Here is a 116,703-nt window from a genome sequence, read left to right on the forward strand (position 1 = left end):
GACATCTACAACACGCGAGCTAGCTAATCGGATTAAGGTCTTGTTTGGCAGAAATTTTGTTAGAGCATATATAAGTGTTGCTTCTGAAGTCAAAACTAAGCCAAAAAGTGGTGGTGAAGCCAAAGCCTTGTTTTTCTTTTGCAAGAAGCCAAAGCAACCAAAACATGGTTTTTCATTTTCTTTTTAAGAGAAGCACATACCCTACCAAAGACTGCTATTTTTATGTAATGCTACAATACGACCGCTATTTGGTGGAGTACCTTGACATGTATAGATAAATAATGCTTCCTCTATTCGAAATAAATTAAATTTTAGAGTTATTTTAAGCCAATTTAACTATATCTTAAATTCAACTATCTTTATAGCGAAGAACATACTTTCTCCGTTTTAGGTTTTCGTGTCGTAATTCATAGGGAAGACTAGGGGAGAGGAGTCGCTCAGCCACCGAGCCACATGCCCACGCCGCCATACGCCTCACCTCCGCTCTGCTCCTGCGTCTGGCGTCCCGCCTCCGGCCTCCCTCCTCTTGCTCGGCGTCGGCGCCTCCTGCTCGGCTGCTCCAGAGTGGTCGACGACTCGGCGTGGCGCCCGGCCCCTTCCCTTGCCCGCCATCACCCTCACGCACTCCGCCATCGGCCATCCCCTGCCCGCGACCTCACCCCTGCCCTCGCAGTCGCAGGCAGGTAGGGCGCCAAGGCCGACCGTGAGTCCGCGACCGCCCAGATGGGCTCACCCCTTGCCCTTGGGCTGCCCGCTTGCAGCCTGCCGAAGCCCGGAGCGGCACTGGCTCGGAGGCCAAACCACCAGAGCCAGGAGCCCCTCCTTGTCCCACTGTCCCTGCGTGGCTGCGCGAAGGGGTGAAGCCACCAGGGGAGCCCCCGTGTCCAAAAGCCTGAAGCTGTGAACGTGAAGTGAAGGTATATATTCCTTTAATTTTTCTGTAGTTTAGTTCTTCTTTTCTCTTAATTTTAACTGAAATTATGAACTTTTGATTCGAATTAATCAATTAGATGAAGATGACAAGGACTATTGCATTGTTAACAAATCCTGGGTCCGCCACTATAGGCCGTAGTTTTTGGATTTTGGCGACTAGGATTTGGCCCTAGTCTTGGCTAAATTCAGGATCCGCCACTGGGTAGATAGTTGAAGAACTACACCGATAACAAGTTAACTTAGATTATTGCTGGAAGGAAAGCATGCAACTAGAGCAAACAAAACAATCATCGCAAGCCGGAAGACAGAGGGAAGAAGGACGACTTGATTCTCATTCGCTTGTGTTGGACAAGCAAGCAGGGCCCAACGTCGACACACAGTTCAATTCTCTCTTCATAACGATCCAGCAATGGGAGGACTTAGCTTGTGGCGCCTGGCATATCTAGAGGACAGGGGAAGATCCAGGAGATCACGAATCCGGTCCAAGCGTACAGTATCATATATATTATTCATACATGCATGCACCGCGTTCAGACTTGAGTAGTAGTACACAACAGGAACAGGCCTGGTCTCTCTGGTAGTCTCTCTAGCTAGGTAGCGGCAAAAACCGCAGCAGTCCCGTGAAGAGACCAAAGCTAGAAAATATGCATGGCTGTATGATAGGTACGTGGAGGTCGGCACGGGAAGGCGCCAAAGCTGCTCGCGCCACGCCCTTCCAAGCCCGGCCCGTCTTGGATCCGTGTTGGACGGGAGACACCTACCGTCGCCTCCCTCCCTGTCATGTCATAGCAGCAGTTCGTCCGGGCTCCCGCCGGCTGGCCCCCGGCCCTGTAATCCTGCACTGTTTTCTTACGGGACTTCACGTTTTTTGTGATCTCGTATAGTAGCAGCAGCTGCGCGCGCGTATGTGATGATGTGCCCTGCTCGTACGGACGCATGATGGAAGAAGGTATCGTCGGTCCATGGATCGTCCACTTGCAGCTCAGCAAGTCCAAAAAATGTGACCCGCAGGACGGCCGGTGGGTCGTCCAAAGTCTAATGGGTACGGTGCTAGCTACAGATGATGCTGTACGTGCGCCCCTCGGCACACGGCCGGTATAGACTACGCAGAGCTAGCTGCTGGTGTAGTCAAGTATATATCACTCTATGGGCCTATTGGATATAAGGGTTAATTGGTAGCTAGCTAAAAATTAGCTCTAGTGTATCCAAACAGGAGAGCTAAGCTAGTGAGCTAATTTTTTAGCCAACACTTCAGCTAGTTGTTAGCTAATTAGCTAACTAGCCACAACTAATTTGAGCTAATTTTTAGTCCGTAATTAGTAAAACTAACCATGTGTATCCAAACATGCCCTATATCAGGGATGGAGCTTGACATTATACAACGGGAGGGTGGTGTTAAAAAGATTTGATGTATATCCGTTCGCTTCTCTTATAAAGCCGTACTTTTTTTTGCCAGTCAACATTGTTTTTCTCTTACAATAAATCAATGAACAATATTTCAACCGTGACTTTTCAGACCAGCGAATATGCTATAATGGAACCAAGCGTAGCTCATCTATTTAGGTTTTTATGGTAGAACCCTAACTATCTGGATTAGTCTTTTTTGAAAGAAACTATCTGGATTAGTCATTGTTATAATGACACTATCAACGATTTATACCGACTAACCGTATATATGTCACTATAATATATATATATATATATATATATATATATATATATATATATATATATATATATATATATATATATATATATGTGAAGTTAGCTGAGCTCTCGCTCATTTATTATTCGGTCTTGAACGACGATATATATACGATGATTGTCGACGGCTGAAATATCAATAACACTACAAAAGAATATGTACTAAATACAATCCAGTCTTTAGTTTAAAAGAAGAAATATCTGAAGATAGTGCCAAACTGCCAATGGAGGATCGGGGAGTAAGGGCCCATGCAAAGTCGCAAATGGATTGCAAGCATACACATGGTGCGTGCGTGTTGCAGAGAAGAACAAAGACAAAAACCACGCCAGCTAGCTATCAAGTTCTTGCATTATACGTACACAGTTCTTTTGTTTGTTACTTGAGTTTTTCTTTTTTGTGGGAAACAAGATACTTTGATATCGTAACTGGTCTTTGAGCACTATATATAGATTTTTGTAGCCTCGTAACTAGCTAGCTTGTAGGATGTGTATTGTATGCACGTTAGCTCTGGCTAGAGATCTCGTACGTTAGGGTTAGGGGTTAAGGTTTCTTTCACCCCGCCGTATGCACTAGCTAGCTCGTGTTGACGTGCCTACGCAGACGAGAAGTTACCGCATCAAGCTAGGACTCGAAAACACGACATGACCCTACAACAAAACAACCGTGCAGTACGATGCGCGGTTCGGGCCACTACATAAAAAACTTATTAAGAGAGTGCCACCCCCCATTATACTATAGGAGCGGCTAACATTTGAACCGCTCTTACTGTGAGTGGACAGCCAACCAGAGAATTCCACTGTAAGAGCGTTTCTATAAGGGCAGCCGCCTTACAAAACTTATTTAGCCGCGCTGCTGTACTACTATGGGCGGTCGAGCGACAGTTAAAAGTCGGACTGCCGTTAGGCTGTCAATTCAACCGCGGCATGATGGGACCCCACTGCACGTCCTCGCAACTCACATGATCGAGCGCGTTTCCAAGAACGACGCGAGAGAGGACAACTCGACCCGCAGCAAGTAGTAGTGTCGTCGCCATGACTAGCTTGTGCGTCGAAGCAACGACGACGACGATCGTCCCCATCCATCAAACTCGATGGACGCCAGCCACAACCTTTGGCAACCGAGACAGACACTGAGACACAGTGAGACATGGCAGCAGCTCGGCCATTGCCGATCGATGCCACTCCACGGCCTCATCACCTACGCCTATATAAAGCGCGCCCCACCCCGCCCGGCCTGTGTGCTTCATTCACCACTCGCTTCGCTCGCAACCTGAGAAGCAAGTTAATTATCTACCCGCGCCGCGCCGCGCGCCATGGCCACGACCACGAACAACCGCCGCATTGTGGCCCTCCTGCTGGCCACACTGCTCGCGCAGGCCGCGGCGTGCCCCTACTGCCCGACGCCGACGCCGCCACCGCCGCCGCCGCCGCCGAAGGTGAAGCCGCCGCCGTCGTCCACGCCGTGCCCTCCCCCGCCCTACTCGCCGTCGACGCCGACGGGAAAGTGCCCCGTGAACACGCTGAAGCTGCTGGCGTGCGTGGACGCGCTCAACGGCCTCGTGCACGCCGTCATCGGGACCAAGGCAAGCGACACCTGCTGCCCGCTGCTCTCCGGCGTGGCCGACCTCGACGCCGCGCTCTGCCTCTGCACCACCATCAAGGCCAAGGCGCTCAGCGTCAGCGTCGTGCTCCCCGTCGCCATCTCGGTGCTCGTCAACGAGTGCGGCAAGCACGTGCCCTCCAGCTTCACGTGCCCGTAATTAAGCCCATACTGATCATCATCTGCATATGTGTACCACTATGATGTATCATCATTATACCATAATCTCATCGGCATGCATGCATCAATGCATATATATATATATGTTGGCCGGGTTATCAAGGCCGGTCTTATAGACTTATATATATAGTATACATATACATATGATAAATCAATCAAGTTATACATGCATATATGTTACACAAATATACATATCTAGCTCATTAAGCATATGTAGCTTTTCTTACCTGGAGCAGTGGGTTACAACGTTGTGCATTTGTAATCATGTATCATAAACCAGTGTGAGAGTTGTGGCCTCTTGCGGTAGGGCCGCTTGTAGTGTTTTAAGAAAACTTATATGAATAAAGTGTGTGTAATATATATGATGCTTTTGGTGGTGTAATGTTGACAAAGCTTGTCAACTTTCCTAGTATATACTTCTGTCAAAATTAAGTAAGTTCCATGTTTCATTTGTTCCGGCCTGCGACATTATTGGGCATTTTTCAGTCTTGATCCGAGCACATACCTGCTCATTTCCTTGTGTTGATGGGAGATTTTTCGACCTATATGGAAAGAATTTCTGCAACAATGGAGATTTTATTCGACAGCAAAAGACAATACATTTGAGTTTTGGCACAGCTGAAAAAAATACCATCCGGTGAATGCCACTATGCTACCGGGACACACATAACCTTGGAACCAGCTGAATCTGATATCACTAGTAAGCCAGTGCCACACTGCCCACACACCTGACATTACACTTGAGGGACTTTCAGGTCAAGCCTATAATGAAAATTCCTCTTCGCTTGAACGTTATCCTACTCATAAATTTAAGTAACTTTGCTCCAAGGAAAATTGGGTGGAGTCTGAATTTTGTGTATATGAAAATAAATAAATAAATGGTGAAGACTGAAGACAACCAGTTCTTTAGTTTTGTTCAAAAACATACCAAAGAAAGACGCTGCAAGTACTACTGTACGAGCAATGGCAAAACGTCCATGCATTTGGAGGAAGCAGCAGCAGCGAATCATCGAAATGTTTCTTCAAACCAAATGCAACAAGCATGTTGCCTAACTTTCCCCGCTGAATCTCAGCATACATGGTACATACTGTTTCTTCAGCAACAAGCGTTGGTCGGACATGAGTAACAGCATAGCACATTGCCACCACAAAAAGCGTCACAACTCCGTTTCCGAAACCACACAAGGAAATTATTGTGAGGTCCAGAAAGACACGGTCACGTTCTTTATAGGTATGGTACTCAAATCGTCGCCCACAAGGGTTGACACCTGACAGTATTGCATATCTACTAAGTATAACAAAACAAAAATACTGATGTTGGCAATAGATGTAACGATTCAATATTCTACATATCCGTTTATACAGTAGTTGTTGTAGTACAAGACTGGCCGAGTCGCATTAATAGCGACGATAGACAACCAAAACCACCATACTTACTGGGTTAACACACTCGAAATGGGGAAAAAGAGATCAATGTGCTGCTTTTCTGTAATCTGGTGGGGGTTTTGTCGAGCTCAAGCGACAGCTTGGAGGGCCCTCTCGAAGGTTGCTTCTGATGATGCCGCGTTCTTAACGAGCACATGATCAGGATGCGATAGCTTCAGTTGGCTGCAAATGAAAACATAGTTACACTTTCTTTTTTGGACAGATCCAAAGTAAAGCATCCTATTAGCCACTGACCAAGTAAAAACACAAAAACAAAGCAGGGAAAGTTCTAATTATAACATCCAGCGTGCGCCAGCAAACGGTTTCGAATTTATCAATAATAATTACGGTCTTGATGTTGCCCTCAGCTTTTCAACATACCAATCTCCTGTGCCTTGTAATATTGTATATGTCACAATCCACTAATTGAGTTAATTTGGTGAAGCTTAGGGTATCCCTGAGTGATTTATAACATCCCTCCAAAATCAAATGTTCATAGGACCCTGCCACTTATTTTTCGTACTATATTAGTGTTGGTATATACAGCAAGTACAAGAGTATTCTTGAATGCGCGTGGACCCAAAGTTGGACTGGTAAACACAGCCAACATAGGTCAGTTTCAGATTGTTATGGGACTTTGTCAGGATATATGAGATCACGAAGAAGTGGCTGTAAACTATTAATCCCAGATTTGCAAAATCAGGATCAGAGGCCAAAAACCACAGCTAGGCCGCAAGAGACTAGAGCAGACGAATTCATTGAATTGGAAAAATATCTCACAAGTCACAACAATGTCCCTGTGGTCCTAATCCTAGCACGTCACAATACCTGAGCCCAGACTCCAAGGTCACAGCTATTTGTATAATAGAAGCTAATTTCAGTAGAATGCTTGTCTCTGATGCATAATTATAATCTCATTTCTCAATTTAACTGTTAATCTTATATGTTTAAAACCCTAAACACGAAGTTTAATACATGTTGCCAAAACAGTAACGGTACAATCTACATTTGTCATGCAATCTTCCTAGTTGTTTATATTTAGAACAATGTCTGCTTGTTGTCCATCCATGTACAATTGGTATACTCCCTCTGTCCCAAAATAAATCAACTTCTAGAGTTGTCCTAAGTCAAACTATTTTAAGTTTTACCAACTTCATAGAAAAGACAAAAGAGTACCAACATCTATCATCCTAAATAAATACACCATGAAATTATATTTCACAGTGCATCTAATGATATTAATTTGATCTCATAAATATCTGTGCTTGTATCTATAAATCCTGTCAAACTTTAGATTGTTTGACTTGATAATTCTAAAAGTTGATTTATTTTGGGACGGAGAGAGTATTTCTAAGACCACTAAATCAATTTACCGTGCATTTACTGGATGAGTTCAAATTCACAAGAGAAGGTATACACAATCACATAATGAGTAGCAGAATAGCAGTAGAAACTGTATAGATATTTTTCAGTTACACTTCGTACCTGAGGAATCGTGATGATGGTTTGCCAAGGTGGAGATTGCATACAATTAGATTGGCAAGAGTTTCAGGATCTTTTGCATCCTACGATAATAGAAAAATAGAGTTACACGGTTACACCATTATGCATCACCAAAGAAAATGAAAATAAAAAACAAAATTTTCATGAGCTCCCATTGCTGCAAAGGTGTGCAATCAGTGCAAACCTTGTTCAGCGCTTCAAGCAATAGAGTCTCGGCCTCCTCAAAGCTTCCCATGTGCATACAGCAGACTGCCTTCCCATTTAGAACCATCCCTGTCATTGGGTACTTTTCAGCGAAGTCTTGGAATATGAGATAAGCTTCACGGATCTTAGAGCCACCCTACAACCATTAAAGATGATGTCAAAGCATATGTTTCTGGACCAATGCAGAGATGAAACTTCAGTATGTCATTACATTGGACTGTGAAATTACTTACAACAGCAATGCCCAGCCATGCATTTGCAAGTTGTGTCAGTGTGTGGTCTTCATCAATTTGTTGCATGATCTTCAATTGCTTCTCAGCATAGTCTGAACGATGCATCTTGATGAAGATCTGTACATTCAATGCATGCCTGTAACCAAGTGCAAGTCCCATCAACAAACAGCTTAAGTTTGATGGATGCTGGATGTATTAAAGATGTTGTTCAAAACACCAAGCTTCACAATGAATTTACAAATCAGCAATGTCAGAAACTCCGAATTGAAACCAGTAAAGCAATATCATAACTTCAAAGCACAGAACACTTAAAAAAATGAAATGAATATCTAAATAGCCCAACTCTAAAGAATCACAATTTCAACAACATGAACATAATAACATATAGTAATGGGAGGCTCAAAGCTCTAGCGCTGCAGCAAATGAAAAGCTTCCAACCACATCAAGGAGGTAATGAACAGTGTAAAAGAAACTGTAGTATTTGAAGTTACTTTTACATTAGTAAGATTTTCAGTTGCTATACTACACAAGAAATAAACTTGTACACTTGCTGTTTGGCAATCAAAATTCATAGAACATTGCAGCTGTCCAATCTCATCCATATAGTTCAATACTGAAATTCTACACCATCAAAAGATCGAGGGAAAAGGTAAACATAGTAACATACAAATCCAGAGTTCCTCCAGAGTGTGTGTGCTTGAGAGCCTCATTGTAGTCCTGCTCATGCATAAATATAATTCCAGCAATCAATCGCAAAACAGGATTGCTTCCAATTGCTGAATCGCTCAACCATTCCTTGAGACTGGAGATAGCACCTTCCTTCAGGATTGAATGAAAAATAACACAAAAGTCATTTCAGGCTATCTGGATGGAAAGGAAACATAATAAAGGTTTGAACATCAGAAGCGCCTTTAAAGTGCAAAACAGACACATATGCACAGAAATTCGTTATTTGCGCCACCTGAACTGCTATCTCATTACTATAACCAAATTATAAGATAAATCATTGCACATAATATTGGTCCACCTGTGTCTCAGATGAGTAATCACCAGATGTAAATTTACCACAGGTCAATGTTTCCAATATGGGTGACATAATTAGTCTATGGTACTAACTCCCTCAAGGAACATCATACGGTCAAATCAATGATTTTAGTTGATATACAAGCAGTATGTGTTTCACAAAGAGTGATACTTCATGGTGCTTCTTTTTGGTAGCATTCTATTACCTTTATAAGCTGTTATAAGATCACAAGCTAAATAAGTAAATATGTGCTTTTATTATTATATGAAAAACAGGTATGCAATTTGTAACTTTGTCCAGTTAGATTCCCACCCTTCCAGGCACACAGGGTCACCCTGAGATTTAGATAAGTGGATTTCACACTGTCTAAACTTATAAGCAGCACATCATTGGAGGATAGGTCATATGCCTAGGCACACACAGGTTGCGACAATGAATTGAAAATGTCCAACACAAGTCCACCAACAAACCAGATAAGCTGATTGTGTTGAGAAGTTTTAACTGAACCGTATTTCCACATCGTCAACCCTATGCCTTAGCGGGAAGGGGAGGGAGGAGAGGGAAGTTTCAAACAGCAGTGTAGAAATGATAATATGCATTGTCGTACGATTGTTGCTCTTACAGAAACCTATTAAAACACAAGCAAAAACAGGAATACAGGATCATACTACCCATGGCGCAAACGAGCTCACACTTTCAACTAAAATGGCCGTTGCAACCGATCATCAACATGTCATTCCGTAATCTCTAGCAATGCACAGGATCTAACCCAGACCACACTACTTAGTTTAGCAGTGACAGATCTAACCCTATTATCACAACGACTCCCAACCCAACGACCCAGATCCAGACCAGCAGAGCACGATCAGGACCAGATCAGAGGCGACATAGTTCAGATCCAGCGCGCTAACCTTGTCTCCGGTGAGGTACAGCGCGAGCAGCTTCACGGCCTGCAGCGAGGTCGCGGCCGACGAGTCGATCTCGCTGATCACCAGCTGCACAAACACAGAGAGGCACGCGCGCGCGCCCACCTATCAGAGCCGGAACCAACTGCGGCGAGCTAGCGGTGAGACGCCTGGTGAATTCGCACCTGGTAGGAGCCGAGGGCGATGTAGGAGCGGAAGACGATGGCGTCGCGCTCGGCGGCTGCGTCGGCGTCGAGGCCCGGGACGTCGCTGTTGTTGATGGCCGCCTGGTAGGCGCCCAGGTAGAAGAGGTTCCGCAGATTGAAGAGCAGGTCGGGGGAGGCCATCGCTGCGGCAGTGGACGGCGGCGACGAGGCGCTGGTGGTAGAGAGATCCGGGAGGGTGCTCTCGAGTCCTCGACTCCGCTCTGTCGTCTCGTCGGTTTGGTGATTCGAGTTGCTCTGCGGGAGGACGGAGGAGAATGGAGTTATACTTGTAATTGGGCTCTAGTTGGGCCTTAGATGGAGACAATTGAGCCTTGAGTGCATCCTATGCGGGCCCAAAAGCCTGATATGCTTCCCCGACCTCCGCGGGCGAATGCGCTGCGGCCCCGACTTTCCTAAAACAACACACAGGACGGTTTTCGCTAGCAATTTTCTTATATATATTTAAATAAAGGCAACGTATCTAGTGCAAACTCATCTCCGGTGCAAATCGTTTTAAAAGCTAATGCCCTATGTTTTTTTCCGAAATAATCTTATATCGCCAATTGAGATGGAAAGATGAATTTATCAACAGTTCAATAGGCGGAATTTCCCTTTCCATCACATCAAATGGAAAAATAATTTTTCAATACGAGCTCTCGGGTGCAGATGGAACTAGTATGATAATTGTCGAGCTCGATAAATCTACAGCTTTGCATTTGCAGTTCATGCCATTTAATACTTCTAAGCCATCTTGTCCAGTCCTATAATTTTTATATAATTTTTTGTGTTCATGTGAGATCATACAAAAAGTTACAGTTATTTTGTAAGATAAGATATGATATACTAGCGAGTGGATAAAATCGTTGCTATTCATTCACTCTCCTTTCACTATGTTAAAGAAACCATAGTTTTTTCTGTATGATTGCATATGAAGAATAAGAATTATGAAAAATATAATGCTCGAGGAGAGATGCAGCTCATGTTAAAATAACTGATACATTGATATAACTAGTAATATGTCCGTGCTAACGCTACGGTAAAATACAACACAAGACAACCCACCAAACTAACAAGAATAGACAACACATGACAGCATTAAAATTTTTTTTTGACATGAAGCACTAATTTTCCATGGATTGTTCCTGCAAAGCAATTCGTGAAACATTAAATTAGATATTTATTTTGGACAAAGGTACCACTGTACAATTCATGAATCAAAAAATGGTGTTTCTAGCAATCTATTTTCCATATTATCAGTTTCAGATAACTCGTGCAAAAGCATTAAGCAACTGTGAGTCGGTTATTGTCACTTTTCTCTTCTCTAGTAAACCTATGATAGAGTAATTCTCAAGTGTTCTTCAAGGTCGGATCCAACATGTCAGCATTGTTGGTTTCATTTGCTGCAGTCATCAACAAAGCCTTTGTGTGCCATCCCGTCGCCGGCCAGATCCAGCATGTCAGCAGTGTACGATTTCGTTTGCTGCAATTATGAACAAAGCCTCTGCGTACCATCCCGCGGCCGTCCCGGCACACGCGAACTGGCCCTAGCCTCGCGATCTGGCGCAGACCCACACCGTGCGTGCACATAGGTTTGCCCCGCCTCCATAACCGCCGCCGCTGCTCATCCGTCGGTTGGGCGCGAGGGTCCTGGGCTCGGGCATCATACGGCCCCCATGGCTGCCCTCTATTGGCCGCCGCACCACATAGCATCGCGAGGACAGACTGGACGCTAGCTCGCGCGCCGAGGAGAAGGGCGTGGGTAACGGCCCTGCAGGCCCTGGTCAGCTATCGCCCTCTTTCCTCTTCGTCACATGGATCCATAGCAATGCAGAGGCGCTTATCGAGAGAAGAAGATGGAGAAAGTGGGGATATTTTTTCAAAACAAAAGACGCTGGCGTGTGGAATTGATCCCTGGCCGCTTGCGGAGAAGTGCGGGGGCGGAGGGCGTGCGGAGGTGATGTGTGTGTTCGAAGCCCGCGTGGGTGGGATGAAGGGTGAAAAGCCTGGCTTCCCACATCTAATCCTGAGCATCAATTTTGTTTTATGTGTTTTATTAGCCCTTGATTTTAATGAAGATGAATTTCTGTGTGCATTCTTCTGGGTACACAATGGTTGAAGACTCTCAGCGGGGTACGTTTTACTTGGTGGACTAAGTATAATTTGAGTATTCCATTATAGTAGAGATAATTCAGATATGTAGGTGTAAGTGTTAACATTGTATGTATTGTTTTAGCATCAATATGGTATCAAAACAATTTTTTTTGTAAGATATAAAATTGAAGATGTCATCTTAATTAGCTCAATATATAGTTTTTATATAAAATTTATCTCTATTGGATTTCAAACGAGAAAGTTCTGATTTTAAAATCACTCCTTGTATAAAAGAGAGTTTCTGCTAATTGAATTGATGGCAGAGGACTTTCACCTATTGAATTCACGGAGTTTGAATCTCACCATTCAATTTAGTGATATACTCTGGGTAATTGGTCTTAAAAAAAGATTTTTTTATATAGATCGAGAAAACCTCTAGAACTCTACCGTCACTCATTTCTCTATATTTTTATTATAGGTTTTTAATTATTTTTGAGAGTTCATTTCGCTCGCGCTATAAAGAGAGAGGCAACTCGGAGTCGTTGCGCCGTCTTCACCGCCAATCGCTGCGCTTCTCCGCTTCTCCAGTCCAGCTCACAGCCACCTCCCGCTGCTGATTGCGAATCAAGCCGCCGCGGCGCAACGATTATGGCACCGGTGGAGGCGGAGCAGCACCCGCGGACGGCGCTGGCGCTCGCGGCGCACGACGCCTCCGGCCGCGTCTCCCCCATCCGCATCTCGCGAAGGTACGCCTACGCGCACGCGCTCTCGCGGGTGGTGCTGACAGCACTGGCCGTAGCCAGACACCGCTGCTGCCTGCTCGATCTGTCCCTAGAGACCTCACCCAATTGCGGTTCATAGTGTGGCGGAGGCCGTGGTAGCGTGGCTCGGCATGGAATCGAGTGCGTGCAATGCAGGATTAGTAAACCGATGCGCGTGTGTGAAATCTCGCGGCTTGCTGGATGTTTCTGTCTCCCAGTCCCATCCGCTTTCTCCGGCCGGCTGAGAAACTGCGGTTAATTTGGCTGGTGGGTTTGGAGTTGAGGTGCAATGTAGGATTAGCAAGCAAAGCGACGGGGGCGAGTAGGATCTTTGCCTAGCTAGTTGTTGCGAGTGGGAAGCGGGTTTCTCTTCCAGTTCCACTGATCGAAATTGAGATTCTGAATTCTTGTTAGCGTCGATCTAAAGCGTATTTCTGGGATGTTTAGAGCAAAAACCTCACGCATTTTTTTTATCTCTCAGTTTCTGGTTAAGTGTTGAGCTTCAGGATGCATTGTTACGATTGAAAGTATCATAAAAATATACTGTACGAGCTTATGTGAAAACAAACAAATAATTTGATAGCAATCGCCAGCCGGATGGCTTTATGTGTCGTCTGCTGTACTTTCTTACTTACGGTTCCAGTATTTCTTGTCAGCCCTTCCATTGCAAATAAACCACCGTAAAAACCTCTCCTTTAGAATGATTCCAGTAATAAAATTGCTGAAGCTCGTTGAGGTAGGTTCATACACAGCAGCAATCACTCCTGACTTGCCAGGGAATGGATTGTGTTTAAGTGGTAAATTGGTGACAGCTCAGCTGTTGGCGCGTGCCAGATCTGATCAGATCTCAACGGCATGTGTACCCTTCTTAAAAATCCTTTGCTGGTGCATCAATCAATATACATGGTGACAACGCCATTCCTCCTCCTGCAGGAATTTATTGAGCCCACCACTCCTCGCAGTTACCATCGCCCGTCTCCTCTCTTCATTGTACGCAGCCATTCTGGTTTCTGGTTGCTACCGTCGCCGTCACCATTTGCTTCCGTTGTGGAGCCTCCACCTCCTAGTAAATAAATAAATAAATGCCCATCACGAGCGTTGGTCCGTGCATGGATGGATAATGTGTTTCAGCTTGTAGGGCCTGAGCACATGGAGAATCTTTGCAGTGAGCTGCCTCCTGTTTATATATTCATGTACTGCTAGAGTATTTGTTTTTCTATCTTCCCTCTGTGACAAAAGTTTCAATAAGACCAGCAATATCCATAGTGAGACTGAAGATGATGTATTGGAAACGGGTCCATGGTCATTATCAGATTTTGTCTGTGCAGCATTGCAAGCCAACAATCTGTTTGTTGATCGATGATATGGCTGCCTGCTTCCCTCTGTGCCCGCTCATCTTCTGCATTTACTATAACCATATGTGTTTTATTTCTCGAGTACTATTACTGTTTGTTGGTGAAACTATGCATTCTATTGCAACTAGAAACGATGCAATGATATATGCAATGGTTCGGGTTCAAAAAGATATATATATATGGAAGGGCTTCGTTAATCCATACAGAGCAACAGTTTGATTGATTCAAACGGACTGTTAAATTCTAATAAGAGGTGTTGGCTGTCTAGATTTGGAACAGTGTGTGGCTGGGGCGGGCGTTTCTTTTGTTCTTTCCTTGGAGCCTGCAGGCAACCAAAGGCCTTGTTTAGTTGCAAAAAATTTTGCAAAATAGATAGGTATTTTCGCTTGTATTTGATAAATATTGTCTAATTATGGACTAACTAGGCTTAAAATAATCGTCTCGCAAGTTACAGACAAACTATGTAATTAATTATTTTTTTATCTATATTTAGTGCATACATGTGTCGTAAGATTCACGGGAAATCTTGAAAATTTCTGCAAAATTTTTGGGAAGTAAACAAGGCCTAGGTGACTAGGTGACTGGTTTCTTGGTCGAGGCTGTCTTTTGTTGTAAGCATAAGGCACGAATGCTTTTTCTATACTCTTGTGTGTTGTAAGGGAACTTGCCTCTTTTTCCTTCTTGTTAATACAAAGCTGAACAGCTCTCCTGCCTGTTTGAGAAAAAAAAGGCTAATGAAAATCTTGGTTATAAAGTTGAGTTGGGCACTTCACTGCCCAAGACCGGTCTAGAAACACAACCATTATTTCTTTTTCGGTTGAACAAGGATTAAGTAGTATCTTTTTGTGTGAGGAAATTTTTTTCGCAACCATATGTATGAAGAAATTTGAACTCTGGAGACTGAATTATTGTCATCCCAGCACCTGATAAATAGTTCTTTCCTAACATAAAGCTTCAAAAAGATCAGACAGATAAGCAGAATGGGCTTGTTCCATGAGAAGATGTTTTATACCTTGGCACCTTGCCATTATGCAGGGACACTGGAGATGACGATGTTGCCATACAGATACTGTACTGCGGGATATGCCACTCTGATCTGCACACCATCAAGAATGAGTGGAAGAATGCCAACTACCCTGTTGTCCCTGGGTAAGGGTTCTCATGTCTTGAAAAGAGTTACTACTTCATAGTTTTTTTTCTTAAAACTTCATCAATTCTAGCTGCCGACTGCATACTTGCATGATGCCTGCTCTGCATCTTCGTTCAGGAGGAGAGAAAATAATATCATTTCTGAATGTGAGATAACACCTACACCTGGCATGAGGCCATCTCAAATTCTTTAGCACTCTCACGGTCTCACCTCTAACAGAGGTGACTCTGATTGGCTGCTCTGAGCACAAATAATGCTGACGGTGGATACAGGCACGAGATCGCTGGACTGATCACTGAGGTTGGCAAGAATGTGAAGAAGTTCAACGTCGGAGACAAGGTTGGCGTCGGGTGCATGGTCAACACTTGCCAATCCTGCGAGAGCTGTGAGGAAGGACACGAGAACCACTGCTCCAAGATCATCTTCGCCTACAACTCCCATGACAGGGACGGCACCATCACCTACGGTGGCTACTCTGACATGGTCGTCGTGAACGAGCGCTTTGTCATCAGGTTCCCTGATGGTGTGCCCCTTGACAAAGGCGCGCCACTGCTCTGTGCTGGGATAACCGTGTACAACCCCATGAAGTACCATGGGCTGGACGAGCCGGGCAAGCACATTGGCGTGGTTGGCCTTGGGGGGCTTGGGCATGTCGCTGTGAAGTTTGCAAAGGCGTTCGGGATGAGGGTGACCGTGATCAGCACGTCCCCGGAGAAGAGGGAGGAGGCTATGGAGACGCTTGGTGCAGACGCCTTTGTTGTTAGCAGTGATGCTAATCAGATGAAGGTAAGAAATGTTGGTTGGCTTGGCTGCTTTCATGGGACTTGCATATAGTCCAATTAAGGGATAAATTGGATGAACAAAAATACTCATGTACTAGTAGATAAGGACCACTTTGCATTGAATCATGAGTAAATGAACTGTTTATCATTGTGGGATCAATCTATCTGTTTCACTGTTTGTAGTTAGGGTGCAGCTTCAGATCTCTATCAATGGTAGAATCCTTGGTGAAGTTCTGCTGCTCCACTACAAAAACGTCCAAAGCTCTATGGACCGTAACTTGAGAACACGCCATTTTATACCATCATGCCATCTTCTTTAACCATATTCACTTTTGTATCTTGATCTGCATTTTGGCAGGCTGTGAAGGGCACAATGCATGGCATTCTGAACACGGCCTCTGCAAGCATGTCCATGTACGCTTACCTTGCTCTCCTCAAGCCCCAGGGCAAGATGATCTTGCTTGGCCTGCCTGAGAAGCCTCTGCAGATCTCTGCCTTCTCTTTGGTTACTGGTAAGTCTGTTTGACTGTTTCTGAATTCCGATACCGTTGCAGAGGGCACTTCAACAATTGCACACGGTACACCATTTCATCATCTTCCATATATTGATGAAAAGATGGCAGTACCCATTCATCTTGCACAGTGGTAATCTAATGATCTTCCATGGCGGTGAATAATGAGAAGCGTTGCGACAATCTGTGCACACAGGTGGCAAGACTCTGGCCGGGAGCTGTATGGGGAGCATCAGGGACACGCAGGAGATGATGGACTTCGCAGCCAAGCATGGGCTGGTGGCGGACGTCGAGCTGATCGGCACCGAAGAAGTAAATGAGGCCATGGAGCGCCTCGCCAAGGGCGAGGTCAGGTACCGCTTCGTCATCGACGTCGGCAACACCCTCAGCGCGGCGTCACTAGCGAGCTCACCGGTCCCAGCTCTGTAGTTACTTCCTGCTTGGATCAACAAATGATCACCTAAACATATTGTCGTGTGTCGATATATCGTGTGTAAGTGAAGTATATTTTGAATAAAAAGGAAGTTCTATATAGCAATTCAAACGCAAGTAATACTATTTGTCTTAAGCATCATGACCATGCCAGTTATACGCTCTTAAGCAGCAGAAGTGCAGAACAGAACCTTACACTGATTTGCATTCTCTCTTTCCCCACATTTAGAAACTTTGGATTCCACGTTCACCAAGGTTTAGTATACAAATACATTTCAGTTTGTCCAGTGTTCAAGCAACAAGGCCTATCGTGTCATCACCTAGACATGCCAAGGGATCTTGGAATGGACAGGGACCGGACCTCCGGAGCCGAACTTGGAAACATCACGTTGAGCCTGTGCATCAGGACGTCGGCCTTGGATGGTATCTCGTTCAGGAGGAACTGCTGAACGATTGGCTTCTTGAACCACTCTAGTACAGAGTCGCCTGGTGCCCGCAAGACAACTTTGCTCACCTCAAATGGCGACTCCAGCGACGCCAGCACCTGTGCCACCACCATCTTCAGTGTCGGCCCTGTCACCAGCTTGATGCGCCGTGGCACAACCCCATAGTAGAGCATCCGCTTCCTGAACCGATGCAGCGTGTGCACAGTCGCCACGAGAGCTGCACCCACAGATAAGCTCCGGACATCCAGGGACCAGGCGATGTGCTGGTCAAAGACGATCGCCTTGGCAAACAGCTTATTCTCATAGGCGACCTTCCACACACAGCGGGCACGGTTCATCTGCCCCATGAGCACCAGGTAGTTGAGCAGGACGTTCACAAAGTACCTGGCTGCACTCTCCTCATTGTCGTAGTCGATGCCCTGGAAGAACTCGCGCACGAACGAGAGCACAGGCTGCTTCCGCTGCTCCGGTCCAGTGAACAGCCCGCACATGAAGTCATGCGCCTTGTGCTTGCTGGCGCAAAGGATGTCCATGATTGCACGCTCGCTGCTCTCGTCCTGGCACCGCACCAAGTGCGCAAGGATGGATGTGTAGAGAATCAAATCCACCTTCGCTGCCCCAGCGACATATGCCTCAAGCAATGGCCGTGCTGAGTCATACAGCCCCGTCTTCATGCAAGACTCGAACAGCTGCCTTATGATGAAGTTGTTGGTCCTTATGCCAGCCGAACCCATGAACCGTAGCCACCGGAGTGCAAGGTCAGTCGACCCATCCTTGATGTAGATCATCAGCAGGTCACTTGCGGTCACCTCTATTGGGAAACCTGATGCCTTCATCTCCAGCAGCACCTTTGCAGCCAAATCCAGCAGCCTCTTATTCGCCAGCATTGTGAGCAACGCTGTAAAAGTGCTAAGCCCTGGTCTTGTCCCTGCATTCGCCATGGAGTGATACAACCGCATTGCTGCATCCACCTGCCCTGCCGAGGCATGCATTTCCACCAGACAGGCATATGTGGCCGGTGTAGGGAAAAAACCAGACTTCTCCATATCACCAAACAACTTGGCGGCCATGTCCAACCTTCCAGACCGTGCATTGGCCTCGACCACCATGGTGTACAAGCCAAAGCTTGGTCGCAGACCTCCCCTCCTCATCTCCTCCCAAAGCTCCATCCCAGCATCCAGTTTCCCAGATCTCACCAGCGCCTCCACCATGGCAGTGCTCACTGCAGTGCTCACCCGATGCCCAACTGCCACCATCTCCCTGTACATCCCCATGGCCGCATCAAGCCTCCCTGCCTTGGCCAACACGTCCACCATCACCGAATACACACCCACCGGCGCCCGACCAATACCCTCTCTTTGCTTCATTTCATCGAACATCTTGCGGGCGGCGTCGATCCTCCCGGCACGCGCCAGCGCAGGCACCGCGAGCTCGTAAGTGCTCTCGTCGAGGGCGCAGCCCGAGGTCGCCATTTCGTCGAGCACCTCGAAGGCCTTGAAGGCGAGGCCCCTGGCGAGTAACAGAGAGAGGAGGGCGTTGTATGCGGGCGTCTCGAGGCCCCTGAAGCTGGCGTCGCGGAGGCGCTTGAAGCAGTAGAAAGCCGGCTCGAGGAGGCCGTGGGTGGCGAGCGCGGAGACGACGGCGTTGAAAGTCTTGGGGAAGGCGGCGAGGTCGGGGAGCCCGAGGGTGTCGTCGAAGAGCGCGAGGAGTTCGGAGGAGTGAGTGGCCGGCGGGAGACGCGATGCGAGGAGCGAGGAGAGGTCGTCGGAGGGGACGAACCACGGCTGGAGGCGCGCCCATGCGACAAGGGAGATGAGCGGGACGGGGTCGGAGGCCGGGAGCGAGGAGGCTGCGAGGAGGAGCAGCGCGGGGTCGGGCGCGGAGGGCAGCGCGGAGAGCGCGGCGGAGAGGGGCGCGCCCGAGCGGTGGCGGAGCACGAGCACCGCGAGGCGGGCCGCCGCCGCGGGGCGCGGCAGCGGGTGCGCGGAGGCGCCGGAGAGGATGGTGGGGTCGGCGCCCGGCACGGCCGGCCGCGCCCCGCGCGCCGAGGAGAGCAGTGCGCCCGACTCGTCCAGGTACTCCACCGTGTCCGTCCACTCAGGATCGGGCGGGGGCGGGGGTGGCGGCGGCTCGAACGAGAGACCCCGCGCTAGGGGCAGGGAGAGGGAGAGGGAGACGCCGCCACCGCCACCGCCGCCGCGAAGGCGGGCGCTGCGCGCGAGGCCGACGCGGAGCAGCATCTCTTCTGCTGTCTGGCTCGGTGGTTTGGTCGCCGCCGGTGGACAAAGTCGCCAACGGCAAACCGATTCGACGGCCCAGATTCCACGAATGAGCGGGCTAGCCCAAAGGATCTTTTGGCCCATTCCAAACTGGCCTGCTGTGTTTGTGGTCCAGTCTCCGTCTCCTCCTTTCCCCCTCGTGGTAGGCAACAGGCAGGTTCGAGTTCGATCCAATCGACCGCAGCCCTCCGTCTCCTCTCGTCGCTTCCTCCATCTCTCGGCGTCGAATCTCCTCGGGCCACCGAGCACACTCTACTAGCCGCTCGGAAGGAGTTCTTCCGGGATTGGAGCCGTTGCTGCCCTCACCTCTGCTGGGGCGGCGTCGAGCGGAGACCCAATCGGAAATCGAACTGACTTGGTCTTTTGTTGGTAAGAAATCCTCTAGCCTGTTTCGCGGGATCCCTTCTTGCTGCCAATGATCTAGTCGAAATCTTTCTGGCTGAGATGTACGCTCCAACCCATCCGTGCAGTTTACTGAGGAAGTGAGGAGTTGCTTGCTTTATGTGTGCGCGCGTGCGTTAAAAAGCAGTTCACTCCCTATTTTTTTTGGGCTCTAGCTGAACTGCGGATATCTGTACGTTGATTTCAGCTTCCCCATCCGGAGAAGCAATGTCAGGAGTGATCACAAAGTTTGCGGTTACATCCATGGTGATGTGGATGGCCCCGGTTGCGATCATGTATGGGTTCTACTACCAGGTGTTTCCAGGTTCGGCTTCTGTTCCTGTTTTCATTGCTGCATGGTGTACTCCATCTATTTGGTAATGGTAGTTTTTTTTTTCCTTAATTTCAGGTGTGAGTCAGATGTCATCCTCGGCGCAGACACTCGCCAGCGGGTTCCTGGCTGTTATATCAGTTAATCTGGTGATCGGCTTTTACATATTCATGGCGATGAAGGAGACTCCACACCAAGAGCCACAGCCAGATCCCACCTTCCTGGCGAACGCCAAAGCGAGTATCAACCAGCCAACATCCTCTCAAGTGAGTGATGATTCCAAGGGGAAGGGAAAGGTCGAGTAAGCTGTAGCATGTTGGCTCTGGTCTTGTGTATGCTAAGTGCATGCTATTTAGGAGGAATAGTTGTGCTACACCATCACACTACACCGCAAGTCCGCAACCTTTTAAAGCTCATGATTTTGATGTAAATTTTATCAGTTATGGTTATGGAGCAATATGAAGTTGAACCTTTTGTACCTATTCAATTTGGAAACTGTGTTCAATGTTATTTTAGTTACAATACTCATGAAACTACTGTTGGTTGTATTTAGGTCCTTTTTGGTTATTTGGTTTGATTCTATTTAAGCATGTGCCTAGAACACACATCGCTGATCTGTGTTGTCATTCTGGTTTTTTGTGAGATAAAATATATCAGCATAGTTACTGGGTGATATTTGTAATATCTGTTCAATGTGGATATTTTTCTATGCACACTGGTAACCTTTATTAGCTCTGGTCCAACTCGTTATTGATGATTGTTATAATGTTATTATTCCATAAGGGCACTCACAATGCAGACTCTATCATAGAGTCTAAAGTTATTTATTACCTTGAACAATGTGGACTTAGAGTCTAAATAAGACTTGGAGTCTTATTTTTTCTACCTCTATCTTCAATAAATATGATGCCACATCAGCAAAATAACTACAAGTCTTATTTAGACTCTAAGTCCATATTGTTCGAGGTAATAAATAACTCTAGACTCAACGATAGAGTCTGCATTGTGAGTGCCCTAAGGGCACTCACAATGCAAGACTCTATCACAGAATCCAAGACAATTAGTTACATATTATTTATGATATTTTGCTGATGTGGTAGCATATTTATTGAAGAAAGAGGTAGAAAAAAATAAGACTCCAAGTCTTATTTAGACTCTAAGTCCACATTGTTCGAGGTAATAAATAACTTTAGACTCTATGATATGATAGAGTTTGCATTGTGAGTGCCCTAAGGAGAATAATTAATTACCTTGAAGTACACATGAAAGTTGTTGTGGTCGTTAATTGCTGCACTTTTTTTTAATCTTTTGACCTATAGCAACCTTTATCCAACATGTAAACTTTATTATAGGATAAATAGGATTTTGTTGAAAAATGCTGCACGATTCTATTCAATAGCCAAAATGTGCATAAGCAAAAAACCTTCTGTACCAGAGGCTAATCACAAAGTAATGTATACATCCCTAAGAATTTACAAAGGGCTTCTAAACTCTTATAGCCTTTTTTTTTTGTTAAATTGGCATTCTTTCTAAAGGATATCGATCTTCTATGAAGATTTCTCTCAACATAGGATCAAGGGGGATTCCTTTTAATATCACTTTGATCAGTATTTGTTAAACATGTTTTTCTCAGAAGAGTGTACTACTGTTGATTTTCCTGCATATATCCATGACCTTTGTAGTTTGTACCTCTCAGGTCATATGTTTAACTATGAATTTTACATGTTTCTTCTGGCTATTGCGATAAGCTAAAAGATACAGATTGGTTGATTGTATGATAAAATGGCCTCAAGTCTCTCTTTACGACTGAAAGCTCTGGACAGGACCTACAGCTAATGACTAACATAACTTTAGGATATAGGATTATGCTAATGAATAATGGATCATGCAATCTCACATTATGAAGTACAAAGGACCATCTGAGGCTATATGTATGGAAAATGGAGAACTCGTGGATTTATGTGATGAACCCTTCAACAAGGGTGTCTTATTTGAGAAAATGGAGAACTCTTGGACAAATAAAATTATGTCTTCAACTCTAGCCATCCTCTGGTGGTTTGAAGATCTATGCCCATATAGCAAGCATGGACATCATCCCTGCACCTAAGAAAAGTGCAAGGTATGTCATCAGCTGAAGCTTTGTATTCGTCTGCAGTTTGGGTTTATTGAAATCTGTGGCCAGAAGATCGACTAATGACATGTAGATCAAAATTCCTGCTGAGGCTGAGTTGAACACTCCTTCAACAATGAAGGCTGTAGTGCTATGGCCATTGTAGCTAGATGAAATTGCAATCCCTAATGCAATGCCAATGGGTGCAGTCAGGGAGAAAAAAATTGCCATCATGACGGTAGCTCGCAACTTGAAATTTGCCTGCAGCGAGAAAGAGAAGCCAGAAGATGTTAGTTTTTTTGTTGTTGTGAAGCACAATATGAGCTTATTTCTTTCTTCTTTGTGTTCATTTATTTTATTTATTGAATAAATGTTAACATATTATTGCTAGGGTCTATTTGCATGGAGTAATTAGTAAAAGTTGTTTTTCTCTCTCAGAAAAGTTTGAGATTTATTTGTTTTAGCTTTTGGAACATGTCTGTTCAACAATTGATTGTTGATCAGTGTTGGGATATATTATGTGCCTTCTGTTATTACTATAAAAATTGATTTGCAATAGTTTGTACTTGTATAATGTGCCATGTTGCTGTCCAAGAATATTTCATTTTAACTTTGTACATTCTCCTTTTTTTCCTTCCTCTTGTTTATCCCCCCATTCTGCTGAAGGGGCACTTGGTATAAATTTTCTGGCACGCTGAGTTATAAAAGTGCCTTTTCATAAAAGCTGTAGCTTCTCATTATTTTAGTCAAAGGGTCAAAGCATAGAGAATGGTTAGTTTTTTTCAGCGAGATATATTAAGGTATTGTAGGTTATGGTCCAAGTATATACCTGCACAATGCAACCACCCAAGCCAATGCCTTCAAAGAATTGATGGAAGCTAAGGGCACCAACAAGAGGCCTGATGGTGTTTGGCCTCACAGATGCACCTAAGGACACCCCAATTATCACTGAATGCACCAAGATTCCAAGCTCAAGGACCTGCATGGTGAGAGATTTACTTTGTTATTTCAATATATTTTTGTCCTGAAAATTCTACTTAGCTGATGAACAGTGCGCTCACTTCTCTCAGGCTGGAGAGGGACTTTATGCTCTGAAGCACAAGTTAACACCCACTTTTTAGGTATTTATTATCTCCTTGTCCCAATCTATATTTCTTCATTAATATGTTTTGGGAACTGTAAATATTATTATGCCTTTTGTTCTTGGAACTATGAATGACAATTATATGTATCTTACAATGTAAATATATGATTGACCATAATGAGACATTTGAAGCTAATTCAGCAAACTGCTGTGTTATCTTGATTGGTTATGCACTACTCATGGAAAATTGGTGTATTCTTGATTCTATTTAAAGTAATGCCACACTTTTTTTTTATTTTCTTTGCTGCACTAACTTCAACTTTTATCAGTACTATTTGCAAGGGAGGTTCATGGACATCAAGGGACTGCACTTGCCTGAGATACCACCCTGTGCCGGATTGTGTCAGCTATTGAAGCCTCCTCTGGTGAATTGATGCCATCTGCCTCTCCGTGTGAATGGCCATGTGTTGCATGGGTGTGCACATGCACATGTTGTGCATGCCCAGTCCTCTCCTCATCTCCAGGTTGTTCATGGATCTCTAGGTTGTCGATTGGCCGTGCCTTCTTGAAGTGAGACCGGCGGTAGTACCCAGCAGCTAGTGAGTCTATCACCATTGTAGCCATTGCAGCAGACATTGCAATGAGGCCTGCAAAGGGGAAAATGTTCCCACCACTGCCACCTTTGTAGAGGCATGGGGATGTCAGCCCATCAAATGCTGCTGGCAGAATGTGGACCATGCCTGTGGCCAGGATGACACCAGCTGCAAATGCCTTGACAGCGAAAAAGATGTCACCATCAGGATGTAGCGCGGCCATGGAGCGCCCAAGTACTGGCACCAGCACACCAGCTGCTCCAGCTGTGAGGATGGATGCAATGGCAATCAGCTTCAGTTTCATAGCACCCAGGCTGTCAGTCTCAGTCCCATTTGTGGCATTTGTGCACTTGGAGGTAGTGGCTACAGCCAATTGTGCGAAGAGTAGGAGCCATGGAAACACTTTCAAGGTATGCTTCACAGCCCCCATGGCTATTGGTTATGTTGTGTCTTGTGATATGCTGTATGTTCAAGTATGAGCTGCGAGGGGAGGCATATGGTTTGTGCTTTATATAGGAGGAATGTGTTGACTGGGATGGTTGCCAGATTGGCATCTCGTGGGTCGGGTAGGGTCTGCTACTTTCAGTTTCCACATTCTTGTGTCAAAAACTGCAGTGCAAAGTGTTGCTCATACCGGAGCTTATACCAGTTATCACCATCAAGGACTGAACTCCCACAACATAGTGCTGCTGTTAGTTGCCACTTTATGATGATGCTTAATGACCGTTGAATCATCGAACATGAAAAGAGATCCAGCACAGATCCCCAGCCTGAAGCTCAGTTATCTGAATCTTGATCATCATGAGTCAGCTACCATATCTCCTGCTTGTCACTGTTCATAACTGCTGGATCGTTGATGACAAAAGCATAGGGCACCGGGTGCCATTCACCTATTCAAGCAAGGAAAATATCGGAAGCAAGGGTGTGGAATGTACTGGTGGCTGGTGACATGAATGGGTCAATGATGCTTTCTTGTATGGTCAGAGCATCTTGTAGTGTTGACACTATGCTGTCATTAGTTATTTAATTAGATTAAACTCTTTTGAGGCTTGCAATTTGATGGTGAGTTCTTTTTGGTAGTGGGCTGAACATGATGTTCCACTCATGCCTATTCATCTGTGATAAGAGATGACTAAAACCTGTTCATGAACTGACTGGTAGATTCATCCCTGAGATTAAAATTGACCTTTTCTTTGAGGATATTGCTCCTTTTTTGCTGTTGTTAGTTCAAGTATCTATTATTGCACACGGAAGACGTTGCTCCACCTTGCTGCTTGATGAGAGTGCTCCTGAACCAAACTGACCAAGTGATTTTCATGACTTCGGCAGGTATCACACTGTTTTCCTGGAAGCTGCAGATCTCCTTTTGCTAAGAATCTGAAGCCTCTCTTTCGACCAAGAAATGCATCTGAATGTGTTGTTTGGGGGCTATCTATTCAATCCTAACATGTGGGGAAGATAAAGGGGTTTCTTTTGTTAGAAATAACAAACTTGCAAAAGTGATTGCACTGGAGCATCAGATTGGAACTGAACTAAGAAGATCACACAATGCAGAGGCGATTGCCCTATATCCATCACCTCCAAATAAGCTCATCTGTCTATCAGTTGGACTCTCAAGCATATAGAGGACTGTTCATTAGGGGCGACTCTGTTGTGCATGTTCTCTGTACGACTGGCCCAAATTTATGCAATGTACGGCGTTTGGTCACTTTAACTACCCAGTGGCTTGTATTGCATGATTACACCTTTGGATAGTTCGTAGTTCCACTAACCTTGGCACTGCAGAGGTCTTAGTTCGTAGTTCCACTAACCTTGGCACTGCAGAGGTCTCCTTGTCCAGTATCAGTATCAAGGAATATTTGTGCATACAACAAATAGTAGGCATCAAATAAAGAGGCACGCCCCTTTTGTCTGGAGTGGGCAGCTGATGGTGAAAGCTCAGCTTTTTGATCAGGGAGAGAATGCTCCAATTTGATGGAAAAGAAAGCTGACATTGCATAATTCAGGCCCCAATATAGATAAGATCTCCATGACTTTGCAATAGGTTGGGGATGTTCCATGGATTACTGGTTTTGTACAGGATGCAAAGGTGCTGCCATTGTTGAAGACCCCTCTCTATTCAGCTGCTCAATGGGTTCAATGTTGGAATGGACGCGGTCTGCATCTTTATCAGAATGGTTATCCCAATTGGTCCCTTCACTTCACCTTTCCATGGCACAAACTTGCCGTGTCATTGGAGGCACAATGATTGATGCATACATGCAATGGAGAAGAATGGGAAAGTTGGCCGTCTGTGTGGGACTGTGGTGTGTGGACCATCCAAAAACTCATCCAGGCTTGTGGCTTCGACTGTTATAAGGATCTATGCCGGATTCTTCCTGCTCCATATCATCCTTCGATTGAACCATTTCAATCCCTAGAGAAGGATATTTCGGTGAAGTGGCTCACCCAATGACCCAAACATATCGGCCTCTGTGCCATGCCTACTTGTGAACATTGCAGTGGCAGTTGGCCAAATGATGGGCAGCCGGCTAAATGTCACAATTAGCCTGGCAGTTCACACTACATGGTTGCTTTTCATAGACACGACAATGGTCACCGGTCATCAGGTCGTGTAAGTTCACATGGTCTACTGAACAGTGTCCAAATGGTCTACTGAGTAGTGCATGCCCCAGTGGTCTGGTCTACTGAGCAGAGTCACGATTTGCTAATTAACATGTTCCAATAATGTCCGGAGAATGACAGATCAGTGAAGTGGCTGCCGAAAAGATGAGCCAATAGCAAGCAACGGAAGTTGGCCTAAAGATGAAAAGAGGCAGCTGATTACACACGCTTTGACAGCTGACAGAGCACGGTTTGCACAATGAACATGGAAATGCCCCTCACTCATCGGCCATCATCGGTCGATCCAAGCTGAGTTTACATCACCACATGGTCTACTTAGCAGTCTGCTAGTCATGGTCAGTGCACTAGCGGGGAAAAGAGGGGCCGGCTGGAGACAGCGTGACTCCTGTGGGAACAGCAGCCGCACCACCGGGGGATAAAAAGCCTCTGTTCGTGGGGGAGCCAATAATGCCGGCGAGATGCATGTTGCACGATGATGCCGAGCTTGACTTGACGCCGGGAGGCCGGCCGGTGATCTCGCCTGCTGAGCTCACCGGCACTGTGCTTGCTGGCTTGTGACCGTCCTAAAACCTGGAGGAGGCCCAGAGGTCGAAGGGGGCTAGCAGAGTGCAGACGGGGGCAGTAGATCTGCCAATCTACGGGTAGGGGACCTGTTGTGCTTGTGCTGCTGCTGCTGCTGTTCTAGAATCTGGAGGTGCGCTGGAATGGCGAACAGTAGGTGATGGTGGCATGCTTGCTTGCAGAGTCAGTGCGTGGCCTGATCACTTCGTGCGCTGCGTTCTTGTACGTGTTCTGTGTTCGTGCCTGCTGACAGGAGAAAAGACGGTAAACATGCTATGCATTTTGGGTGGCCACCAGCTAGTCAACTTTCTGTCAATGCGTGCTTGCTTGCTTGCTCCCCTTTCTTAGTGCATGGTAACTGGCTACTAACTGCTGGATTTACGTTTGATTTACAGATGCAAGGAATAAGGGAGACAGATAGACTGATCAGGGAGAGATAGATTATGTAACCACAGCAGGAAGCACTATGGCACTAGGCGAGAACTTTTTAACAACAATACTGATTTGATAGAGAATTTCAGAAATAAATGCTGTGATAGAAGATTTGTAAGAATAGAAGCCTGTCAAGCTAGCTGAATGCTGATAAGTACAATAATCAGCTCATTGTCGGAAGCCCAGCCTAGTGTAGTCCACGTAACCTAATTATTTCCCATAGACTTGTCGGCTATCACCAGATGGCAAGGTTATCGTGTAGACCTTTTGCATACTTTTAAATAAGCTAATCATGTTAAGCGTTGGTTCCTCTCATATATAAAGTTAACCATGCATCCACCATTGATTCAATATCAGAGATTCAGAGCTAATCATGTTAAGCGTTGGTTCCTCTCAGTGAACACCCCCTTTGGCAATCATTGTAGTCAACTTCGGTTTTTCACCATGACTTGGCTTCATCAAGGTATCCAAAAGTGACTTTTGAGCAGAAAGCTTCTTTCAGTCCTACCCAACACTGCCTAATAAGCCGTGCAGGGCTTATTACATAATTGACTACTCACTAAAGATTGGATCGACCATAGGAGACCTCAGGGCCTTGCAGCCTGTTAAAGACCACTGCAGCGCTGTTTTCTTTATCTCAGCCACAATCATCTGGGGTGTCTTCGTGCCCTTTCTAAAAATTTTGTCATTTCTCCTGTTCCGGATACTCCAGAGGGTCAAGATTACTTGAACAAATTTTGATCTCTTATATTTCAGACAGAGAGTTCTATAATTCTTAAAGTGCATCAGTAAGCCTGTCTGATCTCTCTTTGCAAGGTTCTTAGTCCAATATCAGACAGACGTGTGCCAAAGTCTTTGGATCAAACTTAATCGTTTGATCAAATAATTTACCGCACTACTCGGTAATACCCGTACACATGCTGACACGCGCACGCTTGCGATCGCAGAATGGGCATTCTCGGTCACGCGGCTCACCAGGGCATGCAATGCAATGGCAATATGGTAATGCAGGTCGTCATCAACTACCATTTTTCGTAACGTTGCGATCGCAGTTTGGCGTAAAGAAGTAAAGCTAGCTGAAGAGGCGACTTGACAAGCAATAGATAAAGCACACATACTTACTAGTACTAGATATTTAGCACAACGTGATTCTTGATTTCTTGTACATGGGCAGCATAAAGCAGCGGCAGCATCCACATCAATCAAACCAACCTTACCGACTTACCGTTAGTTCAATTTGCTTTCTTGTTTGCCGTACGCTTTGCTTGTTTATTTCTAACCGGATCATTGTGTCGATGTACTATTCTGCAGCTTAGTTAACTGAAAGGACCCTGTTCGTGCGAGTTGTGTGTGTGTGTGTGTGTGTGTGTGTGTGTGAGTGAGTGTGTCTAATGTACTATGGAGAGCGTGGTGGTACAAGTCCAAGCATATGAGATGTTTTACATGGCCGTAAAAAATAATAAAAAAAAGGATTTACCCTACCTGTTTGTAATTTCCCATTTGTACCATGCAGAATCATATATAATCACGTAATAAACATCGCACGTAAAGAGAGCAACTCTTTGTGAACGTGATTTCTCCGTCAAAGTTGATGTTGAGAGGAAGCAAGCAATGCAAGCAAATATCAGCAAATCGACCAGAGCATTCAAAAAACGTGCTTCGATTATTTTTCAAATATAAAATTCCGATCTACTAGGATCGATCGTCCCAGCACCGCTTCTGGCTCATGGGAGTCATGGTAATATCTTCTCTCTCTCTTTTTTTTACTCCGCTTCATTGTTTGAACAGCGTTATTACAAATCAAATTGCAGACAAAGGCTGCAAGAATCTAAGCAGGGTCTTAGCCCAAACAAAAAAAAAAAAGCTAGAAAAGAAAAGGCATGTTGGGCGCAGAGATGTGCTGCAAAATTCGTTGTTCTTTTGATATGGACCACTTGAAATGAGATGGTCATCTCCTCGACATCATCAAATATAGCTGAAGTTGTATTTTGTGGCCCAGCGCCCGTCACATTGGAGTTAGGCTGCTAATTCTCCAAGTTTTGTGGACGGACGGACGGGACGCTGATTGTGTGGCCCAGTCATAATGAGCAGCCCACGAGAGAGAGATAAGGCCCAACTTTTGTTTCAACTCTGATTTCCCATCAGAAATAATAATAATAATAATAATAATAATAATAATAATAATAATAATAATAATAATAATAATAATAATAATAACAATAACAATAACAGCAACAACAACAACAATAACAATAATCAGAAATTAAGAAAAAACTAAAATTACTGATCTTTCACATATATATAAACGTGTTCCTATCATGCCTAACTTTTCCTTTTTTTTAGGGCACTATCAATCATGCCCAATTTACGTAGTGGTGCCTCTCGGTAAACATATACATGCAGTAATTTTTCAGCAAGCGGTTGTTGTTGACAACTTTTTACCCTTTTTTTAACTCAACGGCGCCTCCGTCAAATAAACGAAGCGACCATATAAAAGTATAAGCAAATTTTAGGGAATGCGACGAACAGGTGTCAGTCAGGTGAGCAACAACGTACACATCTTTGTCATATATGAACTATAAACCTTGCCTAAATGTTTCCTGTCTTTGGTCCATATATGTAGATCCCTGGCCTAAATGTTTCCTGTCTTTGGTCCACATAGAATTGGAATAGAATTAAACTAAGTTTTATTTCAATCCACTCCAATATGTATGGATTGAAAGAGATATATATGTATCCAAACAAAATATTAGGAAATATGCAACACAAAAAAATATCAAACAAGTCTTCCAATGGAAGAGGATCGATTTTCCAGCAACGGAACGCAGCCATCAAGTTTGATAAAAAAAAGATTTACTATTTCTTTGAAGTTGTCACTATTGGAGCGAACTGAATTAACTAACCCTCGATCGGTTGGTCAGTTCTTTTAATCATCAAATTTATTCATCTTTCCTTTTTTTTGCTCAAAATCTATTTATTTGTCTGGATTCAGTTTGTTGCTCATATATATTTTGAGCAGAAAGTATATGAGCAACAAACTGAATCTAGACAAAATATATATTATATATGAACACCACTAAATACATCATCGAACATCACATATATACTACGAGAACATCACATGTATACATATGAATATCACAAAAAACAATATGGGACATCTAAAGAGTAATAAGAAAATAAAAAATAAATGATGCACAAAGAGAGAAAAAAATAAAAAAGAAAAGAAAAATAAATGTATCGTGTTCTTTTTCTTTGATTGTTTTTATACATATGGACATTTTAAAACATAATTAGAAAAGAAACAAAGCAAACAAACAATAAGAAATCAAAAGGAAAAAATAAAATAAAAGATAAAATAGAACGTACAACACGAGCTAGTAAAAAAATAAATTGAGGAAAGAAAATAAAAAATTAATAAGAACATGAAAAGCAAAAGAAGAAGAGAAATAGAAGAAACATAAAAATAGAAAGAACAATAGAAATCATATAAAACATAAAAATTACATATAAAAATGAATCATGAAAAAGAAAAGAAAAGAAAGAAAAAGAAAAGAAAAGAAGAAAAAAAATATACGTAACTACCTACTGGACGCTGCCAGAAAAAAGAAACAACAAAATACAATAAAAGAAAATAAAAGAAAAGAAAGAAAAAGAAAACATACGTAACTACCGGAAATCAATCTCGTGACCACACAGCAGGCCTGTCGTTGCTGCCTGTGCGTCGTACGGAAGATTCAGCTCCATCGCTCGGGAAGTCGTCGCGCGGAAAGATTTGGCGGGAATTCATCGGCGCACGTCTCCCGTCCGAACGGGATGATTTCCGCAACAACCCGACGTGCCTGACCTGCTGCTGTCATTAGACTACGGCTCTTTTTTTTCTTCTATTCTAAAAATAGCCTTGTTTAGTTTTAAAAAAAAATTGCAAATTTTTTTTAGATTCCACATCATATCAAATTTTGCTGCACATGCATGAAGCATCAAAAATAGGTAAAAAAAGATAACTAATTATACAATTTGCCTGTAATTTACGAGACGAATCTTTTGAGCCTACTTAGCCTATGATTGGACAATATTTGTCAAATACAAACGAAAGTGACACTGTTCACATTTTGTAAATTTTTTTACAAGTAAACAAGGCCTAAGCGAGAAATGTTACGGCACGGTGCTATGCAACCTGAGACCCAACAATTTCTTCTACAGCATGTAGAGAGAGAGAGAGTTGTGTAGGCAGGCTAAGGTCATGGTACGGTGTTAGAGTATCTCTTCTAAAATACTCTTCTATTTTAGGAATTTTGACAAAATTAATAAAAATCATCTCCAACAACATCCAAATCCACCTTCCGATCTTTTGGTACTTGAAAAAAACTACCCTCACGCGCGTAAGTTACGCACGCATATCATCATGCTAATCTAGAGGTGGAAGAACGTGAGAGAAAAAAACAAATAAGATAGGGTTCATGATATAAATGTACAAAAAACAAAGTATAAAAGTGGCTAGTGTGATTTAGAAATAGTTTAGGATTTTTTTAGAAAAGAAAATATATTAATATCCTAGCTTTTGCATAGAAATAGTTTAGGTTTTCTGATGTAAAATTCTCTTCTATCTTTTAGACATGAGATTTTGAAAACAGTTGGAGTTGTAGTTATTCTGTGTCTTCTAATATATTTTGCAAAGGTTATAAAACTTATTTTTGGTCGTATTTTTTATAAAAAAATACGGTAGGAGATGCTCTTAGTTAAGGATAGTAACATACTAGTTTTCTAAAGAAATAATATATTAGCCACATACAGTCCTCTATCCAGCATGAGGCCACTCTAAGTGAAAGTTTTATGTTTCAGTTTTCAACACTCATATATTAGAAACAATGCAGAAAAATTTCATCTCATGAAACTCCTTTTACCCCTATAAAACTTTTATCACCTTTTTCATAAATGAAGTGTTATGTCAGCATATTTACTGCACATAAAACTATATAAAACTCCTATTAAGATTCATGGCGTAACTCACCAAACCATCACCCGGCTGAGGATAGTTTAGAGATGCATAAACCGATTTGTTCAACAAACACAATCCACAATGGTTGGCCGACTGAACACATGAAGAAGAAAGGACTGTTGGCATGTTATTGACGTAAAGGCCTGTTTAGATTGGGGATGAAAATTTTTTGATGTCACATCGAATGTGTCGGAAGGATGTCGGGAGGGTTTTTTTGAAACTAATAAAAAAACAAATTACATAGCTCGTCAGGAAACTGCAAGACAAATTTATTAAGCATAATTAATCTATCATTAGCATATGTGGGTTACTGTAGCACTTAAGGCTAATCATGGAGTAACTAGGCTTAAAAAATTCGTCTCGCGATTCTCAACTAAACCGTGTAATTAGTTTAGTTTTTTATCTACATTTAATGTTCCATGCATGTGTCCAAAGATTCGATGGGATGGATGAAAAATTTTTGGGTGGGAAACTAAACAGGGCCTAAGCCAAATCGTGGCATGTGGACATGTTAATCGACATCGACTGACTGCGGCCTTGTTTAGTTCCCACCAAAATCAAAAGGTTTTCAAGATTCTCTGTCACATTGAATGTTGCGGCATATGCATGAAACACTATATATATATATATATATATATATACAAAAACAAAAACTAATTATACAGTTTGGCTGTAAACCGTGAAACGAATCTTTTGACTCTAGTTAGTCTATGATTAGATAATATTTGCCACAAACAAACGAAAATACTATAGTAGCGAAATCCAAAAAGTTTTCACATCTAAACAAGACCTGACTCTGTAAGTTCGTGTGCCATGATTTGGCCACTTGAAGTTAGAGCGTTGCTATATGTACACAAAGTCTGTATGCCACGATTTAGGTGTTCAGAGACAGAGTCAGCCAATATTTATGATGTGTTTTAAGATATCTACCTTTGTTAATTAGGAGTAATGATTAATAGAGGTGAATGTTTTTCTCTTAGGCATCCCATTCATATAGTTGGTCCGTAGTGGAATTGGGGATTGGTTCCGGCTACGTATAAGGTTCTGTTTAGTTGGAGGCAGTAAACTTTACCGTCTATCACATCAAATGTTTAAACGCATACGTGAAATATTAAATATAGACTATTTACGAAACTAAAAACATAGATAGAGAATAATTTGCGAGACGAATCTTTTAAGCCTAATTAGTTTATGATTGAATACTAATTGCTAAATAAAATAAAAATATTATAGGATCTGTTAAACTTTAACACCGTAATGCTTAACCACTTGTCACACAAGTGCTTAACCAAAACTTGCCTAGTTAGCTAGTTGTCCACCACCTTTGCGACTGATCCAAGTAAGAAACAAAGCAGGCAGGCAAGTATATTCTGATCTAATGGAGCACGGTTTTCCTTTTCCAAGAAGGTACGCAGGCATAAGGTTTTACACGGGGACGGGATTGGTGGCGATGGCACCGTAGCCGTAGGAGGGAGATTTCTTAATTAATAAGCATGACAATTGGCAACATGACAACATGAGCTAGCGTGCAGTAAAACGGCAGGAGCATGCGGCAGCCACAGCAAATGCGAACGATTCGTGAGGCGCTCATTTTCCTGCCTCCCCCTCTAAGCCTGGGCGTTCTAAGCCTGGACGTTCGCGTTATCCGATTTTTTGGGTCAAATAATTCGGGTAATAAAAATTGCTATCTGATATTAGTTTTTAAAAAACACTACTCTTAATTTTAGGTACTTAATAATTCATGCTCAGGTATTGCCGATTTATCTGAATTTTTAGAAAACAACAAACTACACAAAATTTCAATAGCAATTTATATATAATTTCAGCAATAATTTGTATAGAAGTTCAATAGCACTTTGCAAAGAATAATATATTACAGTCACTTGTTCAAACAAAGAGAATTATATTCTAATAAATTGATAAGTTCTAATATTTAACTAACAACACATGATAAATACAACGACATAGACAAATGTTTGGCTAGTCCGGGTAATTTGGGTACCAGAGGATATTACTCGAATTACCCAAACTAATTTCGGATAATCAAAATCACTATCCGAATTTAGGATTGGGTACCTCAAGTTTAGATAATTCAGGTCCAGACTCGAGTAATTCGGATACAGGTAATCGGGTAAGACTAATAATACGTGCCTCGCGTGTTGCTTAATAATACAGCCGGTAAGACTAATAATACAGCCATAATACAGCCAGTTACTGGCTATAAGATTTCTTTACAGCCATCTTATAGTCCACTTATATAGTAGTTAGCTCATCACTATTAATACATGGCTCACTTATCTCTTTTATAAACTTTTTTAGTTCTTGTGTCTGAGCTGGCTGTAAGCTCATTTTCTGCTTTTCTTTTTTCTCCTCCATGTCAGTATTATATTTGCTTTAGGCAGTTCGCATATGGATGGCCGGATGGGAGCAGTTGCGTGCGTCTTGCGTGTAGTGTTAAACGGCAGAGGCAGGAGCATGCAGCAAATGCGAACGTTTCGTGAGGCGCTCACTTTCCTCGATCCCCTCTGCGTACGCACACGCCTACTAGTAGCTTTTACACATTTTCTTTCTCACAAAAAAAGAAGAAGAAGAACTCCACTACTCCACGTATCATGCATGGATTGATGATCAGCTAGCTGGCGATCGATCGAGCCTGTGACTGTGATGGTGGAGCTGTGAAGGTCACTGTCTCCCCTGAATCTGGGAGACACACACTTTGTTCGTGTTGGCGAAATGTCACAATGCGAGCTGTGAACCTGATCGATAGATGGCCAATAAACAGTACACCTATCTCTGTCTCTGGCAGCATGCATTTTAATTTGCGTCATGCAGAGACGATGGCTGCATCTACGCATATGGCACGGCTGTGGCCGCATCACTGGATGTGTTCTGCAGCTTGTCTTGGGCCTTGTTTAGTTTACCCAAAAAGCAAAAAATTTTTAAGATTTCCCGTCATATCAAATCTTGCGGCACATGCATGAAGCATTAAATATAGACGAAAGCAAAAACTAATTACATAGTTTAGCTGTAAATCGCGAGACGAATCTTTTGATCCTAGTGAGTCTATAATTGGATAATATTTGTCACAAACAAACGAAAGTGCTACAGTATCGAAATCCGAAATCTTTTCGGAACTAAACAAGGCCTTGTTTAGTTTTTCAAAAAGTTTTACCAAAAATTTTAGATTATCTGTCACATCGAATCTTGCGGTACATGCATGGAGTATTAAATATAGATGAAAATAAAAACTAATTACACAGTTTACCTGTAGTTTGTGAGACAAATCTTTTGAGCCTATTTTAGTCCATGATTGGACAATATTTGTCAAATACAAACGAAAGTACTACAGTACCCTAAATCCCAAAAATTTGCTAACTAAACAAGGGCTTGATTGCCGGGCGTCTTTCAGGTGCAGGTGCAGCTATGCTATACGGCAGGCGCAGCATGTTGGCTTGAGCTTCTGTCAATCATAATAATATTTCTTTTATAATAAATTAGTGAATAATAATTTAATTATGATTTATGAGGCCAAGCGAAGCAAACCGCTGACCCGGCAGATCGAGGAGAGGCAAGAAGATAGGTCGACAACCGCCGGCCTGCCGGCCGAACACGAAACGACCTTGCGATCTCGGGCGCTCGTGACGTCGTCGGCACCACAATGCAACTTGGTCCAGTCCTCATCGACCAGCATGCATAGAGACCAGTGCTGGAGCAACACGCGACGCGAGGACCTACTCTCCGCGCGCGTGTTCTCGACCGCTTCACCGGCTGGCCTTGGGCATTTCGTGGCTGACGCTGTGATGCAGCCAGGGGCGGAGCCAGGATTTGAACATACGGGGGCTGTGCAACCAAGAACAATCATGTGTGTCAAAATATTACATGACAAAGATGTACATAGCACCAAAATAAACGTTTGCGTTGCGATGCAAAAAAAGCAGAAAAACTAACAAAAATAAAAGAGAAATTTAACTAGTCTCAGGCCTCTAACCTTCACTTGATCATTCTATTTCTTTGTCCAGAAAAAGAATCACAATAAAAACAAGTAGTTAAACGGGGCAAAATTAATTAGTACTAGATCCTAACATCAAATGACAAACATTCAGTTACATATCGTTTAGTCTTAGACAAAACGATCACTTAAACAGGTAAAATGGTCATTTAAATAGAAGGCTAAACAGAAACACCATATCACTGTTAGTGTTTAAAAGTTGAGTACAACGGGCTAAATGACCGTTTAGAGTTTAGACCAATAATGATACAAACATAGGAGATAAGAAAGATAATAGGAAGACTAATGCTAAATAATATAGATCCCATTGTTGGAGATCAATTCAGAAGGATTAAACAAGAAAAATGTTGTTTTTCAATTAACTAGCTAATTAGAGTGTGTGGTAGGGGACAAACTGATATTTGATAGGCAATAATAAAAATAAAAGATATGAAGAAAATATTAGAAAGATCTATATTCTATTTGTATAAGAAACTATTAGAGATTAATATGAAATAAGAATAAAAATCTTAGTACAGATAATATCGTTAACTAGCTAATTAGATAATTAAACATCTAATCTATGAGGTGTATTAAGGGAGTTATGGGAAGGTTGGGGGGTGCCAGGCCCCCCTCATCCCCCCCTTCCCTCCGCCACTGGATGCAGCACGCACGGCACGGCACGAACGCACGCACCTGGGCCTTGTTTAGTTTCAAACATTTTTGCAAAATATGAATAGTAACACGTTCGTTTGTATTTAACAAATATTGTTTAATTATAGACTAACTAGGCTTAAAAGATTCGTCTCGTCAATTCCGACTAAATTGTGCAATTAGTTTTTATTTTCATCTATATTTAATACTTCATGCATACGTCTAAAGATTCGATGTGACGGGGTATCTGAAAAATTTTACAAAATTTTTTAGAACTAAACAAGGCCCTGGGAAGCAACAGAGGAGGGAGGGAGACGGGAGCAACCAAAAATTCCCCTGTGCGGCGTCGTGGGCATCGCAGACTGTAATTAGAGCCTTGTTTAGTTCTAAAATTTTTTGCAAAATATAAATAGTAGCACTTTCGTTTGTATTTGACAAATATTGTCCAATCATGAACTAACTAGGCTCAAAAGATTCGTATGTAATTAGTTTTTATTTTCGTCTATATTTAATACTTCATGCATATATCTAAATATTTGATGTGACGGGGAATCTGAAAAGTTTTGCAAAATTTTCTAGGAACTAAGGCCTTGTTTAGTTTCCAAAAAATTTCAAGATTCCCCATCACATCGAATTTTGTGGCACATACATGGAGTATTAAATGTAGACAAAACCAAATACCGATTACACAGTTTACCTGTAATTCGCGAGCTGAATCTTTTGAGTCTAGTTAGTCTATGATTGGACAATATTTGTCACAAACAAACGAAAGTGCTACAGTAGCCAAAACCAAAATTTTTCCTCAAGTGAACAAGGCCTAAACAAGCCCTAGCTAGCCTGCGCGTTAGACGTACTGGTGGAGCGCCGGCGGTTGCTTTCGAGGCGTCGTGTTCGGCCGGATCCGTTGGTCATCCGCTCTCGTCCGCGGACAAATCAAATCAAAGGCAGCTAGCACTAGGATGAAAATAAATATCATCGATATCATATTTGTTTTTATATTTCTGGTACGAATAATATCAATCATGTCGAATAAGATAGGATTGAATGTTAATATCATAAATATACGATTTAAGTAATTAAATACAGATACAGAATCAGATATTGAAGATTCAGACTCAAATATGGATAAATCTGAATATGGTCGGACCGTATCGTTTTCATCCCTAGCTAGCACATGCCAGCTCCGCTCCCGACGCATGCAGCTACTATACTGGAACGCACGCAGCAGTCAGCACGCTTACCATCGATCCTCGCTACTGCAGCGGAAACTTCTCCTGCAGAGACCGACACTGTCTGCCTTCTTTGTATTGTACTGTATATGGTCACCGCTACATCTGTCTTTACAGGCAATCACCTTTGTAGGGCCTTGTTTAGTTCATCTTGAAAATCAAAAAGTTTTCAAAATTCTCCATCACATCGAATCTTGTGGCACATGTATGAAACATTAAATATAGACGAAAATAAAAACTAATTACACAGTTTAGCTGTAAATCACGAGACGAATCTTTTGATCTTAGTTAGTCCATGATTGGATAATATTTGTCACAAACAAACGAAAGTGCTACAAACAAACGAAAGTGTTACAGTACCGAACATTTTTCACTTTTCGGAACTAAACAAGGCCTAGGTGTACGTCAAAAGCATCGACATTTACCGGATTAGTTTTTATTTCTGGTACTGTATTTATCGATATTTATCGATATTTCTGGTACTGTGAGGTTGCCAGAGTACTCTTATACAAGCCATGTCACCGCGTCCAGTTCACCTGCACACCTGGCAACCTCATCCACATAAATGAGTAGCCTGCAAGTCTGCATAAACTCATCAGTCGTCAGGCATTATGGCTGCCCCGTCGACCATCTGCAGGGACGTTTGTTCGTAAAGCTAGCGATGGCTCTACGAACTTTACAATAAATCTAAACCATAAATATGATGCTCCCTTTTCCCTTTTGCGACTTTTAGGTTCAAACGGAAATACATATGATGCTTTTGTGGAGACACGATCAAATCGTACCTTCCAAGTGTAGGGAGAAAGCATCTTCAGGTTAGTTGGAAACAGATGATAGCAAAGTGAGCAGCACTCACACTCACTCACTCCACAGTGTTCCCACTCCATCACCTTTTTTTTTTTTTGAAGCTACCTCCAAGGTTAAGGAGCTTTATCTTTCCGTTGCAATACTTATTGGCTGGAAATGCCACTGCACAAAGCAAACCCCCCGCTTTTATTCTCAATCTCTGAACTTATCGTTTCGTAAACAAATCAAGGTGCAGTGCACACAACACAGTATATTCGATCAGGCTTCAGACTACAATTAGATGATGGTAGCTTCCAAGAAATTCAGAGCATCTCGCCAGCATCAAGAATGCAAAGGTAAGGGAACAAAGGAAACGGAGAGCGTGTGCAGAGCACCCAAGGAAAGGAACGGAAGGTTAGTTAAGAAAAAGTAGAGGAGATGAGAGGAAAAAGATGGTGAAAGCAAGCGAGAGGCAGGCGAACAACCAGGTCGGAACGGAAGCAGTGGGAGAGGAAAAAAGAATCCCCTCACACCAAAGCAACTTTCCTCAGCAGGGCACACCAAGCAGGTGCACACTGCCCCTGCACTTCTAGAACCCTGGATTAATTCGCGCGGCGTGCTCTGCTCCCGGCCCCCCTCGAGGATTAGTAAAACAAAACCAGTAGTAGTAGTCTATTATCCACGCCATCATGCCAAGAGTTACCGTTGGTAAGAAGCTAATTAATCTGGTCCAATCCAACCACCGCCCGTCACCGATGATTGTTTACACTAGTAATAACTCATGATAAAATAAAGCTCGAAGAGGAAGGCGCGCGGATCTAGCTCAACTGCGGCATCAATGTTCGCGTAAAAGCTTTGCAGACAGAAACCATAACGACGGAACGGCTGGTCTGCATGCTCTGCTGCAGCTGCGGTCAAAAACGGCCGTAGTATTCAATGGCGTAGTTCGACGCTGGAAGAAACGAGGGGTGAATCGATCGACTCGTCAAGCAATTATCGATGATTTCGTTTTCGGTCGGCCTCCGCTGTCTACGATGCGAAATGACCCTTTCCAGTCCCATTTCCACCTGCCTTGTAACCATCGCGGCAACATGGGCGCTCCAAGCTTTATTAGCTGGTGATGTTGGCGTCTATCTCATCACACCTATAAATCCTCTCTCTCTCTCTATGTGCTGTGCAGGTGCAACTGCGACCCCACCACACACACACTCATACGCCTTCTTCCTCTACTACCTGCTCATACACCTGCTTGGCATTTCAGCACCAAGAGAGGAAAGGCGCGTAGTGCCACACAGAGAGAGAGAGCGAGACAGAGAGGGGGCTGTTGAGGAGGCCTGGACGAACGCCATTGATGCGGCAGCAGCAGTAGGAGGAGGAGCAGAGAGGGGCAGCAGCAGCAGCTGAGGCCAGGCTCAAGAAACCGATCGAGAGGCCAAGGGAACCATGGAGCCTGCGCCGGGACGGAGAGGGAGATGCCTGCCGCTGCTTCTCCTTCTGGGGGCGCTCGTCCTCGCATTGGCCGGCGGCGCGACCGCGGCCGCGTGGCCTCACCCTCACGGCCACGGCGGCTCCGTCGGTCTTGCCGCTGCCGCCGACGGTGCCGGCATGGCCAGGACGGCCGGCGGCGAGCGGTGGTACCGGGATCTCGCGCTCAGGAGGATGGAGAGCGTCAGATCCTCCTTCGGGGCCAGAAGAGATTTGGCAACGGTAAGTATGTCTTTGCTGTCGCATGCTTTTTTCTTTGCTTTAGCTTTCGGTTCTTCGTTCTTAATTCGTTCTCGCTTGAGTGCGGTTGTCGGGTGCGGTTCAGGTGTTCATTGCTCTTTGCTCCTACCCTCCTTTTTTTTAATTATTTATTGTTTTTTAATTCGTCATAGTACGGTCCCGATCTTTCTCCTTGCAGTAATGAGTTGTTTAATGGCCAGTTCGTAGTTAGTCTCGTACAGTCAGTCAGTCAGTCCCCTCTGAATCTCTGATCATGTTCTTTGGAGTGTACGGGCACCACCAAATTAGAGATAGAACAGACAGAGACACATGCGTCGTCGGCTTGCTTTGCATTGCAGCTAAGCTTTTACCGGTAGTAGTACATTAATTCTTGCAATTCTACAAGAAAAGTAACGGCCTTTTGCCACCAACCAAATGGAGATTTGCAATTACAAGTAAACCCACTCTCCACCGGCCACCGTCTCGTTTTCCGCCGGCCGTCACTGTCATGTCGACGCTGAGCAGATCCAATCATCCGAAACCTTCCTCTGGAGAAACACACTCAAAAACGTCAGGCTCGTCGGTCACCCAGACCCAGGCCAACCACCACCCATAGGAATAGGACAGGAATTCTAGGCGAGCCGTTTCACCGGTGTGTCCCTGGCTGCGAGCCCGCCATGCCGCCATTCCATTGCAGGTCTTGCAAGTGCGTCAGGTTCTTGACCGCAGCAAAGCGCATGACATGACGCCGTCCGCCTGGAACTCTGAAATCTAACCATTTTCTTCGCTGTACCAAACATTACGGCATTGCCTCCCAGTTTCCCCGTGCCGTGCGATTTCGTCAGGAAATGTTTGGCGTGCTCACACTCCCCACTCCACGGCGCTGGCAAAAAGCAACTTTTCCCCGTCCCAGCTCTCTGTTTCCGTCTCCTGCAGCGGCAATGCCATGCCAACCACCGCTACCTGCCCCCGCGCCAAACGCAGCTACTCGTGCAGCCCGTCGTGCTCGCCTCGTGTCACTCGCACACCATTGGCGCGTCCGTGCGGCAGTACTGCCACGTCTGTCTGACCTGGCGTGGCGTGGAATGTGGCTGCAGGCTTCCGCGAGCACGCGGGTGTACCACGTGACGGACTACGGCGCGGACCCGACCGGCGCGACCGACGCGACGGCCGCGATCAACAAGGCCATAGCGGACGCGTTCAGCCCGCCGAACAACGCCACCATGACCGGCGGCATCCCCGACCTCGGCGGCGCCGAGGTGCACCTCGACGGCGGCACGTACCTCATCAAGGGCCCCCTCACCCTGCCGGCATCCGGCGGCGGCAACTTCAAGGTGAAACTCGACACGTAGACCGATCTTCGTTTTTTGTTTGTACTAATTAATAACATAATAAAAAGATACCGACGTCGTTTGCGCTGCTGACACGTACCAACGTTCCGGCGCGTGAACGCAGATCCACAGCGGGTCACTGCGCGCGTCCGACGACTTCCCGACGGACCGGTACCTGATCGAGCTGTCGGCGACCAAGAGCGGGCGGAGCTACGACTACGAGTACGCGACGCTGCGTGACCTGATGCTGGACTGCAGCTACCGCGGCGGCGGCGTGACGGTGGTGGACTCGCTCCGCGTCGCCATCGACAACTGCTACGTGGCGCACTTCGCGTCCGACGGCGTCGCGGTGCGCGGCGGCCACGAGACCTTCATCCGCAACACCTTCCTGGGCCAGCACATGACGGCGGGGGGCGACCCCGGGGAGCGCGGCTTCACGGGCACGGGCATCCGCCTCGACGGCAACGACAACTCCGTCTCCGACGTCGTCATCTTCTCCGCGGCCACGGGGATCATGGTCACCGCGCCGGCAAACTCCATCTCCGGCGTGCACTGCTACAACAAGGCCACGGGGTTCGGGGGCACGGGGATCCACCTCAAGATCCCGGGGCTCACCCAGGCGTGGATCAGCAACTGCTACATGGACTACACCAGCATCGTCGCCGAGGACCCCGTGCTGCTCCACGTGTCCGGGTCTTTCTTCCTCGGCGACGCCAACGTCGTGCTCAAGGCCGTCAACGGCGTCGCCAGGGGCGTACAGGTCGTCGGCAACATCTTCAGCGGCCGGGACAAGGGCGTCGACATCGTGCAGCTGGACGGCAAGTTCACCACCGTGGACCAGGTGTACGTGCAGCAGAACTCCGCCACGGGGATGACCATCAAGTCCACCTCGGCGCGCGCGTCGGCCGACGGCAACGGGAGCTCCTGGACGCTCGACTTCTCGCCGGTGCTGCTGTTCCCGGACCGCATCGGACACGTGCAGTACTCGCTCGTCGCCGGCGACGAGTTCCCGAGCCACACGCTCCGGAACGTGTCCGGCAACCAGGTCGTCGTCGCCACAGACAAGGCCGTGTCGGCCACGGTTCACGTGCTGGTGGACCAGAACAGCGACTGAGATGAGAATTAATGAGATGGTGCGTGCGTGCGGTGCGTGCTGCTGCCTGCTCGTGCGGCTGCTGCGAGCAAGGCGTTGTTATTCGTTCGTTTCTTCTTCTTCTTCTTGCATATTTCAGCCATTCACATTATTCATGTCGTCAGGAAGATGGCAGTTGTTTGATCGACAAAATGCTCCAGAATGGATCATTTTTTTTTCCTGTCTGAAATGGAATGACCCAGAAGCTCGACTAATCTGCGCATGAAGCTTGCTGGTTAGCAACTTAAAAATGGAATTGATTCTGAAAAGTGACAAAAAAAACAGGGAACCACTTTCACTTTCACTTGCAGTAGTAGGACTGTAGGAGTAGATCTTAGGCGACATGATCCATACCTGGCCACTGTTTTCTGGTCACCAGTCATTCTCAGATGTACCAGAAAATGGCCCTCGAATCATGCAAGCTTCATTCATTTCCTCCATTCCAATTCAGAAACGTGGCCCGGGACCAAGCTCTGAAAGTTCCTAAACCACACAATTGTTTGCGTGCTTTTGTCATGGGAACGTTAGCGTGGGATGGGTATAGATGGTCAAATGGACGGTCCGCTCTGGCAAGACCCTGGTACTACAACACTACTCAACACTATGACCTACTCGTGCCATGCCATTGCCATGTCGGCATGCCATGTGCCACTTTCTCAGCGTAGACACGACACTGTAGCCCATTAGCCATGCATCACGGCATTATTGGCAAGCGCAGAGACACCCAATAAGAATTAAAACAGTCCTGTATAACCTGAAACATAATAATAAGTGTTAACTAATACAATTTTACTCGTTTGTCACGGTCATCTTTAAATTTCAAAAAGAATTCATATGCCAATCACCTCAAGTCCATTGAGAATAGCGTCATGTCTATTTTCCTTGGCTTACTAATTTAAGACATTTGCAAGTTCTCAAAAGAACCTTGAAAGCATCTAGTAAGGGCCTAGGAGGGGGTGGGTGAGTACTTAGTAGGTCTGGTTCTAAAACCCGACTAATTCGAAATTGATTAGCAGACCACTAAGTTTCCGAGTATCCCCATGGAACCTCTGTGTCGTGAAGATTCCAGAGACATATGCTCAGAGCCTCCATGCAACAAAGCACACACAACTTATAACAACGAAATACAATGAATGAAACTTGATTCGATTGTTATACCAGCCTTCTTGGAGGTTGTGTGTTGAGCTATCCAAACAAGTGGTTGCACCTAGAACTTGTGGAGCAAGTAGATCGGGTCCAAATCCTAGAAATGCAATTGAAACACAAGTAATAGCAACATATGCACAACACACAACAGACATAATATTTATCTTATGGTTCAGCTCGCCAGCAAGACTTAAGACTAAGTCCACATTGTTGAGTGAGCCACAAAGGCTTAGAGTTTCTTCCCAACTCATACCTTTTCTCAAGACCACCACCGAGTAGTGAGCTTGAGGGTTCCATACGATATGACTCTATCATTCAAAACTTTCTACTCAAAAGCTTTTAGGACAGGCTCAAAATATCGAAGGAAATCAGATGAAAGTAATTTTTAGGGGGTTACAGAGCCATGTGAAGAATAGTACTTTGTATGACTCTCACCCAGTCACCCTCAACATCGGTGGCAAGATAGTAATGTGGGTGAAAAGGGAGTAATATGATTAGCAAACGCAGGAGGCTTCCGTTTGGGAAGGGAGACAAAGTGCAAAGGTGAAGACCTTAATTCACTCCCTTCCTGCCAAGCCTCAGCGTGATACAAGTCGTTCCGCACACCCATAAAGCTGGTTGTGCACTTCCCCCCCCCCCCCCCCAAAAAAAAAAAAAAAAACTGGTTGTGCACTCATGCATGTAAATCATGCATTTGTGGTCCTGTGGAACACTACACTCGATTCATTATTTCATTTCATCATATATTACTCAACGCTCATTCCAACATTGCTGCACTTCCTAGAGCCGATGCCTGTGTATTTTGTTCTTTGCTTAGTTTACTGCAATGTTTCTAGATAATTTCGAAGTTGCAATGGATACACTGAATGTAGTGACGCTCCAGGTTAGTTTGATCAAGTACTTCACCAATCGATAATAATTTATTTACTATAGGTCATATTCGTTTGAGCTTATCTACCGAATCTGTTTGAGCTTATCTACCGAATCTTTTATCTTATAATAAATCAAAGAACGATACTTTTAGCCATAACTTTTCAGAGAAGTGAACAGACAGTCTAATTTTTGCTACATACAACTAAGTAGGCATTTGTGCATAGACCAAGAGATAAGACTGCATTTGTTGTAGAGCTGAATGTACAACATATTGCCTCTAATGAATGCAACAAGTCATTCCAAAATATGTTTGGGTTTTAAAAGAACAATTCGCACATAGAGAATTTTGTGTTTATTCTTGTTGATGATTGATGATGTTCCCTTTCAGATGGATGTTGGGGAACGAAGGGGTGCTTGTTCCCGACCGATGATTTATTTTAGCTGAATTTTTGAAACATCACAACTGGACCATAAAAACTGCAACTTTGAATTAATTATAGAAAAACTTAGATATAAAGCTACAACAAAAACTTTATACTAAAATATACTCCCTCCATCTCAAATTGTAAGTCATTCTAAGAATCTTGGAGAGTCAAACTTTTCTAAATTTGACCAAATTTATATGATAAAATAATTATTATTATGATACCAACTAAATATCATTAGATTCTTTCTTAATTATATTTTCATATTATACTTACTTTATGTTACAAATCTTAGTATTTCTCTCTATAATTTTGGTCAAACGTGAAAATGCTTTGACTCTCCAAGATTCTTGGAATGACTTACAATTTGGGATGGAGGGAGTACCATATTATATATTCACTATGTAGATATACTGATATAGAGTCCAAGAAAATTAGATTTTTATTTTATGATTTTTTTAATTTATTATGATTTTTAAAAAAATTCAGCTAAAATAAATAAAAAACAAAAATATCTTTGGAAACCACCTATAACCGGATCAGGAAAAATGATTTATCTTTGAAAATAAATAGTTTTTGAGAAAAACTAAACTTCAAAAATAGTTGAGGAGTAAGGCGGATAACGAGCCAGCTCGGCTCGGCTCGTTAAAAACTCGAGCCGCCTCGTTAAACTCGCGAGCCAGGTATAAAAAAATATAAAATATAATATTTGTATTTATCTAAAGTTTAAAAATAGTAATAATATAATAATAATATATCCAATAGTCTTAAGTTCAACAAAATATTCATATAAGCTAACATATCAACCATTTATAAAGTGTAAGACATGAAGTAATACAAAACTAATATAAGTTATAATGATTTTTTCTCTAATACTGTAGCTCGTTTGGCTCGCGAGCGGCTCGTGAGCTGGCTCATTATAGCTAACAAACTAAAATCTTAGCTCGCCTCGCCTCATTAACAGCCTAGTCGAGGCAGCCACGAGCCGGTCGAGTTTTCGTCCGGTAGAATGGACTTTTCTTCAACCCTAAAAACCGAGCCTCACTGAGCGCCGAAAAAAGAACAGAGGAGTTCGCAATTTCGCAGAGCAGCCCAACAAGCACTCCTTCGTTCCCCAACGGCCCAGCCCATTCCGTCTCCCGTCTCCCGCAAGGAATTCCCTCCCGCAACGGCCAGCCGCCAGTCCCCAGTCGCAACAGGCAGTCAGGCAGAGGCGGAGCGGGGCGTCCCCAGCAGGTGTGGCCGGAGGGGCGTCTGCGGGGGAGCCGGCGAGGGGCAGCGGGGCTGCTCCGTGGGTACGACTGGCGGGGCGTCCACCGGTCTACGGGTGGGGGGCAGCGGCAGGGCTGCTCCGCGGCTACGATCGGCGGGGCGTCCGCGGGCGTCGGCGCATCGGCCCGCTGCGGGACATCGGCGCTGACTCAGCCAGGCCAGCGGTGCCTCGGCTCCGCGCATCTGTGCATTGGTGGGGCGCGTGGTGCGCGAACGAGGTATGGTAGGCACTAAGCCACTATATCCTTGTCCTGCTTGATTATGTTGCTGTTAGTCGGTTTGCTCGGTGAGCCGAAAACAGAAACCGAAGAAACCCAGACCGAACTCGTCGGTTCTTAGATATTTGAGCAACCGATCGGCTCTGCATCTCAGGAAACCGAAGTTTAGAGGAACCGCACAAATCATGACTTCTATGAAAAAGCGAAGTGCTAGGAGAATTGTTACATGACAACACTTTGATTTTCGAATCTGGTTGGTTTATAACACTTTGATTTTCGAATCTGGTTGGTTTTCAGGGAGCAAACTTGGCTGATGGAGATGAATGCTGGTGGCCTGGACAGGAACAAGGACCAGACGAAGGAGTCAAAGCTGATGGAGGTGAATGCTGGTGGCCTGAATAGGGGCAAGGACCTGACAAAGAAGCGACACTGGAAGGACAGTGTGCTGATGGAGGTGAACACTGGTGTTCTTGGCAGGGGTAACGAAGGAAAGAAGCGACATCGAAAGGACAGTGAGGATGGCGAAAGGAAGAAGATACGCAAGAAGAATTCAGAGGCAGAAAGCTATAAGGAGAGAGGAAAGAGGCACATGGAGGCAGAAAACTATGACCGGGACAACGACAAGGAGAGAGGAAAGAGGCACATGGACCATGAAAACAAACTAAATTTGAGGCATGGAAAAGATGTGAAGAAGGAAATGTCAAGGAAATATGATAAGCATCGTCACTATGGTGGTCAGAGGAGGGAAAAGGGTCACCTTAAGGAAAAGGATCATGTTGAGGAAAAGGGTCATTCTGAGGACAGGGACAGGCATGGAGAAAGAAAGGGTTTGGGGAGGAAGAGTGAGAGCTGGAACAACAACCAAGGCTTACTGGATTTGGGGAGGAAGAGTGAGAGGTGGGACAGCAACCAAGATTTGGTGAGGAAGAGTGAGAGGTGGAGCAGTAACCAAGGCAACCAAGGGTTCCTGGATAGGTGGGTACCAACGAGGGACAGCGATGAGGAAAGAATCCAAGATTTGAGAGCGACCAACCTAGCGAAGAAAAGGGTGAAAAGTGTGAGGAGAAGAAAGTGAAATCTGCCTGGCTGAGTGAGGAAACAGAGAACCAACATCACTCACCAGTTACCCTGAGTGATGTGGAGTTTTCTAATGATTTTGACAGCAGAATCAGTGGCCGAGAGTTTAAGATTGCCCAAGATTATGGTCATTCGAAGTCGGAGGGACCAAAGGAGAAGAAAGTAGTTTGATATTGCCCAAGATTATGGTCATTTGAAGTCAAAGGGACCAAAGGAGAAGAACGTGTTTTCATAGCTGATCACTGGATGAATTTTGAAGGTCATGATTTCTGTATCTTGTGAAAAATAATAAACATGGAGTACATGTAGGTAAACTGGTTTGAACCATGCTTACAACCTCATGAAGTACACCCATTGATAATCATGTGATCAGTCGGTGTAATATCAGGGCTTCAGGCTTTCTGAGGGAAGAAATGTGTATCAATTTTTTCGAGAACATGCAACGGCATGTGTTTCATTAAGCAGAAAAGAAAAGAAATGTGTATCAATATCAATGTGTTTCTATGCAACAAATTATCACACTTCATTGCTATATAACTGACATAATTTCTGATGTCTTTCTTTTGTCTAAACTAGAAAGAAAAAGAAAACACTATGTTCTATGATTATGCTGTCTCACCACAGCGCGATATAAAGCTCCTCTTACACTTTTAGTATTACGCACAACATCATAGAAAGTTTCTGCTCTCAATCAACAGCAGACCCTACATGAATTACAAAGGCTGTGCTATTAAGCACCCACCCTGCAAACACTGTACGCTTATATTCACAAGATAGTGACCACGGGGCTTTGAAGCATACAGAGCCGATAGTATACAAGTGATAAAGGACCCTGGCAAACATCTATACAGCCGACCCTTAACTGCCTGGATATACTGGAACCCCGAAAGTCTTGAACTCTTCTGCCTGGAACCAACAAAACCAATGGGTTCAGTGATACAAGTGCAACATCAAAATGCAAACTGCTTCACAAAGCAATAAGTTTTGGAAACGCAGTATGTATAAAAGGCTAATTTGGACAATAAACCCACAACTAATCATTTTCCTTATGATATTCTCAGCAGGAGTGACTCACCTTAAGTTGATGAAAGTAGATCACTATACAATTACATCTTCATTGTTTTTATCAAATGTGGTATGTCGATTTCCATAATGGAATGCATCCCTTGTTGAAATTGATTGATCACTCCAGGTTCTATAGAGTCCAGAATGTCAGCTTGATCCTTGTCTTGAATTTCATTTGAGACTTCATGCAAGTGTGTGAAATTATGACGCCATGTCTTTAGCAAATCCATAGCTCCATCTGGAATCTTCTTGCTGTCAACAAGGTGCCTTTGACGAACCATTTCAACAAATGAATTGATGTGCAACTTATCTCTCCAGTCATCATTATCAGCAGCTACAATATACTTTAACACTTCTTTTAATCTGTAATTTTTCATGCCCTTCTGTTCATCTTCTTTTTCAATTTGCTGAAGTCTGTCAAAAAGAATGATAAAATGGTCTCTTTTCCCTATCTCATCCATCAGGGATACATTATACCGTATTATAACCTCATAACTCACTGGGTCTTCACAACTCAGAAGATCTAGCAAACGTTGCAAATCAAAAGGGATGGGGAAGCTATCTCCATACAGAGATAAAATCTGCATTATGACTGTAGGTATTGAAGCATAATCTATTTTCATATTGTCAGGATTTCTGCAGCAGACTAGAGACTTCAACTGAGCATCAAGCTTAACCTTCTTGCTGGCAGTAATATGAAAACTATCAAGGCTAAACTTGCCATTCAGAGATAGACCATATCTGTGAAGCCTGAATATGCATTCAATGATACCGGCTATCACGAACTTCCCCAAAGGACTCATCTTCCTCAAATCTGGTTCGAGAGAAAGGCTCTTCCTTCTCTGAGGCACAATGTACTTTTTATGCCGGATTGAGACATCTTCTGAAAGATCCTTAAATATCTTTTTTCCAGGGACAACACGAACTCGAAAAATCTTAGCACCTGGGGCTGATAGGTGATCTCTCAATGTCATATGAGAGACCTCATATGGACATAGAAAGATATCATGACACTGGGCAATTGCTAACACAAGATCAAGCTCTAAGGATCCATCAGCCTTGAATTGCTTTTTCAAACTAATTTCTGGTAGCAGAATATCAGATTTCGAATGCATCTCAAGTTTACCTTCTAATTCTTCTAGTTCATGTATCAGCTTTGAAAGTGAAATCTGTAACTCAAAAATCTGTTCCTTGATATTATCAACTTTGTCTCGATCAGTCTGAATAGATAAAACATTTATCACAGAAAGCAAAAGAATAAAAACAACCTCAGTACATATGATTAATTATATATTCAAATATGAACATTAGCAAAAACCAGAACTTCCAAGTAATTGTCAGTGTAAATTTCGCACTGAACAATGGAAAGGTAAAATCTGGCTCCTAGTTTAAAATTAAAAATCCCAGTTATTATGTCTTACCAAGTATTAAGAGCGGGACAAGAAGTTATACATATTTTTTTGAGGAATTATAATGTACATATTGAAATCGAAGTATATGAACATATAAAGTATATATTTTATAGCATTGAGTTTTTCTTCAGCAACTTGTCCAATCTGGTAACTATATATTTTATAGCATTATTAGAGGAATATATTTCAGTATGTCAGTGAAAAAAGATCCTGAACGCCTTGTTAATGGAGTCATCCCAAGACCAACAAATGTAGTTTAGTCCTCAGAATCCCAGAATACTTGGAAGTAATCCATCAGATCAATTCCTTACATGTGGGAAATAATAGTAGGCATGGACATTACCTAATATAGAAGCAGAGTGTGGTATGCAGTTGATATTGGTGATATATGTTGGTGAATATTTATGCAAGATGTCTATATGAGTGACTTGAGTGATTCCACAGAATAATGATGGGAATGCCTGACATAGCAGACCACAAGGTGACATAAAAATAATAAATACTACTAACCTGGTCATCAAGAAAATCAGTGTACTTGCAACAACTCAGCGTGTCATCTGAATGTATCACCTCAGTGGAACATATGCCTGGGTGCTCCACTTTATCAGTTATAATCCTGCAATGAATTTGGTAAGCAGGCATCAGTCACAAACTAAAATAAAATGCTCATAGCAGCAGAATGAAAAGAGAATGATTTTAATGCAATTAGTTCAGGTTTAAGAATACGATGGTAGCATTATATAATGAAGAAAACAGTGCACATGAAGGAGCCAAAGATACCCTGGCTCTGGAGATTGGCCAATAGTTCCTTCTCGAGTTAGCTCTTCATTCCATGGAGGAATAGACTTTTCTTCTTCCAGAGTGTTGACTTTCAAGACAAGTTCTTTCAGATCCTCCAAAGATGCATGAACTTGAGGTTCAACTATCTTGATAACACAGCTTCTGGCTGTTGAAAATTTTTCTGCGAATTTTGCCACTTCCACAGAAGAAATATCTGGTCGAAAGTAAATAAACATATATAAATAGAGAGATGACTGAACTGTGGTGATGGTATGTAGAATAATGAGCAAATAATTGGTTATAAAGGGTTATGAGGGAGAGGGTAAATGATATCAGGAATTTAACACCAAAGCTCTTACACTAGGTAATGCAGATGTATACTTACGGGCAAGAAGAGTCTTTAGTAGCTGTGCATTGTATTCAGTCCCAATAACAGCCTCCTCACGAAGAAAATGCTGCAAGAAAAAAACAAAATGCATGAACGTGCTTAGATGATGTAGATGTAGATCGTGAAACTTCACTTAAAATACTAGACAGACTTAGTACTAATCCAGTATTATTGTTAGTAAGTCATGTGAAAACAGAAATTCAGAAGGTGGTACATACTTTGATTTGCACGATAAGAACTGAAGAGCAACTGGCATATGATATAAACGCTAGTTGTATTAAATAGCTATAAGATTTCAACCTGCAAAAGCTCATCTTGTAAGCTGATTGATTGCATTTGATCACGCTCCAAATATTCCGACTCCATCTCTGACATCATCAAGGCACGTACAGTGGATATCTCAGTCAGAAAATCCATGGAGCCGCACCCTAGCAACCTAAAGAAGCATATTATCAGAGAGATGCTTTTGAAAAAAATGCCACCGCAAAATTGGAGAAATTGGTGGTAATATTATATAACAACCTTAAATTCAGATATCTAAATTGCATATGCTTGGTAACGTGCCAATTATCATGCATTTGCTACGCTAAGCGGATGCAAACTAAGACTGGACTAGTTGAGTACTTGTACAACATCTAATCAGTTGATGGCATCGCACACTAGATTATTTGTTCTTGTACTACTAAATAGGAAGAGTCTTACTGGGAATTAACAGTACCCTTAAGGACATTCCCTGTTTTCATTAATTTGGTATTTACTCAGAAACATGATTAATATCTGATATTGTGATCCTGCATTGCAACGAAACTAACATCCCCTGTCACTTGTCCTTAGGAAACTTCTAAAACTTTTTTAGAGCCAACTTTCTCACTCTTGTCGACTTTTGTGGCATCTACACTGAATATTCACCCCTAAACTTGAATAATGCACTGAATATTCACCCATAAACTTCAAAAAAGCACTTATATTATTGCATCAGAGATCAAGGTTAAAAAATACCTCAAGAAGCATGGACTCAAGAGCTTCAACCGTTCCTCTTTCATGACAACTAGATGTCATAGTGTACGCCTTCACTGGACAGACGAGAGGCATTATAGCTGAGGAGCAAGAGACGTATGGAGCATCCTTTGTATGAGATATTGTGAAGAACCTCTGGTTTAGCGCGCAATGGAACATGGACTCTGCCAGTGAATCCTTGTAATCCTTTACTGTTTTAATTCCACCAGAAGGCATCTTGCAGCTGATGACAACAGACTGTTTTTGGTACAAGGAAAACGAAACAGTATATTATTATTGATAATAGTTGATCTTAAAAGATATCAAATCTTTTCAAATGATTATGAAATAACAACCCCTGAAGCTTTAGATTCCACAAAACATGAAAAGCGAGGTTCCCCATGCGATGGAACTGAAAATTTTGGCACAATTGGAGGGAGCTGAGCTGGGGCCTTGTACTCAAAATGCTCCTTTATCAACTTGACTACAGTCTGCAATTAAGTCATGAAACACAAAGGACGGTAAATATCATTGCAGATGCATACTTACAGTTTTTTTTTCTCCAACAGATACATGTGACAAAGATATGCAAAATCAAAACCTGTGTATCTGGGAAATCTCCCACTGCAAATATAGCCATATTGCTTAGATGGTACCATTTCTGGTAAAACCGCTTCACAGTCTCATGTGCAACATTTTGCATCACCTTCTCAGTACCAATTGGCAGGCGGTCTGCATACTGGTACAGAGGAAATCAACAAGAAATACCATTTAATGACTTGCAGTTCCAGTCGCAGTGATACAAAAACCCTCTACTGCAAAATGAACACCTTCAGTAGTACTCCTACAAGTTTAACCAACTGTAACAAAAATTATTTAATGGAACAAGTGATCTCATCAGAGCAGATAGATTTTTTCATTTATAAGACAGAGGCTACAGGCTAGTACCTTGGAACCTTCAAACAACTGTACCCAGTGGGAATCCTGCATCAGCCCTGCTGCATTGCATCCACCCCTGTACTCCTCCAGTACAGCACCCCTCTCTTTCTCCAGATCCTCCGCTGACATACGAACCTGGTGTGTAGTGACCAACATTAGTTTCCAGGCATCAATCAAGCATTGAATTCTCAGGTATCAACCAGCTGCAATTGCAACAACAAACCAGGCAATAAGAATCTGGAACCGTGTAGTGTTACCTCTGTGCTAAATTCGGCGAGGACAGATATAGCCTGGGAGAGCAGGCTTGGCTTGTCCAGAGGTACGGAAAACTCGTAGATGGTCTCGTCTGTTGTGGTGAGCGCGTTCTGGCAGGCACCTAACTTTGCTCCGATGCTCTCTAGAAACTTGACAACATCATGGTTGGTGTATCGCGCGGTGGCCCTGAAGGCGAGATGTTCGATGATGTGCGCCATACCGCGCTCGTCCTCCTCCTCCACCACCGACCTAAGAGAACCGATGAGCACAACATGCAAATCAGCAAACGCGCGAAGGGGCTAAACGGGGAGCATGAACAGAGAAACGCGGCGGAAGTAGCAGGACGTACCCAACCTTCACGGCGAGCGAGAGAACGGCGCGCATGCGCGGGTTGGGGTTGAAGCGGACGTAGTAGGTGAGGCCGTTGGCGAGGCGGCCGTATATGGCGCCGACGGGGTCGACGGGCAGGGTGTCGTCCATGGAGACGCTTACCCGCTTCAGCGACCGGAACCCGACCCCGCGCCCGGGACCATCGGCGCCCGCCGAGTCCGGCGGCGGCGGCGGCACACCCATGACCCGCAGTCTCGCTGCGGAGAGAGCCGGAGAGGAGAGGGAACGTGGTGGTGGCAGCGGCAGACGCCAGGAGCGTGATGTGATACGCAAAAGGAGAGCGACTGGCGAGTCAGCCCTACCGCCCTACTATCATTTGCCATCCACAGCAGCAAAACTACTATTAAACCAACTCATCAATTTTTAACTTCAAAAAAAATGATAGTTCAATCCTAACGTTTTTAGTTTTATTTAATTATTGATGGCTATTATTAAACTTTGAATGGTCAAAATAAACTTCTCGTAGGAAAATTCTGAAATCGGTGGAAGCTTTCTTCTAGCGATTTATGTATTATTCATTCATGCATTAACCCTCTCAACTCTTGGTTGTCTACTTCATCCTCCTCATCTATAAAATCACCCTAACATATCAAGGTTTGCCTATATGACCCTCTCAACTATAAAATATGATATTATAGTATGTAAAGCATGAAATAATATTTCAGATGACTCATAAGATTGTCTTTAGGATCATTTGGACACCGTATCCCACCATATTGGCTTAAACACACATGCTTCATACGCCGGATGACAAGAGTGCAATCGTAGTGCATATGCTCAATATCATCGAGGAGTGCATGATGTAGAGTAGTTAGAGAACAAGGTGATGCTCATCGGGCGGTAGCATAAACGTGGAAAAGAGTTCACAAAGGGAGAGCTAATAGGACTATGCACAAGCATGTGTGCTTAGACCAGTGTGGTGGAATACGATGTCCAAACGACCTTATATGACCATCATTTGAACATTATTAGATGCTTTAAGGGATACAATATCACATTTTATAGTTGATGTCTTGTAGTCAACCCTTGACAGATGAAGGGGTTCTATAGACTTTTGAATATGCCACATCGGCGAAACTACCTTCAAAATCGTCTTAGGATGTTGTTTAGACAGTTTTTAATAGTTTGAGAGGTAGGATATCTAGTTTTGTAGGTGAGTGGGTGAAGTAGATAAACACCAATAGTTGAAGGGATTAAATGGATTTTTTCCTTTTTAAATAATAATAACTCTTTTCAAGGTTAATTTCAAGTGAGTATGTTGGAGCTTCTTTACACATGGTAGTTATTAGTGGGGGCTAATGATGTTGTTGGGTGATGATCGGACTGCTCAATACCCATGCCCAAAGTCATCCACCCCATTTCATCCATCTCCATAATTAGCGGGTAATAAGCGGAGAAGCTACTACGTTGTAGCTTGTTGGTGTCCATACACTTTAAAAATCACTATTAGGAACAAAATTTTATGATGGTTATAAATTAAGTTTTCATATCTAAAAAAAAGACACCACTACTAGTTTAGTCTAGCTTCACCACTATGGGTAATGTCTAATAGGTTTACCCAGTGGATAAAGCAGAGTCGCCTCACATAATGTCACAACGGTGGAGCACGACCTCCTGCTGATGTCTGACAGTCTACCCCCGCACCCACATGTGTCAGCCTCCCGCCGCTATCGGCATCGCCTTCCATAGCGGGGCTGATTTGGCACTGTCCGTGTTCTCCCCACCGAGCGGCTTGCCCCGACAACAGAGCACCCTACCCAGCACTTTGGCTTCCAATCGTACTATTGCAGCGTGAGTAGGAGCACATGCAGCCACGGCTTGAGAACGATGAAGCGGAGAAGCGGGTATTCCCCGAGTATTTGTTGCCCATATCCAACTTTAGATGGGTAATCCATACCCTACACAAAAATAATGAGATGGGTTTGGGGATGCGGTGATCAGTTGGTCTAGGCACTCCAGCAGCACCTTCCAGGTCCTGAGTTCGAATCCCAATGGGAGCGAATTTTAGGCTGGGTTAAAAAAATCCTCTCGCCCGTCCTCATACCAAAGCACTGGGGAGCCCTGACCCAATTCTCACTTGGACGACGAAAAGGCCACCGTGTATGGATGGGGGTGGGGGTTTGGGGGGTTTTCTCGCCGGGTGAGAAAGCACTTTCTTCTTAATTCGAAAGCCGTGGTGGCAGTCTTAAGCACCCCGGTCAAGTTTTTTTTTCCAAACCATCTAGGATAAGAGAACAGATAGAAACAATGAGTTGATGCCCCGACGCACCTAGGACCTTTAAGGAGGAGCTAGCACCTATTCTTGCTCGAGATTGAAGGAGAGAATCCCCCTTTCTCTAGCAAGAGTGGAGGAGGTGGTGTTTTCAAGAAAAAGGTGAACAAGGGAAGAAGGAGCATGAACTGAGCACTCATCACCAAGAGCTCGTGTTACATCTTTTTTTACCTCTGTTGGTAAGCAAATCTTGAGCACAACCACTTAGAGGGCCCAGAGATGGAAATCTAGCCAGTTGATCACTTGGAAACCTCCCTAATAAGTGATGCGATGAATCAATGCAATGTAGAACAATGCACCTTCCTAGATACACTCTAGAGAACCTTAGGAACACCCCTTAAGTGCCATAGACATGTAAGAACCTTAGCTATAAATTTCACACTATGTTCTAATAGACGGGTCCGGTCATCACTGATGGACGATCATCACACTATGCACCCACACTTAGATCAAAATGTACATGCATTGATGGATAGTCTCGTAGAACCGTCGGACATTTTTAAAAATCCATCCCCAAGATAGCGGACGGTCCAGTCTACGATGGCAGACGGTCCGTCTAAACCAACACTTAGGCTATTGGGATAGCTTTGGCTGCACCAAACGATCCCAACCGTAGGACCTCACCAGTTCAAGGTTGATAGGACGGTCTAACCCCACATGACTGACAGACCACTAGTATGATCTTGACAATACCTATATACTTGCACTTCAAAACATATGTTCTATACTATTAGCCCATATGTTGTACATCATCATGCACATGTTGAATCATACCATTTATAGCATGATCCTTTTTATTGTACAAATTTGCATCATGCATCCATATGTGAGGAAGCATGCGAGAAGCAGAGACTGCGAAGAACAACATGACCACGAAGCCCGACATTGTACCACCACCGCTTGAGAAACTAGGCAGACTCCTAAGCATCTCTCTTTTGCTAAATGCATAAACTTTGTGTTCAAATAGTGTGTAGCTGTTTCCTGACTACGCAAACAGCTTGAGAGGTTTTCTTGTGCACAAGACAATATAATTAAGTGTAACATAATTAATTATACATGTGAAAAGCATATGGTGCCTTCCGAACAGGGCATAGGATATTTTGCAGATATTTGTCACATTTTTGTTACAAAAAATGGATGGAACGAATTAATGAAGACTAAACTTGTGCACAGACGGACCTAGCTATATCCAGAATGCCACGGGGTTTTGTGTACGGTCAATAAGTTGATGCGCCACCTCATACGAGAATGATGCGTAAGCGCGATGTCTGGTGGTGGCGACACGCAGCTCTCCCTCCTTGTCGTACTTGAGGAAGAAGCCGGTCATCTTGAGCACGCGGGTGCGCGCGTACCCCTCGTCGCAGTCCGGGGGCATCCGCCTCTCGACCATGCAGAATCTGCTGTCGCCCATGTACACGAGCGTGGCGCCCAGATGTTGGTCGCTGTCCTTTTCGAACAACACGTCCCTGCCGAGCTTCCAGGCGGGCATGGTGATGGTGGTCTCCCCGCCGCCACCGCCACCGCCACTGGCGCCGTCGCGGGGCGGGACGACGGCCGGGACGTCGCAGCAGCAGACGCGCCCGGCCCCTTGCTTGTAGAGGCAGAGCCCGACCCAGGCGTCCAGCTCGCGGTCGTAGTGCGCCTGGCCTTTGAACGGCAGGAGCCACTCGCCGACGTGGGGTCCACTCGTGGCGCTCCATGTCGAAGCTGAAGGTGCTCCGCCGGCAGTCGAGGTGGTGCCGGCAGATCCTGCCGGGGATGTCGGGCCTCCAGTTCTCGACGGACACGAACACGGTGCGCCCGTCCGGGTGCACCGCGTAGCCGCTGACGACGCTGGACACGAACGGCGGCGGCGGCTCGATGCTGGCCCACGACCACGACGACCCGTCGCCGTCGGTTGGCCGCGGCAGCTCGGGGCCGACCATCTCGACGAAAGGGTAGACGAACGCCAGGAGCCTGCCGCCGGCGGAGATGTACAGGGGCCGGCTTCCGAAGTCACCGTGTAGAGAGCTCTCCGGGTGGGGCCACACCGCCATCCCCATCGTCTCGGTGTCGAACACGGGGATGCCGGGGCTGTACTCCGGTGGCTGCATCGCCAAGATCTTGCGCCCGTGCGCGGCGAAGGACCACGAGTGCGGGTGCAGCGCCTCCATGCGGACGAACGGGCGGGCACCGGCGTCCATGCCGACGACGGCGTTGTTCGGGTCCGGGCCGAAGTCGTGCTCGTCGAACTTGTGGACGCTGTAGCCTCTCTCCCAGTCGTCCACCACCACGTACAGATGCTGGTGCATTGCCGACATGGCAGGTTCAGACAGGTAGGCAGAGCAGCGACCCAAGCAAGGCCTTTTCGAAGGCCGATTCCCTGCTCCTACTAGCCTCTCAGTCTCAGGTTCGTGGTCGTCGTCGCCATGGGACGACTCTACGCGCCGCCGCTTAGACATGTTCTTCGTTTGCTCACCCGTCGCCGTCGGCCTCAATCCCCGCCCTCCTCTCTCAGCTCGATCTCCTCTTCTTCTGTCACACAGCTGTTTATATAACCGATTCAGAAGATAAGGAAATCCGTCTCGGAATCGAACTGTTCAAAAACGAAGGCGAGGAAAAGGAAGCATCCTAACAGACTCTCATCGGACTCAGGTCGGACTCGGACGGGACGGCAGCTCGTGGCGTGGTGATGAAAGAATGGCGCAGATTGCGAACGCCGGCGGGAGAGGGCAACACGCAGGGGATTGGACTTGGTGGTGAAGAGTAGTAGTGGGCCTTCGTTCATAGGGCTTCCATGACCATTTTGGACCATCTTCAGCCCATTTAGACTGAGATTGTGGCGCTAAAGTCCATGATGAGCCGTCTGCATACAGCAATTCCATGCACGGCCTACGGGGAGGCGAGCCTCGTTGCCGCTGTTGCGTTGTGTCAGTTGTGTGCCACGGCCCACGAGAGATGCCATGCGAGAGATGGAGAAATTAAAGTGGCAAAAAGCTTAAACAAAAAAAAATGGGAAAATATATTTACAAAATGAATACTGTAAACATATACAAAGAATATGAATCTAGGCAAAAACAATTTATTGGCTTTGGGTTTTGAACACCCTTGATGCTAGGTAGAACGTCTCTGCAATTTTGGTACTGTCTCAAGCTTTTGAGATAGCACTCATGATGCATTCTCATGAATGTGACTGTGACTTAAAGAGTGTAGGGCCATTGAGAGTATAAAGAGTTGCTCCTCTGTTGGTATAATATTGCTGGCCGTTATTGCAATGTTGGCTACCATTGTTGTTTGACTTCAAATCCATGTGTTTTGTGCAGGCATGATTTGAGTGTGCAAGTATAATTTTGAAGTGACAGCCAATGAGCTGCCTCTAAGCGCATATATGACTAGAAGGAGCCACAAACTACTAAAATGTTTTTGAGACCGTTTCATGTGCACGGAGTTTATTGTAGCTTCGCTGTGACTAAGTATTTAGTGCTATAGTTCTGTTTGGTAGAGCTTATCTAGCTCCTGATTCTATGTAAAAAGTGATTCTGCACTGGAAAATGATTATCTATGACTCTCTAGAATCAGGAGAAGATGTTTTTAGCTCCAGCCTCCTAATTCATTTTAGAGAATAATTTATGAGATCAACATAAAAAGTTTCTGTGTCAAAAATGTTTGGCATAGCTTTTATTATATTTAGCCCAGAAACTGCTCTAAAAGCTTTGTCAAATATGTTCTTTTGCACTTGTGAGGAACAACAATATGATTTATTCAAATAGGCCATATGACTTAGTTGACTCTACTAATGAGGATAGAAAAATCCCACTTATGTTCCGGCCAAACCAAACACAGCACATTTAGTGAGGGAAAGTCTTATTTTGACCTCCCTCAACTACTGATGTTGTTCGATTTTCCTCTACATCCTAAACTGTCTAATATTGGACAAATCAGAGTCAAAATCCATGTATCGCATAAGAAAGCAGTGAAAGTGCCCAGTATGAGACAATGCCACAAGGGCAATCAAAATATAGCCATCTAGTATGTGTTTTATCTAAATTAACTGCCCTATAGCTACAATATACAAAGAGATATTAGTAGAATCGTGATTCATGTGCCCATATATATTCTATACATTTCCCCTAGGAACTACCAAGCAACTAGTTCTGGAGCTCATTCCATCCTATGAACAAGTGATGGCCTATTCGCTTGAGCTGGCTGCTCGTTTGAGCTGGTTGCAGCTGTAGCTGCGGCTGCAGCAGTTCAAGCTACAGTAGTCTGCAGTTCAAAAACTGCTGCCACAGCCGCAGCCAAAGCTGCAGGGTACAGGTAGACCTCCAACGCCAATGCCAGTGGAACCATGTTCTTCCCGTTCCACAGCTTCCACCACGGCTTCATAAAGCTTTGTCCATGAGCAACCATCACCTGGCCCAACCACATTCCAAAACGTTAAATTGGGGCTTGGTGTGGCGACTACCATGTCAGCAATGCTGCCCACTTTCGCTACTGATCGTGGGAAGTCCAATGCCAAGTTGTCGACTTTGTGCTCGTAAATTTTCCCATTCCTGTCAACCTTGTATCTCGACGTCCCACTGAAGCAGCCATATGATTCCCATGGGACACGTGGAGTGCCCCACAGCTCCCACCGGACAACTATTGAAGTCTCTGTCAGTTGCCAAATGCGTGATACATCAAGCCCAATTTCTCTGAATAGTAGGCGCCCATGGAATCTAAGTGCCCAGAAGATAGTCTTGTAGTTGTCAATCCCATGAAAAGTGTTTAGTGGGTCGACAAATGTGATGTCTTCACTGCAATAGATGTAAAAATAAACTTATTTTCAGTTCCCATCTTTACATTTGTGTAGAAGCATGCCTACAAAGAATAAGTTTGCAAGAGATTGCAAAATTCAGGCCTAGTGTTCTTATCAGAAATAATTAATAGCATAACTGTTGATGATGACTTGTATATTTTATTAATTCAAGATCATTAGATAGAGTTGATACAATTCCAATTATATACACACTTTGACCTCTGCAAAAAAGGACACAGCCAAAAACAAAAAGGGAGGTCCTGGCACCCTAATGGCTCTCAATCCTAAGACTAGATCGCCACCATGTGCTTAATTTGTTGTCACAAAATAGTGTGCCATACAATCTGTAATTATTTTCGGTGTTAGGTTGGTGTCTGTTCAGCTATGGGCAGTAAGCTATGGCTTAACAGCACTTGTAAAACTTCTTTACTCTTAATGAAAAGCATGCCTTGATGGACAGTCATGGAAAAAAAATGATGACTGTTGCATCTCATTGCCCTCTAACAGCCTAGTCTTAGAACCAAGCAGTAAACTTGTTGCTCATCTATTGTTTCTTGGTTCTCAATATTGCATAGATGACAAATTATCCGTTCTACTAGAAGGCTAGGTGAAATAAACAAATAATCAGTATACTTCATTTCTAGAATCATGACTTGCATCACCAAACAATCGCCATTATGTTTCATGTTGAACACTACTCCTGTATTTATGTAGGGTTGTGTAAGCACCGAGTGACCATTACCTGCTCAATTTCTATGTTTGACCTTAATCCCCCGAAGTAACAAACTAGAATTAGCAGCACGGAAACTTTTCCATGATCAGCAACTAGCAAACTATCAAATCCAATTCAGACAACAATCGCTATCGATTCTCAAAGGCTTAACCCAAAATTAACTAAAATATAGCAACACAAAAGGGAAAATGGCTCTTTTTACCCACCGGTAGATATCGTAGTTGGGTTCCCGGTCGAAGACGTCGGGCAGGTCGTCCCGCAGCGTGCGCACCGCCGTCCCGAGGTTGAGGTAAAAATCCGACCTTTGCGGATCCCCGCCGCCCTTGCCCCGGTTCTTGGTCGCCGTGGACTTGGACGCTGGGTCCGCTGCCTGCTGCGGGGCGCTGAGTAGGAGAAGGAGACTGAGGTGGCCCGGGGCCGCGACCTGCGCAGCGCCAGCGCCGGAGACGGAGCCTTGGATCTTGCCGCCGCTGTGGCCCGGCTGGGCTAGCTGGGGCTTGAGGAGGGGACTCGGGGGCAACTTGCATGACGGGCCTGACGGCGTTGTGAGCTTGGGAAGGAGGAACGCCATGGCTCCCTGCTTCTTGCTTCCTTGCTCTTCGATTTCTCTGGTCTCCTCTGCTTCGTCTACGAGGCTCGGTGTCCCATGGAGAAGCTTCCAAATCCAATGGTGGATGCGTTCTTGGGAGCTTGCGTTCGTGTGTGTAGAGAAGGGGAAGGGGATTTGAGTGGCTCTGAAAGCTGCAGCGAAGCCTGTGGGAGGAAAGATTGTGAGTTGTTGTGAGTCACTGGTCCGACATGGTGTGTCTAGTTTTTCTTCCTTCTTTTCCATATATTCCATTCTTAGCACAAGCTGTTTCAATCCCTCCAGGATCCTTCAGCAGATTTCGTATGAGAAGTAGAGAAAAGATGGGAAAGACGATCAAGAAAGAGGATAATAAACATGCTAAAAAGGGCCGTATTGTTGATAAGGGTCATGATAACAGTGAGACTCTTTAGGAGATACTAGAAGAAGAATAAATCAAAGATACCAAGCTGATAAAACTCTCAATGCAGGCAGCTCGGTCTATGCTTATAAGTACTTAGGTTTATTTCTTGGGGTCAACCTCTCCTTGCTACTGTTGTAAAAAAAAAAGAAGGAAAAAATATCTCTCCTTGCTACATCCACGGCAAACAGTGCTTTCACTTTTTGAACGGTAGTTTTTTCTCACTTTTTTTCTCACAGAATTTTAATATAAACATCAGCATAAGCTAAATTTCAGCGAACCGAACGAGACGGTTTAGTTAAAAAAACCTAGTTACTCCATGCATGGAACATTAAATGTAGATAAAAAAATAAACTAATTACACAGTTTAGTTAAGAATCGCGAGACGAATCTTTTAAGCCTAGTTACTCCATGATTAGCCTTAAGTGCTACAGTAACCCATATATGCTAATGACAGATTAATTATGCTTAATAAATTTGTCTTGTAATTTTCTGACGAGCTATGTAATTTGTTTTTTTATTAGTTTCTAAAAACCCCTCCCGACATCCTTCCGACACATCCGATATGACACCCAAAAAATTTTCGTTCCCAATCTAAACAGGCCCTTATAAGCATAGACCGAGCTGCCTGCATTGAGAGTTTTATCAGCTCTATTCTATTCCTTTTGGCGAGTATCGGTAGTAATCAATGCTAACTTCTGTGTATACGAGTGGGAAGATGATAGATCATTGACTGGAGTATCGGTCCAGATTCAACGAGAATTGTGTTATTTAAGTTCATGGGAGTATGAGTGGGAAGATGGTAGATCATTTACTTGAGTATCTGTCCAGATTCAACTAAAATTGTGTTATTTAAGTTCATGGAACATGAGATGAACTTAGCCTACTCCGAAGGACATTTATATTCAAGTTAAGAGCTCACATCTTTTATTTGTAGGATCAGTTTTGCAGGGCACCGGTCCTTTTAAAGCGAGCTCTTCTAGTGGATTAGTCTTTTTAGTGAAACAGAAGCCCTTTGTAAAAAACATTTGATAAAATGACTTCAGAGAGTATTTTTAAGAGGAGGTGATAGAAGCTATTTTTTTACTCCAGCTTTTAGTTCAAAGAGAGCTGTAGCTCCTTGGTGGCTTGAGAGAGAGAGAGAGAGAAACATTTTTTTTTTGTCCTATTTGGTAGGGCTTCTAAAAGATACTCTTTTTGAACCTCAACTTTTTATGTTTCAAGCTGAAAATTTGAAATCCAGCTACGAGGATTACTAGGAAAACTTGGAAGTTTCGATGCAAAATGAAGAAAAGGGTAATGATATCGAAGGATTTTACTGAACAGATTCAGTTCCTGACTATTTCACTTCATGCATCCCAAACATGCCCCTTCAATAGGATACGAATATATTACTGGAGCGAGTAATTAATTGCTCGGTACCCTGCCCTAGGAAACAAAAATTAACTACTCGATTAGTTAATTGTCATCTGAACAAATTAAGAATCGTCTGCTTTGATACAGGACGCCACTAGAAAAGACAAAAGCAACCCATAAACTGGGTAAACCCACTATGCTCGCTGAGAAATATAGCACACGCCGTACTCTTCTTTTCGGTATGCTTTCCGACGGCATCATCCAAAAGAAATTCAATATCACGACCGATCGGCACAGCGAGAAAGCTTCACGGGACAGGTTCTTCCTCCTTTGTTCTCAGGTTTAGAAGGGTCAACGCACAAGAGCTCCGGTGCAAGAACACAAAAGCAGCAGCTTGCTGAGCTTGTTTCTACAGCATTACATGACAGGCGCACATCAGCTTTAACTGCTTATGACAATACCACACAACATTCCTATTTTTACCCCGGCAGAAAGTCAGACCATACTAAGTTTCTTCTGGACAGTGGCCAGATCTTCTCTAGTTGCAATTCACTGAGAGGTGCTGTGTTATTGACGTGAATTGCAACGTCTAGACCGCATATCATATTCCCATGTTCATGGGATCCATGCCTGGTTGAGGACCTCCTCCCATGCCTCCGCCTGTCACATTGTGCAGGAGCTGTTGGAGCCAGCGCCTTGTCGCTGGATCATCCTGTCACAGTAAGTTGGTATATTTAGTACAAAACATTTAATTTTGCAGGCATTTGTTAAGGATGATTGCAATATTGAATTGCTGAGAGCTGATGTAAGAGTGTGGCTCACCCTAAGACAGTTATTGAATGTCCCATCTTTGAGCATGTCTGGAAGGCAGCTCTGCAATGCAGCACAGGCCCTGTGTAGAAAGGGAAAGTTAAACAGATTGCATATATTGTTGGGGGCACATGTGTAAAATAACTTCGCAGAATGCGAATGATAGCACAGACCTAGGGTTATCTGACAGCCTGAGGTAACAGCGAATGATGTGCTTCAGCAGCCTTGTGGAGGGCTGATCAGCAAGTGAAACAACCATGTTTGCTAAAACACTGCCTACAGCAAAGAAGCGCTCAGCAGTGGCACAAATGTAGCGCAGCCCAACATCATCTAGAAGAATCTTTTGGACAATGAAAGTTGCCACCTGCATAAACAACAAACCATTTCAGTCCCAAACAAGCATGTGTGGTTGAAGGTTGTTGGTTCTTGACAAAGTACATAAAGAGCCCCCACTGATACACATGGACATGAAAAAGTGAAACTTGATGTGATCTATGTTTCAATACGTGATACTATGAAAATTTGACAATTCACATCTGATCTTAATTTAGATATTGATCTGTAAGATGTTATGCAAATGTACAGGAAAACATTCAAACACAACAAAAAGAGAATAAATAACCCAAGACACCAAGGACCTATTGCTAGCCACTCACATATGCATATTTAGCTAAGTTAGTGATTGAGGGCTACAAATGTAGGTGAACAAGAGCTTGTGTGGTCCATGAGAAATCTAGCAGCCTTAAAATTCAACACCAATGGTATGTTCTAGTGATAAAAGTCTAGGACAGTCGCTGAATGGCCAAACAGTTTTTTAGGCTCCTTGTATGAGTCACCTTTTAGACTTACTAATTGTACAAAGTTAGGCTCATCATAGAGAAAGCTGGTACAGGCCAAGAATATCCTAGAGATAACTGATGGTAGCAAAGTAGTAGATAAACTTCAGATGACAAAATACATACTAAAAACCCTATTACACATTTGCCAGTATTAAGCAGAAGAGATAAATGCTGATATTTGAAAGAGAATAGATGGCTAGCTACATACAGTTTTGGATAGCTCACTACCCATCTCCATGGTTCGCAAGCACAGAGGAATTATTTCAGTTTGCAGCAAAAAACTGATGACTTCAGTATCATCAACCTGCATTATTACCAAAATAAAAAGAGAAAAATTTTATTTACAGAAATGGTATAGAGCAAGTACTTTTTTTTCTCGAACACACAGAGCTGTGTATCTTTGTATTAAGAAGAAAAAGGGGCAAGAGCCTTTACAACACACACCCACACTCCTAAGCAAGTAAGCACTGATTATATCATTATTATATGTATTTTTGAACAAAATGAAGGGAACGGCCCAAAAGGTAGCATATATGTTGTTACTGCTGCATGATAAATTGACAATAAAAGAACATCTCAATGCAACAAATAACAAATCTGCTATTTTGTCTTGTGATTTGTCTCAGATAATGATGTAGCTATCATGCTATGTTCAGATTCTCCATGACCAATTTCATTATTTAACTAAACTGAAGGCAAATACACTAAGTGGTAAGTGCATCGTATTGTGCTAATTACATAGAAGCACAAGAGAACTGCATGAATCATCGCTGATAATTGTATTGAAAACTTAACATATCTGTTTATCACATAGCATGCACCTAGGTACTCAAATAATGAAAAATTACCTTGACAAGAGCACCGATGACCCCCAAGCTAGTAAGCCTTAGGTACTCAAAAGGTCTCGTTTTGCTGGTAGTGTTGAGGAATGGGTACAGGTACAGTGGAATATGAGCTGAAAAGAATTTAAATTTTGTCAAGAGCAGTTATCCATATACATAATTGAGACAATGAGGAAGGGAGGCAGGATGTAGGTTTAATAATACACCATTTCCGTGCATTTAAACAATAATATGCAAGGACATGGCTTGTTACCATTTAAGAAAAGGATCCTGGTCTCAGGGTGCGATGCAACACACTGCAATAGTTAATGAAATCGATAAAAAAAGTTAAACACAAAGGTATGCCATAAACCTAAATGTGTACCCTTGCAGTAGCAACAACCAGAAGCTAAAACATTGAGCTATGATCCTGTTAGTTGAAAAAAGCGCACCTGCAGAAGTGCAAGAGCATTGCAAACTCGGTTTGATGCTCCAGGTGACAGCGTAGGGGGTGAGAGTGACGGGTAAATAGAAATAATCTCCTGCATACATTTCCAGGTCACCAAGCATAACAAATTAAAAAGACTGGGTTAAACCAGAAATAAGTTGCACTATTTATGGCCACCAATGCCATGCTGATTTCTATTAAGACAAAAAATGACTTAGCACAATAACAGATTCATCACAGGGACACAACAAAAAGTGTAAAGTATCCTCAAACCTAGCTACCAGTCCTTTGTCATTACAAGTATTAAAATCATATCTATTGAAAGTCCATGAACTATGCATACCTGGAGTAGTGCAGCAATTGTGCCAAACGAGTGCCAAAGCAGCGGGGCAAGATCTTGAAAAATCTCCCTTTTCTGAAAAATGGATACATTTGAATATCAAGTAGTTCTACCTTGCAAAATGCTATTTCATGTTAACGACTGAATGTACAAATATACAATCATTTAATTTCAGTTTTAAGAACAAAAATGGTACCCCAAATTTGAAGCCACTTATCTGGGCATCCATTCATAGTCTAACAACTAAGCTACTAATTTTGCAGTGGCAACATAAGGTTTACGGAAGTACGGATAAGCTAATCAAAGCAAGGTCATTCAAAAAATAAATAAATGTGCCCCATAATGGAAATCTCGAATGACTGCTGCCCAAGATACTGCTTACAAGCTGAGACCATGATAAAATTCAAGACATACAGCTAAAATTGAGGCCTTTCAATCAAGAAAAGCAATCAGAAAATAATCAATGCATGGAATAATTCTTACACCAAATCACTAATAAACTAGGATAATCGAATACGACAAAATAGCATAACGTATCTAGGGCGACAAAACAGCATAACGTATTTAGGGCTACAAAACAACACAAACGTAACTAGGCCGACAAAACTGGATAATGTCACGAGGGCCACATAATGTCTTAAAAGCTTCCCCAAGTTGGGCAGCTGTACACGTGTTGGATAACAAGTGGAATCTGGCAAGTCCACTGGCACCTGAGTTTGACTCCACCGACATCCGTAACGGAGTAACACTAAGTGCAGCAGTTACTCGGACATCCATGTCCTGAAAATCTTGTCCGATTCAGACAGCCATACACGTGTCAGATACGGACAGATATTTGGCAATGTCAAATGTTTTGCCAAGTCGGACATCTGGATATGAGTATGGCTCTACCCTACACTTGCAACGGAGTAACGCTAAGGGCGGCAGTTACTCGGACACCTATTTCCTGAAAACATCGTCCGATTTGGACAGCCATACCCATTTTCGATTATGGGTGAACTTGGCAATGTCCTAAAGTGTTTTGCAAGTCAGACACCTGCACCTGAGTATGACTCCACCCGCACCCGTGATGGAGTAACACTAGGCATGACAGTTCCCTGAACACCCATGTTCTAAAAACCTTTTGCCGATTCAGACAGCGTGAGCATGTCGGATTCCAAGTGATATTTGGCAGTGTCCGAAAAGGTTTTGCCAAGTCGAAGGCCTGCAGCTGAGGATGACACAACCCTGCGCAACCGTAATTCACAAGCACAAATCACACAAATCGAATTGCACAAAATTCCATCAACAATCAACAAGAGATAATTCACACACAAATCCAACTGCTAACGTAGAGATCACTATGCGAAAATCATCCCCCACGAGCGGGAGCTACAACAGCTGTGGAGGCAACCTTGGAGAGCTCAAGCAGCGCGTTCTCGCGCAGTTCAGGGTCGCAGAGCTCCAGGACCAGCTGCTCCGCCGACGCCATCTTCTTATCCTTGGCCGCCTGGCCCGGGGCCAGGCCACCGCTGCTTCCAGCCATCGGAGAGGGGGACGGCGGCGAGACCCCGGCGAAGGAGGGGGGAATGTTCGCCATCTCAACTCAACTGCACGACTGCAACGAAACATCGATCACCACACCACTTATCCACAAATCTCCAACACAAAACGAATCGGTGAAAAAAGAACCGGCTGAATCGAAATCACAGGTCTCCAATCCGAGAAACCGATTGAATTCGAGGTGGATCTTCACTCCGCTGGACTTACCTCCGTGACTGCCGGCGCGGAGGCCAAGGCTGCTCGAACCCGAAATGAAAGCCACAACCAGTTCCACCCCGGACGACGTCACTTCAGCAAACCCACCGGTGAGGTCTCTACGGGAGCCTCTAGCGGGCGAAGGAGGAGGAGGAGGAGGAGAGGAGGCGACGCCGACGGCGAGCCGGAGATATGCAGGCCACGGAGAGGAGGGGAACGGAAGGAGATCTCTTGTGGCCTTTGGCTTACCAGCGGACGGCTGAGATTAAGCGGCCAGTGAGATCGGACAGTCTGGCGGAAGCTCGGGGTCTGCACTGCCTCAATTGATGGCGTCACTGCGAACGGACGCTGGAGTAACTGAAAAATTAGCGGGCCAGGCCCACGGTAATATGGGCCGTGGGAAAAATGGGCCGTTTGGGCCAGCCTTCACACTTGCTCTATAGGCTATAGGGGTGTATGAGGGCACGTAGCACGATAATGCAGGGGCTCTTCTGCAAATTTCGAGCCAACCCCTCTCGCTCCGCTATAAGTTGCTCCCTAGGGTTTCCACCGCGCCGCCACTTCGTCCCGAGTCTCAGCTCCGCAGCCCCCAAGCGCCGCCGCCGCTTCGCCGCTAGACGCCCACCGCGCAGCCATGGCGGAACAGGTAATGCTCTCTCTGGGCTACTTCCCGTGTACGACCTCGGCTGCGCCGATCGCCGTCACTAGCTCGGGGCAGTTTGATATGCGATGCGCATTCGCGTAGATAGGTTTGCTTGTCCCTGATCTGGTTTGGTCCCGTGTACTGATGCCTGCGCCTGGTTTGGTGCCGTGTACTGAAGCCTGCGACTGCTAGTGTGTTTTGGTTTGTTGGGATCTATGTTTTCGATTTTTATCGACCGCTTATTGTTGCATAATTTGTCAGCGTGTGGTGGTTTGCAAATTGGTAGAATCTGATCATGGTAGAATTTAGTGATGCATCCTTTGTCAAGCGTTTGTTCAGGATTTATAGTTAAGGACACAAGAACTTGACGGGGTTTCAAGGTTTCAGTTGGGCTAGATGTGATAGGTCTGTTTACTGACACTTGTCAGTCTCACTTATCATTTTGTGAGGTTGCGACTCTGCTAGTTGGTAATTATAGGGACGTGATTATTGTGGCACTTGGAATTGTAATTTATGACCAACAACGAATTCGATACACATAATGGTCTTTATCACTGTAGTTCCATTGTATGTGGAATGTCCTGTGTTGATGATACGGTGTCAGTTCTAATTTCTAGGTTTGATGTGATGCTTTTATAGTTTGTATTAGTCACCATCTGATTATTTCAGAGCACAGTATTTACTGCATTTGTCAGGGATTTGGCAAGTTTTTTACTTTTTCATGTGTATAAGCAAGTCCAGTAGTTTCTAGCTAGTTGCAAAGTACTAATGTTTTCTATCTATCCATTTTCCAGACTGAGAAGGCTTTCCTCAAGCAGCCTAAGGTTTTCCTCAGGTGAGAGCTTCTTGCCTCTTCCATGATTTCTATTCTCTGAGCAATATGCATTTTGTGACCGTAGATTTCTTCTTAATTTTATAGCTCAAAGAAATCTGGTAAGGGTAAGAAGCCTGGCAAGGGAGGCAACCGGTTCTGGAAGAGCATTGGCCTTGGCTTCAAGACTCCCAGGGAAGCAATTGAAGGTAATAATGGTTTCCTTCGTGCTGGAAGCGCTCTATCTTCAAAGTCCTAGTGTTTGAAGGCGGGCATTGTTATTTGAGATAATTAAGGACAAATGATTGTCTATTTATACTGAAAGAAACAGAGTTCTAATGCTTAATAAATTGGTAGTGTAGCTCTAACTTTCAATCCCTTATTAAACGCTAATAGGTGATTATGTCATGATCCCTAGTGATATGATGTACCTTGTTTTAGATGGTGAGGGACAACATGTACTGTTTATACTACTTTTCTGTTCTGAATTGTTTTTTTGTTTCTGGTTACTGTAATTTTTGTCCTTAATAGTTAAATTGGTAGTCTGGCTCAAAATTTTATTTCCTATTTTGAAAACATTGAGGTTGCGATCCCAAGTACTATGGGTCTATAGAACATGAAAACCTGCAATTCTTAGTGATTGTTTTTGCATGCTAACAAGTCTTTAATATTTGATTGCCTGCAGGGACCTACATTGACAAGAAATGCCCATTCACTGGAACCGTTTCTATCAGAGGCAGAATTATTGCTGGAACGTGCCACAGTGCTAAGATGAACAGAACCATCATTGTTCGCAGGAACTACCTCCACTTTGTTAAGAAATACCAGAGGTAATTGACTGTTTGTGGAACCTAGACTTGTGTTTTTTCTTCCAAATGAACCTTGTTTCTAACATGAGCTACTCATGTGCCTTCAGGTATGAGAAGAGGCACTCCAACATTCCAGCTCACATCTCCCCATGCTTCCGTGTGAAGGAAGGTGACCATGTCATCATTGGCCAGTGCAGGTAATACTTGTGTCTGATCACCTCTTCTCTTTTGAGTTCAGCTTACCTGGTCTGTCAAGATCAATAAAATGGGCTGCAGATCCTTCTACATTCAACAATCAAACAACTACCACCATATTGAACATAATGTTTTCAGTTTAGTTGAAAACATTATGCATAGACAAACATGATTTTTTTTTTGCTGATGCATATGTTTCTGTACTGTGAACAGGCCGCTGTCAAAAACTGTGAGGTTCAATGTCGTTAAAGTCATTCCAGCTGGATCTGCTGCCGCGGGCAAGAAGGCTTTCACCGCAGCCTGAGTTTAGACTATGTTCCATGAGTAGTCTATAGAATGATGTCTTTTTTGTTAAAAAAAATCCCTGCTAGGCTGGTGCCTTCCGACTGTGGTTTGGAGATTCCTATCTCAATGAAGTCCCATCATCTGAACATGTTACTATTTATTGTACCTTGTCGTGCAAAGTTTTGCTAAGATCTATATTGTTTCGTGTCTGTTGATGTTTCTGGGTTGTGTTCCTATGCTTTAGCCATTGTTGTCTACTGCATTTCGTCGGAGTCTGGCAAGCAGTGGCAGTCTCAACTGCTGAAGCAGAGTTGAGGCCGTGAAGTTCTCGCAGTTCTGCCTGGCATATTTTAGTTTGTCTTTACGTTGTATGCTGTGATGTGTTCTCTCCTGAGATAATTGGTCCAGTTAGTGAGATTGCGGCTTGGGCTAATGGTTAATTGGTCGTTAGCGAGATCATTTGTGCCTGTCATGTTATGGATATCAGTAACCAGCCTGTGAAATTTAGCAGAAAATTCCTTATTTGAAACTAAAAATTTGTTCTTTTTTTCAAGAAGAGTTGAAGGGACGAACTCTATTTTAATTAAGGTTTTAAATCTCAGGCTATAGCCTCCGCTATCTCCGGCTATAGCTATTTGAGAAGGATTTAGCTAAGTTTTTCCATGTATAAGTTAGCCCTCTAAGTTTTTCCATGTACAAGTTAGTCCTTAGCTGCCGCCGGATATAGCCTATTTTGGGACATAACGAGCTTAGCCCGCTATTTAAAACCTACCAATTGGCAGATAAAACTACTTTGAAAAAATCCTTAATTATATATTTTTATTGGATAAAACTACTTTGAAAAAATCCTTAATTATATATTTTTATTGAAAAAATAGTGACTGCATTCTAGTTTTGAGAAATGCAATTACATTAACAAGTCTTCAGTTTTGAGAAATGCAATTACCTTACTTTGTTTACAATTGCTTCTTTCTGCCCTGGCACATTTACCCCCAAGTTCTGGCATATGCAGGTTCTTTTCTGTCTGCATGGGTATATCCAAATCTTCCACTTGCTCTTTTATCTTAACTGTTGGGACTTGGGAATCAAAGAAGGATGCATATGAGCTCTCCACAATATCTTATATCAGCCTAAGTTGAGTGGTGATGACAGCGTAAATGTGATCTGAAATGGTGAGGAACTGGTAGTTTCTTTACTAACATTGGGCAAGAGTTGGATTGGTAATCATGCATCATGCTAGTGTGGTTCTTAGGTGTGATAACCGATACAGAGGAAACACCATAGTAAAAGTGTACCTGTTATTATTGTAAATAATTGAAGATATGGAAATTGACCGTATCGGTCCCGTGGTTTTTTACTCGCATTGAGGAGGTTTTTCCATGAATGTTTTTTTTTTTGAAAAGAGGTTTTTCCATGAATGTTACTTTGAGTTCTGGTTGATTTTCTTTCTCTCGTCTGAATCTTTCTTGCACTGGTAAGTGCAAATGGAAATTCGTAACTTGCTGATAAATAATAGAGGATTTAAAGATACACCAACACCATATCTAGAGGTCCATGGAGTCACTTCAGACATCGGACTACACAGATCGCTGCATATTTCTTTGGTCTGTATCCTTCCTTATTTCCCTTCATTTTCTTTCTATGCTTGAGTGCATCATTTATATGTAGGGTCTTCCATGGTGTTGTTTCAGAGAGGAAAAAAAAGGTAAAACAATTGACCTTCTATTTATGTTGGACTTTCAGAACTGAATCGCTAAAGGTACACCTTCCTAATCTAGTATGTGAGAATGAAACTACTGATATCTCTGAACGTACAGCTTCCTAAACTATCATGTGAGAACGAAGCTTCATCATGGTTCTTCTGTACATTTGTACACCTATACATTGCCTAGAACAGACCTAGAGGCTAGAGCAGACGCATATACATTTCCGGGAAAGATTTGAAATAGAGTAGGGAAAAAAGTGTTTATCTCGATCAGTTAGCAAGACCATTTGTACGTGCCAGCCAGTCTGCCATGTGCCATCACTTTGTGCAACTTGCGGATCAGCCTATCAAATTTGGCGATACGAATCCCGTGGCCTGCTTGGACGAACGGTCTTCCCGTTTTGAGCAGGCTGCTGCTTCTCTCCACATCCTGGACGGCATTGTTTTTTCAGTCCAGACTCCAGAGTTGTGCAGGCTCCGTGCAAGACTGCCACAACTGCAGCCATTGGAATTCCAAAGGCGTTCCAAAGGCATTGCATTTGAGAGCCATTCAGCAATGTTTTTTTTTCTCATAACAAATCAGCTAACAATACTTTCTACCACGGCTTATCAGCCAAATGAACAAGACTTCGTTGATTCCACACGGCCTCAAAACCATCTACACTACACTGGAGCAACACAGGTGAAGCAAAAAAATTGAACTGCAAGGAGATGAGGAGAAAACTCAAGATGAATTTGGAGTTCGAGATGCTACATTACAACACGCACAGAACATACAAGTACACAACAACCCGCCCATCCACATCCATCTCACGCCTACAAGAAAATATACGCACCCTGCAATCCTTTCCGTTTGTTTTACAGTTACACAACTGCTGCTCAGCTGCTGCCATGGACAGGCCTACCTAGAATGATATCTCACTTGGCGCATGGAATGTCCGCCCACGGCAGATTGCTTCCAGGTTCTCTCCAGCATAGGAGGAAAGTGGAGAAACTTCGACGCCTATGAGTGGAAGCAAGAAAGCATCATCAGAGAAACGATACAGGCATAAGTCAATGTTGTTTACAAGTTCACTACGAGTGCTTAATCACCAATATGGCAAATTACCTGTCATATACAAGGGCACAGAATGCGTCAAGAAGCCACCAGCGGCGACTACCCATCTGCTATGGAGGCGGAGTAGCATGAGCTTTGCGCTATCAGGGGTGTCATATGTTGTGCCATTGGCATTCTTTACTGGTGCGAATTCCTCCTCCCGCATGACCTGAATTTTAACAGAAATGCACCGGTAAGTTTTTTCCTGCTCCTGACGAGGAACAAAAATAAGACAATATGCAAACTATGATTAGATAAAAACTCTAACCTCAAAAAGTGCCGTGGATGGGGAATAAGTGAAAGCATCGAATATAAACTGTTCAAGCTTCAGGCCTGTTGTAAACCCATGGATGGAAGGAATCTTCTTCTCAGCTAGATGATATCTGGTCACAGGATATACAAATGTCAGGTTCTAGTACTACAATATAATATAATCTACCTTCAGACACGATCCTTGCCAAGTAAAATTACTTCACATGACATGTCTTTTACACATTAATAAAATGCCACAAAGTTCTATAAAATATTGTGTGCTTTAAGTCTGGCACTCTCTCAGGAAAGAGTTACAAAACATCATTCAGAACTAGATAACTGGTTGCCTATTCTATTGTTGAGGACTGACTTGCGAAATTCTGAAAGAAGGCTTCCTTCCAAACAAAAAAAAAATGAAAGGAGGCAAACTAGAGAATACTCACACACTGTCCTTCTCAAGGCTGTTTGCCACTTGATTCAAAAAGTCCAGGGTGAACATGTGCAGACAGATCTATACAAAGGGGAAAAGGATAATTTGCAACTGTTATACTTTGGAAGGAGGGAGGAGGAAGGGAATGAGAAGCGAAGGATAGAATCATACATTGCTCCAACAATAACGAAGTCGCCCTGTTGATTGATTAATTTCAGTAGTCATAGCTGCATCCATTTCACTGTACTCAACCACCGAGAGAGGTCCACCACGACCTCGTTGAACAAATACCCCAACATTCTCTTGTGGATAAGCCTGTTGAGTATTCAATTGACTATCAATGAGGTGCATTGCTATATATGACAATGGTAGCCCACCAGTTTGAAGCATGAGACTGGAGTGTACCTTCCTAACCACTTTGGCAGCAGAAGATACACCTTTGTCAATGAAGTACCCTAAGAATGTAGGATCTGCAACTCGAACCTATAAACATGACACTGGTCAGAAAAAGAAAAGGAAAACAAAACACAAGGATTTATCTCAAAACATATGTCCCCACCAGTGCATTGTCAACTCCGTAGCAATCTACATATTTTACACCCCGTGCAGCCATATCTTCCAACAACTTTTTGGACTTCAGCGCTGTGAGGTGTTATGATAGCCAAATTAATCATCTAACATGATTGTTTAGTAAATGATGCGATTGAAGTTGCATTTTTTATGGGGATTACCAGCATAAACTCCACCATTGCCATCAGGAGCCTTTGCTACCTGGTTTTATGCACAGAAAAGACAACAAGAATGTCACAACTTAGCATTGGAAAATAGTCAGTATCAAAAAAAAAAACTTTGTAAAATGAATTGTCAATTCAACAATTGGACTCCATGAGTCAAACTCGTAGAACAAGTTGCAAACACAAAAAATTATGGCTTCTGACTATACAAGGTCAAAGCAGAGTTTAGAAGTCAAAGAGGATTGTACCCTATATGGTGTCTCCATAATAAATCTACCATCAGCAGAAACACATGGAAGTGTGCCTTGTTGGAAAAATGTCACCTGCCAAAAAAAGGTTTAAGCCTAATCAGGAAACAAAACTCTTACTAATGAATTGGGAGTCTTGTGCATTTTGTTGAAATACGATGGCTTATTTAGCACTGCTAATAATTTTTGGTAGCACTTACTTGGTCAGGGTCCAAGCCAAAATATCTACGGGTCTCAAAGAATTTGCGAGTGACAGCATCTGTAAAGGGGCTTGTCATTATGTACCAGTGGATCGGCACAGTGTTACTCGGACCTGCAAGTTATTATCAATTTGAGTGTGATAATCTGAAGCAAAGAAAAGATAAATAACTAGAAATATGATGGATTAAAAACTATTACTTTCACTAGATTGAGCAGCTAGCTTTTGAACACACAAAATACGTTCAGCTTGGAGTTGGAAAAGTGACTTTCCAGATGGAAGTCCAATATCTGAGGCAAAAAGAAAAAAAATAAACAAGTTATGTTATCCATCATACAGAATGGGTCATCACATTTTAGGAAAAGGCCAATTACACCATAAAATGGATGAACAAAGATAAGGAGGCAAATACAACTTCTGCCATTTTGATAAACTCCACGGCATAAATAGATGCAAAATAGACAGCACAGGAAATATAGTGGTCATCATTAACCAAAAAATATGTTATATATGAAGTAAGAAATAATTCACAGCAGCAATAGCATGCATCTCTGTGGTTCCAAAATAGGAAAAGAAAACTCATAACACTGCACATGTGTGATATGAAGCTAAGTACTAACATACAACGATTCCGGTTAAAGCAACTTACTGAAACATCCCTTAGGATCTGAGCTTCCCAGTCGAGTACCCTGCGCACAACATTTCAGGAGAAACACCATGTACATATTATTTCCCAATTCAGTGCATAAGTATATATATACCAGACACTAGACAGAAGAAGACTTCTCAGAATTCAGAGTACCTGACCACCGGCCAAAAGGACAACAGCCAGCTTCCCCTCCGAGATGGCTTTCAGCCCCTTCTTCCACCATCTTTCTTTGTCCTCAGGAGACCTGTCCTCCACCTTGGAGACGCTAGATTCTGGCACGGGCTCGACAGCAGGCAATGGGATGCCTGTGATTGGGATGAACACCACATAACTCTAACTAAGGATGCCAGTTAAAGATTCACGTGACAAAGCTTTCTACATTGGAGCAACGAATATTCTTCCACCTCTCACCTTGTGATCCAAGGGACCGCCGGATGATCCGATCGATCCTTGAAAGGTCTAGACTCTGAATACAGCACAGAATGTGATTTAGCAACTGTCAGAGTGGTAAGATGAAAGAAGAAAAATGCAGTAGAACAAGAAACACATACTGGTTCAAGGACATTGGTGGAACTGGGAATTGCCCAGAAACATATTGAAACTATTAGTACGACGAATCATCTTATCCAAAAGTATTAACTTAACTGCTTGAAACCAAATCTATAAAACATTCCTGAAGAATTCCAGCTTAGAACGAAATCTATATGCATGAACTCCAACCCCAAACCAAGTCGTGACGCAGAATTCGTACCCCGTAATAAAAAAAGGTTTATGCAGAAATAGTCCTTAAACTGGACGAAAAGCACACAACAGGAATCTTTTCCGTGGCGTCGACGAGGAGAGAAGAGTTACACACCAACAACAGGAATCAGAACAACAACCGCACTGATAATTCCAACGGAAGAACAGACCTTCCACGCGAATTCCAACTAAAAACCAAATCTTTGGGCCCGGCACAGCTGGAACCAGAGCGCATTGCTGCCTCACCTCGATGTCCCGGACGAGGAGCTCCCGGTCCTCGGGCGAGAGATCGTCCCAGAGCGCGAAGGCGCCCTCCTGGCCGTAGTCCTTCATCCTCTCGAGCATCGCCTGCGGCGGCGCGGCGCCCCACCTCCCCACCGGCCCCGGCGCCGACAGGCCGACCACCATCTCTTCCTTCATCCCCTTTCACCTCTCTGCTCCGCTCCTCCTCACCGCCCGCAGCGCCCACCGCACAAGCAGCAGCAAGAGCAGGTAGTGGGAAATGAGAGAGAGAGGGAGAGGAGATCTGTGATTGGGCAATGATACTGGTTTGGCCAAAGATGCCAACTCGGACGACGGATTGTTCTCGGATCGCCGTCGCCGGTGGGTGGGCCGCCTGCGCCTGCGCGTTTATATACCGGGCGTGATCCCTGTGTGCATGTGTCAGTCTCACACTCTTATCCTCCTGTATTAATTTGGACGCGAGCAGATTACAGCGAACGCCGTTGGACTGTTCCTGCAACAAGAAATCTAACCCTGTCGTCTTCCGTGGCAGATATGGTTATATATTGGTCAAGATTATTATAAACCCTCTCTAGTAATAAGTACTGTACCATCCAATCAGTTCCCCCATTCATTTTCGCATTGCTGTGGATCTTCAGAAGAAGAATTCAGGCTGTACTGTAGTAGTGAAATCTGCAGAATTCAGGCTTTTGAGAGTTGTGACCTCCGAGGGCGACGACCAAGGACTGCTAAACCAACAAACATCCATCTCGTAGCCAGTGCCTGCCCATTTCAGGCAACTTCTGTTTGTGTTCTTTTAATCGGTTATTAATCACATGATACAAAAAGGATAAACCATGCATCACCTACACACCCACCGAACCCAGTGTTTGACTGACACGGAGGGTCATTAGAGGGCACCTACTAATCTGTGGGCTGTGGCCTTTTGTACTGGCAATAGATGCAGCGAGATGGTGGAGGCATGATGGAGCATGTACCATGCATGCTGGCTGCCATTTGCCCATGCATGCCACCTGATGATCTGCACGATACGAGCATGACTGCCTGACGACGCGTCGGTCAGCCAGCCGGCTCTCGTCTTCATGGTCATGGCCGCACCTACCTCTCCTCTCCTCTTCTCCCAGTTGGGACTTGCGATCAGATGACAGATGAGTAAACTCGCATGCATTCATGCTCGCGTCGCCCACGTCTGCATTTACATGACTGTCTGCCAAGCTCCAGCACCAGCAAGACAAAACTTCCATGATGGACGATCAGTAGCTATTCCATGCACGCATGCTAGCTCCAGCTCAGCTCAATCCGTGGCCGACAGTAGTATTTGCTTTTGTTTCTTTCCTCACATTTTTTCTTGCAAGCTTGGTCACGGGCTCAAATTAAATTCACTATAGTGAATTAAGAGATTACTATTAACCCCAGGCACATCATCCACTGAACATTTGACATTTCAATGAGTGATGGCACGCTGTAGCTTTTCTTTCGGGAAGTAACGTGTCGACGATGCAAGTACATGGAACTGAAGAAAAGGGGCCGGCAGATCACCAGCCTGCAGCAGATCACCGACGCCAAGCTTGCCTCCGGCTCTGGGTGGTGAAAAAGGCTTGCATTCCAAGCGAATTCCTAGTCCGTACCCAGAGAAGAAGCATCACCTTTTGTCTCCTATTCCCCCTCTGGTAGATTGATTGATCTGCTAGGAAGTGTGGTAGCTTTTACAGCTTCGCTTTTCACCCATCGTTTGTCGGTTGCCATCTTTAGACTTTGCTATGAAGAAAGGTATATAGACAACAAAAAAAACTTGTTTTTCTGTCACTCAACAACCCCAACAAAAATCCACGATGTCAAAACATGAACGAACACACGGATAGATAGATTTTATTTTTAGAAAAAAGAGTTGTTTCGGCCTCTGCAGTCACACACAGCCAAACGGATAGACAGACGGAGAGATAGATAGATAGATAGATAGATAGATAGATAGTAAATAGATAGATAGAAAAAACTGCAAATGTACATCTGCATTGCAAGATGTTGTGTTAGGCTTTGTTTAGTTGGTGATTTTTTTTATAAAATGCCACTGTAGCACTTTCGTTTGTATTTGATAATTGTTGTCCAACCATAGACTAACTAGGTTCAAAAGTTTTGTCTCACAAATTACATACGAACTGTGCAATTAGTTATTTTTTATCTATATTTAATGTTCTATGCATGTGCCGTAAGATTCGATGTAACGGAAAATCTTGATCATTTTTGCAAAATGATTCGGGAAGTAAGCAAGGCCTTAATCAGTTGGAGGCACCACCAACCGTATCAGATTACCAACCCGATGGTATGGTTTTGGTTTGGTGACATGTCACTGGTTCTCGAGCTAGCAGGCCAGGCCATCATCAAGTGGCGAGGGCGCTGCTGGTGCTGAAAAGGAGCCTCATCCTGTCAGTCACCGGACGACGGGAGATGAGGTGTCGATGAGATGGGTTTCAATTTCAACCGCGCTGGCGAGCACAACCGGTCGGTAGTGTAGTGCAGAAGACACGGAAAGATTTTTCACGTCAGAGATGGGGCGATCTGGGATCGCATTCGCATCAGATCACAAGAAAAGCGCCAAGGCTTCATGTTCATGTTCATGCTCTGCCTCGTTGCTCTGCAGACAAGCAAGCATATATGCCAGCAAGCAGAGCCTCATGAGACGCAGCAGCTCCTTGCATTCTTCTCATCTTCCTCACAAAGCTTCTGAAATCTGAAGAACGATATATAAATATATAAGCACTAAATATGTTAAGAAAAGTAAAATCAGAGTACGGTAGTACCATTCATTGGTGTTCATCATTATATTACAACTGATCATCATGGACCACAAAATGCCAGATTTGCCAGCCTTATCATTGCCGATTTGTGGGGTAGTAACTAATAAAGCGTCTGGTCTGGTTTCTGGTGCTCCTAATCGGCTTCCTTTAGCGACCGCATGCACTGTGCTGTAGGGCGAAGGACACAGTGGCTGCCGCTGCACTGACTCTGTTTTTTTTTGAAAGATCCGGACGTTACCGGCTTTGATTAATAATAAGAGGAAATTGTGGAAAACATCCGTTTACAAGCGCGAGGAGCGCTCCCCATCGCAGCCTAGGCTACGTGGGGCTTATCTTCCTAGCTGATTACTCGCTACTTACATTTTCAACTAAAGAATTCCTTAACGCTTTGCATCCTGCCAAGGACCATTGATGAGCCATGTCCTTGATATCCACCAGCAGAGAATGTGGCGCCTTTCGTTCTTCCCTGAAGATCACAGCATTTCGCCGGTTCCAGATGTTCCACACAGTCAAAATTGCTAGAGTATGCTCCTTCTTCCCTCCTGCTCTTATTGTTTGGTTAAAACAGTCTTCGAGCTCAAGTGCTTCTTTCCAGGATGTTGGCTGCAAGCTCGGGCAGCCACTCCAAGTAGCCACCAGTTGCCAGACCAGGCGGGAGTAGGGGCATTCGAATAATAAATGATGTGTTGTCTCAAGATTCCGTTCACACAAGGCGTAAAAATAGTTGTTCTTCAAGTGACGCAATTGTAGGCGCGCCGAAGTCCATAGTCTATTTTGCAATAGCAGCCATAAAAAGAGTTTGCACTTGACTCGTGAACTCACCACTGTTGTGTGATTGTGCCGTTCATTCATCCATTCATAGGTCTGGAGTCGCTGTCGCGCAAAGGACGTACCCTAATCCTATGGTTGCAACAAACTTGACCTCTGAACTAGAGGACCTTCGTACCCTAATCCTATGGTTGCAACAAACTTGACCTCTGAACTAGAGGACCTTGCTCTGGTTTAATTTGACATGCATGATGTGTGTTAGCATCTTTTAGGAAAGGCTGAAAGGAATGCATGTGTGTAGATAGACATGAACTACTTGGTCTCACTCTCAACCACCTCCATCCGTCCATGTTGGTCTTTTCTTCTCTTTTCTAGCCTGAAATTTTGTCTAGAAGCTTTAATTTTTTTTGTCTAGAAGCCAGCGAATCATGCAAGTTTATCCGATTGTTTTGAAAGAATTCCGTTCTTCATCCAAACTGACCTGTTCAAGATAAACTGTAGCTAATTACTTAAAATAGGCAATTTTGATTTTCTTTTTATCTGGTCCATACTACTGGGGGCCAGAGTTTTCGGTACTTTGCCTGTTCTGAATGAGGCCAATTCTGCACTGCGCAACAGCAGTTTCACATGTCTCAAAAAAAAAAAATCCTGCCATTTGTTTCTGAAAAGCATCTGTTTTTGACAAATCTCCTGCCAATTGTTGACGTGCCAGAAAACTCTAGGGAAAGCATTATATATTTGTATACGTGACAAGAAAAAATAAAAGAAGAAATGTGTGGTGAAAATTTGACAGCTGACCTAGAGCAACTAACAACAGATGTCCACTTGCTAGCAAAAGTCTTTTGGCTTTGCACGTACCACGCGTATATTATACCATTTCCAAAGAATATGCTTCTTATTGGTGAGTCTTAGGACATAAATCTACCTTAATGATGTGAATTAGGCCAACATTATTCTGTTAAAAAGTTGCATCTCATCATGAGATGGCATGGGATCAAATTACCAGCTTCATATGGCATCTGCAGCTTCAGTGTAAACAACCAATCATTGAGCGGCTTTCTATCTGCATACTCCCCATTTGGAGGCCCAGTCTGCTTTGATTGCACTTTGCAGTAGCTTTTTACAGATGATAAAGCCCAGCACCACAAGACAGCCTGCATTATTTCAAGATCATCTCTAAAGGATTTCAACTGAAAACAAAAACATGGGAAAAATGCAGCACATAAAATTTACAAGGAAGCCACACGTCAATACTTGGGCCTCTCAAAACAGAAATTTTTTTAGCAGTTCTGAATACTGTTCCGAAAATAGTTCCAAGGACCACAAGCAAACGGAGATAAGACCTCTGGTCTGTACTTGAGTAGTCCAATGCATCTCCCAACAGCTGATGTTGGCATCAACAATTATAACTCAACCACAATGTGGTAACCCAAACAAAGAACAAGCATAGCTGCCATCCACATTCAAGTTCAAGATTCGATGAAAAAAGTACACATCAAAACAACATTTTCAACTGGAATAAAAGCGAAACTCTGACCAATGTAGCAGAAGGCAAATACAGGTAGAATTTAGGCCTTGTTTAGTTCACCCAAAAAAATAAAAAACTTTTCAAGATTTTCCGTCGCATCGAATTTTGCGGCACATGCATGAAACACTAAATTAGACGAAAACAAAAACTAATTCCACAGTTTACATGTAAATCACGAGATGAATCTTTTGAGTCTAGTTAGTCCATAATTAAACAATAATTACCAAATAAAAAAGAAGGTGCTACAGTATCAAAACCAAAAAAATTGAAACTAAACAAGGCCTTAGGGGGTGTTTGGCACGGCTCCTCACGGAGGCTCCTCTAGAGGAGCCAAAGCCGTCTTAGAGAAGTCATAATTTATAGTTTCGCCAAAACGGCTCCGGCTCCTCTGCTTTTTACTTAAAAACAGGTTCTCATAAAACGTTCGGCATGACTCCTCTGGAGGAGTCAGAGCTGGAGTCAGAGAGGAACTATGCCAAACAGGCCTTTAGTTCGATATCACGATGCACATTAAAAGTCTACCAAGTTACATAGTAATACACAGATGGCTGCTCATCGATACAGTAGTACACTACAGTCCAGATCATTTTTTGGGATACTGAGGCTGCTCTAACAAGTAACAATGCAACAAGTGAATGCATGATCAAGTTGCTACAAACAACAGAAAGTATTGCCAAGTCTACCAGCAGACAGCTTCCTGTGAATTAGACTGATCCCATCAGCGCAAGGTAGCATATGACAACTATATTAGACTATTAGTTATGGATCCTATACACAGTTACAACGAGCTGCAGTCTTGCAACATGCATCCTTGTTGAGGCAAGGGCCAAAGAGAGCTAAGACTAGGGGGTGCCCAAGACTAGGACTTCAATTTGCTTCTGATCTGTCCTCCATGTTTCCACATTTCCCAGATTGAACATGTTATCCCTCTTTGTTTAGTTGCAATTTTTTTTAAAAAAAATAGATACGGTAGCATTTTCGTTTGTATTTGACAAATATTGTTCAATTATAAGCTTAAAAGATTCATCTTCTAAGTATAATTAATTATTTTTAATCTATATTTAATGTTCTATATATGTGCTATAAGATTCGATGTGACAAAAATTTTAAAGATTTTGTAAAAATTTTGGGAAGTAAACAAAGCCGGGCACATGGGTCATGGCCGCCGCTTCCGTCAGTCCCGTGCATGAGGGGAGATTTTTTTTTTCCTTTTTTCTTTTCTTAAGTTAATTAATTGATTTAAAAAAATCTAAAAATCAATCATCGACGGTTCGTATATTTATTTAAGCCTCTTTGGGTAACGGGTAAAGGATGTACTGTACCTTCTGTTAAAAGTTGCATCTCACCAGGCGATGGCATGTGATCAGATTACCAGGCCGATCACGTTCACGGAGACGGAGACGGAGATTACTCCCCTCTTCGTAGTCATGCCAGCGCCGGATGCCATGGACCGCCGCGGCGTCTTCAGTCGTGCCAGCGCCGGATGCCAATGCCATGGACCCCCGCGCCGCCGCCAAAGCCGCGGCGTCCGCGAAGGTGGAGGAGTTCCGCCGCAGCATGCTCGAGTTTTTTTCGCGATCGGGTTTGTACCCGTTTTTCATTAAGAGGAAGAGCAACAAGGTACACAAGCCTTACACGAACAAGGCGCAGGCGAGCAGCCTAACACCCACCAGGAAGACCTACTTCTACTGGAACGCGGAAAAAACTAATTACATATGGCCCTGATTTTGCGACCAGAGAACTTGCAGGGCCAGCAGCGGCGCATAGCCTGCGGACGCCCACTCCTCACCCTCGGCGGCGATCGCGGCGACTACCTCATGCACAGAAGACGGTGCGCGCCCAAATACTCTTGCGTTGCGTTCCTTCCATAGCCTCCAAGAAATTAGAAGTAGCAGGCTGTCGAACAGCCCTCGTGAGTCCACGTCAAGCCGCTTTCGCAGATCGATCCACCAATCACCTAGCTCGTGATCACCGGATGGCATCAAGTCGACCATTTGAAGACGGTCAAGGACGCCGAACCAAACCTGGCGCGCGAAAATACAAGCCAAAAACAGATGGCTCACTGTCTCGGCGTGCTGATCACAGAGCGCACAATCGTCATTGATTTGCAGGCCATGGCGCTTGCGTCGCTCCGCGGTCCAGAGCCTCCGGTGTAGGGCTAGCCAGAAGAACATCTTAATCTTTGGTGGCGCCTTGGTCTGCCAGAGCTCTTTTGCGCCGAGCAACCTGGTGGAGCCGGCAAAGAATGCACGATATGCCGAGGAAGCTGAGTACGCGCCGTCCGCGGACCACTTCCAGATGAAGCGATCTGGCAGATGAGCCTGGAGCTGAACAGAGCGCAGGATTTCCCAGACCTGCAGGTATTCACGCAGGACCTGTACAGTCAAGGCACCAGAGACATCGCGTGCCCACTGGTTGTCGAGGACAGCTTCCCTTAGCGTTCGCTTCCTCCCAGTACGCGACGTCGCCGCGAAAAGGGATGGCGCAAACCTGTGTAGCGGCCCGACCGAAGCCCAGCAGTCGGTCCACAAGCGCACCGATGCGCCGTCGCCAACCGCCACAGTGATGCTGGCCGCGCACATCGCGGCGACGCACGGCTCTGTTCGCGACGGCAGCGACGTCCAGCAACGTCGTGGCTCGGAACGAGATAGCCACTCCCATCGTAGCCTTAACGCATAACCAGCAACTCGCAGATCAATTAACCCAAGGCCACCAAGGTCAGTCGGCCGGCATACAGCAGGCCAAGCCAAACGGCAATTCCCACCGCTGCAAGAGTCATTGCCAGTCCAGACAAAGGCGCGCCTCCTTTTGTCAATCTGAGAGATGGCCCAGGCTGATAGGCAGCAGGCGATGCTCAGGTGAATGGGGATGGCTGACAGGGTGGATCCGGTTAGAGTGACCCTCCCTGCATTTGTTAGCATCCCCGCCTTCCAGGTCGGGATTCTTGCAGCGACCGCATCGATCAAAGGTTGCTCATCAGCACGGCACAGACGTCACCGAGACGATGACCAAGCTTGGAGTGAGACCCTCGCGGCCGCCACCCAAGCGGTGGTTCCCGGGCCTCGCTGGGTGGTTCCGGCGCCTCGCGCGGCTGTGGCGCCTATTCTTGGCTCTAATAACTCGGTAACCCCTTAGTTCCATCCCTCTCCATCCAGATCCTGTTTTCGATTTCGCCTGTGTACTTCAATGTCGTTCTCTTCTATTGAAGACGAGAATTGCCCGGCTGCTCTGAGGATCGTAAGCTTGTCAAGGATTGTCTCGACCACTACAACCGTCAGCATCCGGTTCGTGCCTTGCCTCACCCTACTCTGCATACGCATCACACGCACGGATTATTAAATGTGTCAATGTACGATAAACTGCCGCTCTGAATTTGGGTTGTACTCCCTTCATTCCAAATTTTATCTTTTCTAGATACATAAAATTTTGGTGAATATGTAGCTAAAACAATGTATCTAGAGACTAGAGAAGCCAAAAATATCTTATATTTTTTATTTGAAAGGAGGCAGTACCATAGTAATTGTTTCAGTTTGATACTCGGAAACCAGTTACTGGATCTTCCCCATGGAATTCACTTCCTATTCCTATCTGTATACTTGCGTTTTTTTCCCCCTTTTATTTAACTTGATATATTCACTTTCTCCTTACCCCGGCCGTGAATGATTGGATTGGTTTTGAGTCAGGGCAATGAGTATGAGCCTGTTTTTGGCATCGTGACCCACAATCCCCATATGCACAATGGCATTTGCTGGATCCATGGGAACTTTGTGGCTCGGAAGAAGGGCTCTGGTGTCTTCTCGTTCCTTACTGCTCCACGGGCTGTCTTCTTCTTCGAGCTTGCTTACATGCATGGTTTCAAAGGAGTTGTCACATGCACCACCGTAGGTATGGTCTACTTCCCTCTAGCTCGATGCATCTTCTCTTCTTGTTTCTCGTATGTGTTCGCTGGAAGATCATGCGTTTCGTTTGCTAGTGCCAAGAGTAGGTAAAATCTGGGAAATACCATAGCACTAGCACCCTCCTGCCTTTGCAGAAAAAATCTACCGCTGCGTGGATCCACCTTTGTGCATATTTTAGGACCCGTGCTATCATAGGTCATGAATGAATATGAATATATGATGATGCATTCGATGGTTATAGTCTATATGGTGTATTTATTTGGTATATAAACCTCACTAGTGACATTAATTCTAATGTTTTCTGTATAATTTTTTTTGCTGGTCCTTCTATTTTCAGAGGAACCAGCCTACAGTGTCTTGGGTTACCCTCTTTGGCGGGCTACACGTACTAGTGGCATAGGTATGAACTCCACCCCTCCCTCCCAATTCTCCTCCCACACACCAGAGACCTCAGGATCGTTCACTATACTCATTTTTTAGATATTGCTTGCATTCCTATGTTTTCTTGTAGTGGATTCCTTCTGCAAGACATGCTACTGTCGATTTGGTATTCCACGTCCTGGCGTACAGAAGATATCTGCTTGTGGACATAACAATGTGGCGGAAGTCTGTGAAATGTGCTATTGTCGCTCCCATACGCTGCATCCGGACCCTGGACAATTTGCGTTTGGCTATCACCATCCTTACCACCCCTACCCTAAGCACTAATATTACTGATCGCAGTGGGGCTGTTTGTTTTGAAATTATTGTTAACTGTTACAGGCATGGACTTGGTCTTACTCTCAACCATCTCCATCCGTCCATGTTGGTCTTTTCTTTTTCTTTTCTAGCCTGAAACTTTGTCTAGAAGCTTTAAATTTTTGTCTAGAAGCCAGATTTTCTTTTTATCTGATCTTCACCACTGGTAACCAGAGTTTTCCGTACTTTGTCTTGTCTATTTGTTTTGACTTCTGAATGAGGCCAATTCTATCTCTTTTTTTTTCTTTTTCTTTTACACAAGATGAGGCCAATTCTGCACTTCTGAACAGCAGTTTCACATGTGTTGAAAAAGATCTCCGCCAATTGTTTCTGAAAAGCATCTGTTTTTGAAAAATCTCCTGCCAATTATTCGCGTGCAAGAGAACTAAAGGGAAAGCATTATATACTTGTATACGTGACAAAGAAACAAATTTTAAAATAAAAGAAATGTATGGTGAAAATTTGACAGCTGACCTAGAACAACTAACAACAGGTGTCCAACTTGCTAGCAAAAGTCTTTTGGCTTTGCACGTACCACGAGCATATATTATATTACATCCAAAGACTATGCTTCCTTTGGTGAGCCTTAGGACATCATTCTACCCTAATGATGTGAATTAGGCCAACATTATTCTGTTAAAAGTTGCATCTCATCATGAGATGGCATGGGATCACATTACCAGGCCGAACCTTCAGCTTGATATGGCATCTGCAGCTTCAGTGTAACAACCAATCATTGACCAGCTTTCTATCTGCATACTCCATTTGGAGTATCCACAAGCTTTTTACAGATGATAAAGCCCAGCACCACAAGAGAGCCTGCATCATTACAAGATCATCTCCCAAAGATTTCAACTGAAAAAAAAAACATGGGAAAAGTGCAGCACATCAAAATTTACAAGCTTTGAGCCCTTGTCTCACAAGTCAATGCCTGGACCTCTCAGAACACATTTTTTGCAGCTGTTCTGAAAATAATTCCAAGGAGGCAAGGACCACAAGCAAACGGAGATAAGACCAGTGATCTGTACTTGAGTACTTTCCAAGGCATCCAATGCATCTCCCAACAACTGATGTTGGCATCAACATTATAACTCAACCACAATGTGGTAACCCAAACAAAGAACAAGCATAGCTGCCATCCATATTCAAGTACTTCAAGATTCAATGAAGAAAGTACACAGCAAAACAACATTTTCAACTGGAATAAAAGCGAAACTCTGAACAGTGCAGCAGAAGCCAAATACAGGTAGAACTTAGTCCGATATCATGATGCACATTAAAAGTCTACCAAGTAATGCACAGATGGCTGCTCGTAGACACAGTAGTACAGTACAGTCCATATCATTTCCTGGGATATTGAGGCTGCTCTAACAAGTAACAATGCAATAAGTGAATGCATGATCAAGTTGCTACAAAAACACAAACAACAGAAAGTATTGCCAAGTCTACCACCAGACAGCTTCCTGTGAATTAGACTGATCCCATCAGCGCAAGGTAGAATATGACAACTATATTAGACTATTAGTTATGGATCCTCTACACAGTTACAACGAGCTGGAGTCTTGCTTGCAGCATGCATCCTTGTTGAGGCAAGGGCCAAAGAGAGCTAAAACTAGGATTAGGACTAGGACTTGAGTTTGCTTGTGCTCTGTCCATGCCAGGTAAGAACCTGTTTTCGTATTTCCAGAATGAATTCACTGGGGAGGGAACCAACCACTGCCGCAGAACTTATCTGATGACCTTGGCATAACATGATTGACTTGTGCGTGGTTTCTGTTACCATCATAAGCCGAAGCAGACCAGTTGGCTGCAGTGTTTTTATTCATGCTCTGTGGTGGAAGGTAGTAGTCTCTATTACCATCATAAGCTGAAGATCGATATGCTCGAGCGTCATCAAGAACAGGAATATCACCCAGAAGAGTCCTGAATGCAAACACAAGGCATGGGTCTGACCAGACATGTTGAAATAGTGACGACAGGGCAGATCCAGATAAACCATCAGATGTTTCACCTTGTCCTGCTTGTTGTCGCAGAACAGGAGCCTCAGCTGGTGCATTCTGGCATCCAGCATCTCCTGAAGAGTGTGGGAAGGATGCTCCCTGTGTTTGATTGGGAACTGAAGGAAGGTTTTCTGCTGAACTCCTGGTAGATTCTCCATCTTTCCTCTCAGGAAGTACAGAAGAATTTGTCTTTCGCCTAGGTTTTTGGATTTGCTTTGGTTGTGGATCATTAGTGATGTCTGTCTGTGTGCCACTATGTCCATCTCTGGGTGTGTTATTTGCTTCCTGGCTAATCTTCAGTGCAGCTAAACGAGGTGATGATCTCAGAGGTACAGCAATCCCTTTGACAGGTTTGGTTTTGTACTTCTTTTCCTTTGGTTTCTCCTTCACATTTGCTCCTTTCCTAGTGACAAATTTAGCTTCCCCTGGAGTCTCTTCTATGAAGCCTGATTGGATGCTCTTACCTTCTGAAGCTTCAACCTGATCAGCTTCCCTTTGGATTGAGTTTATATCATCAGGCTTACACAATGTAACATTTTCAGCATTCTCTCCACTTTTTGGATTTAGCAGAGCATGTCCCAGCGTATTGGTACCTTTCAGTAGATCATATCGATTAGACTTGTCAGCAGTATCCAGTGGTGTATGATCCGATAGTTTTCCTGTCTGAATTTTACAGAACAAATCAATAGTTGGGGTAGTAACAGTCATTTATGAAAGAGCAATACCAACAAGAAAAGAAGTCCTTCCAATTCACTCAGAGTACAAAATGACAGCCCACACCAATACAAGATGCATCTTACATCAAGCATAACAGAGGTGCATTGCAAGTACACATTCGACAGACTCAGAACCAGTGTGTATCAAGAGCAATGCTTGTGTTCAGGAGCCTATAGAATTTTTTTTCTTTCCAAAAGAACGGCGAGGGATGATTTGCCAGTGCATATAGGAAATATGAAATGAAGCTTTTTACAGTCCTTGGGGAAGGACCAAAATTACAACTAGGGATTCGGTACCTCCCAAGTTATAATTTGTGGAATCTCTTCATACTTATCAAAGGATGGTAAAATAATTCATATGAAATTCATACACCTGTGCCTTAAAAAGAATCATAATACCTTAAGAATGAACTCCTTGTTGATTTGCATCTAATTGTCAATCCAATATTCTAGCTAAGACAAGGTATCGAGGGGAAGTTCAGATGTGGGTAAAAACTTGAAGATGCAACTTACATGATGAGATTGGTCCCCTTCAGTATGCAGGTCCCCAATTTTTCTCTTGTTTGGCAATCTAAAACATTGATTGATGTCTCCAGATTCAAGATAGCGGTGCACATCCTTGAGAGAGTGAAATTTATATCCATTGATTGGATCAATATAGAACTGCGGATCGAAACGAACTGACTGGTTACAGTTGAGGAACAAATGGCTTATAGAAAGTCAGGTATCACAATGAAGCCTTAAGTAATACTCCCCCTCTGTGCCTGAAAGCTTCAACCCCTAGAATCCGTGCCAGTCAAACTTTTTTAAGTTTGACCAATTTCATAGAAAAGAGCATCAATATCTATGACATAAAATGAGTATCTTATAAAAATATATTCTATGATAAATCTAACGGTATTAATTTGGTACTATAAATCTTAGCCTTTTTTTGTAGAAATTCGGACAAAGTTTTAAAAGTTTGACTTAAGACAACTCTAGAAGTTGAAGCTTTCAGGAACAGAGGGAATACGAGATAACATCTTAAAAAAAACAAGGTCAAAAGAAACTTATCAGTTTGAGATATTTTGACAATCGAATCAGGGGATCGATGATATACCGTGTCACCCTTGACTCTAGATCCATATAGGTTCTTTCTAGGTCTGTATTCTTTCAACCAACCATCAGGCAACCCCTCTCCAGCAGGTTCAATCTTGCCATCAACCTAAGCAGGTAGTAGCAAGTGGAAATGTAAGCAAAACTGTCAAATAGAACGGCCACATAAAAGAAAAAGGAAAAGAAAAGGAGAAAGGGAAGGACCTTCAAATCTACATACCAATGCAGCAGATTTTGCAGAAACAATCTTGCTTTGAGTTATATAATCATCAGAGCCCTCACAAGAATCCATAGTTACGCCCTGTAGAACAACAGAAGATCCTGTTTAGCTCAGCGACAATGAGACAATGTTAAGTCACACAAGGAAACATAGGCTTGTTTGGATACAAAAGTATTTTTGGAGTTTTAGGAAAAATACCATGGTTTTGTTGTGCCATGAAGTGTTTGGTCACAACATTATAGTTTTTTTAAAAAAACATAGTATTGCTAAAACTGAATTCTGTTTGGAGTTTTTAAAACTCCACTCTAGACCTCTCTTTTTTTTTTCTAAAACATGGTTTTGCATGTCTATGGGTTCTAAAACTGCAGTTTCTTAATACCAGGGTTTCTTAATTAAGAATGAATCCAAACAGGGCCCTATGCTATTATTAATAAGGAAGTATGAATGGAGTTTGCTTTGTATTTATGTTCTTCAATGAAATGTGTTGCTTTATGTGTTGCGCTAAGAAAACCAATGGAACAGGCACAAGGCCATGGAGGGATGTAGCAGTAGCACTACTGCACTAGGCTCAAAACAAACCTGAGAACCTGAAATTGTATTTATCCATTCCTAACTCGAATTCACTCATTCGGTCATTAATGGAACGTGACAATCTAAGCAAATCCTACCCCAGAGATGACCGACTGTGCCCATGAGAAGTGAGCATCCCAGCTGTCAAAGAAAAGTGTGCATCCCTACTTCAACGAAAACAGTTCGCCATACAATCTCAGATTCTGAAACAACCAAAACACTTTTAACTATGAGTGTCAAATATTAGTATTATATAACCTGCCCAGCAAGTTGCTTTGAAGATTAACTGAATAAAAAAAGTTATAAAATAAAGCTCCAAATACCTAAGTTAACCAAAAAAATTCCTAACTGAAAGGTCCCTTTTCATGAAAATTGCCTTTTTCTCAGTTGACTGTCCAAATCGCGCATTAGCATGGTGCATGTGCAGAGAAACAATTTAAGTACGAGTCCTAGTCTTGAGCAATTTTTAATTCACAGAAACTAGCGAACTACTGGACCAAGCTACACACGTCCGTCAAGAACCTATCTTTTTGCATAGTTTCTTCATCCAGATCCATAATCTCACACACATGCATATCACCAAACCAAGCAGCACAGAGAAAGAGTTGCACATGATATCTCCAAAGCACCCGCTCGTGTTCTAAACAACAATCCAAGCTCTGAGTTTCGGAGACCCAAAGAGCCCCCAATAGCGCATAAAAAAAATCAGCCAAAATACAACCTGTATTACTTATACACTGACTGGCTCAAAATAGCAGCAAGAAACGAGCAAGAAAGAACTCACCAGGCGGCGCTACTGCTCGGTTTGGACGGCCATGGATGGAGCTCGGTTTCCGCAGAGATTGCCACCGACAGGAGGAGAGGAGGAAGAGGAGGACACGGCAAGGTAGCTGCTGTAGCGCCCCACTGCTCCACCTCCACGCACTAGTAGGAAGGAGCAGGAGGAAAGGCAGCAGCTTTCTTTTACCTGTGGCGAGTGCCCTGATGCCGCCGCGAGCCCGCGACTTTTGTCCGCTCCTCGGATACGATACGATTGAGGTGCTGCGTGCTGCTGGTGGTGGTGTCATGTGTCGACTGTGACATCGTCCTCTGGCCTCTGCGACATTAACCTCTTGCGCTGCGCTCCCTCTGCTCTCTGATCGGGAATCCTGTATGCTGCAGCCTGCAGCCGACCATTTTCTTCCTCCTCCTCCTTGTCCTTGCGCTTTGGGTTTTGCTAACCACGGAGTAGATCAGGCAGCGTAATGCAGAACTGCAAAGCACCACTCATCAGCTTTGCTCCAAAAAGAATACGTACAGAAATTCACAGGCACCTTTTTCTCTCTTCTTTTTCGATGGTCGTGATGGTGATTAGAGTTCAGTCAATGTTGTTTCTGCATGTATGGTGTGTCAGCTTTGTAGCATTACTATCACGAGTAGTACTCACTAGTACTGTACTAGTACTGCTGATTTTTGTTTGTGAAAAAAGCTTTTAGGTATGGTAGCACATTAGTAACTATATTAATTAGTGTTCAATCATAGATTAATTAGGTTTAAAAAAATCGTTTTATAAAATACATGCAAATGTTTAATCTATATTAATGCTCTATGTATATGTCTAGACATTTAATTTGATAGGACAAAAAGTTTTAAACTGGGCCGTACAATTCTGCACTTAAGGTCGCATCAATGGCCATCTCATAGCCAATTGCCAGTGCCATTGTGCCCCCAACCTTGGTTGCCCCAATTATTGGCCTCATCCTCACAAAAACAGCCGTGCACCCACGACCAGAGCAGACAGATTACAAGTGCGGCAGTGTTTGATGGGATGAGCAACCAAGCAGACTAAAGATAAAATTAGGTGCCATGGGGTCAGCGTCACAAAAGTTGAGATGATTAGCAAGAGTTCCCGATCTGAATGGCAGAAGAGTCAATCAGAATTCATGACAGCAACAGGAAGGGATCCGTTTCGCTGACCAATGTAGGATGCAGCTTTATGTAATGACATTGTTTAGCGGAGACAGATGAGTACAGAGGTGGACCTGAGAGGATCATTAGACCCCATTTTCGCTGTGCCACTGCGGCATGCTGAAACGTGGAAAACGATGGATTCCCACGGTTACTGTCACTGCGTGTTACGTTCACTACAAGCTGAACCTTTTTTCCATCTGAATCCCCAGATCAAATGTTTAGAAACGGATTCCACAAACGGTCCCGGTTGTGCTTGCGTGCGGCCGCGGCAAGCGAGCACGTCGTCAGTGATCGAGCAGCTATAGACCTGCAGTTAATGCAGACGTGGAAAACGACGGATCACACGTTCTTGGCAGAGTGCTCATTTTTAAGCTGCACATGCACCCTATTTCTATCTGAAACTCCAACTTCTTCCACATATCCAGCTGCAGTAAATCAAAGGATTTCGCTTGGGACAATTGACAGTCACACCTACTCCAGCTATCAGCTGAAGGAGAAACGTTCCCTGCATAATCAGTACAGTAGGTCAGTAGCTTAGGTGAGATCTGTCCTAGACCTCTTTTCACTAGCGAAAGGGTCTCTAGATGTTTTGACATTTTTTTTTCATTGTCAAAAGGGTCTCTAGATATTTTGAGTAGCACTCTTCAGGTTTCTAAGTTCGATTCTGTGGGAGCCAAATTTCAAGCTAAAGTTTTAAAAAAAGGTCTTTTCATATGAGGTCCAACCCCTATCCCGGTTGAAAAAATCTTCTTCCTAATACAGTATCCGAAGGCTCTCTTATCCCCACAGGTTAAGCCTTCTTGTTGCTTTCAATTTCAATCTTACAACGGCGTTCAGAGGAGCTCATCAGACCGTTTCTTTTCTACCTAAAGTTAGGAGGACGAGCTGACTGCTACGGGAGGTGCCATCCAGACCTGCTCCGCCGTGGTTTCCTCTGTGGGGGAAGCGGCGGCAACGGAGGTAGAGCAGGAGACGGTCGCGGCCATGGTCCATGGAGGCGGTCAGGCGGGCAGGCGGCAACGCAGGTGAACACTGCATCGCAGGTGGGCCCCTTTTTGAAGTCGACGATACAGCCTGCATAAACCTCACTTCACTCCGTTGCTCTGTTTGGGCATACGGAGTACATGGGCCACACATGACACAACAAGTTCAAAGTCGCAACTCGCAAGAGCCCAGGAGCTCTAGTGTCAGCTGGCACCCAACAATCAGTGAAATCTACTTATCTACCCTTCTCGCCGACACGTGGGGTATATATATGTATAAGTCAACATTGTTTCCATTATCTCACCCGTCCTCTTATGCCCCTATGGAACGGGTAATTTTCATATTTCCTACGTTTTTTTTCTGCGAAAATGAACAGATTTTTGTGAAATTCATGTATGCCCTGCGTTCCAATTCCAAAGGGATTTTGTTGGGGCCATGCATACTTAGGTCAACCCAACCGCTCCGCTTGAGTCAACATAACATAGGTCGCCTGCCCGCACAAGCATTGTCTTGTCTATCCACCGCCAAACATTTTCAAGTTCTTCAGGAAGGTCATGGTTTTGTTTGCCAGAAGCCCAGAAACTCAGAATATCTCAGTCCTATACTCCTATATCCGAAGACATCTTGAAAAATTCAGACATCCAAATATCCAGTACTAATTAGGTAGTGCTATTGCAACTTGCAAGAGCTTAGCTTGGGTTCAGTTGGCACTAACGACACATCCATCAGCTTATTCGACACCAGGAGAAACTTCCCCCACGAGCTCACCGAGCAAAAGCATACGCCTACAGAATCCAAAATTTGCAGTATACCGTGGCGAAAGCTACTCATCAGGGCAGCTCTACAAGCTGCAGCTTCCAAAACAGAAGAGCTTCGGCTCTTAATTATTATGACATCTCCCGAGCTCATTTTTTTCACTAACTCCCTAAAAAGTTAAGATGAGCAGCCATGCTAATGCTTGAAGTGTCTAACGCCGGTGAGGACGAGCGACACGCCGTACTTGTTGCAGCACGCGATGGCGTCCTCGTCCTTCTTACTGCCTCCTGGCTGAGCGATGATTCCGATGCCATTCTGACACGCCTCCTCAACGGCGTCGTTCCAGGCTGCAGAAATTGACGGCCAAGTCACTCGCCAGAAAAACCAAGAACCCAATAGCCTCACCAAGGGACTAACAAACACATGAAAACAAGAAGTGTTCTGCCTCTCACCAAAAGGAAAGAAGGCGTCGCTAGCCAATGCAGCTCCCTTGGCCTCTTCTCCTGCCTTCCTGAAGGCGATTCTGACGCTCTCTCGTCTGTTTGGCTGACCACTGCCCATTCCCAGCATGCAGTTGTTCTACAAACACAGCAGCAGGTGGGGGCCATTTGGTGGCTTCAGTGATTAAACAGGTAGTACATATCAGCTTGCAAATTCACTTTGATAACAGAGAGGAAATCACAAACCTTGGCTATCACAATGGCATTGCTCTTGACATGTTTTGCGCAAAGCCAGGCAAATTTGGCATCGGCAAGCTCGTTTTCTTGCGGAGACCTCTCAGACTTTGCAGTAAAGGTGATCTCTTCAGGGGTTAGATCATCAGACTCCTGAGCCAACCACCCACCACTCACCTGCCTGAGTGAAAGCATCCCTTTTCCACTTCTCTTCGCCTCAAGTATTCTCAGCGTCTTTGACTTGCCTCGGAGAATCTCAAGACCCTTATCTGTATAGCCGGGAGCAACCACTATCTCATAGAACATCCGTGTCTGACCATCTGTAGGACTCCTGAACTCACGAATTTCCTTCGCAAGATCCTAAACATATAGTAGCATATATAAATATAGTGGCCAATGATGTTAGTAACTAGTGAGTTAGTAAGATGCAGCATGCTGAATACCTCATCAATTGTTGTGTTGAATGCAACTATCCCACCAAATGCACTGACGGCATCTCCCTTTACAGCTAACCTGTAAGCTTCAAGAATGTCCTGTCGTGAAGCAACGCCACATGGATTTGTGTGCTTCACCACAACACAAGTAGGACTATCAAACTCTGATACGCAGTTCCATGCAGCATCCGCATCCAAGTAATTGTTGTAAGACATTTCCTGCAAAAGAATATTATTTGTTCAGAGCTTCTTCAAGATATGTAAAATATAGGTTATACAATATAACAGGATTTTCAGCATGTACATTACAGTTCAATTGTATGTAACTGGACGAACTAAGCAGTATGTCTACTGAGTCAGGACCTGTTAGGCAAATTAAGTTTCGTATCAGCCTAGCTGTTCTAAATTTCTTACAACTGCTTAGCTGCTTGAATAACGGAATCTTTTTCCACACCGGTAAACCGAATTTCATTACCGCAGCAAAGAAATTACAAAGATTCAGTTCAGGACCACCCAACTGATACAGGAAACCAAACCACATTCAAGCACATGAGAATAATGGAATCTAGTCATACGAAATCTTACCTTTCCATGGTGTTGAATAGCAGTGGCAATACCACCAGCACCAACACGAGAAAGGCTCTTGTCAGCATAGAACGCAGCACTCTGATGAGGATTTTCGCCATACCGGAGTGTAGACTTCAGCTCAAGTGGCACAGTAAAGCTTGGGGGAAACATCTCTCCTACTGAAACATAACATGCATGCATTCAAACAGCCATATAAAAAATTCAATCTGTGTTGTAAACAGTAGGGTATAGCGGCTTCAGAGAGCTGCCACTGTTACCACTATTGAGGAAATAGCAGACTATAGTGTCACTATCAGCGATTTGAGAAGGCTGCCGCTAAATCCAATAGCCTGCTATTTACAATAATGAATTCAATTATTCAGTCTGTTACTGAATCGCTACCTTTATTCGATTGCTTCCAAAACCATTCTGACACAACAGAATCGTAAGAGGCAACATGCTGGAAAGCTTTCCATGCCAACATCCTGCGGAACTGCTGATCCTCTTGCTTTCCTTTAAGGTACTCCAGTAAAGCAGGGTAATCATTATGATCCACCACAATAAGAACATCCTTATGGTTCTGTCAAAACACAGAGCAACAGATTTAACAGAATCATCCATAGTTCAAGTACACCAACCATTTAGCATATCAATATTACTATTGCAGTTTATGTCCCAAATGCATAAATAAATGACAATCATGTACCATGGTAAATGGTCAAGACCAGAAATAGTATTCACCTTGGCTGCAGCTCTGATCATTGTGGGACCACCAATATCAATATTTTCAATGCCATCCTCAAAAGAGATGTTACCAGAGGTGACTTTGTCATAAAAGGGATACAAATTCACCACAACCACATCAAATGTCCCTGTGCCCCCAAGAAAAGAATTTTTAGTTCATATGCGGTTTGTTGGTCTACAAAGTTAGCAGAAATATTTAGCCTTGTCATGTGACAATTAAAAGTCATAATAAGCAATGTTAAAAGGCGGTATATAAAACTTCACCAATTCCATGATCCTTCAGTGCCTTCAAATGATGCTCCTGGTCTCTCCTGGCAAGAATACCACCATGTATACTTGGATGCAATGTTTTCACTCGTCCATCAAGCTGAAAGGACAAGACAGGCAGACAATATGTGAACACGAGCAAAGAATTATGTTCATTACCACTAAAACCATTTTGTAGGTGTCGATACCATTTCAGGGAAATGTGTGATTTCTTCAACTTTTGTTACACTGACTCCTGCTGCTTCCAGGCTGGATGCTGTTCCACCGGTGGAGACGATGGAATACCTATGGGGACAAAACATTGCTTATGAGATACTTCATTGCTGATTTAGAATTTTACTTTATTTTTTGCCTCAAGCTTGCATTCTTTTTTTTAGTACTACATAAGTAGCATATATCATCTACAAGTAGGAATTTATCCAAGGTAGTCACCTATACTACCTAAAAAATTAGGAAACAAGTGATAAAGACTGCTTCTTACCCCAAACCCTGAAGACCGTTGCCAAGATAAGCCAAGTCCGTTTTATCCGACAACGATATCAATACTTGTTTCTTTCCTGAAACTGTAGGATACCGCCAACAGTTAAAACCTGAAGTAACTCTCCGGCAGTGAGTTAGGAATAACGGGGATCAAAGAACACGCGCACAATTTTATGGGCACTTAGAGCATAGATATATTCAGAAGCATAACTGATCCCTTAATTCAGTTGCCAGAAAAGTGAAATTAGCTGTGACTGTGAGAAGCATCCAATCTAGGATATTAGAGATAAGCGACTAGACGAAATCATCCCAACAAGATTTTTTCAGCCACGCTACACAAAGGCAATCTTTTACCCATACATCTCCACGACAAGCAAACGGAAGAGCACATGAATGGGCCAAAAAAAAATGCTTTCCTTACCGCTGAGCTCGGTCTGCGCCGCAGCCACGGCGGGGCTTGCAGACCGCGCCGCCACCGAGAGGGACGACGCCAGGGCCACACGGTCCTGCAGGAAACCAGAACAACGCTCACTCGAAAGTAGCGAGCAACGGGGGAGGGAAGAAAGCAAGCAGGGAAGTAGCAGCAAGGGCGGCAGCGCGGAGTACCGTGTGGCGCGGCGCCGGGGCGAAGCTGTGGCAGCGACGGAGAGGCGCCGCGCGCAGGCCTGCGGCGAGCTTGGCGGCGGCGGCCGGGGACGAGAGCAGGTGGAGCGGCATGGCTGCGCTGTCTGCTGGGCGTGGCGTGGCGGCGGCGCACGGAGGGGAACGGGGGGGATGGCAGGTGCAGGGTACAGGAAAGAACGGCTGCCTTCAAAAGCGTTCGAACAAATAGGTCGTCTACGCTTCGGAATGCGGGAACTTTTTATATTTCTAATGTTTTTTTCTTATTAAGGCCTTGTTTAGTTACGATTTTTTTGGATTTCGTTAATGTAGCACTTTTGTTTGTATGTGGTAAATATTGTTCAATTATGTATTACAAACTAGGCTCAAAAGATTCGTCTCGTAATTTACAGGTAAACTGTGTAATTAGTTATTTTTTCATCTATACTTAGTGCTTTCTGTATGTGCCGTAAGATTCAATGTTACAGGAAATCTTGAAAACTTTTTGGATTTTGGTGGAAACTAAACTAGGCCTAAAAATAAACTAATTTTCATGATTTTTTTTAAATAATCCGTTGAAAATTCCTGAGATCCTAGAAACTCTAAAGAAAGTTGGTCTCCAGCCAAGCGCAACGAGATCTAAATAAAAAATGTGACCAAAAGGGGTATCAAAATTTTTATATTATATACACGTAGTAAAATGTCGAAATTTCGGTAGATCAAAATTGTCTTGCTAACAACAGAGAGTCAGCTTAATGGGGGGTCTCACTAATAACAGGGTCAGGATTGTATTTGGTTTAAGATTTAGATGGTTTTATCTCTGTATTTCATTGAGAGAATAAGAATATTCATATTGCATATTTGTTTTAAAGGAATAAAATATAATCATTATTCCTTATGTGGTAGACAATCACCAATGGAGTCCATATATGTCAATTTCTTCTATATTCTTCTATGCCTTTCACACGTCTAGCCTCCATTCTCAAGGTGTTCGTGTAACGCCCAACCCATTCATCACCGGCCCCACGCTCCATCACCGAGCTCGCACGCCCGTGCCTAAGGGAGTGTTCAACTACACTTTTACAACATCATAGCTAATCTCTCTCTTTCTCTTTCTCATGCTATGTGCATACGATAGTATCTCACTAAGAGGTTGTTTGGTTTTCCATAAAATGCAAAATATAAAATGTCAACTACTTTGGAATGATGAAATATAAAATATCAAAATTTTTAGAGTTATGTTTACTTGTATTTAAAATGCAGAATTTATTGCCTTCATTATGGCCTCTTAAGGCTATTTTGAGCTTTATTTTGTCTTTTAAGACCAAAATCCAAAATATAAAATGATAATTATTTTGCTAAAAAATTATGTTGTATTTAGTTTCATTATATAAAATGATGGACCAAAACTTAGAATTTTTTTTGGATGAAAGAGGAACTAAACACCCCGTAAACTTTTGAAGCCAACACTCTCATAGGTGTCTTGGTTCAAGAAAAATTATGTGAGGTTGTTCAGTTAATCTCTAATCCGAGAGGATTGAGAAAGATTTTTTGCTTGTAACTTGTAAGAGAGAAAATCCCCATAATCCTCTTCCAATCCTCGATTTAGAGCTAATGAAACAAGCCCGTAACAGGTCAGCACATAGCACAGTATTCTAAACGGACTCCCATTTTAGCCCGGCCCGACTGATCGTGCCGCCGGTGCATGCGCGCACACGGCACATCACCTCGCCAACGCCCATCTTCTTGGGCCGTCAGCCCTCTTGGGCTCCTCTGTTTGATACTACCTCTCATCTCTTCTCAACTCTCATGGCAGAATTTCCCCGTCCGCCGCCGCCGTCAAAGGCCGAAAGCGACGGTCTTGTCACTACTGGAGGTCTGGAGCTCACTGTTTTATTCTGTACAAGATCCAAGACAATAATTTACATATCCTATCGTACCCGGGAACCAAAACAAGGAGGATTTGATCTGAGAACGGAAGAAGAAGATTCAGATGTAGTATATCTGGCCGACGTTGAGCAGGCTCTCATGGGGCACGTTGAAGATGACGCTGTTCTCCCTGCACACTCTCCTCATGAAGGCGTACATGTAGTCGACGGCGAGCTTCTTCACGACGCCCGAGTCCCGCCGCGCGCGCACGATGGTGTTCCCGAGGATGTGCACCACGCCGGCGTCCTTGCACCGGTTCAGGAACTCCAGCTCGTCGCCCACCGTATCGCCGCCGCTGGCCAGCCCCACCGCCGACGCGGAGCACTGCAGCTGCAGCTGCAGCCGCAGCCCCCTCGGCGACTGCGCGGCGGGCACGATCGAGTCCTGCGACGAGAAGCTCAGCTCGCCGCCGTTGGAGCACATGGTCGCGCAGGCCCGCTCGCCCTGCAGGAACGCCGCCTGGCCGCGGCTGGAGCTGGTGATCTGCTCCGGCACGCTGAACTCGTCCGAGTCGGAGTATCCCTCCATCATGCTCTCCAGCCGGACGAAGAAGAGGACGCAGTCGAAGAGCATCCTCTCGAAGTCCTCGTCCCTCTTGTGCAGGTCCTTGTACCCGTACCTCGCCACGCACCGGAACATGTGGAAGTTCTTGGGCCCGATCCGCCGCACCAGGAACCGCTCCTCCGTCGGCACCGTGTACACGGGGAGGTACTTGACGCACACGAACACCACCACCGAGTGGATCGCGGGGAGGTTGGTGATGAAGTGGGAGAAGATGTGCGGCACGCCGCTCGCCAGCTCCGTGTACACGAAGCCGATCCCGGGGACCCTCACCAGGCCCAGGCTCGGACCCAGCCCCAGGATCCACGCCATGGACACCTTGCTGTGCATCTCGAACTCGTACCGCTTCACCGTGCAGAAGTGCCACACGTACATGATGGCGAAGAAGGCCGTCGCCACCACCAGCGGCACCCAGCCGCCCTGGTCGATCTTCAGGATGCACGCCACGAAGTAGGGAACCTCCACCATGAGCGACAGCACGATGAAGGTGACCACCAGGATCCAGTGGCTCTTCCATACCAGCAGCATTATTGGCACCATCAGGAATGTCGTAACTAGCATCACTATAACCACTGCAGTACCTGCTCATTCATTCATTCATTCATTCATTCATTCATTCAATATGAAAAGCTGACGGTTAAGTGTTGTCTGATGCATTATGCAGTGCAGGTCATGTCATGAAAGTTCAGCACCGCCTGTTGTTTGTTTGTTCTCATTTCAGAGAGAAAACGATATATTTTGATTCTCAGAGGAGAAGGAAAGGAAGCCTTACCATACGCATTTCCTATCTGGCTTTGGTTCTTGAATCCAGCAGTTACAGCAATGCAGAGAACCAGAAGGATCCAGTTGATGTCAGGGATGTAAATCTGCCCAAGGAATTTCTTCGAGGTGTGGACTATCTTCACGCGGGGGAAGCAACCAAGTGCAAGAGCTTGCTTTATGATTGAGTAGGTTGCAGATATGGTGGCTTGACTCGCTACAATTGCTGCAGCAGTTGCTATGACAAAGGCTGGCCAGTATATGGCACCTGCAATGATCAAACATATCACTATCACCACCAAATTACAGAAAAGCATTAGTACACACACACAGTGACTATACGCACTATCAATAATGCGTTATGCACTATGCTACCAGTGTGCACCTAGCAGACATGGTGTGGTGGCACACGGACAGCTGTGCCTTTAATTTAGAACTGAATAGGATTGTATGATATCGTAGGTGAGGGGGACCTGGAATTGACCGATAGAAGGCGTCAGCCACATGTGTTTTGTTGGAAATTATGTAGGCAGCCTGCCCTGTGTACGCCAGTAGAAGGCATGGAAACACAATCAAGGTGAAAGCAATCTGCAAACATACTTTCACTTTAGCAAACATGTAACTACATACACATATGACCACTCGATACTGAAGGCATTTTACCTGAATTGCCAACACAGGAAAGTGACAGAGATCAGCAAATAACGCTTCAGTTCCTGCACAGAAGAAAAAAACACTTTGCTGATGAAACATAGCAACCTATATTTCTTAACCCCCACCCCCCACTCAAAAAAAGGCAAAGTGATCCAACTCTGACCTGTGATGCTAAGCATGATTCCTCCCAGAGACGTCCAGACATCAGAATTCCTTCTCCGTTGGAAAAAGCGGTATATATATATTGGGTTGTATGCTTTTAACACAGAGTTATCATACTTGTGTATGTTTATAGCTCCGACGCTTCCAATTAGGATGAACCAGAGGAGAACTATTGGTGCAAAGAGCCATCCCACTTTATCTGTTCCATAGTGTTGCATGCTAAACAATCCAATTAAGATGACCACAGCGACGAGCACAACAATATCTGAAAGATGCAGAGGAAAGCAATATCAGTTTTACTTGTCAAATTATTAAAAAGATAGATTGGGACTTTGGAACTGCTGTAGTAAAACTGAAAAGGATTGATGTGTGATGAGATTGTGATGCCTACATCAACAGAAACAGAAATGCACTACAGTAATTTCCTTCCACTATTGCAATAAGAACAAGCTTTGGTTTGCTTGCAATATCTTTGAATAAAAAATCAATAAGTTGCAGTACACAAAAAAAAGTAATATAAAATGGGAAATACATACCAGTACTCATGTTCTGATTCTGGACCTTAATGCCACCTGATGCAGAAAGAACTACAGAAATCACAAAACCATAAGTCACATCCTAAAAAACATCAGATTTTAGTCAAAACAATGCGATGCTTAGCATTGTAAAAAAAGTGACAATGAGTACCAGATATAGCAGGTGTAAGGATCCCATCTCCAATTGCTGTACAAGTACCAATTAAAACAAGAATAAGAAGAATGTTTCTTTTATATGCATGTGACTCTATCCATCTCTTTATTTTTGCTGCAACTGAATTTTCTTCATAGGTTTGCCGACTATATGTCGTCAATTCCTCATCGGTCCTGTGTTGATTAGGTATGGTGTTGATCTTTGCATGACGACATAATAGGGAATAAAGAGCAAATGTACCGCCTGCAAGAAAGTGCAACATGTTGCCATCTTAGAAGTCACACACTATGCAAACACTGAGGAGCAGCAAAAATATCTCAGGTCAAAAGTTTAATCATTATATAAATGCACTTTAGCACCCTGGCATCTCTGAAGGAAAAAAAAAGGTATTCTTCTAACAAATTCAAGAGGTGTGATATGTCAAAAGTGTTATGTGCTATCATAATTCCAAAGGATTTCTAATGTATACAAATTTAGTTCTTTGAGAAGTATTGCTGGTAGTAATTCACTTTTTAAGGCATGCAGATCTTAAGGTGTTGGTTAGAAATTTCCTTTAAATAAAAACTTGGTTGCACATTGTTGTCTGTCTGCAGTGAAGGTGCTATTGGAAAAAGTGTTTTCTGTACTTTGTTCTTAGTATTTTTTCTTTTTGTCTCATCTAATGAAACTTAACTTTTCACAAAACTCTTGACATCCTTTCAAACAAAATAGGAATGTGAGGATCAAGCATCTTACCTTGACCATTGTCATTTGCCCTCAAGACAACAAATACATACTTCAGAAGTGGTATGAGAGTGAGGGTGTAAATAATCAAGGAAAGAGCTCCAATAACATCCTCATCCTCACCCTCACCTATTCCACGAGGAAATATATTATAGAACACATATAAAGGTGACGTGCCCAAGTCACCAAATACCACCCCAAGGCTCTGAAATGCCAGCCGTAGTAATAAAGCTGACGAGAACTTCTGCATGAAAGGAAACAACAGTCAATAGAAATTCTTGATTTAGCAGCCTATTTACTAAATCACAAACTAGGATTCTTCTTCCCCGAACCAGATATTCTTCTGGTAGTGATTTCATTGGATGTAGAATGAATCATATTGTTTAAAACAAAAGGGCTCCTTAGGAAAGATGGTAATATGATCCCAGGAGTCGAACCAAGTTTCTTCAATCATCCTCTATAGTTGGAAAGAATACATGTTCGTGCAGTCAACAATGCAGCGGTGTTGAAATAGTGCATTTATCCCAGAATCTAGATGGTTCAGAGAACGGGCTGCACATGCGCAATGAGATGGATTGTCACACGCAGACACTAATCTTACATCTACTGCAAGTCGGCAAGACTGCAAGTATTGAGGAAAAATTCAAGTCTTGCCATCTTGGCAGCAAAAACAAAATCAACATGAAAAGACTGAAAAGAGAGAAAATGGCAGACCTTTTCTCTGTACATATTCTTCAGCCTGCCCGCCTCCTCATCCATGGGTTGATCAAGGTTCTGATCTAGCTCCCACATGCTTCCCCGGTTTGTCAGCTCACTTTCTGACAGCGATGCCATTGACCTCTAACCTATTCTCCCCTCAGCGACAGTTCCTCGAATGAAAAATCTTGTCCTTGGAACCTGTACTCAGAGTCCACAGGTGCTTGATCTCACACTCGAAATCCAGAGATTCCAGACTCGAATCTCGTCATCAGCACCGGCGCATGCATTCGATTCTTGGTGTTTGCAAGCACCAAGCCTTCCAGCCAAATCTCCGCACTCAACACCGCTTTGGTTATTGCAAGAAACGAAAATGGAATCTTCAGTCCGACAGTGAAGCGCGACAAATCACACCAACCTCACAGCACGGACCAAAATCAAGAAGCAGAAATGGGCCACTGTTTTTCTGTAGCCACGAGTAATCCCAACCAAAAAAACCCCAACCTTTCCTCTGACAAGCTCACCAGAAATCGAATTTTGACGCCGCTGGCGCCGCAACCGTCCCCGAACAGGCGAAGCACGAGAGCTGCGGAGGAGGAGGAAGACGAGGAGTTGAGGTGGAGACTGGAGGAAGCAGCAGCAGCAATACCCAACCGAGCGGAGCAAAAGAAGGCAAGAAATACTGCCAGGAGCAGGAGCAGCAGATGTCTAGGCACTGCGAGGAGCGGAGGCAGGCAGGCAGGTGGGGCGCCCCACCCACGAATTCGGTCCAGAATTATGACAAAGAGCTCCTGCCTTCGGTTACGAATGATTGCAAGTTTGCCACTACTCAGACTAGGAGAAGAACAGAGGAAGAAGATGAGAGAGAGAGAGAGAGAGAGAGAGAGCTCAGACAAGGAGAAGAACAGAGGAAGATGAGAGAGAGAGAGAGAGAGCAAAGGAGAAGTTTTGCGCTTCTTGCTGCTGGTTGCTTAATGGCTGTAGACCGGACTACCGGACTGTAACTGTAACTAAGAACCTGTGGGTCATGACATGGCAAGTCACTGTCAGCCATCAGGTCTGGTAGAAAAAATAGTTTTTAATGGCTTTGATTCTGCTTCATAAATTATTTGAGTAATCAGCTCCTAATCTACCTGGTGATCTGAGGATCCATATTTGTCACCGTCTCTCCTTAGTTAAACTAGTATTTCGTTTCAGTTTCACCTTGTCTGTTAGTAGCCTGGGATGGTATGGCAGTTGTTTGCTCACTTGCAACTTGGAATATCTAAATTTTGTGGTTTGACATTGTTGATTTCTATATGCGCTGGGATTTTCTATAGTATCTGGTCATCTGGAGTTCCAGTAGACTACCAACAACAGCCAATAGTCAGTTAGTGGGGTACCATTTTTTAAGTTCAACGATGTACAATCTGATCCAACCTATTTTAATACTACCGTATCTCTATTTTAATACTGTACTACCGTATCTTATTATCTTCACTATATTTTATACTCTTGGTAGCAAAGAATAAAAGAAAAATATTAAGCACAACGTGTACCTGCCAGTAACTAGTAGATGGAATTCATACAAGGGATCATTTATACATACCTAGGCCTTGTTTAGTTCTTTATTCAAAAGCTTTTCATCCATCACATCAAATCTTTGAATATATATATAGTGAATCTAACTCATGGTGTATTAAATATAGATACAAATAAAAAACTAATTGCATAATTTACCTATAAATCACGAGACGAATCTTTTAAACTTAATTAGTCCATGATTGAACACTATTAATTGCTAAATAAAACGAAAATGCTACCGTAGCTAAATCTAAAAACATTTCGAAACTAAAAGGCCTTGCTAGAACTCTCCCCGTCCATGCTAGCTAGGCATGGCTGTCCTTTTCTAAAGATTTTCGGTATTAGTTTGCTTACAAACATTCATTTTTTCAGAGAATTAAAAAAGGACTATTTCGGATGAAACAGTCACATCTGCCACCATCTGGTCCCTTCGGGGAGGCCTGCCTTGTTTAGTTCCACATGAATTTTTTTAAAAAAAATTCAAGATTCTTCGTAACATCGAATCTTACGATATATACATGAAACATTAAATAAAAATAACTAATTACATAATTTGTCTGTAATTTGCGAGACAAATTTTTTAAGCCTGGTTAGTCTATGTTGGACAATAATTCTTAAATACAAATAAAAATACTACAATAGTCAAATCTAAAAGGTTTTTAGATCTAAACAAGACCCTACTTTGCTGGTAGCCAGCTACTAGGCTGTAGGAATTTTCCTGTGTCTGTTTTGTTGTGTTCCATACTATATTCTTCAGATCGAACAAAAGGCGCTGCAATTATGCAAGGGAATTGGAATGCAATGCGATAATTTTGCTAAGTAATAATGCAGGGAATTATGCCCGGGAACTAATTCCTGTGACCTTTTCTCGCCACCAACAGATCGAAAAATGTTTTTATTTGCAATAATTGCACGCGACTTACCACCACATGTAAAGACACAAGCCATTGAATCAAAAGGATTTATTTTTTGGTAGAAATCCCCTAGTTCCCGTGATATTCGAGACTACTCCACAGTCCATACTAGTACAGTCAAAGTACTATGTTCGTTTGAGCTTATCTATTAAATATATCAGCTATTCAGCAATGTTTTTTATAATAAATTAGCTAACAATGTTTTTAATTATGCCTTTTTCAGATAAATGAAAAGGCTCTTTCATATTTGCAAGCCCTGCCTCTGGATGCCTTTTCTTGCTTTCATTCAGGTTAGTTCTGAACATGCCAAGATTGGCGTCAAGGCCAGCAGGAAGCAGCATCCGAGGCATGCAGCTGCTGAACGGTGACTCGGTGTGAGCGCGGCAGCTAGTGCAGGTGCAGCCACTGCGCCTACGTCACGGCTCATTGCCGACATCACCATAGGTACGCATGCATGTAGTATGTGATGTTTATCCATACAAGGCCTTGTTTACTTCACACCTAAAATCAAAAAGTTTTCAAGATTCTCTGTCACATCGAATATTTCAGCACATACATGAAGCATTAAATATAGACGAAAATAAAAACTAATTACACAGTTCAACTGTAAATCGCGAGACGAATCTTTTGATCCTAGTTAGTCTATGATTGGACAATATTTGACATAAACAAACGAAAATGCTACAGTAGCAAAATCCAAAATCTTTTCGCATCTAAACAAGGCCAAACTTGATGCAGAAAGTGACGCTTGTGCCCTCCTTTCATTTGAAAAAGGAGCATGGCGCAGTGAGAGCACCTGAAAGGAATGGATGGCCATGGCCTAACCTAGGCAAGAGGACGCCGTAGCCCACAGCCGAAGTCATGGATAGCCTGAATGGCTTCTCTGAACGAGTGAACGATGGCATGAGAGTGTCAGTGGATGTCATTCTCTGCAGGTGGTGTGATGCATGCTCCACCATGCCACCATATAAGCTTTCTTGGTGGGTTGATACTCGATGATAGGATGAGTATTCCCCTCTTCTGCTCTTCATCTAGCTTATTCTATTTTTTTCATGTGTGTGTGCGGGCGTGTGTAACACTATGAGTAATAATTACTTTCCCGAATCTAAATTATAAGACGTTTTAATTTTTCTAGAGATAAATAGCTTTTGCTATATATTTAGATATACATTATATTCAGATATATAGTAAAAATAATATATCTAGAAAAGTTAAAACATCTTATAATTTAAAACGGATGGAGTAACTCTTCTCGATCCAAATAGTCCAGCTAATAGTTTAGCTAGTTGTTAGCTAATGACCAAGTAACAACTATCTTAATAATTAGGTCAAACTAGCTAATAACAGCTAATAATACTTAGCTGGCTAACTATTAGCGGCTAGTGGATCCAAACAAAATCTATGTTGGGCTATATATAAGCTATCTAGCTTCACCGTGGTCAACTGCACCGAGCAAAAGGCAAGAGAAGAAAGGTTGTTCCTAGTGGAGTAGTGGTAGTGGAGACATATCTGTTTCACACTGTGTTGAGACTTGAGAGGTACATGGTAACTCAACATATTTAAAAATATCTCTTTGTTGTCTTTTGAAACAAAAGTGAAGGGCGCTGGTTCTTTTCGAGTCAACTTGTAAACAGTTAGCTAGATGATGTTAAGTTTTATGCTGGTAATAAACTGCTTTTTTTCTTTCTTTAATGATAATAATTCTTTGAAAACACACCCTCATACGTGTCAAATACTAATGCATGCAGAGAAAGCAAGGAGTGAGAGTGAAGTGCGCTTTGGCGACTAGCTAGTTAGTCTTACGCGAACTATCACAAAGCTCCAAAGTATGGTGATTACCATGCCTGTCGCTATTCCTCTGGTAAAAAAATACTTTTTGTATTTGATTTTGCATAGTCTTTTGTACAATCACACTAACATCTATTCTAGAATATATTGTTAAAAATGTTCTTCAGATTTGTGAGAGTTTGCAAGTATATTTGATTATAAATCTTCTAACTTAATTAACATTTGAAAAATAAATCAAAAGTTATTGATGTTTTCTCTTGACCAAATCTCCTCTTAAATGATGTGTTTTTTTTTTGTGACCAAAGGGTGCTAGTTTGATGTTTCTACATTATGTGTATATCCAAGACTGAACGCGACACAGATATAGTGAGAAATTGATAAAGAAAAAAATGTTAGGTTTCATGTTTGAGAATAACTTACGACATGTTTAGATAAAGAAGAAAATGTTAGGTTTCATGTTGGATTCCAAGCAGAGCATTAATCCATCATGAGCACCTAGGCATCAACAAGAAAGAAAAACGAGAAATAAAAATAAAAATAGTTTGGTGAGCCAGTTAGTGATGCACTTCTGCAGCAAAAGGAATCATTCTTCTTAGGAGTCCAACAACAAGAGCATGTGCAAGAGGAATTTTGCATTATGCACTCACGGAAAGCTACAATTTTTGGTCGCTTACAAACACTGCATGCAGCACAATTATTTGAGTTAGTTCTTGCTCGTCCCCAAAAAATAAATCATTAGATTTAAAATTTGTTTCACACAAGGCCTATCATTGTATCCTTCGGATTAAAAAGGTTGTCCACGTATATCATCTACTCAAACGGCGAATGTTTCACATGTTTCCTACTCAAACTTTGTTCAGTTCAGGAAAATTTTTAGTTTTGGTTACTGTAGTATTTTCGTTTATATTTGACAAATTTTATTTAATAATAGACTAACTAGTCTTAAAATATTTGTTTCGTAAATTATAGATAAACTATACAATTAGATTTTGTTTTCATCTATATTTAATGCTTTATGTATACGTTCAAAGATTCGATGTAATGAGAAACCTTAAAAAAATTTAGAAAATTTTAGGAACTGAACAAGGCCTTAATGATACCTGCATGCATAGTTAACTGAGACAGACTCAACTGGCCCCGGATTTCGCGAGAACGGGCGAGCAGGTAGTATGCATGTGTACGTCACCTGTGTACGGCCTTTACTTCAGGGGTACGTGGTAAATTTGAATATATCCCCATGTTAACCAATAACCAAGTAGTACGTTTTGGTCTTAAGAATGTCTATCCAAATAAAAAATAGAGAGATAGTACTAGAATTACTAGTAACTACTAATAGTCAACTACGTACGAGTACGATGTCAGAGATGGGAGCTGCGGAGCCGATAGATGCATTATATTATTGTTTAGGTAAAATCTAAAAAAATTTTAAGTCCGTCACATCAAATTTTGCGGCACATGCATAGAGCACTAAATATAAATAAAAAAACTAATTACACAGTTTGTCTGTAATTTACGAGACAAATATAATTTTTTGAGCCTACTTAGTCTATAATCAGATAATAATTATCAAATACAAATAAAACTACTATAATATCAAAATTCAAAAAAAACTTTTCGTAACTAAACAAGGCCTAACACATGGTGATTAGCTCGGTCGTGAAATAATAATCAAGTAAACACACGCCTTTGGGTGTGCTACCAAGGTGACGTGCTTCTGTCCTCAGAGCTTCCTAACCTAATTGTCAAACTTTGTATTTTGTCAGCTAGCATTTTTTTCCTCTTGTTTATTGGATGGAGTATATGGGGTTTGTTTGGTCTCTAACTGTGAATTGTCAAACTTTGTATTGTGAGCTAGCATGTTTTTTCACTTTTGTATTAGAATCATGTATATTAGAGTTTATTTGGTTGTTTGTATTAGTCTCTATGCAAACGTGTGTACAGTGCAATTAACTTTTATGTTTGCATGGTTGCCGTAGGCTTTTATGTGGATGTAGGATTAATTCCATGTTGTTCAAAACAGACCTAATGCATGCAATATTAGTTAGTACGTTAAATTTAGCCTTATTAGACAATGTATATTTGCATAAACGACCGACGAGTCACTAAAACATGTTTTCACACCATCCCCACTTCTACTAGAACAGTAAACCTCTACTTGAATATAGAGGTGACTATATACGCAACACAATATCGGCAGCAAAATATAATGTTACCAGATCGACGCAACTTGTTTATGTATAGGTCAATTAAACACCAAGCCGCGAACTGATTATAGATCAGCTGGTTAGGTTCCTTTGTTGTAGAACCTGCCCATCTAGATTCAAGTCCTCAACTTAAATTAGCACGAGTGTTCGTATTTTTCTGGATTGGAAAAAGTCTACATCACCCCCTGAACTATGGGGTGGTGTCTACTTTACTCCTGAACTACAAAACAGTCTAATTTACCCCATGAACTATCCAAAACCGCTCAAATCACTCCCCAGGCGGTTTTTTATGGCGGTTTTGCTACAGTACCGTAGTTTTGACTTTTTCTTTTTTCCTATTTGTTTTCATATAATCTTTGAAAAATCATAGTAAATCACAGAAAAATTATAAAATAGAAAATCAAATTTTGTTGGACTCCGCATGAGTAGATCTACGCAATGAATATATAATATGGTATACTTTAATACAGATTTTTTCTGTAGCTTTAAATTAGTTAGAAAAAATCAAATTTTATCTGTAATTAATTGGAATAATTCATAGCTGTAGCTTCTATGGTCCAATTGTGGTGAAATTTTTATGGTGGACTAATTATTCTATGCTTGAACTATAGTAAATATTTCATACTCATCGGATCATGTATAACTAAGTTTATTCAGGTTTATGCTTGTTAAATATAAATAAATGTATAACTAAGTTATACATGATCTGATGAGTATGAAATATTTACTATAGTTCAAGCATAGAATAATTAGTCTACCACAAAAATTTCACCACAATTGGATCACAGAAGCTGCAGCTATGAATTATTCCAATTAATTACAGAGAAAATTTGATTTTTCTAACTAATTTAAAGCTATAGAAAAAATTTGTACTAAAGTATACCATATTATATATTCATTGCGTAGATCTACTCATGTGCAGTCCAACAAAATTATTTTTTCTATTTTATGATTTTTCTATGATTTACTATGATTTTTCAAAGATTATATTAAAACAAATAGGGAAAAAGAAAAAGTCAAAACCACGGTTGCTGTAGGAAAACCATTGTTACTGTAGCAAAACCGCCATCAAAAACCACTCTGGGGGGTGATTTGAACGGTTTTGGATAGTTCATGGGGTAAATTAGACTGTTTCATAGTTCGGGGGGTAAAGTAGACACCACCCCATAGTTCAGGGGGTGATGTAGACTTTTTCCTTTCTGGATTTATTCCAAGATTTATCGGCATTATGCTTTTAGTGGTAGACGATGTCCTTGTCAACAACGAGACGCCTGTGGTGACTTTGTGAATCTCGCGATCTACCGACTTAGTCCTTCGGAGGTAGGGGTGAGTGTGCATACGTTGTGAGTGTCTATATTGTATTGTGTAATTCTAAAAAAAGAACACCAAGCCACTATGCAGAACAACTAAACACCAAGGCACTGCATGCGTTTATATTGTCTTAGGATAAGCTTGTTTAAGGTCTAATGAAAGCTAAGATCAATGCAAATAACCAATCACACGCACTAAGTATGGGTGTTTTTTTGAATTAATTTATATCTCACTTGGAGCCGTTCTTGATGTTGACAAATAGAAGCATCTGCAAGAACTAATTTTGTATACATATTATGCACTCAAAGAAAACTAGAACTTTCGGTCTCCTACACACAGTACTGCAGCGCAATTATTTGTGTTGATTTATTATATCCTTTGGTTCCAACTAATCTACCATGCATGATTGTTGGCTTACTTTTTCATTGGCCATACCGAACAAAATCCTCTTTGGTTGTATGTATTTGTCTCTCCATCATAGTATCAGATGACTTGCAAAAATGGTAGTATAATGAGAGTTGTATCTGAGATAGAGTTTCCTTTTTATATATTCTTTATATACACCAAGTAACGTGTTTGTTAAATGGTCAAAGAGAAAGGACGAGCGGGTAGCATACCCAGACATCCTTGTCTATATACTCCCTGTGTCCTATTATAAATGTCGTTGAAGCTTGCATCCAGATGCTCCCAACATTATGTAGACTTGTATAGCCTTGCGTCCAAATGCACCCAACGTTCTGTGAATCTGAATAGCTCAGAGCACTGCTAAAATGACATTTATAATAGGACAAAGGGAGTATGAATATATGACTTCCTCCGTATAGGATTTAGAGTCGTTTAGGACAGCGACACGATCTCTAAAATACAACTTTGATCTCTTATTTTTTATAAAAATATTTAGAAAAAAACAATATATGCATACTTTTATGAAAGTATTTTTCAAGACAAATCTATTCATATAATTTTCGTATTTACAAACTCAACAATTTAAAAGTTATTGATGATTTATATTCCTAATGTTTGGCACAAACTTTGTCCAAAATGACATCTAAATCCTATACGGAGGGAGTATCTTTGAAAAATTAATTAAGATTGAGCAACAATTCTCGAGATTAATAAAATCACCTCATACATTTTATTGTTGATACATGAGTTTGCCTACCATTGAAAAAACAGAGTCGTTAAATTCTAATAATAAAGTAAATCCAAAAAATACGAACAACTATATCAAGTTGATGAATATAATTAGCCCAAATGAGCAAGTTTTTAGCATAATCGGCTGAGCTACTTTTAGTTTGTTAATAACTTGATACTTGGTAGGATGAGTATTCCCCCTCGCTATAGCTTCTTATATATCCTTTCTCTCTGACTCTGAGTGTGAGTGTGACGAGAAGTCTTATAAAGTTTTGGGTTTTTAGATGTACCTGTGGGGGTATAAACTTCTATACCCTTACGGCTAGACTTGGGCCAGGAGGCTTGGCCCATTACGAGACGAGTTCAAGGCTTGATCCGATAGCCTGGAGTTTCGCGCAAGGAAACAAGATGTGGAGATCAAGCAGGATTCTAGTCGGTTAGAATAGGAATTGATATCGAATTATCCATGGCAATTGTAACCGACTAGGATTAGTTTCCAGATCTGTAACCCTGCCCTCCAGACTATATAAGGAGAGGCAAGGGACCCCCCTAGGACAGGATATTCTCTCAACACAAATCAATACAACCAGACGCAGGACGTAGGTATTACGCCAACTCGGCGGCCGAACCTGGATAAAAAGCTTGTCCGTGTCTTGCGTCACCATCGAGTTCGTAGTTTGCGCACCGTCTACCGATAAACTACTACCGTGGATATACCCCAAGGTACTGCCGACCAGCTTTCGTCGACAGTACTTAAACAAGGCCTAAGT

At 43.3% G+C, this 116,703-nt stretch overlaps 16 protein-coding genes, 6 long non-coding RNA genes and 1 pseudogene across 32 annotated transcripts; 12 read left to right on the top strand and 11 right to left on the bottom strand.

The window, feature by feature from the left end:
* Positions 3,864-4,866, top strand: LOC110436219 (36.4 kDa proline-rich protein-like). The gene has a single exon (XM_021462661.1). The coding sequence runs from the start codon at positions 3,951-3,953 to the stop codon at positions 4,395-4,397; it is 447 nt and encodes a 148-aa protein (XP_021318336.1). The 5' UTR covers positions 3,864-3,950; the 3' UTR covers positions 4,398-4,866.
* Positions 5,608-10,188, bottom strand: LOC8072329 (coatomer subunit epsilon-1). Its single transcript, XM_002448467.2, has 7 exons — positions 9,897-10,188; positions 9,718-9,801; positions 8,450-8,601; positions 7,783-7,918; positions 7,530-7,685; positions 7,328-7,407; positions 5,608-6,025 (listed from the first exon to the last, which is right to left on the bottom strand). The coding sequence occupies exons 1-7, from the start codon at positions 10,056-10,058 to the stop codon at positions 5,932-5,934; spliced, it is 864 nt and encodes a 287-aa protein (XP_002448512.1). The 5' UTR covers positions 10,059-10,188; the 3' UTR covers positions 5,608-5,931.
* On the top strand, positions 12,508-17,136 carry LOC8072330 (probable cinnamyl alcohol dehydrogenase 5). Of its 2 annotated transcripts, XM_021463031.1 has the most exons (6): positions 12,508-12,754; positions 15,160-15,273; positions 15,547-16,060; positions 16,240-16,269; positions 16,415-16,568; positions 16,765-17,121. In XM_021463031.1, exons 1-6 carry the CDS (start codon positions 12,657-12,659, stop codon positions 16,995-16,997), a joined length of 1,143 nt encoding a protein of 380 aa, XP_021318706.1. In that variant the 5' UTR covers positions 12,508-12,656; the 3' UTR covers positions 16,998-17,121. The 2 variants fall into 2 exon arrangements, with proteins under 2 accessions (XP_021318706.1, XP_002447082.1); XM_002447037.2 differs by lacking the exon at positions 16,240-16,269 and having other exon boundaries at positions 16,765-17,136.
* Positions 17,127-19,822, bottom strand: LOC8063958 (pentatricopeptide repeat-containing protein At1g79490, mitochondrial). The gene has a single exon (XM_021463030.1). It carries the CDS (start codon positions 19,807-19,809, stop codon positions 17,317-17,319), a length of 2,493 nt encoding a protein of 830 aa, XP_021318705.1. The 5' UTR covers positions 19,810-19,822; the 3' UTR covers positions 17,127-17,316.
* LOC8072331 lies at positions 19,867-21,112 on the top strand. Of its 2 annotated transcripts, none has more exons than XM_002447038.2 (3): positions 19,867-20,094; positions 20,315-20,431; positions 20,516-21,112. In XM_002447038.2, the coding sequence occupies exons 2-3, from the start codon at positions 20,335-20,337 to the stop codon at positions 20,740-20,742; spliced, it is 324 nt and encodes a 107-aa protein (XP_002447083.1). In that variant the 5' UTR covers positions 19,867-20,094; positions 20,315-20,334; the 3' UTR covers positions 20,743-21,112. The 2 variants fall into 2 exon arrangements, with proteins under 2 accessions (XP_002447083.1, XP_021318707.1); XM_021463032.1 differs by having other exon boundaries at positions 19,878-20,094; positions 20,196-20,431.
* Positions 21,586-24,708, bottom strand: LOC8063959 (zinc transporter 3). The gene is made up of 3 exons (XM_002448469.2): positions 24,007-24,708; positions 23,377-23,526; positions 21,586-22,808 (listed from the first exon to the last, which is right to left on the bottom strand). Exons 1-3 carry the CDS (start codon positions 24,652-24,654, stop codon positions 22,503-22,505), a joined length of 1,104 nt encoding a protein of 367 aa, XP_002448514.1. The 5' UTR covers positions 24,655-24,708; the 3' UTR covers positions 21,586-22,502.
* On the top strand, positions 23,399-24,094 carry LOC110436150. Its single transcript, XR_002453861.1, has 3 exons — positions 23,399-23,533; positions 23,618-23,668; positions 23,961-24,094. It is a non-coding gene; the product is annotated as an uncharacterized LOC110436150 (long non-coding RNA).
* Positions 24,689-27,934, top strand: LOC110436149. Of its 2 annotated transcripts, XR_002453860.1 has the most exons (3): positions 24,689-25,286; positions 25,554-27,674; positions 27,806-27,934. It is a non-coding gene; the product is annotated as an uncharacterized LOC110436149 (long non-coding RNA). The 2 variants fall into 2 exon arrangements; XR_002453859.1 differs by having other exon boundaries at positions 25,554-27,934.
* LOC8072332 (polygalacturonase QRT3) lies at positions 40,624-43,880 on the top strand. Its single transcript, XM_002447039.2, has 3 exons — positions 40,624-41,205; positions 42,300-42,536; positions 42,658-43,880. Exons 1-3 carry the CDS (start codon positions 40,942-40,944, stop codon positions 43,645-43,647), a joined length of 1,491 nt encoding a protein of 496 aa, XP_002447084.1. The 5' UTR covers positions 40,624-40,941; the 3' UTR covers positions 43,648-43,880.
* On the top strand, positions 47,013-49,164 carry LOC8063960 (pre-mRNA-splicing factor 38B). Its single transcript, XM_002447040.2, has 2 exons — positions 47,013-47,599; positions 47,897-49,164. Exon 2 carries the CDS (start codon positions 47,913-47,915, stop codon positions 48,672-48,674), a length of 762 nt encoding a protein of 253 aa, XP_002447085.1. The 5' UTR covers positions 47,013-47,599; positions 47,897-47,912; the 3' UTR covers positions 48,675-49,164.
* LOC8063961 lies at positions 49,175-55,142 on the bottom strand (annotated as a pseudogene).
* LOC110436339 lies at positions 58,658-60,730 on the top strand. Its single transcript, XR_002454216.1, has 2 exons — positions 58,658-59,488; positions 60,476-60,730. It is a non-coding gene; the product is annotated as an uncharacterized LOC110436339 (long non-coding RNA).
* On the bottom strand, positions 61,094-63,523 carry LOC8072334. Its single transcript, XM_002448472.2, has 2 exons — positions 62,890-63,523; positions 61,094-61,948 (listed from the first exon to the last, which is right to left on the bottom strand). Exons 1-2 carry the CDS (start codon positions 63,513-63,515, stop codon positions 61,426-61,428), a joined length of 1,149 nt encoding a protein of 382 aa, XP_002448517.2. The 5' UTR covers positions 63,516-63,523; the 3' UTR covers positions 61,094-61,425.
* Positions 65,103-70,311, bottom strand: LOC8072335 (CCR4-NOT transcription complex subunit 9). 2 transcript variants are annotated; one of them, XM_021463910.1, is made up of 10 exons: positions 70,033-70,311; positions 69,677-69,872; positions 68,287-68,358; positions 67,948-68,037; positions 67,770-67,812; positions 67,523-67,629; positions 66,883-66,978; positions 66,009-66,199; positions 65,848-65,917; positions 65,103-65,737 (listed from the first exon to the last, which is right to left on the bottom strand). In XM_021463910.1, exons 2-10 carry the CDS (start codon positions 69,860-69,862, stop codon positions 65,627-65,629), a joined length of 966 nt encoding a protein of 321 aa, XP_021319585.1. In that variant the 5' UTR covers positions 69,863-69,872; positions 70,033-70,311; the 3' UTR covers positions 65,103-65,626. The 2 variants fall into 2 exon arrangements, with proteins under 2 accessions (XP_021319585.1, XP_002448518.1); XM_002448473.2 differs by having other exon boundaries at positions 69,677-69,880; positions 70,033-70,308.
* On the top strand, positions 70,497-72,982 carry LOC8072336 (40S ribosomal protein S11). Its single transcript, XM_002447041.2, has 6 exons — positions 70,497-70,666; positions 71,458-71,498; positions 71,583-71,683; positions 72,160-72,304; positions 72,391-72,480; positions 72,692-72,982. The coding sequence occupies exons 1-6, from the start codon at positions 70,655-70,657 to the stop codon at positions 72,780-72,782; spliced, it is 480 nt and encodes a 159-aa protein (XP_002447086.1). The 5' UTR covers positions 70,497-70,654; the 3' UTR covers positions 72,783-72,982.
* On the bottom strand, positions 75,152-79,465 carry LOC8063962 (UDP-N-acetylglucosamine diphosphorylase 1). The gene is made up of 15 exons (XM_021462287.1): positions 79,064-79,465; positions 78,488-78,542; positions 78,230-78,381; positions 78,077-78,116; positions 77,628-77,717; positions 77,429-77,541; positions 77,229-77,303; positions 76,978-77,017; positions 76,806-76,888; positions 76,652-76,729; positions 76,418-76,561; positions 76,260-76,327; positions 75,833-75,947; positions 75,577-75,733; positions 75,152-75,471 (listed from the first exon to the last, which is right to left on the bottom strand). Exons 1-15 carry the CDS (start codon positions 79,235-79,237, stop codon positions 75,374-75,376), a joined length of 1,482 nt encoding a protein of 493 aa, XP_021317962.1. The 5' UTR covers positions 79,238-79,465; the 3' UTR covers positions 75,152-75,373.
* LOC110436683 lies at positions 81,873-83,160 on the top strand. The gene is made up of 2 exons (XR_002454513.1): positions 81,873-82,378; positions 82,451-83,160. It is a non-coding gene; the product is annotated as an uncharacterized LOC110436683 (long non-coding RNA).
* Positions 86,890-89,645, top strand: LOC110436345. Of its 2 annotated transcripts, none has more exons than XM_021463215.1 (5): positions 86,890-87,274; positions 87,360-87,435; positions 87,835-88,036; positions 88,388-88,450; positions 88,531-89,645. In XM_021463215.1, exons 1-5 carry the CDS (start codon positions 87,156-87,158, stop codon positions 88,641-88,643), a joined length of 573 nt encoding a protein of 190 aa, XP_021318890.1. In that variant the 5' UTR covers positions 86,890-87,155; the 3' UTR covers positions 88,644-89,645. The 2 variants fall into 2 exon arrangements, with proteins under 2 accessions (XP_021318890.1, XP_021318889.1); XM_021463214.1 differs by having other exon boundaries at positions 86,916-87,274; positions 88,562-89,645.
* LOC8072339 (methyl-CpG-binding domain-containing protein 13) lies at positions 89,954-94,622 on the bottom strand. 2 transcript variants are annotated; one of them, XM_021463213.1, is made up of 6 exons: positions 94,174-94,622; positions 93,488-93,592; positions 92,820-92,900; positions 92,604-92,708; positions 92,018-92,167; positions 89,954-91,451 (listed from the first exon to the last, which is right to left on the bottom strand). In XM_021463213.1, the coding sequence occupies exons 3-6, from the start codon at positions 92,889-92,891 to the stop codon at positions 90,483-90,485; spliced, it is 1,296 nt and encodes a 431-aa protein (XP_021318888.1). In that variant the 5' UTR covers positions 92,892-92,900; positions 93,488-93,592; positions 94,174-94,622; the 3' UTR covers positions 89,954-90,482. The 2 variants fall into 2 exon arrangements, with proteins under 2 accessions (XP_021318888.1, XP_002448522.1); XM_002448477.2 differs by lacking the exon at positions 93,488-93,592 and having other exon boundaries at positions 94,174-94,620.
* LOC110436559 lies at positions 95,783-96,621 on the top strand. Its single transcript, XR_002454345.1, has 2 exons — positions 95,783-96,128; positions 96,212-96,621. It is a non-coding gene; the product is annotated as an uncharacterized LOC110436559 (long non-coding RNA).
* On the bottom strand, positions 96,915-101,051 carry LOC8072340 (bifunctional purine biosynthesis protein PurH). Of its 3 annotated transcripts, none has more exons than XM_021463847.1 (12): positions 100,852-101,049; positions 100,667-100,751; positions 100,247-100,355; positions 99,954-100,050; positions 99,763-99,865; positions 99,496-99,626; positions 99,157-99,334; positions 98,773-98,933; positions 98,197-98,406; positions 97,766-98,113; positions 97,532-97,658; positions 96,915-97,426 (listed from the first exon to the last, which is right to left on the bottom strand). In XM_021463847.1, the coding sequence occupies exons 1-12, from the start codon at positions 100,960-100,962 to the stop codon at positions 97,275-97,277; spliced, it is 1,812 nt and encodes a 603-aa protein (XP_021319522.1). In that variant the 5' UTR covers positions 100,963-101,049; the 3' UTR covers positions 96,915-97,274. The 3 variants fall into 3 exon arrangements, with proteins under 3 accessions (XP_021319522.1, XP_021319523.1, XP_002448523.1); XM_021463848.1 differs by having other exon boundaries at positions 96,921-97,426; positions 98,773-98,930; positions 100,852-101,051; XM_002448478.2 differs by having other exon boundaries at positions 96,921-97,426; positions 100,247-100,328.
* On the bottom strand, positions 102,407-107,988 carry LOC8072341 (probable potassium transporter 11). 3 transcript variants are annotated; one of them, XM_021463115.1, is made up of 10 exons: positions 107,544-107,986; positions 107,038-107,368; positions 106,336-106,567; positions 105,598-105,843; positions 105,447-105,497; positions 104,912-105,175; positions 104,758-104,810; positions 104,568-104,682; positions 104,108-104,362; positions 102,407-103,916 (listed from the first exon to the last, which is right to left on the bottom strand). In XM_021463115.1, the coding sequence occupies exons 2-10, from the start codon at positions 107,155-107,157 to the stop codon at positions 102,835-102,837; spliced, it is 2,418 nt and encodes an 805-aa protein (XP_021318790.1). In that variant the 5' UTR covers positions 107,158-107,368; positions 107,544-107,986; the 3' UTR covers positions 102,407-102,834. The 3 variants fall into 3 exon arrangements, with proteins under 3 accessions (XP_021318790.1, XP_021318791.1, XP_002448524.1); XM_021463116.1 differs by having other exon boundaries at positions 106,336-106,564; positions 107,038-107,988; XM_002448479.2 differs by having other exon boundaries at positions 107,038-107,986.
* On the bottom strand, positions 115,325-116,264 carry LOC110436651. Its single transcript, XR_002454469.1, has 2 exons — positions 115,925-116,264; positions 115,325-115,536 (listed from the first exon to the last, which is right to left on the bottom strand). It is a non-coding gene; the product is annotated as an uncharacterized LOC110436651 (long non-coding RNA).

Source organism: Sorghum bicolor, chromosome 6, assembly GCF_000003195.3.
Source record: "Sorghum bicolor cultivar BTx623 chromosome 6, Sorghum_bicolor_NCBIv3, whole genome shotgun sequence".
Taxonomy (NCBI): domain Eukaryota; kingdom Viridiplantae; phylum Streptophyta; class Magnoliopsida; order Poales; family Poaceae; genus Sorghum; species Sorghum bicolor.

What these genes read in the sequence shown, in the direction of transcription:
- LOC110436219 (XM_021462661.1), top strand. Translation starts at nt 3,951, where the DNA reads ATGGCCACGACCACGAACAACCGCCGCATTGTGGCCCTCCTGCTGGCC.
- LOC8072329 (XM_002448467.2), bottom strand. Translation starts at nt 10,058, where the DNA reads ATGGCCTCCCCCGACCTGCTCTTCAATCTGCGGAACCTCTTCTACCTG. An exon ending in TGTACCTCACCGGAGACAAG is followed by an intron (nt 8,602 to 9,717) that starts GTTAGCGCGCTG and finishes TCAATCCTGAAG; the next exon opens with GAAGGTGCTATCTCCAGTCT. An exon ending in CATGGCTGGGCATTGCTGTT is followed by an intron (nt 7,686 to 7,782) that starts GTAAGTAATTTC and finishes TAATGGTTGTAG; the next exon opens with GGTGGCTCTAAGATCCGTGA.
- LOC8072330 (XM_021463031.1), top strand. Translation starts at nt 12,657, where the DNA reads ATGGCACCGGTGGAGGCGGAGCAGCACCCGCGGACGGCGCTGGCGCTC. An exon ending in GCTTCAGATCTCTATCAATG is followed by an intron (nt 16,270 to 16,414) that starts GTAGAATCCTTG and finishes GCATTTTGGCAG; the next exon opens with GCTGTGAAGGGCACAATGCA. An exon ending in TGCCTTCTCTTTGGTTACTG is followed by an intron (nt 16,569 to 16,764) that starts GTAAGTCTGTTT and finishes CTGTGCACACAG; the next exon opens with GTGGCAAGACTCTGGCCGGG.
- LOC8063958 (XM_021463030.1), bottom strand. Translation starts at nt 19,809, where the DNA reads ATGGGCCAAAAGATCCTTTGGGCTAGCCCGCTCATTCGTGGAATCTGG.
- LOC8072331 (XM_002447038.2), top strand. Translation starts at nt 20,335, where the DNA reads ATGTCAGGAGTGATCACAAAGTTTGCGGTTACATCCATGGTGATGTGG. An exon ending in CTACTACCAGGTGTTTCCAG is followed by an intron (nt 20,432 to 20,515) that starts GTTCGGCTTCTG and finishes CCTTAATTTCAG; the next exon opens with GTGTGAGTCAGATGTCATCC.
- LOC8063959 (XM_002448469.2), bottom strand. Translation starts at nt 24,654, where the DNA reads ATGGGGGCTGTGAAGCATACCTTGAAAGTGTTTCCATGGCTCCTACTC. An exon ending in GGCACAGGGTGGTATCTCAG is followed by an intron (nt 23,527 to 24,006) that starts GCAAGTGCAGTC and finishes CTCACCATGCAG; the next exon opens with GTCCTTGAGCTTGGAATCTT. An exon ending in TGGGTGGTTGCATTGTGCAG is followed by an intron (nt 22,809 to 23,376) that starts GTATATACTTGG and finishes TTCTCGCTGCAG; the next exon opens with GCAAATTTCAAGTTGCGAGC.
- LOC8072332 (XM_002447039.2), top strand. Translation starts at nt 40,942, where the DNA reads ATGGAGCCTGCGCCGGGACGGAGAGGGAGATGCCTGCCGCTGCTTCTC. An exon ending in CCAGAAGAGATTTGGCAACG is followed by an intron (nt 41,206 to 42,299) that starts GTAAGTATGTCT and finishes ATGTGGCTGCAG; the next exon opens with GCTTCCGCGAGCACGCGGGT. An exon ending in CCGGCGGCGGCAACTTCAAG is followed by an intron (nt 42,537 to 42,657) that starts GTGAAACTCGAC and finishes GCGTGAACGCAG; the next exon opens with ATCCACAGCGGGTCACTGCG.
- LOC8063960 (XM_002447040.2), top strand. Translation starts at nt 47,913, where the DNA reads ATGGAGATGAATGCTGGTGGCCTGGACAGGAACAAGGACCAGACGAAG.
- LOC8072334 (XM_002448472.2), bottom strand. Translation starts at nt 63,515, where the DNA reads ATGGAAAAGAAGGAAGAAAAACTAGACACACCATGTCGGACCAGTGAC. An exon ending in CCCAACTACGATATCTACCG is followed by an intron (nt 61,949 to 62,889) that starts GTGGGTAAAAAG and finishes CATCTATTGCAG; the next exon opens with TGAAGACATCACATTTGTCG.
- LOC8072335 (XM_021463910.1), bottom strand. Translation starts at nt 69,862, where the DNA reads ATGGCGAACATTCCCCCCTCCTTCGCCGGGGTCTCGCCGCCGTCCCCC. An exon ending in ATGCTCTTGCACTTCTGCAG is followed by an intron (nt 67,813 to 67,947) that starts GTGCGCTTTTTT and finishes TAACTATTGCAG; the next exon opens with TGTGTTGCATCGCACCCTGA. An exon ending in CAGGATCCTTTTCTTAAATG is followed by an intron (nt 67,630 to 67,769) that starts GTAACAAGCCAT and finishes AATTCTTTTCAG; the next exon opens with CTCATATTCCACTGTACCTG.
- LOC8072336 (XM_002447041.2), top strand. An exon ending in CAGCCTAAGGTTTTCCTCAG is followed by an intron (nt 71,499 to 71,582) that starts GTGAGAGCTTCT and finishes TTAATTTTATAG; the next exon opens with CTCAAAGAAATCTGGTAAGG. An exon ending in GTCATCATTGGCCAGTGCAG is followed by an intron (nt 72,481 to 72,691) that starts GTAATACTTGTG and finishes TACTGTGAACAG; the next exon opens with GCCGCTGTCAAAAACTGTGA.
- LOC8063962 (XM_021462287.1), bottom strand. Translation starts at nt 79,237, where the DNA reads ATGAAGGAAGAGATGGTGGTCGGCCTGTCGGCGCCGGGGCCGGTGGGG. An exon ending in TTGGCTTGGACCCTGACCAA is followed by an intron (nt 77,304 to 77,428) that starts GTAAGTGCTACC and finishes TTTTTTTGGCAG; the next exon opens with GTGACATTTTTCCAACAAGG. An exon ending in CTGCCAAAGTGGTTAGGAAG is followed by an intron (nt 76,562 to 76,651) that starts GTACACTCCAGT and finishes AATACTCAACAG; the next exon opens with GCTTATCCACAAGAGAATGT.
- LOC110436345 (XM_021463214.1), top strand. Translation starts at nt 87,156, where the DNA reads ATGACCAAGCTTGGAGTGAGACCCTCGCGGCCGCCACCCAAGCGGTGG. An exon ending in TTCTTGGCTCTAATAACTCG is followed by an intron (nt 87,275 to 87,359) that starts GTAACCCCTTAG and finishes CTTCTATTGAAG; the next exon opens with ACGAGAATTGCCCGGCTGCT. An exon ending in TACACGTACTAGTGGCATAG is followed by an intron (nt 88,451 to 88,561) that starts GTATGAACTCCA and finishes GTTTTCTTGTAG; the next exon opens with TGGATTCCTTCTGCAAGACA.
- LOC8072339 (XM_021463213.1), bottom strand. Translation starts at nt 92,891, where the DNA reads ATGGATTCTTGTGAGGGCTCTGATGATTATATAACTCAAAGCAAGATT. An exon ending in CTGCAAAATCTGCTGCATTG is followed by an intron (nt 92,709 to 92,819) that starts GTATGTAGATTT and finishes CTACCTGCTTAG; the next exon opens with GTTGATGGCAAGATTGAACC. An exon ending in CTAGAGTCAAGGGTGACACG is followed by an intron (nt 92,168 to 92,603) that starts GTATATCATCGA and finishes TTCGATCCGCAG; the next exon opens with TTCTATATTGATCCAATCAA.
- LOC8072340 (XM_021463847.1), bottom strand. Translation starts at nt 100,962, where the DNA reads ATGCCGCTCCACCTGCTCTCGTCCCCGGCCGCCGCCGCCAAGCTCGCC. An exon ending in CCCCGGCGCCGCGCCACACG is followed by an intron (nt 100,752 to 100,851) that starts GTACTCCGCGCT and finishes GGTTTCCTGCAG; the next exon opens with GACCGTGTGGCCCTGGCGTC. An exon ending in CGACGCCTTCTTTCCTTTTG is followed by an intron (nt 97,427 to 97,531) that starts GTGAGAGGCAGA and finishes CAATTTCTGCAG; the next exon opens with CCTGGAACGACGCCGTTGAG.
- LOC8072341 (XM_021463115.1), bottom strand. Translation starts at nt 107,157, where the DNA reads ATGGCATCGCTGTCAGAAAGTGAGCTGACAAACCGGGGAAGCATGTGG. An exon ending in AATCATGCTTAGCATCACAG is followed by an intron (nt 104,811 to 104,911) that starts GTCAGAGTTGGA and finishes TCTTCTGTGCAG; the next exon opens with GAACTGAAGCGTTATTTGCT. An exon ending in CTTCTATCGGTCAATTCCAG is followed by an intron (nt 104,363 to 104,567) that starts GTCCCCCTCACC and finishes TGATCATTGCAG; the next exon opens with GTGCCATATACTGGCCAGCC.